At 37.0% G+C, this 144,179-nt stretch overlaps 2 long non-coding RNA genes across 2 annotated transcripts; one reads left to right on the plus strand and one right to left on the minus strand.

The window, feature by feature from the left end:
* The first annotated feature begins 9,128 nt into the window (after positions 1-9,128).
* LOC131280500 (uncharacterized) lies at positions 9,129-23,100 on the plus strand. The gene is made up of 3 exons (XR_009188111.1): positions 9,129-9,232; positions 11,094-11,172; positions 22,672-23,100. It is a non-coding gene; the product is annotated as an uncharacterized lncRNA (long non-coding RNA).
* A 14,995-nt stretch (positions 23,101-38,095) lies between these two features.
* Positions 38,096-86,812, minus strand: LOC131280501 (uncharacterized). Its single transcript, XR_009188112.1, has 3 exons — positions 86,575-86,812; positions 39,559-39,674; positions 38,096-38,235 (listed from the first exon to the last, which is right to left on the minus strand). It is a non-coding gene; the product is annotated as an uncharacterized lncRNA (long non-coding RNA).
* Between the last annotated feature and the right edge of the window lie 57,367 nt (positions 86,813-144,179).

A 144,179-nucleotide genomic window follows, 5' to 3' on the forward strand; every position in this document is an offset into this window, starting at 1 on the left:
GATGCAAATATCCTCAGCAAAATACTAACAAACCAAATCTAATAGTATATTCAAAGGACTGTATATCATTATCAAGTGGAATTTATCTCAGGTATGCAAGGATGGTTTAACACAAGAAAATTAATAATACACCCCATTAATAGAACAAAGGAAAAGAACAACTCTATGATCTTCTCGATTGATGCACAAAAGTCATCTGACAAAACCCAGCACATCGTCTTGAAAAAAACACTTAGAACACTAGGAATAAAAGGAAACTCCCTCAACATGATAAAGGGCATATATGAAAAACCCACAGTTAACCTCATACTCAATGGTGAAAGATTAAATCTTTCTCTCAAAGATCAGGAACAAGAAAAAGATGCTCACTGTCACCACAGTAATTCAACATTTTACTGGCAGTTCTAGCCAGAGCAATTAGGCAAGAAAAAGAAATAAAAGGCATCTAAATTGGAAAGGAAAAAGTAAAAGTTTCCTCATTTGCAGATGATATGATCCTAGATATAGAAAATCCTGAAAAGTCAGCAACCAAGCTACTAGAGCTAATAGAAAATTTCAACAAATTGGCCAGGTCCATACCCATAAGTCAGTAGTGTTTCTATACACTAATAATGAACAATTCAAAGAAGAAACACAGAAAAAAATTCCATTTACAATAGTAGCTAAAAGAATCAGATATCTAGGAATAAGTTTAACCAAGGATGTAAAGCACATGTGCATGGAAAACTACAAATTATTGCTAAAAGAAATTAGGGAAAATCTAAATAAATGGAAGGAAGCCCCATGTTCATGGGTTAGAAGACTAAATATTTTTAAGATGTCAATTCTGTCAAAAGTATTTACAGATTTAATACAATCCCAGTAAAAATTCCAACAATTTACTTTGCAAAGATGGAAAAGCCAATCATCAAATTTATTTGGAAGAGTAAAGGCCCCTGAATAACCCAAGTCATCCTGAAAAAGTAGAATCAAGTTGGAGGACTCACATTTTCCTGATTTTAAATCTTATTACAAAGCTACAATAATCAAAACAACATGGTTCTAGCACAAGAACAGATACAATATTGAGAGTTCAGAAATCAAACCTCACATCTATGGTCAATTGATTTTTGACAAGGGTGCCAAGTCCACTCAAAGGGGAAAGAATGATCTCTTCAACAAATGGTATGGGGAAAACTGAATATCCATAGTTGAAAGAATGAAGTTGGACTTCACATCATATATAAAATTAACTCAAACTGAATCAAAGACCTAAATATCAGAACCAAAAGTATAAAACTCCTTGAAGAAAGCATGAAAGCATCTTCAGGACTTTGTCTTAGGAAATGGTTTCTTGGACTTTATACCAAATCATGAGCAAAAAAAGAAAAAAACAAATAAATGAGGTTTCATCAAAATTAAAAACTTTTGTGCATCAAAGGACTTCATCATGAAAGTAAAAACACAACCTATAGAATAGGAGCAAATATTTGGAAACCACATACCCTATAAGGGTTTAAATATCCAGAATATATGAAAAAATCTTACAACTCAACAACAAAAAGACAAACAGCCCAATTTAAAAATGGGCAAAACACTTGAATAGACATTTCTCAAAAGAAGATATACAAATGGTCAATAAGCACATGAAAAGATGTTCAACATAATTAACCAGGAGGGAAATGTAAATCAAAACCACAGCAAGATACCATTTCACACCAATTAGAATGGCTACTATAAAAAAAAAGGCAGAAAATAAATGTTGGAGAGGATGTGGAGAAATGGGAACACTTGTTCATTGTTAGTGGAAATGTAAAATGGTACAGCAGCTGTGGAAAACAGTTTGATAGTTCCTCAGAAAGTTAAGTTCAGAATTACCAAAAGACCCAGCAATCCTGTGTCTAGTTATATACCCAAATGAATTGAAAGCAGGGACCTGAACAGATATTTGCACACCAGTGATCATAGCAATATTACTCACAATTATCAAAAGGTGGAAGCAACCCAAGTGCCCATCAATAGATGACTGCATAAACAAAATGTGGTACAGGCATATAATGGAATATTAGCTGTAAAAAAGGAATGAAGCTCTGATCTATGCAACAACATGGATGAACCTTAACTTCATCATGTTGAGTGAAAGAAGCCAGACAAAAGGACAGACACTGTGTGATCTCAGTGATATGACATAATTAGAATAAGCAAATTCATGTAATCAGAAACTAAAATACAGGTACCAGAGGCTGGGGTGGGAGAAGGGAATAGGGAGTTAGTGCTTAATTAGTACAGAGTTTCTACTTGGGGTGATGGAAAATTTTGTTATTGGTTAGTAGTGATGGTAGCACAACATTGAATTAAATATTTGAATGTGGTTTAAAGGAAGAGGGTTAGGTTGCATACATGTTATTTGAATAAAAATATTTTTAAAACTGAAAGCCTATACAACATGAACACTGAACCTTAATGTTAACTATGGACTAAATAGTTAGTAGTATAATTGTAAAAATAGTGTTTCATCAAGTGTAACAAAGTTTCCACATCAATGCAAAGTGTTAGTAATGGGGAAAACTGTGCATATGGGGAAGTATAGGAACTCTGTATTTTCTGTAAATCACAACTTGTATAAGAAAAATAAATAAACCCAATCTCATAAGATTGCCTCTATAAGATTCCTTCTGTGTAACATTCTTTAAATGGCAAATTTATACAGTTGGGGAAAAGATAAGTGGTTGGCAGGGTTTAGGGTTTGCGTGTGACCATAAAGGAGTAGAAAAACAGATCTTTGTGGTGATTGGATAGTTCTGTATTCTTGATTGTGTTGGTGGCTTCTCAAAATATGGATTAGAGTGGACTTACTGGTACTCTACTATAGAACTATTGTGACTAGCAATGGAAGAAATTGTAGCATTGACGTGGAGAAAGTGGCCACGATAGTTGCTGAGGGCAGAGAGTGGGAAGTAGAGATATGATGTGTGGGTATTTTCGGGACTTGGAGTTGTCCTAAATGATATTGCAGGGACATATGCTGGACATTATATATCCTGCCATAACCCACTGAATGGACTGGGGGAGAGTGTAAACTATAATCCATGCGGTGCAGGAGTGCTCCAAAATGTATTCACCAAATACAATGAATGGGCCACAATGCTGAAAGAAGTTGATGTGGGAGGAGTGGGGTGGGGTGTGGGGTATATGGGAACCTCATATTTTTTAATGTAACATTTTTTTGTGATCTAAGTATCTTTGAAAAAAAGAAAAATTTTAAAAAGCAAAAAAAATCTATACATGTAATAAAATTGCATTGAACTGCACATATATACTCACAAACAAATGAGCACATCTAGAACTGGTGAAATATGAATAAATGCAGTGGATGCTATCAATATCGAGTTTTTGGTTCTAATTGCACTCTAGTTATATGCTACCACTGGGGGAAATTGGATGAATGGTATATAGGATCTCTTCGTCCTATATTTGCCATTTTCTATTAATTCATAATAACTCAAAGTAAAAATGATTTTATTATTAATTTAATATATAATCATTATATAGTAGTATATATATTTGACATTTCTAAATGGACAAGTAGACCAACCATAATCATAACTGGAGATTTTAACATATTCCTCTTTGTAATTGACTGAAACACTAAAAAAATTAATAAGAATATGGTATATTTAAAATTGACATTTTTTTCAAATACATACAACACATTTACAAGAGTGTGTTTGACAATAAAACAAAAGAAATGAACTCAATAAAAAGTAATTAAAAGAATTAAATAAGAATTCAAAAACGAAAAGAATTTAACAACAAAAAGAAAAGCAATAAACTCCATACAAATGGAAATTGAGAAATATATTTCCAAATACCCTATAAGTCAATTAAGAAATCACAATAGAAATTTAAATATTCTGATGTGATTAATAATGGAAATACCACATATCAGTTTGTGAGAAGCAGCAAATGCTAGAGCAAAATATAAATGTAGATAAGAAAAGAAAATAATGCTGAAAATTGATTAGCTTAGCACTCACCTCAAGAAATTAGAAAAAGGGTAGTAAATTTTTAAAAATATATAAAGATAGAAATAATGATAGCAGAAATTAATGAAGTAGAAAATATGTATTCAGTAGGCAAGACCTGTAAAACCAAAAGCTGGTTCTTTGTAAAGACATAAAATGGATAAAACCCTCGTGAGATTGATCAAGAAAAAATAGAAGACTCATATAATGAAAAAATAAATTAAAAAAGGGGGTGAAATTGCAGAAGCTACAGATATTAAAATATCTTGAGAGGATATTATGAGCACTTCCAAACTAACATTACATTTTTTTTCCTAAAAACAGTACCACACTACACACCAAAACTGACAAAAGAAAAAATAAGAGTATCTGAATTGTCCTCTATTAAAAACATTAAGTCCTTAATTAAAACCCTCCAACAAAGAAAATTATAGGCTCATATGATTTCTTTGGTGAAGTCTATAAAGTATTCAGTGAAGAAATAGATAAACTCTTCCAGAGACTAGAAAAATAGGGATGACCTTGTTGCTGAAACCTCATACAGACATTATAAGAAAGGAAATCGCAGACTAAGCTCTCAGGAAAAGTAGATGCAAAACTTAAAAATACTTAGCACACTGAATTGAGAAATAAATAAAAAGGATAGTGCAGAATATAAAGACGAGTTTATTTCTTGTAGGCAAAGTTGTTTCGACAATTGAAAATCAATCAATAAAAAATAAATCAATGCAATTCACAACAATAATACAGTAGAAGAGAAAACTTATTCTATCATTTCAGTAGATGCAGAAAAAGCATTTGATAAACTTGAATGCCCATTCATGATAAAACCTCTTAGAAAACTAGGAAAAGAGGTAAATTTCATTACTCTTATAAAGGGAACCTAAATTGTTCCACTACTATTGTCTTACCAAAAAATTAATAATAATAAATCACACTTAATATTGAAATATTGAAAGCTTTCCTTTTAAGACCAGGAATAAGACCACAATACCCATTAGCAACTCTTCTGTTTTACACTGAACTAGAGGTCCTTGGCAGTGCAATACAGCAAGGATATAAGTATTGGTATAAAGATAGGAAAAGAGGAAATAAAACTGATTATTTACATAAAATTAGATTATGTACATAGAAAAAACAAAAGAACCTATAGATAAATTATTATTATTAACAAGTGAGTTTAAAACGTTTGTATGATACAAGGTCAGTATAAAATATCAGGTTTGCATTTCCATATTCCAGCATAAAACATAAAGTATAAAAAGATACCCATTTATAATAGGAATAAGACATATACTATTCATGATCTCAAAGAAGAAGACTGTAAGATAATATTGATAGAAATTTAAGGAGTATGTGGCTTAAGCAGGTGAGCAACCACCTCCCACATAGGAGGTCCTGAGTTTGATTCCTGCTGTATCTTGAAAAACATGAACAACAGGCAAAACCAATGAAAATGCCATCCTGGGGAAGCCGATGTGGCTCAGTGGTTGAATTCTGGCTTTCCACTAGAAAGTCCTAGGTTCAATCCCTAGCTCTTGGTAACTAAAATAAATAAAATAAATAAATAAAGACTTATACATTGTTTATTGATTAGAAGAAAATTCAATATTTTAAAGAGGTCAATTTTAGGTAGAATTTATGTCTAAACATGAAAAGTCAAAAAAAAAAAAAAGCTGCTAGAAGGGAATATTTGCATGATCATGGGGGAAAGAAATACTTGAAAGGGTCACAAAAATACAGTCATCATAAATGGAAGCATTAATACATTAGATTATGTTGAAATGAGAACTTATTTTTTACCAAAAATTACCATTGAGATATTAACCCCAGAGTGGGACAATGTACAACAGAAAAAAATGCTTACAACCAGATTATGTAAACCCTACAAATTTATAAGAAAAAAACCAAACACTTAGTAGAAAAATGGGCAAGAGACCTGAACAAGCATTTCAAAATAATAGGCTATCTAAATGGCCAATAAACCTCGTTAACAGGGAAATGCAAATTAAAACCCCAATTAGATACTACTACTTATTAATATGGCCAACGTAAAATGACAGACAATATCAAGTGTTACCAAAGAGATCAGGCAAGATGAACTGGTAGGATTTCTGGTAGGAATGTAAGCCAGTATACCCTCTTTGGAAAGCAGTTGGACGTTATTTATTAAAATTAAAGATAAGCAAAGTCATTCCCTGGTAATTCTATTCCTAGGAATATTGTCAATGGAAATGTACTAGAAGGTGTGTAAAAGAATGCTCCTAGCACAATTATTCCTAATAGCCAAAAGAGATGTGTTCACCAAGAATATTCATAATGACCTTATTCATAAAACTGGAACAAAGTGAGAAAGGATAAATAAGTTGTGATATATTCATAAAGTAGAATATTGTACAGCAATGAAAAAATGAACTATACCACAAGCAACAATGAGAATGAATCTCACAAAATAATGTTGAACAAAAGTAGCCAGACACAAGAGTATGTACAGTGTGAAAACATTTATATAAAATTCAAAAAGTGGTGGAATTAAATTTAGTGCTGTGTGTCATGTTTTTGGGGGTGGAAAGGAGATAATGATTGAGAGAGGGCACAAGAAAGGTTTTGGGATGCTGGAAATGCATTATTTCTTTACCTAGGTGGTGGTTACAGGGATGTTCACTGCATGGAAATTCACTGAGATGTACAAATGTGTTCTTTGCACTTCTCTGTGGGTTTGATATAAAGAGTTGTTGTTTGTTCATTTGCTTTTTTAAAGAAATCATTGTTTGGTTATCCTTTTCTTGTATTTTGCTCTTCTTTATTCAAGTCATCAAGATTCCAAATTCCAAATCCCTTTCTTAGCAAGAGAACAATTGTTAAATTTACTTTTCCGAAATAATTTTCCCTACCAGTTGGGGACTTTAAGTTAAAAAAAGAAAAGTTATTCCCAAGGCTAACAAAGAAAAAAATATAGGTATGATTATGTAGAGTAAATTTATAGCACAAATTTATAGGTGCTCTTTTACATTTGAGATAGTTTTATAGTATCTTAATTTTCAAACTCAATCAATGACACAATGTTTATTCATCTTCAAAGAAAGAGAAATTTATGTAGGGTTTGCTGCAACCAGGTTTGGCTAATGTTTCAGTCTCATGATGTGAAGGAGGAAAGTAAAGACTCTGTTGTTGAAGTCTGGCATTATGTAAAATGGTACCCAAGAGCTAGCCTTATCAAAGGGTGTGCACTGAGGTGTAATTATCTGCTTTTGTCACAAAATCCTTGTGCAAAGATCTTGATTCGAATGATAATTTATACAGTCACAATTGAACAATCCAAATCCCTTGCAGGGTGTCTGCCTGTCCCTGGCACTGCTAGCTCTTTTGGCATTTAAGTCCCCATCAAGTTGCTCTCCATGTGTACCAGAAATGCTGCCTTCTCTGTGAGTGTATGGTGATGCCTGGGTTATTCTGAGCCTGATAATCATTTACTTCTTTAGCCACCTGTGGTCACCAGCAAGGATTTGAAATTCAAAGGCATAGAACCTTCCCTTATTTAAAATTGCATTCACCTCCAGTCCCCCCTCTTACCACCTTCCCTAGTTTTCTTTTTTCCAAAACAAGTATCGCCATCAGACATACTATATAATTAGCTAATTTATTGGTTTATTTTCTGCTTCCCCATCCCAGAAATAAGTTCTGAGAATAAAGAAATTTTTTTCTTGTGTTGACTGTTGTATCCCCAGCGTTAGCATAATATCTGGCACATAATAGATATTCAATAAATAATTACTGAGTGAATAAATAAAGTTTTTGTAACCATTTGTTCTCTGAATATGAACATGATGGAAATTTTTTAAACTACAGAAAAGCACCAAGAAGCAAATAAAAACCACCACACATTGCTTCATCAATCAGAAATGGTAATATTATGGTATAGAGATGTCCGGTATTTCTTCTGGTCAAGATTAGGGTTGCATTTCACATATTGGCTTGTAATCTGCCTTTTACTTGCAAGCACCTTCTTGGATGATGAAAATTTTTTTCTATTTCATGATTTTTAATGGCTGCATAATATTCCATGGCATGGCCATAGCATAATGTAGTTAATCACCTTTTTTGATTACTGAGTTTTATTGTGGAAGACTTCCCCTCTACTGCCATGTATCTAATTCTACTCTAAGAGAAGCACGTGGAATGAACAAATCGGTACTGTCTATTATTCTTAAATAAAATGTGCTGGGGGGGACTGTTAAACCCTTCCTAAAGATGAGCAACTTATGTACCATAAAGTAGCAGAATGTCTGCAAATCCCATGCTTGAGAGTTCCTGAAAAAAAAGATTGCTTGTTCACTTGATTGCTTACCTTTCATTTTTCTGTAAAAGAGGGCAAAACACGTCCTTGTGTGTCCCAAGTGAAGTGAGAGGCTTATGCATATTATCTGCCCCAGGAAAAACAATATCCTCCTGAAGGGGACCCGATCAGTCCGCATTTGGCCCTGTCAATGCCTCCCAGGCTTGTTTCCCGAGGACCAGCTGTGCCTCCATCAACTGCCACGGGCTCCTCCATCCCCAGATGGAGTTATGCCAGCTATAGGGCCCAGACCCAAACAGGCAACTATGGACTCTCACCCTGGGTCTCAGGCAGGGGCAAATGAAATAAAACACAAGCTACTGGATAGTGCTAGACACTGCATCTTCTAAGGAATAAAAGCTTTGTAGGGCTCTAGAGCTGCTGTACAAAATACCACAAACTAGGTGGCTTAAAACACCAGACACATATTGTCTCACAGTTCTGGAGGCTGGAAGTCTGAAAGGAAGGTGTCAGCAGGGCCGTGCTCCCTCTGAAACTTTAGGAGAGAATTGGGCCTTGCCTCTCCCTGCCTCAGGCGGTTTGGTAGTTATCTCTTGGCGTTCCTTGGCTTGTAGCTGCAGCTCTTCAATAGCTCTCTTTGTTGTCAGGTGGCATTCTCCCTTCACTATGTGTTTCTTCCCCCTTTTTATAAGGGCCCAATCATATTGGATTAAGAGCCCTCCTTACTCCCTTTATGACCTCATTTTACTTTAACTAATTCCATCCACAATGACCCTATTTCCAAATCAGGTCACATTCTGAGGTATAGAGTTAGAATTCAACATATCTTTTGGTGGGCACACTTAAGCCCATATCAGGGCCCATGTCTCCTGATATCCTCCAATTTCTGTCTTGTTTCTATCAAAAAGAATGAAGGTACAATCGTATCTGAGTAAGTGAGCCAGCTCTAATTTAACAGTCCTCTAATGGGATTATTTCTAATTTTTCACTTTTATAAACAGTGCTGCTTCATTATCTTTGTAATAATTTTTTTGTGCACATCTATGATTATTTTCTTAGGGTAGGTTTCTGGAGAATTTATTAATAGGTGAAAGGATATTGAAATTTGAAAAGCTTCTGAATTGTATGCTAACGTGTCCTCTGGAAGGTTGTTCCAATATACCTACCATGAGCAATTTAAGATGTTTCTTATTCCACTCCCTCACCAAGACTGTCAGTTATCTTTTAGAAAAGCAATTTTTAAAAGCCTATCTTTTGTACAATATTTTTGAAAGGTTTACAGTCCATTTTAAATGCTTTTTACAACATGGTTTTCATAGGTATCAGACGGTGTTATGGTGGGACTTCAGACCAGGTTACAAACAGTTTTCCTAAAGGAGTTGAAGAGAGGGCTTTTCCCTAGCCTCTTGATAGATCTTTAAAATGCTTTCAAGCTGAAAACCACACTGTGGTATACTTAAAATATATATATATATATATTTTTTTTTTTATATAATATATATATATATATTAATGTTGTTAGGTAAAAAAAAAATTCTAAGAACTTGGACTTTGGATGAAACCTAGAGTTTCTCTTTTTAGGCCAATGCTGTTGGGCTCTCTGGACACATGGGTAAATAGGGCCTCCATTTATAGTGGAATGTGTCCTGGAGAATTTTTGAAAGCCACAATATTTTTGTCAATTATTGCTGAAATAAATGGAAGTTTTTCAGAGATCCTAAGCAGCACATTGACATTCATTTTCCTGGGAGTATCCCAAGAACTAAGAATCTAAGCTTTTTAAAACAGCGTCCATATTCTTTGTGTTATCTATAGCTCCTTGGGGCCAATATTGATTAGATGACCAGAGAACCATTTGCATTCTTGGGCATTCACATTAACCCAGATCTATAGTTGCTGCTTTTTGGCATATGACTGTGCTGGAAACATTTTTTTCTGCTTCATGAGTCCCAGCTTGAGCTTTCACATACAGCCAACTTCTCCCTATACCTCCTGTGAGATGGTCTGAACCCAAATGGGTCTGATTTAAATCTTATTTTATCTATAAATGAGATTGCCCACATCATGAATGCTATTTAATTGGGTCTTATTATTGAAACCTTATTCTTTTTCTATTGTTTTGGATATTAGGTGCACCATGCTTTCAAACATTAAAGGTGTTGTTTTTAATTTGTGTATCCATGGCTACAATTCATTCTGTTTCTCAAAATTTTATTTCTCATCTTCTCCCAGAATCTGGAAGGCTATCCTTTATACAGCTTAGCTTCTTATAGCTACCAACTTGGTTTAGGAATATTGTAGAAAGGATTTATTATGCCTATATTTTGGCTCACAATCTCAAATTCATTAAAAAGTCTCCAACAATATTGTGATTTGAAAAGAGTTATCCAACCCAAAATATTGCCCTTATTGACCTGAAATTCCAAATATTATTTCTTTACCTAAGATTTATTCACCAGAAATTCCTATGAACTAAAATGCTACCTTAGGCAAGAACATATTAACCTATTAGTGTGTATTAGGTTATCATGTTATCTTAGGAGACCTTAAGGGAACGTGGAAAAATGTAAGCATATTGAAAAGTAGAGGAGGCCTAAGTATAGGATCCAGAGCATAATGTTGGAATTGAATCATGTGCCTCAGGAAAAACAGTTTTAGTCCTAACAATCCACCTGGTCCTAAGCATGTGAATCCATTTGTTCCATTTCAACCTTTGAAGAAGTTATTGGTTAAGCTTTGGCCAAACTGAATGAGGGTGGGCCTTAATCCAATATGGCTTTTGTCCTCATCAGCAAAGGAATTTGGACACAGAAGTAGGAACCAATGGAGGAGACAGAAAGAAAAAGAGCTCTATGTGATGGAGGACTGCAGGTAAGCCATCACCAGAACGCTACAGACTCGAGGCCTGATGATATATTGATGTTGGACTTCCAACCTCTAAACTGTGAGCCAATAACTTCCTGCTGCTTAAGCCAATCAGTCTGTGGTATTTGTCATAGCAGTCATGGCAAAGTAAGACATTTAGGAAGCACAAATACAATTGGAAAACTGTAATGAAAAAGAACCCACCCCCCCCCCAGCCCTTTAGAAGGCATCAAAGGTGACAAAGCATAATATGAACAGTAACAATGTCTCCCATTTATTGAGAATTTACTATGTTTCAGGAAAATTACACAATTATGTTATTTATTCAAATTCCCATAAAACATCATTCCCTTCCTGGTATATTGGTGTGATTACTCCCCACTTACAAGTAAGGGAAGTGAAACTCAGCAAAGCTCAGGAGCTGGCCCATCCTTGAGGTGCAGGCAAGTTCCAGAGCCCACCTGAAACTATGGCTGCTGGGCTCATCGCTGTCACATGTTCTCTCTGTTTCGCCATTGATGGCCCAACTGGAGAGGAGAGAGGAAAGGAGGAAGGTGAGACTCTGAAGATAAACTGCCCAGTTCCCAGTTTACATTGTCTAGTGCTACCTCTGCCAAAGACTACCATCCAGGCCACTTAGCACCTAAAGAAATATTTAATAATCATCTGAAGGCAAGCGTTTAAACCATGCAACTTCCAAAGCTTAGTAGATCACAAGATTTGTGTAACCGAATATAAAATACAATTTCATGTCTTTCAGATCCAATATTCTTTCCGAGGGCAGGCGTAAGAACATTATTATCCCATCTTGTTACAAAAGACAGTTAAGGCAGATTTAATAGACCATATATAGCATCAATTAGAAATATATTACAAAGAAATTCAGTGAGATACAATAGAATTATTATGGAGATTAATATAAAATGGCATACCATCAGTCTGGTAAATTTGATCTGATGAGGGGCTTGGCATTCTAACACAGGGTAGAAAGGGAAGCTAGATTGCATATCAATTCATGTTCATAAAATAAGGCAAATCAACTGCTTAGGTGGAATCAGACAAAAATATGTCCCCTGGCCCCTTAAATGAAGGAAAAGGTATTCCAAACAGCCTTTAAGGTATTTTCCTTGTATATAACTTATGCTCAATAAATGGCCAATATTAGCATGACCTTTTTTTTCTTCTTCTTTTAAACGTTGCTAATGTCTTCTGGTTTAAAGTAGCATCTTCTCCACAGTGACAAAAATATCTATGAACTAGAAGATGAAATTTCATATCAATACTAAAACTTGAAATTGACATCTAATCTATTGCAAGTAGCAAGAGAATATGCCAATTAAATGCAAGCCCTGTGGAGCTAAATTGAACATCCCAATCAGTGTTCAATGCATATCATGTTGCCAGAAACAGAGCAAATTTGATAGCCAGGAAGAGTAAAAGATCCATTGTCCCCTCTTAATTGCTCTGGTTCAGAAGTAGAAACTATACCAACTAACAAACTAAGCAGCTTGGTATTTTTGAGATGGTTAAAATATTGCTATCCAAACCAAAATATCAGGATTTAGAAGTGCATGGTGCCTAGGCAGTGGAGTCCAACAAGTCATAGTACATCAGGAAAAGAATGAGCAGACAACAATGAAAGGACTAGCAGCTGGGGATGGGGTCTTGGTGAATGGCTAGTATGCAGGGTGACAGAAAAACCATCAACAGATATAGGAGATAATTCTGTCTCTGTCGGTTGGTGCCATGTGAAAGAACATGTGCCAGAGTCTGAAGGTGAAACTCGAACTGAGTATGGCAGGATGACCACCAACTATCCATCCAAAAACATCCCCACAGAGCCTGAGCAGGGCTGGAGACAAGGAAACATCTGTCTGTTGTCATACTCCAGGTCTGGATAGAGTTTGACCTTTTGAAGGAAATTACGTAGGGAGGGGAGAAAGGTTCAAAAATACTTCAGAACTAGAGAAGAGGAGATTACAAAACCTTGAAGGCTGGACACACCTTTAAAACAAATTTACTAGTGAAGCCAGAAAAAAAAAAAAAAAGCAAACTGGCATTCTTAATTGAATGCTGGAAGACATGATCTCTATGATAGGAGAACAGAAACACCCAATTAAGACCCATTATATCAATTAGACAAAAATAAATTGTTTAAAATGTTCTGATTAAACAGAACAAAACCCATCTGCTTAGGTTAAGGAGAAAAATAAAAATCAACAAACTGGCTGCTTACAAAGATATACCTAAAAGAAAATGACACTGAAACGTCAAAAATAATGTACGACAATTTAAAAAAGAGAGAAAAAAACATGTGTTGAGCATATATGTTGGGGCATGCAAACAGATAAGCAGGGATCAAAGAAATAATACAAAGAAATTTAAGACAGAAGCATTGAAAAGTTAAAAAAGGGTCATTTTATGTCAATAAAAGGTACAATTCAAAATGAGTCTTTATGCCCTACATAATATAGCAACATTATAAATTCTAAAAATGGTAAGATATTCAAAGAAAGACAGGAATCAATTGTTGAAGTATTAAGTAAAATCACATCTTGTACTTTTATAGATTTCTTCTGAAACTGCCACGCAAACTTTGCAAAAAATTGTTATATACTCTACCAAAACCTCAATAATTTCCAAAAAGGAGAAATTCTACTAGACACTTTCTCTGTCTACTGTGTATTAAAATAACAAATTAATAATAAAAACTTAATCAACAATGAAAACTTGAGATTATTTATAAGAAAAAAATATATATAATATATATCTCCCTCAACACAATTTGATCAAAACAAAAATGGTAACTACAGAGTATTTTTAAGCAATAAAAACTGGGACAATGTTTTAATTGTTAGGAATACAGTGAAATAATCATTCATCTTAGCATTTTAGAGAAGAATATTTTTAAAAGGTAGAGAAGAAACTATAAATAAGGTAAATACATTATGCTTTTAGCAATCAAACAAATACACAATAAAGAAGCAGAATAAAGTTGACAGGCCTCTGGAAGACTATAATGAGAAAAAACACCACCACCACAAAGAGTAGACAGACTTAAGTAGGAAGGATATGGTGGACATAGCAACAATCACAAATTTTAAATTATAAGAGAGTGTTCTTTATTACTCAATGTTAATATTGAAAATTTCAGTGAATATATGTTTGGGTTGAAAAACGAAGTTACTAAAATTGACTCAAGAAGGAGTCCAAAATCAAATAGACCTATAAAACACAGAAGACATTTGAAAAGGCATAAAAGAAGTGCCAGCTCTGAGACCAGATGGAGTTTTTTCAAATGTTCAAGGAACAGCTAATGCTACATAAATTGCTCCAAAGAATGGAAAGATATAGATAGCTACGTAATTTATTTTATAAAGCTGACATAGCTCTGATACTCAAACAAAAAAAAAAGCCAATGCCTTTTTGAAATCCTTGAAATAAATTGTTAGCAAATTAAATTCAATCAAATGTTAAAAATCAATCAAGTGAGATTTGTCCCCTGAATTCACAGATCTAGTAAATACAATCAATAAGAAGAAAAAATTATGGGATAGATAATATATACATGCTGAAAAAGATTTTTACAGAATCCATTCCTATGTTTTTTAAAGATTTGAAAAACCAGAAATTGCAGATTTTTTGAACATTATTAAATCATCAAAGAAGGATCCAACATCATACTTCAGGATAAAATATGATAGGCATCCCCATTAAAATCAAGAGCAAGGCAAAAATCCTTGCTCTAAGTTTTATTTTGCACAATTATGCATTGAGCAAATGGCAATAAAATGTGAAAAAAGCAAAATATTAATTTTTTTAAAAACCAGAGAAATAGGAGATAAGATTATCTTTATTGGTGACAAGAGTATAGGTAAAAAATTAAAGAAAATCAAAGTTAAAATAAAACTTCTTAGAATTAATAATAAAGTTCAATAGGTTAGAACAAAGAAAACTACGTGTTTTTAAATAAGTGGCCTTCCCATAACACGACAATGCTCCATTAGAAAATGTAATAGGATAAAATGAAATCCATTCATTGGTACCACACTAAATTCATAATCTTCCATCTCCTTTGTGTCCTCCACTCTTGAGCAATTCTCTTGAGTTTATTTGGTCAACTCCTTCTCCCATCATGGTGAGTATCATCTGCAATTGTTCTTTACCCTGGCAACAGCAGTTGGTTCCAGTTTCCAGTTTCCCCCCAAACTTCCTAAATTGGCCTCATTATGTCTCTTCAACCCCACCCTCACCTTCCACCCCTACAAGCAAACATACCAGCACCATGAGCCAGCACTCCCTCCTGCCCTGTGGGGTCCCTTTTCCGAGTTTCAGATTCCATATCCTCTTCCCTTTTGTCACACAGTTTATGGGTAGTAGCTGCTTCCAGAAGTTTCTGTCAGTTACTCCAGCATTTCCCTTTTGCCTTGTTAGTTTTCCAATACTTATTTAAGTAAATTTTTAATATTAAATTCTGTTTGTTAAAATAACTGGTGGGATTTCTGTTTTCCTGACTAGACCTTAACTGACATATACAAATACTACAAACAGAACATGTTTGGAATTAAACTCATTCTTTTTACCCCCAAACATGATTCTTGTCCAGTGTGCACCACCTTAGTAAATGGCACCCATTCCTACCCAATTTCTCATGCCCCAAGGCAACCCTGAGTGTGTTCTTGGATTCCTTCTTACACTCATCCATATGCCATTAACAAGGGTTGTCTATTTTACCCTTTAAACACATTTGTATCCCTCAGTTTTCTTCCATGTACTTTGCTTCTTAAAACACCTTCTTGGAATGTCCTCTCAATACCCACAATCTTCCACCTAGTTAACTTGTATCCATTCTTCAGCCCTCACCTCAAACGAAACTTCCTCACATAAAGTTATCCAACATCGGGAGTTGAATACATGGAGAGTTAATAGGTTCCAAGATTAGAACATTGAAATATTTAAGAAGTGGAAATTCTTATAAAACTAATTTTTAGGATAACACAAGTTCAATCAAATTCCAATGGTGAGGGTAACATAGCCTTGGTATGTCCATTGCTTGGATATAGCAATGGTAGCACAAAATGATAAACCAATCTCACTCATATGGAAACAAACAAAACAAAAATCCTTAATAAAGTACTAGGAAATAAGATCCTCTCATTTAATAAAAATACTAAGCTATGGCCTAAGAGGACTTAGTATAAGAAAACATGTTTCAACTTTGGGAACCAAATCAATAAAACCATATATGTGTGTCATCTCTGCTAAAGAGGTATTTGATAAAAATTATAATTTATTTATAATAAAATCTCAAACTAGGAACAGAAGGCTATTTCCTTAATGTGGATAAAAGTTAATCAAACCAAGAGCCAACATCATATGTAATACCAAAATATAAAAAACAAAGACAAGAATCACCATTGTCTAATCTATCATCAAATGATGTTCTGAAGGAACAACACAATAAACCAAAAGAAAATGAAAGATACAAATATAAGAAGAGATAAAAGCTGTATTACAGATAGGATTGTCTCCCTGTTAAGTCTAAGAAAAGCCAACTGAGTTGACTCTCGTAAACATTGTCAAATCAATAGTTCTATAGTATACTATTAAATTTAGTTCATAAAAGCTAAGATTCATTCCAAGTGAAATAGAAAATAAAGAATATCTAAGAATAAACTTATCAAGTAATATGCTACAGTTAATGTTTTTAAAACTACAAACAATTTTACTGTAGGACATAATAGAAAGTTTGAATTAATGTAGAAATATACCATATTCCTGAAGGCTTCAGTAATATCAAAATGCCAATTACTTTCCAAACGGAATCTCAGTCAAAAGGCATTTGATGAAAACAAACATGATTCTTAAGCTATCTAATAAAATAAACTAATGAAGAAATTTTTTAAAAATATAAATCAGAAATGCACCTTAACCTGTCAGAATTTAAAATGTATTATAGAGTAACAAATAAATTATATTGGAACTGTCATAGAATTGAGTAAAAAATCAAATAAATAGAATAGGATCTATAGACGATATTAGTATTTGTTAAATTAACAACTTCAAATCTATTGGGGAATGATAGATCTTTAAAAAACATAGATAGTACTGAAATATCTCACTGATCATTTTAGAAAAAAGTTAGGTCCTTTTAGAACCACAGAAATCAAATAAACTTGAGAGAATGAAATGTTTAAAAAGAAAAGTCTTATATAAATATTTATATAAAATTGGTGGTATGTGAACTTCTAAGCAAAGTAAGATATGTATGAAAGAAACTATTGATAAAATTGACCACCTAAAAATTGTGTCTATTTTTAAAATACATAAACAAAGGAGAAAATAACCAGCAATGAATGAATATTTACAATGACCATTACAGGAAAGCGTCTTATCCTATCAAAAGAGATACCTTACAAATCAGTAAAAAGATGAGCAATCTTATAAGAAATAGGCAAAAATATAAATTGGGAAAATAAAATTTACAAATATCCAAGATATTTAACTATTTCACTAGCAATTAAAGATCCTAATTAAAATAGTTTTGACATAATATTTTCCCTATAGCTAATTGACAAAGACTTTTCATCGATTATGATGAAGATGTGATGAGACTAGCACTCTATTACATAATTGCAGTATTGGGTAAATTGATAGCCATCCATTCCTGAAATTAATATCTGCAGTGTTATAAAAGTTTTAACAATTTTAAGGAAATAATTTGAAATATGGTAAACAGTTTATGTAGAGTTAATGTACCTTTTCCAGTATTATTTTTATTACTGAAAATGTTTAGCAATCATGGCCAACTACAATGGAATGACTAATATGTAGGTGATATCCAGCATGTATTCATTAAAAATTCACATTTTTGAGAAACATTATGTGGTAATATACTCATGTATCAATTGAGACAGCTTTCACTACAAGCAGAATCTGACTCTATTAACAACCATAATATTGGAAGGAAAGTGATTGTAGAATCAGAATAAAAGTCAAATGGCAAGCATCAGGAAAGGCACATGAAAAAGTGCTGCTCTGAGTTCTTAAGAGGCAGAAGCCCTCAAATCTTGTTAGACTCCAACCTGCAGAAGTGTCCATTCTAACCCCTTCCATCTCTGCTTGTCTCCATTCAGTTCCCAGGAGGGATCTGATTGGCTAAGCTTTGGTCAGTTTCCCTCTGCTTGGCTCAATCAGCGTGCCCTCATGAGAAGGAAAGCCACTCCAATTTATATCTACTATTACTTATGTTAGAAGGCAATTTTTTCAAAGCAGCGTTTAAAGTTTATAGCCCTAGTTTTATGTACATTTATGTCTATACAAAGATTGGAGGAATATTTGGAAGGAAATTCTCTAAAATGGCAGCCGTTGTATTGAGTAACAAGCTCACCAGTAGCTTTTCTTCTCTTCGCACATCAGCATATACACAAAAACTCTTTGATAATACTCCTTGCAACAATATGAATTTAGCTACAAGGCCTATAGCAATGAGCTGCACTTTTCAGCCAAGCTCCCATTTTCAAACAAGACTAGGCTAAAATTTTCATATGGTGAGGAATGCTGGGCAGTGAGAAAAATGAAGGGGAAGGTGAGCCCTCTCAGGAAATGGCAAACAATCCCTTCTTGAGAAATAAAAAGTTTGAAGCGTGTGTACTGTTGTCCCCCATATTCTCATAGCCTGATCTCCCAAGACCGGCTTGGCAAAATGGATACCAATGCATTAAGAGGTTCCTGAACTCACTGCTGATGTCCTAGAAATGCCAGGCAGCCAAATAGTCATCCTCATGAATATTTAATCAGAGTGGGCATTTACCACCAGATGGCATCAAACCACATCTAGGACTAGGATAAATTGGATGGTCTAGTTGGACTTCCAGGATACCAGGTGGGCTCATGACAAAGGCTTACTCTGGTCATTTTGCACATTTGAGGTTTTTTAAAGTGCACTTCTACTATATGGGGGGATTTTACAGCATTACTATTTTTACTCTATATAGGAATTCATTTTAAACTCTTTCTCATTAATATTTTGAATTGGTGATTCATTTGCTTAGTTCAGACTCCCAGTGAAATAATGCATCTAGGAAATTTCAACAGTTTCTGTTAACATCACAAAAATAGAGACAACCAGACATATATCTCCTGATGTAAAAATAGAACACAATCTATGAAGTCTTCTTACAGGAAAAAAAAATCAGACCTGTATCTGTACAAGCCTCTAGATCTGACTTTCAACTTATGGAAATGTAGGAGACAGTGGAACATGTTCAATGACACCATGGAGGCAATCAACAAAGTCCAGAATATAGTGAAGTCTGTAAGAACATCTGATATTTTAAACAATGCATTGAAGAGGAAAACAAAAAAAAGGAAAGGGAGGGGAAATTATAGATTAAAAGTATCTTAGATTTATTAATCAAATGCCATCATCTTTCTTGGATCATAACATCAATAAATCAATTATAAACAAAATAAGAACCAGTTAAGAGAAAAATAAGGACATTTTGAGCACTATTTTATTTAAAATATTGTTAAAATTTAAAGATGTGAAAATATTGTGATTATAGTTTTTTAAAGTGCCTTTATATTTGAGAGAAAAATACTAAACATTTATGGATAAAGTTTTATGATGTTTGGAATTTGCCTCAAAATAATCCTGTGGGGTTTGGAAGTATAGATGACACAAGATTTGTCAAGAATTGATGAAGTATTAAATTTGGGTAGTTGGTACAGGAGGATTCACTATTTTTTTCTCCTTTTTCTATGTTTGAAAGTTTCTATAAAGAAACTACAAGGTTTCCATTCTAGTCCCTAACTGTCCAGTTCCCAGTTCTCCCTAGTAATAGCTATTTGTAGTTTCTTAGGTATCCATCCAAAGTTTTTATGCGATATATTAGAAAAACATATACATATTTAAAGACACACTATCTAGAAAATATCTGCCTTTCTACTTATTAGTTGGCCGTGATGTTCATTTCCTTTCTGCCATCCATGGCCACAGCACCAGCTCATTGAGACCAGGGTAAGTGCTTGAAAATAATGACAACAGAATCATTCCTGGTGACTGTTTCCATGGGAATGAAGCAGCAGCAGAACACTTATATTTCAGCCTGAGGGTCACAGAAGGCCGTTTCATTTTCTAGGGGTTGTGGTCATTTACAGCTTTTATGTTTGAGGGGATGAGAAAATATCAAACATAAATTAATTTCAGTGACGAACATTACCTGGTCCTGTGTATGAAAACCCAGTCATTACTCAGAGAGAGCTGACAAGCCTTCTGCTTGTACACATAGCCAGGGTTGAGAGTGGCCGCTAAACACCATCTTCAAATGCAACTGCAATTGTCCTGAAATTCTGCCATTCTGTAGCATTTTAGAGTGAAAGGTGGATTTGTGGGAGTTTTGAAGAGTACTGGTTTACAACTTTTAGTAATACTGAGGTGGCTTTCTGTAGACTAATTGGAATGCAATAAATGAAAGCTGAAAATTGGAACTAATCCAAGTTAATCTTTGCTAAGAAGCAATATATAAAGCATTTGAGAAAGAGTAGCAGTATCGTAAATTCTTAAATAAAAATAAGTCTTGGGAGAAGGTATTTGAAATAATTTAAATAATTATACTCAATCCAAAGGCTGGCCATAGATCTGTCTTTTTATTGTTTAATAATACTAGATTTTAAAAATAATAATAATACTAGATTATGGTTGCTGAACAACATATGATCTCTTTATGCTCATGCAGCAACTCTTGGCAATATACCATCTAGGAAAATTGTTTTTTGGGTGATAAATTGCCAAGTTAACAGTATTATATTTCTGCTATTACACTTCCATTATCAGAGGATTTTAGAAAATGTATTTTTGATATGTTACAGGAGTAATGCTGAGTAAGAATTAATATAACACTTTAACAAGCAGCATAACAAAGTCAAAGTGTGGTAGTTTAAGATTTATACTCCTTAATATTATATAGGCAATGTGGATAACATTAATAGCAAAAACTTTTTAATGTGAAATTAACATCTATTTATGTAAGTAAAACACAAGCATAGAAATGATTATGAAAGCATTTTTAAGTACCAACTCATTAAAATAGGATAAGGATAAATGAGTTTAGTATGTAACATAGAGTTATTTAAAATTAATTCCACTCTCTTGGGTTTGGAAAATGTATGTGCGCCTGCGTGCCTGTGTACAAGTGTGTGTGGCGGGTTGGTGGTGGTGCACATGTGTATGTGTGTTGAGGAAAGGGGTGTGGCAGGGGTACCAATGCTAAATTAAGGCAAAATCATAAATTCACAGTTCTTTTGCTCTGGTTGAAAGCAGTAAGCAATCACTCAAGTTACGCAGTGACTGTTCATGTTGGTAAGGATTCAGAACTTCCTTTGAGGCATGATACGTTTAAAACTAATTAACAGTTGTTAAGATTGGAAAATTCCCCAGACCTTAAAATATTTTCTTGTAGAAACATGTAGTGAGGATATATCGTTTAAGAAGGACATATCATGTCTGTTGAGAGTTGGGAAACAAAGCAACAAAAACGACTACTAACAGCTAACACAAAAAGAATATACACTTTGTTTTATTAGATTGATACTGTTGATCCACCATCATTGTACCTGTAAGTGCTATGAATAACAGTTAAAAAGTGAGTAAAACCTAATTATAAGATAAGGCTGTATCCTGAAGAATGGCAGTGATTGAAACAAGTAACAAACTCCCAGCAATGTTTCTGTAGACTGTTGTGCCACTTCCCCATGCCTTTTTCTCCCAGGTCTACTTCTAGAAAATACTATGCAAATATATACAAAAGTAACATTATATTTTACCTGTTGTGAGATTTACTTACAATGTTGTATTTTACATATCCAGGCACATGGAGTTTAAAATTTTTAAGATATAAAAGAATTTATAGTATTTGAGGTGGGTATTTACATGTTTACATATGCATGTTTAGACTACTCTCTTTGAGTATTGTTTTGATAATCTTTACTTTAATACCTCTAAATTTTCCAAATAAGAGTTGATTTGGGATAGAATTTGAGGTAACCTCTATTAGTAAATAGTCATTTTTAGTTCTTGCAGTATATGAAAGAGAAAAAAAAGCCAAAACCTTGTATGTCAAGTGCCTCTGTATTCCATATGCATCGTCTATATAAACCCCTACAACAACCTTTTGCAACAGATATAATGTCCCCAGCTAAACAAGGTCACCACACTGATGGCATGTTATGGGGACTTGATAAATATTCCTTGAGGTGCTGAGAAACCTAAGGTTAAGGTTTTACATAATTCATCCAAAGCTATCTGCTTAGTAGTGGGCTGACCTGGGATTCAAAACTAGGAGCTCTGATTCCAAATCTATGTCTTTCCAATCTCTAGAGCTCCTTCTTTCAGAATCAAACTATTTTCTAAAGACAATGGAGTCACCTGAAGAGTTGTTTATGAAGGTGCTACATCAGAAAACATATACGTTTTGTTTAATAGGAGCTTTACATTTCTTTCAGGCTTTGGCTTTAGAGTTCAACAATTACAACTTCTCACCTCAGGAAAAAAACCCTGCCAATCGAGCCACCAGATCATTGTCCTTTATATGAAAACCGAATTGTGGTCTATCACAAGCATTTGGATTGTGCTTTGGGATCAGAAGATGGCCTACGATAATGGAAAATGATTTGCAGTTCTCTAGATCATAAAATACAGCCGTTCATGCCAAGATGACATATGGGACTGGCGCCCTTCCTGCAGTTAACTAAATTCAGAGGATTATTTCAGGGTCTTATTCCCAGGCAGAAGACTGAGTGGTTGGGCATTCATCCATTCCTTATCTTTCATTCAATAAATATTTGACAAGTGCATTTTTAGTAGCTTTAAGTATAATCTAAGTAACATTTCCTCATCTGTAAAGTAGGGGTAAAATAAATCTTTCTCAAAGAGTTGTGAAGATTAAATGAGACTATGTGAGGAGTGCTTAGAACAATACCTGACATACAGTAACTGCTCAACAAATGTTAGCTGTGATTATTAGGTTCTTACAATACACCAGACTCTCTTCTGGGTACCAGAGATTCAAAGAATTAAACATTAGTCCTTTTCTCAAGGAGCTCATAGTTCATTAGTTACAAGATATGTTAGCTAGAGCCAAATAGATAAGAAGGTAGAAGGTTCTACAAGATGCTGTAGGAACACAAAGGAAGGAATAGTAAAGTGTATTTTAGGGGTCAAAGTAATCTCTATATATCAGGTGACACAATCTGAGTCTTGATGTGAAAGTATGAAAGAATGATTGAGGTGAAGTAGGGGAAAGGATATGAAACTGGAAGCAGGAGAATAGCCAGGAGATTATTGAAATAGACCAGGTAAGAAATGAAAATGGCTCAAACAATGGGCAGTGACAATGGGCAGGAGGAAATGACAGATTCCAGAGACTTTAAGAGGACAGGCTGGAAAAGAAGTTGGGATCAATTGGGTGGGTGGAGGTGGATGAAAGTAAAGAATGGATTCTAATATTTCTGAATTGAGTGCTTTGAAGTATGAAGTACTGTTCACCAATATTGGGAAAGCATAAGAAGGAGGAGCAAATGTGGAGGATAAAGAGCTCTGCTTTGATTATGGGAAATTCAAAATACCCTTAGGGTACCCAGTGAAAATATAAAATAAATCATTGGATGTTTGACTTTGGAATATGAAGGAGAGGTGAGCCTGGAAATACAGATTTGAAAGTCATCATTCTATTAGTGGACGTGGAAGCCTCTTCAGAGAGACTGTATAAGGAGAGAAGGAAGAGAAGAGTTTAAAGCTTTAAACATTGGACAACCCAATGTGTAAGTGATAAAAAGAACCCTGAAAACAAGACTGAAAAAGAATAATCAAGGAGATAGAGGTTCAAGCCAGAAAGAGTGAAATCACCCAAAGCCAATGGGAATCTAGAATCTCAAGGAAGTCATCAGTACCAAATATCAGAAAAAGTAAAATGTAAAACCAGAAAGAAGGCTATTGGATTTGAAGATAGAGTATTGTTGTTGTTTTGTCTTTGTAAGGGCAGTTTCAGTGGAAGCCAAACTGGAATAAATTTCCTGGTATGGGTAGTTTTGTGTATGTGTGTGCACATGCATGTAAAATATAGATATTTGTATGTGCATTTGTGTATATATATACGTATATATACTTCCTCTTAAATGTTGCCTTCATAAAACTGCTTAAGTATTTATTACTTTGTGTTCCTTTTACTTATCTTTCTATAGATTTTTCATGTATCTCTGTGCCTGATTTGATAGTTTAATAAACATCCATATGTTGAATTCAAAATTTTAGTAGATAAATGTCAAAATTAACAACGTCTTTAAAGTTTCATCTGTTATATATATGGACAAGTAAAAGTATTTCCCCATGGGTTAGTCTTCCTAAAGAAAACGACTTTTAGAAAATAGGAAGGAGTTACTCTTTATGATTTCAGTCACATCCACTCATAAAATGCCCTGAAAAGTCCCTGTCTAAATAGGAAGATCTGCCTGACTTACCAAGTGTTCATTAAGTCAGTTCAACATGAAGCAACATTCTCTCAACTTCGACCATAAGGTGAGTTGTTTAAAAAAAAATAAATTTCAAGAAGCTCTAGAGACAGCTATTACATAGATTCCCCCATGGTGAGTGCAGAACCTCAGAACTGCAGATCTCTATGCTATAATTTAACAACATAAATCCAAAAATATGAACAGAAAAATCCATATTTGAATATTTTTAAACTTTTTATTTTGAAACAATTATAGATTCACAGAAAGTTGCAAAGATTACACAGAAACTTCACCCAGTTTTCCCCATGGTTACATTTTATGTAGTCATATCACAATATCAAAACCAAGAAATTAACAGTGATAAATGTTTGTGTATAGTTCTATGGAATTTTTTTAAGGTTTTATTTATTTATTTCTCCCCCCTTCCTCCATTGTCTGCTGTCTGTGTCCATTCGCTTTGCGTTCTTCTGTGTCTGTTTGAATTCTCATTAGACAGCTCCAGGAACCAATCCTGAGACGTTCTGGAGTCGGAGAGAGGTGATCATTCTCTGGTATCATCTCAGTTGCCTGGTCTGCTGTGTCTCTTATTATCTCTCCTCTGAGTCTCTTTATCTTGCGTTCTCACTGCACCAGCTCTCAGCATGGGCCAGCACTCCTGCATGGGGCAGCACTCCATGCAGGCCAGCACTCTGCATGGGCCAGCTCACCATATGGGCCAGCTTGCCTTGACCAGGAGGCCCTGGGTATCGAACCCTAGACCTCCTATATGGTAGATGGAGCCCAATTGCTTGAGCCACATCCACTTCCCTCTATGGAATTTTATATACATAAATATGATGACCCTAAAAGCACCATGGAAATCAAGATACAAAACTTCACCATGAGAATCTGCCTCATGCTACCCCTTTTGTCATTTTAAAAATGTCATATAAATGGATTCCTATAATAGATGATCTCTTGAGCTTGACTTCTTTCACTCACTGTAATGCCTTTGAGATCTGTCTAGGTTGTTGCATTTATTAAGTTTGTTCTTTTTATTGCTGAGTAGTATTCCATGGTATGGATGTAGCAAAGTTTGCTTAAACATTTGTCTACTTCAGGACATGTGGGTTGTTTCTAGTTTGGGGATATTAGAAGTAAAGCTGCTATGACTATTTGTGTATAGGTCTTTGGTTGGATATAGTTTTAATTCTCTGAGATAAATGCCCAACAGTGTGATAACTGATTTATATAGTACTTGTAAATGTAGTTTTTTAAGAAACTATTTTTTATAATGGTTGTGTACTATTTTACATTCCCACTAGCAATATATAAGAGATCCAGTTTCTTCACATCCTCAACAGCATTTTCCATTGTCACAATTTTTTATTTTAGCTATTCAGATAGGCACGTAGTGATATCTTACTGTGATTTTAATTATGCAATTTCCCAGGTGGCTAATGATGTTGAACATGTTTTCATGTGCTTATTAGCCATCATCTATCCTCTTCAATGAAATGTCTCTAAAATATTCATATCTTTCAACTAAATAATCTAATTTGAGGAACTTTGCCCTATGGAAAAGATTGAAATAATAGAAAGCAAAAGCTATTTGTACAGAGATGTTTATAGCAACATTCTAAAAGTGGAAGGAAAAACAGAAACATACAAATAACTAGCGATTAGGGAATAGTTATATACTCTATGGTATATCATCTCAGGGGACCATTAAGTGAAGGCTGAATATTCATGAAAAATGTTTAAAAATAATGTCAGACAGAAAAAAACAATACACAGACCTTCAACTATAGCCAACCATGGTATTGCAATGATATGATTTTACATATCTGTAGTGAAGTTATAGTCTGGTCACCTTAAACAATTTCGTTTTTCATTAAAAAAAATTTTTTTAAAGGAATATGGCAGCAAGGTCCAGCCTCTTCTAAACTACATTGGTAGACACAGGCCATGGAGCAAAGAAGATTGTTCACTCTACTACCTCAGTGGGTGATAGATGGTAGCAGCTTCCCCTGCCCCATATCTACAGTTTAGCTCTTGATAAAGTGTCAAAACTCCTGGCAGTTACACAAGCATTTTACTAAGACTTATGCAAATTAAACAAAGGGGAATGCAAGTGTTTATCAACTAGTAAAGGGCTAATTTTAAAAAATTACTAGGAGATAGAGTTTAAATCTGCCTTAGAATATTGCAATGCTCAGAAATGCTTCTTTAACAAATGGTGGTGAACCTCCTCCGAGAAGGGTTACCCGGTGGATCATGTTCTCAAGGGAAGCAAATCTAGCTTGCGTTGTGAGACTCCTTCCATCAAAAGGTGGAACCTACTTCCCCACCTCTTGGTGTGGACTGTACTTAGTAACTCGCTTCTAAAGCACAGAAAGGGACAGAAGGAAAGGTGTGTGATCTCCAAGATTAGGACAGAAAGGACTCATGACTTCCTCCTTGCTATCTCTCTGATCGTTCCCCAGGGGCACACAGCCACCATGTTGTGAGGATACTTAGGCAAGCTCACAGAGAGCCTCCTGTGGGGAGGAACTGGGGCTTCCTGCCAAGAGCCGCATGAGTGAGCTTGAAAGCAGATCCTCCAGCCTCAAAGTCTCTGGATAACTGCAGCCCCAGCTGACATCTTAATTGCAAACTCTGAGCTATAATCATCCAGCTTTAATTTTAAGCCAGTAAATTTTGTAGTAATTTGTTATGCAGCAAAATTATGCAGAGATTTCTAGACACCTTCTAGAATTTTATTTAATGTGGGTTTAAAAATATATGTTTGGTGGCATTTTATTGATTTGCTCTACTCTCTGATAGTTGCTCATGAGATGGTGATTTTGCCTGCAGAAGTTTTGCCAACTATAAAATTCTTCATGAACATAATCCTACAAATGGAAAAGGATTTCTATACCTATAACCTATACACCCACACGATATGGACTAGAAAATACCAGTGATATAAACAATATGGTTAAAACGAAGAGGGTTTGTGGTGATTTTAAGTTGAAGCATTTTGTGATATAAAGTATCTTTCCTATTAACATTATATTAGTCCAAAAAGTTTTTATCTACTATGTTTCATTGTTTGAAATTAGTTTTATTTGATGTTTTGCTTTTAGTGTTTATACTGATGAGGGAGGAAAGAGAAAGAAAAAATGAATAGATGCTACAGTGTGAGAATTGAAGAAGCCCTCATTTGTGAAAATGTTTCTCACGTGGCAAATAACATACATTTTTAGATTTTTAGGACAATGCTCTTTTTTTAGGCAGATAAAAGTGTTATTGTTTAAAATATTTACTAGGGTTTGAGTTATCTGTAAGAAAACAACATAATGTTCTAGACATGCTTTAAGAAACCCTTTCAGTGTTTTCTATGACTGTTAAATTTAGGTTCTTCCTCTTCATCAAAGGCTTTGACTAATAGTTACCAACAGAGAAGTACTCTGGGATCTTGAAATAAAGGCTGTTGTTCTCCATCTTTGATTCCTTCATTCTAGTGCATGAACTGGCAGGCTTATTCTGTAATGACACTGAAGGTATGCTCAGGAAGAGAGGCTTTGATGTTCATCTTGGGAAGCAATTCGTGAGAAACAGACTTTCTTTCAAATACCTCCACAGGAATAACCTAATGAAAGTTCTTTCTGCTGAGGGTATGAGGCTATTTGTCCTTGTAGGTGGGATGGGGTGGGGTAGGGTGGAAGGTGATGTTTGGGAATCATGATTATGTACCATGAAAGCAAAAATTAACTCAATTGACTCAGAGAAAACTAAGCCTTCCTGATGCTGACAATTGTTGAAAATAACAAATTCTGATGACAAAAACAAAGCTTGATCAATATCTCTGGTTTGAGAAGCAACTTGACTAATGTAATTGAGATATGCTGGATTAATAAAGCAGAGTACCAGAAATTTTTAAAATACCATATTCCTCTGGGGATACCAAAGTAACTTTTGGAAGCAAGAACTTTTGCTTTTCATTCTTGGACTTTGGGGAATACAAAGGTAGGAAAACCATGGGTTAATTTGACAGGATGGCAGGAAATCTCCACCTTGAGTGTCTTTTAATAATGAGTGGCATTGTGCAGAACTCATGCTTATGCTCATAGATGTTTAACATGTTCATAAGTGATTTCTTTGTCATAGAAATCATATTCATTAAACTTACAAGTAAATGGCCTGTCATTTAAAGCGTAGGATTAAGTCTCAGAATATGGAAGCAGTTAGGAACCAATTCACAGGCTTTCAATAAGAATGATATAAGCCTCCTTGGGAAAAATAACTAGCCACAGAAATATTGGATATCATTTACAATATGAGCTTTAAGGAAAAGATATAGGATTAATAGTTGACCAAAGGTTACCATGATTTATTGTTTTTAAGAAGAAAATGATAGCAAAATGCAAAATTAAGAGTGTGGAGTTTTTGGCACTATCTTGCAATTATATTATATTTTAGTGATAGTCTTAGTACTATCATTTGCTAAGTATTAAGCACTGGTATGCATATAATATTCTACTACACATCGTATTTAATGAAAATCTAAAATATATAGTTAATCTTAAATACCAAACTTAGAAAATATTGTTTTAGATCTGTAGCTCTATAAATTAAGATGTACTTGGTACCTAGAGTGAAGTTCCAAAGAGTAACTAAATTGGCCCCATGATGCCTTTTATCTCTGACGATGATTCTATTGTCCTTGTACTGGGAGGCTTTAACTTTGTGCTGTTCCCAGGTGAGATGTTGGCCCATTTGGTCTTCCTTTTGGTCTATGTCATCTTTTATTAGCTGACTGATGGGGTGGAGGTCAAGGTCAGGAGCAGAGAACAGAGGGAGGCTAACTGTTCTTACCAGAGCCACATTAACACAGAATCTAAATTCACTGACCCATAAAGAAATGCTGAAGAATTTGTTTATTGAGTTTGAACAAGACAAAACTGTGGATTGTCTTAACAACAATCTTAACAATGTGTATAAAACTGCTGAGTAAATGTTGTACAACTATTTCTTTATTCTACATAAGATCGTGGTTTATATAGAGGGAATATACTTTACAACCGCAGCTGAAGAAATCCCTGATGCATCGTAAGTGGTTATTGCATGTAGGAGAAAGAGGCAGGATGTTGCCTTTTTTATAATGATTGGATTTTGGAGGTCCCTCCCTGAAAATGAAGGAATGGATCTTATGTGCCTCTATGATTCCCAAAAGTACAGACATCCACTTGCTAGGGCAAGATGAAATAGGAAGCAATGCCATTATTGATTTCTCACCTTAAAATATCAAGATGCCAAGTTATTTTATGGGAACCATACTAGTTATATAGTTATATAAAGGGTTTTCTTTTCACAGAGTTCTTTGTCATCTGAAAAATGATGGTATATTTTAAGCATATTGATTAGCATTAAAGATTAGACTTTTCTTCCCAGATGTTGCCTGATTTATCTGGGCTCGTGGTAATTATTTGGGGGTCTGTGGGCACATGTTCCAGAGGAGAAAGGGCCCTAGAAGAATTTCCTGAGAATGACGGTGGCCTTTTCAACCACAATGAGAATCTCTACTGTTGGGATCTATTGTTATTGATGGATGGGTGACATGTCCCTTGTTGAGTTGATGGAAAAATGATTGATCACCACTGATATAGATCAACTCAGGATGAAATTTGATTAAGAGCATAAGCTATGAACGTGGACTACCTGGTTTCAGATCTGGACTCTACTACTTCCTAGCTGTGTGCCCTTGGGCAACTTACTAAACCTCTCTACGTTTCACTTTCCTCATTTGTAAAATTGCAATATCAGAAATATTCTCACAAGTGAGGTTTGGGAGGTTTAAATGAGATAAAGCAAGTAAAGTACTAAGCAGAGTGACTTGTGCATGGTAACTTACTGTTTATAAGTGTTAGGCAGTATAGCTGTTTCCCACAAAAGGACTTGAAAAGACATGTTTGAGAAGAAGAAAGAATGCTGTTATAAAAATATTCTTCAAGAAGTGTTTAATCAGGAACTCAATTCATGGGGGGTCTCAGAACTTGTAAAGAAAAGTCTTCCATTGGGTGGGGTTTGACTAAAAGAGTCTTTAAGATTTCTTGTTACATTTTAAGGTCTTTGAAATGCAGGTGGGTACAGGAAATAATTTTGTCCCTTTGGCAGTCACTATAGAGTGAGAACTGTGTGTGTGAATGAGGATTATATACTCTAGTATTTTTAGTGTAATACATTGTTCACTGGTCAGGGTCATGCATCCAACTCCTTAGCACGTTTGTCCTCAGCTGGCTTGATTCTCATTAATTGTGAAGATTCACATGGAATGACTTGTCAAACTTCCCAACAAAACTCGTAAAAGACAGCCAGCTGGTCTAGGAGACACTTCCTAGAATTCGATTTTTCCTGAAATATTGTCACCCTTGGTGGTTTCTTGCAGTGATAGGAATTACAAGTACCCCGCTCCCCCAAGCTGGTCGGAAATTATGTGGCCATGTTTTCTTTCCTCTCCTCAAACTGTTTACTCAAGGCTCTGGAACATGCCTTCCTGCTAGTTCTCTCTCTCTCTCTCTCTTTCTCTCTCTCTCTCTCTCTCTCTCAACCCCTTTCTCCTTTAAGAATCTATAACCTCTATGATCTGTCCCATTCCCTTGCTGTTTCAGACAGCGTGGTTTTTTTTTTTTCATCATTGAATAATTTCTTTTAGTTCTACAGTTTATCTGCTGAACTAAACTGTAAATCGCCTGAGGAAGGCACTGCACTGGGCATGTAGAATAATTTCCAGAGAGATGTTGCCAGATTGACTCTCTAAACAATACCTCCTATTCAGTGAAAATATCCACTGCACTATATTACATTTTAAAAGTGAGAATTATTACTGGAATTGGTTGAATGCTTATTAGGAGCCAGGCACTGTTCTAAGTGCTTTAGAAATACTAATTCATTGAATAGAGTTAACATATTTTATTTTGATGTGAACTGAATACCTATCACGAGGCAGGTGCCTCACATACATTCTCATATCTCATTTAATCCTTACCACGACTCTGTAAAAAAGCTGTTATAATTACCAGTTTAGAGATGAAAAACCTGAGGTTCAGCAAAAGCAGCATTATATGGCTAGTTAGTGTAGGAGCTGAAATTCAAAAACAAATGGGTCTGATTCTAAGATCCAAGTTGCCTGAGACTACCCACACTGCCGTGGAATCCCACCACCTCCGACATGAGTCAGGGAAGAACAGAGCTTTGACATTGGCATCTTCATTGCTCCATTGTTCAGACACTTCTGAGCAGTTGCTGCTGGAAAAGGCATCAGTACAAATATTTGTGCAGTGTTAGAATGTTTTAAGCAATTCAACAGTGGATGAGAAATGCAGGCTATGCTTATGAGGCTGCCTTCGGTGGCCACGTTGATTTTGTCTGTCATGCAGAGTAATTCAGCTCTTCATTAGGAATACTGCATGGGGACAATTAGTATTCTGCTGGTTCTGGAACAACAAAATCCTAAGGTGTTCAGGAAGAGCATGTGGAGCAAGGTCGTGAGCAGGATTTCATGCAGAGGCACCAGTGGACTACCAGGTTGTGAAAGCTCCTGATAAATTAACACCAAAGCCCAAAATAAAAACAGCACATTTCTGAGTATTGCTCAGTAACCTCACTAGCATGTAATGTAATCATGTTAAAAAGGTAAGTCTAGAGGGTACAGACAAATGGCTTCTCTCAATCCTTCACAAGGGGTAACATAAATTGGAATCACCTTTTGGTGAGATAATTTGGAAATACATGTTGAAATCATACTTTAAGCTAGCAATCCAGATGTCCTCTGAGCTAACTAGAGGGGGGAAAATACAGGGGAGGAAGAATCAGCTCTTTCAGTGGGCCCATACCCATCTATGATCAATCAAATTGAGCACTCATTTTCATATTTTTTGAACTGGGGATTTGGAGGGAAGAGGCAATGTTATTTTATTATATATATATTTGCATATAATAAGCAGTTAAAAATATCAAAAGGATGCACAGTAAAATCTCCTTCCCACGCCCCATAGCCACCCAATTCCTCTCCCCAAAAGCAACCATTTACCAGCTTCTTACGAATTCTTCCAGAAATAGTCTGTACAAATACACATTATATGCATATGTGTGTATGTACATATATATGCTTGTTATATACATACATATTTTGTTATTCAGGTGATTTGTGTTTTCTTCTTCATTATAATCAACAGATTATAAGTTTCTTGATAAGATATTTGTTATGAGAGGTAATAAGATTCAGTGTAAACTTTTATATTAGAAATATACTTTATTGCCTCATCATTGTATGTCTCATCAATAAAAATAAGGGCTCCTCTAGCTTTCATTAGCCTACCTGGGAAAGGCAGCCATTAATATGAAACCCTGTACTATCCTTGGCCACAAATGTTTGAACCTCTACAGTCTGGATAGGTTTGCCGTGTGCATAGAAAACTCCCTTGATTTCCATTATCCTGGAAATTCACTTTGCCTCTCCTCTGTGTTTGTGTGCCTTTTTTCCTGTAGTATATTTTTCTTCTTTCTTGATATGCTTTCTTCTTTTACTATAGCACATCTTCCAGCAACTTCCTGAGAAAGCATGAAAGTAAAATTTTTGCATGTCTAAAAATCTCTTTATTTCACCCTTTCCCTTGATTGATAGTCTGGCTGAGTATAACATTGTAGGTTAAAAATAATTTTCTGACTTGCTCTAGTATGTTCTAGAGTTGCTGTGCAGAAATCTGAATCTATTCTAATTCCTGACTCTTGGCAATTCGCCATCATTTGAGAGCAAGAACAAATAAAAGAAGTCATTAACATACATGCTCACTATTCTACTCCTGATCACAAGGTCAGATACTCCTGTGGTCTGGGTTTCTCCCTCAGGATGGAAATAGCTGATGATCTGTGAGGTTTCTTCTAAACTTAAGGTTCAACTGTAAAAGATATAGATAGGAAGATGCTGAAACTCCCTCTGCATATAAGAAGTGTCTATTATTATCATTGTTTAATGACTGTGGAAAGTGTTGCTTTCATCCTTCCTATCTTTTTCGAAAGCCCTTCTTGACTCTATCCAATGGCTTAAAAAAACACATTAATCTGGGCTAATTGACCTGTGAGGATTAATGAAAAGTCTAAATTACAGAGCATATTAACACTGTTAAAGGAATCTATATTTGAGTGAGCTTTGGATCATGGAGGCATCAGAAGACCTACATGTATTAAGAACCAGCTCTAATACTTACTAGTCATGTGTCATTGGGCTGGTCCATTAAACTCTTCATTGTATAGTATTATGTTCCTATCTGAAAAATGGGAATGATTTTCATTTCACAGGGTTGCTGTGATAATAAAATGTATTATATGCTGTTGTTTAGTAAATTACAAAACAAAGCACCATACACATGTAAGATATTATTAGTCATTTAAACTAGATAAATTAACATTGCCTAATGGAGTTCCTTAAGGAATCTGCTTTAATGTATAGAAATTAGTGGTGGTGTTTGTGCAGTTATTTCTGTTAAAAGCATTGTTTGTACATTTATTTAGGTTAAAAGCACTTAGTTATGCGCTTCCAGGGTGCCTAGCAACTTTCTTCTACACAATGTAAAATTTTACCATAATAATTGACTTTAAAAATTCCTTCTTCCAAGATATTATAAAAGCAAACTTTAGCCCAGTGCCTTGTCCAAATTATTAGAAATTCCAAATAGACAGATTTTATTGCAGTTTTACTTTTTTTCATTTAGAAAAGACATAAAATTACCACTTTTCTGAAAATAACATTTCTGAAATAGCATTGGGGTTTTGGTGATTTGAAAGAAATGGTACCCTATTTTTATTACTCGAAGTTGAATTGGGTTTCTTAAATGGAAAATAAAATGGGACAGGAATGACTTTAAGGATGAAGTGGCAATTTTATTCATTTATTTATTTTTGAGATAGAATTGTGCAAGCATTTCTTTTAAAAACCTCAAACAAGTCAACGATAACTAAAAACTGGATCAAAACAGGTTTCGCATGTCAGCTACATCTGCTATTATACCTTGAGAATTCTTGCCCTTTTGACATATTGCTGGTTAGGTCAAAGAAATAAGCATGTCGAGCTGAGAGTTCTGTCAATCAGGAAGATATGCTGCTGAATACTACTAAATACATTAAGGGGGATTAATCTGAAATTGAATCCAAATGAAAGGGTTATAGAAGTTGACTTTTTTTTCATAATGCAGGTGTCCCTTGTCAAATGTTCTTATTTCTGACATTACCACAAGTTTATGAAAAACTGTTGGTATGCCCAGTCTTTTATCAAATAATATCATTCATTCCACCAATATGCATTAATTATCTACAGAGGACCAGGCACCGTTATAGTTGCTGTAAATTGAGCAGTGAATAAAATAAACAAAGTTTCTTGCCCTTAGAGAGCTTCCATTCCAGAAGCACTTCAACGGGTTGAGTCAGGCTCAGGGCAGGGGGAAGGCTGGGTAGAGATTCCAAGATGTAAGATGAAAAGATCCTGAGCTAGTATGAGCTTTCTCTTGGTGCTTATTCTGGGTTCAACTACGTCCTCCCAAAAGACATATTCAAGTTTTGACCCCTAGTCCTGTAAATGTGACCTTATTTGAAAATAGGATCTTTGAAGGTGATTGGTTAAGATGATGCCAACCTGTATAAAGGTGGGACCTAATTCAGTGTGATCCATTTCCTTATAAGAAGAGGAAAATTAGACCCAGGGATAGACAGACAGAGAGGAGAGCACCAGTTAATGACAGAGGCGGAGATAGAAATGCTGCAGCTGCAAAGCCAAGCAACACTGAGCACTGCCAGCAAATGCCAAAAACTAGGGAGAGAAAAGGAAAAACATTCCCCTGTGGTTTCAAAGGGAGCAGGCCCTGTTCATACCTTGATTTTGAGCTTCTAGCTTCCAGAACTATGAGCCAATAAATTTCTGTTGTTTTAAGTCTCCCAGTTTGTGGTGTTTTGTTACAGCAGCCCTGGAAAACTAAGTGCTTAACAGAACTGAATGCCTTGGGAATCCTTTGGCTCCAGACCTTATTCCAAAACGTATTCTTTCGTGTGCATCTGGAAGGTAAGGAAAGCATTCAAGGCACTGTGGTCTCAAGAAGAGGGACCATGAACCTGGGATGAACAGGGAGGAAAGATCTTCTCACTGGGAAAACCACTGATCCCCTCCTTTCACCGAACAAAAGAAGAATGGCAAGCTGCCATCCTGATCTCATACCTCAGGCGTTTTCCAGGACAGCCTTGACTCTGATATTGTCTCGTCAGTTCTTTCATACTTGTCACACCATGTTTTCCTAACTTTGGGTTGGAAAAATATGACCTCTGTCACCATAAAGCAAATGCGTGAGTGGCAGCTGAGATGTTTCAACCCTGCTCTGCCAACACCAGGTAGCAAGAGCACCTGAGTGAGACAGACTGGATAACAGGGCTGTCATGGCCTGAGAGCACCAGGGGCATAGCCACAGTTCTTTATATGCCAGGAAGCCCAGTAGCATCTGGGGAGAATGAATGACCTGTGCTTGTAAAAAGAGAGGAATTTCAAAATGCCTAATACCTTTTTGAGGGGGAGCACTACCTGAAAAAATAACTTTTTCTTCCTGTTTTCCTATTTCTTCCCAGATCAGATGAGACAGAATTCTGACCTTCTTATTGGGACACTCCACTGGGGTTTCCGCTCTCACCTCATCCTTCCAGCCCTGCTGCTTTCCTGTTGCAAACTCACCATGCATGGTGAGGCACCCATGACTGGCTGGATGTTTGTCCTACCAAAGAATGAGGTCATGGAGGCAGGACCAAGACAAACATCCAGCCAGTCACGGGTGCCTCAGTATCAAATAGAATCTGTTAGGTTTTTCTCATTTGACTGAAGGTTCTATTTTCTTTAAAAAACAACAACAACAAAATGTGTATATATAGAATATGTTTATACACACATATATTTGGTTTTGCAGGGATAGAGATAAGGTCTCCAGTCTCCTTTCTGATCACATTCAGAGAAGTGAAGTTCAAGTTACTTGATTCTATTGAACTTCATTTGTTCACGTTACTTGATTCTATTGAACTTCAGGTCATAGACCAAAACCTTCATTTTACAAATGAAACTGAGGCCCAAGGAGATTAAGTAAATCTTTCTCTCCACAAAACCAATCAATCATAGAGTTAAGGGCTGTTGACTCCAACACTATAGTTAATCCATTTAACACAGGCATATGCTGAATAGCATTTCCAACAGACATCTCACATCCCCAAGATCCTCTAGCGGTGTGGGAGGAAATGGGCATCTCACTTTATGGAACTCAGGAAGGTAGGATAAGTACCAAGGTGCCAAAAAAACAGCAGTAACCCCAAAGTGTACCCTCCTCGAGACATTTTCACGACCACACTCACAGCGTTTCTTCAGCCTGTAGGTGGCACAGTTGGGTACAGAGTGACTTAGGTAACTGTCTTTTTCACAAAACAAAGGGAACTTTGGTCCATGTGAGATGCAATTTTTTTTAAGTGTGTGGTTATTCAGAATTTATTTTAAGCAGTTCCTTTGTTCCATAGTTCTCAATCTTTTATATCTTTCATTCCATTGACAAGACACACTATTGCTTAATCATGCTATAAAATTTGTATGATTCCTCATACAAATTTAATAAAGTCTTATTCTATCACCTGTGGTGTAGAAAACTTAACTTCGACAAATGAGAACAGACACCCCCTTTCATCACAGTGGATTTCTAAAGTTGATTTTGTGTAAAGATGACTGCTATAAAATGGGCTGTAGTTGCCATAGGAATAAAAACTCTGGTGTTGGGTGGCAAAGTTGTAAGTTCATGTGTGTGTGAGTGTGTATGTGGATAGGACAATGTATTCTTGACCAAAAAGGAGCCCCAACAGACAGATAACATCTAAAATGTATAAAGCCTACTTATTTAAACAATAGTCCTGCATCATTGTTTTGGTTTAGAGATGATTTATTAGCTTTAACCTAAATTAATTATATATTGTTTTGCAACCATTTGGTTTACCTTCTTAGAATTTAGAAGGACTTTGAGTTGTTAGTTTGAATAACCCAGTTTTCTTTAATATGCTACCCAAGAACTTTGAACTGACACCTTGTTTTCCTGTGGAAAGTATCTCTGTAGCAAACAGAACAATAAATCATTAAAAATATTTTGTTGCCTAGAATTTCTTTTAAAGTGGTTGGTTCTCCATAAGCTAATGTTGGTGATAGTAACTGCAGAGACTTCTAAAAAATATGGGCTAATCCTACAATTCTCCCCATCTTCTCCTTCTTCCTCACTTTATTTTGACGTACAAGTAAAGGCAACTGTTCACTCCTCAAAAAGCACCCTGGCCTAGAAACAGTAAGAGCTGCCACACATCCTTCATTGTCACAGGACTTACCTGACAAGTCGTGGCTGAGCTTTAGAGCACTTCACACTCCACTGAAAAGCATCAAAGCAATTACCAGGCCTTTTTATAAAAGAGTTCACAGAATTATTAAGGCAGGCATAAGCAACAATCTGGTACTTTCTTTCTTTTGGAGTTGGTTCACTGTCACTGGAAATGCAGAATAAAGGGGAGAAGTGTGGAGAATTTAATTATGGGTGTTGATTAGGCAGCTGGATAATTCAGGCCTTACTGCGGGTCTGTGTAGCACAAGACAGAAATAAGCCTGATCACTATAAAATTGGGAAAATTTGCTGAGTTTTTCCCCTTTGGAAGACCTGAGTTTTGAGTGTCGTAGTCTAGTGTGTCCCCCAGCTGTGTGTTCTATCTATAAATATATTTGGAGGGATTCTTTATCTAGGGATTTACAAACACCTCACAATACAAATGGTTAGTAAACCTGAAAAAGGTTCACTGTTGGGCCTCATGAAGAATACAAACTAAAATAACTATGCTCTAGCTTTTACCTATTAGCCATCCTAATACTCAGGGCTGCCAAAGAGGGCAGGCATGGAAAGAGATGTATTCCCTCTGCAAAGAGAGAGCCAATAGTCACACTTCTAGGAACTGCGATTACCAGTACTCAGCAATCTATATCTTCACTATTCTAGGTAAAGAATTTCCTTATCCTCTCTAACATTTCTGAGGAATATAACGTTCTAAAGCAGGGCTTCTCAAGGTAGGTTCCACAGAACATTAGCTCTATTCTTATGACTAGCCATTGGTCAAAAAGAATTCTAGGAAATCCTTAATACTCAATCGCCTCTAAGCATATTCACAGTGCATATTTCACATAGTAAAGCTCTAAGAAGTCCTCCAGCAATAGCAACTTGCCTAACTTTATTTAACCTATTTTCCAAATTTACTTGTCCATGAAATCCATTTGCCAGGTCACACCTACAACATCCTCATGTACTTTGTGAGCAAAAAGTATTAAAATCTTGTCATGGAAAACTTAGTTGTCTGGTTTTTCAAGTGCAGGAATCCTTGCTACTTTACTCTGAGAAGTGGTCACACAAGTCTAATAACCATGAACTTACCCTCTCACCAGAATGCCATTACACTATTACTACAAAACTTCTCTCTGATATTGAACCTAAACTTGGGTCCCAGGAAATTTCACCCATTGCTACAAATTCTAATCCCTGGACCAACATAAGACAAAATATTCTTCTCTTTGGTAGTCTTTTAAAAATCTAAAGATAATGATCATGTTTCTATTGAGTCAACACTGCTTCAGGCCGACTGACTCTATTTCTTCAACACTTTGTCCTTTAACATGGTTTTCAGCCCCTAAACATGGTAGTTGTCATCAGTAATGCTTTACTTTATCAATGCCTTTAAAATTTGGCCCCATATACTGAACAGAACACTGAAGGTTTGACAATATTTTAGATATAACTTGAGCATCAAAGAGGACAGTGGCACTATTACCTCTTTTAATCTCAACGTTGCTTCTCAGAGTGCCACAAGTTGGGTTTATAGAAAGCAGTCTCTGCAATGGGGATTAGTGTGTGGCAGTTTCTTAACAAGTCTTCTGAAATCAGCACCTATGGAAGGAAGAGAAAGGAAATATGAAAGGACAGAGGGACAACTTGGGCTGTGATGCAATCTCAACAGAGGTCTCAGGTGACTCTATGGGGTTGTCCCTTCTGAGATGGTCGAGTTGGAGTTGGCCAAACTGGGGTGAGAAGGTTTGACTTTTACTGTTACCCTCCCCAGTCACCAATCAGTTGTTGGATGAAGGCCTCCCCAGGAAGGGGAATCTCCTTGGGCAAGGCAGTTCTCTTCAGTTGAAACAATCCCCCAAAGGCAGCTGGCAACTGAGGGCTGATAGTTGGTAACACTCCTGGCAGTTGGAGGAATAATTCCTTCAATCCTGAAGAGGAAGCTGATTAGCACCTCACAGCATTCACCACATAGCTCATTCAGGACCTTATAGACCTTGGTATTGTCCTAAATGCAATTGAAAATCATTGAAGAGATTAAAGCAGGATAGTGATATGATTGGCTTTGCATTTTTATCAGCTCGTTCTTGTTATGCACTGAATTTAAAATAAACAAATTATAAAACTAAAATTAGATGGAGCAAAGGTAGAAGGAGGGGCAACAGTTAAGAGGTTACTGAAGAAGTCCAAGTGAGGGATGGTAATGTCTCGAACTAGACTGATGGCAGTGAAAATGAGAAATGAACATATTCGAGATCTATTTCAGAGGTAGACTTGTTAGGTCTTAGGAATGGATCGAAGCTGGTTGTGAAGGAGAGGAAAGGTTAGAAATGCCTTCAACAGTGCTGGCATTAATAACTGAGTGACTAGAAGTGTGCTTATCAAGATAAGAAATACTAGAAGAGAGGCCAGTGAGGAAGAGGGTAGGGAGGGAGGCATGCTAAGTTTGATGAATATGAGGCATCCAAGTGAAAATTTAAAATAAGCAGTTGTAACTATAGATCTGGAGCTTAAAAAAGAAGTCTGAGTTGGCAGTATAAATTTGGAAGCTCTTATATGCTTACTGAGTCCATGGAAAGTAGATAGACATTCAAGAAAGAGGATATAGAATGGAAGGGAAAGAGAAAAGAAGAAAGACTAAGAGAGACCCTTGAGAGACTCTGGCATTGATGGGCTAGTTAGCAGAGGATGAAAGAGGAGTGCTTAGAGAGAGGGGAAACCAAAAAGGCATTAAAAAATGGCACAAAAACATAGAAAGAGAGTGTTTAGAAAAGGAGGGCACAGCTGGTAATGCCATTTACTAACTGTATTAGTTTTCAGTGACTATGTCGAAGTGGTGGAGGCTCGGAACAGGCTGTGCCATTTACTGACTGCATTAGTTTTCTGTGGCTGCTATAACAAATTACCACAAACTGGGTAACTTAAAATAACAGAGGGAACAGATGTGGCTCAAGCAGTTGACCACCCACCTTCCACATGGGAGGCTCCAGGTTTGGTTCCTGGTGTCTCCTAAAGAAGACAAACAAACAGCAAGCAGATGTCAAGCAAAAGTAACAAGCAAAAACAACAAGCAAGACAGTGAGCAAACACTGAGCAGATAACGAGCAAAAACAAATGAGCAGGGAGCAGATGTGGCTCCAGGATTTGAGCACCCACCTCCCACATGAGAGGTCCCGGGTTCAGTTTCTGGTGCCTCCTAAAGGAAAAAAAAAAACAAAAACCAGAAATATAATTTTTTTTAAGTTGTGAATATCAGAAGTCCAAAATCAAGATGTCACCAGGGCCACACTCCCTCTGGACTCTCTAGTGGAGGATCTTTTTCTTTCCTCTTTCAGGTTTTGGTGGTTGCTAGTATTACCTGATGTGTATCCACATCACTCTGATCTCTGCCCCTTTGGTTCCATCACTTTCTCCTCATCCGTGTGGGGATCATCCCTTTATTTACCACTCTCTTTTTTTGTAACATTTTATTTTGAAATAATTGCAAACTTTCAGGGCAGTTACAAAAATATGTAATTTATGATGATGTTCTTTCATCATTTGTAACAAATGTGTCACAACAATGGAAGGTGTTAGTGATGGGATGACATATGGGAATACTGTATGGTAAATTTTTTTTAATTGGAGAAGGAAAAAGTTACCTACTTCACGATTATTTAAAAAATTTTTTAAAAATTAAAAAAAAATACAAACCCCATACAGAAAACTCCAACATACAGCATCCCCTTCCAGAGAGCCACGACTGATTTTAAGATTTTGCCACCTTTGCTGTATCATTCTATCATCTATCTATTTCTGACCATTTACAAACATCATAATCTTTGAACGCATAGTACTTCCATGTACATTTCCTATGAAAAGGGATATTCACTTATGTAATTACCTTAAAGGCATGTATCAAGTCCAAGAAATTTAACATTGATATAATGCTTACAGTCTATATTCCAATTTTTGTTATGTCCCTATAGTGTCCTTTTGAGTCTTTCCTCCTCCATTCTTAGATCTCATCCAGTATCATGTATTACATCTAATTATCCTTTAGTTTCATTTTCTTTTTTTTTTTTCACAATTGTGGAAACATATATACAACATAAATCTTCCCATGCCAATCCCTCCCAAGCATACCATTCAGTGGATTAATCACATTCACAATGTTGCAGTACCCGCACTACCATCCTTTATAGGAACTTTCACTTCATGCCAAACAGAACTGCTATACTCATTTTGTACAAACTCCCTATTGCCCCTCCCCCTGTAACATGTATTCTACTTTTGTCTTTATGAGTTTGCATATTCCTTGATATTTTCTTTGTAGTTAAAATGGAGCTTAAATTTATTTTTTTAAAAGATTTATTTTTATTTATTTATTTCTCTCCCCTTCCCTCCCCACCCCAGTCGTCTGTTCTGTGTCTGTTTGCTCTGTCTTCTTCTTCGTCCACTTCTGTTGTTGTCAGTGGCACTGGAATCTGTGTTTCTTTTTTTGTTGCGTCATCTTGTGTCAGCTCTGCATGTGTGTGGCGCCATTTCTGGGCAGGCTGCACTTTCTTTCACGCTGGGCGGCTCTCCTTAGGGGGTGCACTCCTTGCACATGAGGCTCCCCTATGTGGGGGACACCCCTGCGTGGCACGACACTCCTTGCGCACATCAGCACTGCACATGGGCCAGAATGGAGCTTAAATTTAAATCCTAAATCTATAACAATCTTGTTTGCTTTGATACAAATTCAACTTCATTAGCATACACAAACTATGTTCCTATACCTCACCATGACTTCACGTAGTTTTGTCACAAATTGCATGTTTATATATTATGGGTCCACAACCAGTGATTTATTATTTCCTTTTCTGCATTTGCCTTTTAGATCCTGTAGAAAGTAAAAGTGAAGTGACAAATTTAAAACAGTACTGGTATTTATATTTACCATGTCATTATCTTTACCAGAGATCTTTATTTTTTCATGTAGTTTCAGTCAGTTATCTAGTGCACTTTCTTTCAACCCAAAGAACTTCCTTTAGCATTTCTTTTAGGGTTATAGTAATGATGAAGTCCCTCAGCTTTTGTTTATCTGGAAATGCCTTATTCCTTCCCTCATTTTTGGAAGACAGTTTTACCAGATATAGAATTCTTGATTGGCAATATTTTGCTTTCAGCACTTTAAATACGTCTTCCCACTGCTTTCTTGCCTCCTTGGTTTCCAATGAGAAACCAACACTTAATATTATTGAGGCTCCCTTGTATGTGATGTGCTGCTTCTCTCTTGTGACTTTCAGAGTTCTCTCTTTACCTTTGGCATTCAACAGTTTGTTTATAACATTGTGTGGTATGGGTCTGATTAGGTTTATCCTATTTGGAATTCATTGAGCATCTTGAATGTGTTTATTCATGCCTTTTACTAACTTGGAAAGTTTTCAGTCACTATTTCTTTGAATAATCTCTCTTCCCCTTTCTCTCTTCCTTTTCTTTCTGGGAGTCCTACACTGAGTATATTGGTATACTTGATGGTATCCCACAGGTTCCTCAGGCTCTGTTCACTTTTCTTCAATTTTTCCTCTTTCTACTCTCCAGACTGTTCCATTTCAATTACTTAACTTCAGGTTCACTTATTCTTTCTTCTTCCAGCTCCAATCTGCTGTTGAGCCCCTTTAGGGAATTGTAAATTTCTATTACTGTGGTCTTCAGCTCTATTTGGTTCCTTTTCATAATTTCCATCTCTATCTTGATATTCTCTTTGTGTTCAACTATTGCTTTGTGGATTTCATTTGGCTCTTTGACTATATTTTCCTTTAGCTCTTTGGGCATATATAGGATCACTTTTTTTTAATTAGAGAAGTTGTAGGTTTATGGAAACAGCATAGAAAATATAGAGTTCCCATGTATATCCCCACCCCTCAAACACACAGTGTTCCCTATTAATAACACTCTGCATTAGTGTGATACCTTGGTATAATTGATGAAACAATATTGTTAAAATTATACTATTAACTGTAATCCATAGTTCGCATTAGGGTTCACTGTTCTCTATACTTTCATGTTATTTTTCTTTTTAAATTTTGTTGTCTAATAACATACATAAAAGTTAAAATTTTCCCTTTTAACCACATTCAAATATATAATTCACAACGTGCTACTGTCACCATCAGGATTTTTTTTTTAATTTTGTATAGGAGTATCCCAGGTCTTGTCCCTCATACTGATGGTTTCTAATGATTTAATCTTCTCCTTTGTCTGGACCATCACTTCCTATTTCTTTTTATAGTTTGTAATCTTTTGTGGAAACCTGGACAATTTGATATTTTAATATGTAATCACTGGAATTTACACTCTGAGGAATCTATTCCCTAAGCTTGTATACAACTAGTGTTATTAATACAACAGAGATTTCCTTGAACAGCAGGAGCTAAAAAATGTAAATAAATAATGAAAAAAAGGAAAGGAAAAAAAATACCTCTCTCAATCTTTTGCAGACTGACCTGAACAAGTGCTCTCCTACAGACCTTATTCACACATTGAGTTTAGAGAATAGCTGAATGTCAAAGCTTATAACAAAGTTTCCCTGGTTCTTTCTGTGCATGCATCTTGTCTTGGGCATGTGTGTGTAGTCCTAGGAAATCCCCCTTTTACATGATGCAAATGTCCCCTCTCCCCTAAGAAACAGTTTCTTCACAGTCCTGTTCACTTCACTATATGTCCTACATCCAACAATCCCTTGCCACAGGCATCCACTTGGCTGCTTTCCCACAGTGTTCTATAGGAGATCCCTGTAAGCTTCTTTTTATATGGAGGGCAAGTTCTGGGACAGCAAGTCCTTTAAGCCACCACCAGATGGATTAGACCAGATATTCATGCTCCCAGGATATGCACGAGGATTACTCTGATCCTTCAGAACCAGGACCAAGAATCTGCACTAGAAACATGGGCTGACCCTGTGCCAAGCTAGTAAGGTTTCAGGGAAGGGCCAGTCAAGGGGCCATGAGATCCTACTGCTTTAGATAACCTTCTTATTGATTCAGACTTTACCTTATTGCTGTAGTCCTTAACTGGAGCTTTGAGAAAGATGTGTCTGCCTTTTCTTATTGGTTGTTCAAAGCTTCTAAGGGAGACAGAGCTCTGGAGCATCTTGCTCTGTCATCCAGATCCCCTGTGCCTTTTTCTTATAAGGACCCTTGTGATGGCATTTAGAGCCACCTGGATAATCCAGGTTATCTCCTCAACTCAAACTCTTAAATTAATCAGTAAAATATGCAAAGACCCTTTTCCAAATAAGATAACATTTACAGGCCCCAGGAACTAGTATTTGGTATCTTTGGGACCACCATAATGTTCACTATAATCTTTACTCCCAAAGATTCATGTCTGCCACATGTGAAAACTACATTCATTTCATTCCAAATCCCCAAAAGTCTGAGCCTGTTACTGCACCATTTCATGCTCCAAATTTCTTCTAAATATTATCAGCTCAGAAGTCCCAAATCTCATCATGTAAGTCATCTGAAACACTTAGGGGTGAGCCTCTTGGTATGCTCTGTCCTGGGACAAAATTCCTCACCATCTGTGGACTTGTGAAACTAGAAAACAAGTTACCTGCTTCCAATATAAAACTGTGGGTCAGGCATAGAATTTCAGTTATAGACAGTTCCATTCCAAAAGAGAAAAAATAGAAGGTAAAAAGGAGTCACCAATCTCAAGCAATTTTGAAATTCAAAAGGAAAAAAAGTCCTTTAGTTTTCAAGACCTGGGAGTAATCTTCTGTGACTCAAGACCCTGGCCTCTGGTCCCATGACTCTGCCCTTGGAGTGACCTTTCCTTTTTCTTGAAGGGCAGCACATGTTTGCTGATGAGTAGTTTTAGCAACCTGTTTCATTCCACCAAAATTTCCTGAGAGCAATGATAGCCTTCCTTTATTCCATACTGTCTCTGTCCTTTTCGTTTCAAGCTGGCGTTTTCTAGTGATATAACATTCTCAAAAACCTTGTATGTCACAAGGTCTCCCTTGTATGTCACAAGGATTCAGGCCATTAGACAAGATCTCCAAAGATCTCTCCTGACTAAAATTATCTCTTTTCCTGGCGAAGGAATAAAGGCTAAAATGACTGAGGAAATATAGTCAACACTAACATAAGTGAATCTCTTCATTTTAGCATCTCTTGCAATCTGTATAGGCTAAGAATTTCCCAAATCACTAAATGCTGGTTCTTTTTTTGCTTAACAGTTCTTTTTTCAATTGATCTCTTTCCTCTTGCATCTTATCATAGGCAGCAAGAAGAAATCAAGTCACACTTCTAACTTTTTCCTTGGACAACCCTTTAGGTAAATATCTAAGTTCATCACTTACAAATTATGCTTTCCACACAACTATAGGACACAATCCAGCTAACTTTTCTACCACTATATAATAAGAATTGCCTTTCCTCCAGTTTCCAATAAAATATTTCTCATTTCCTTCTGAGTCCTCACAAGAAGCACCTTTAATAACACTTATATAGTTTACCAATATTCTGTTAAATACACCTCAAAATTCTTCTAGCCTCTGCCCACTGTCCAATTCCAATACCATTTCCACATCTTCAGCTAGTTGTTGCCACAGAACCCACCTTCTAGTAACAAAATCTGTACTAGTGTCCTACGGCTCGTCTTCTCCTTCACTAACAGGGATTGTTCTGAGGAGACACGTGGTCTAGCATAGAGCACTCGAGGGCCTTCTCTGGTTTTGTTTTGTTTTGTTAAACTTTACCTCCAGAGAGGGAATCCTTATTTATTCTCTGACTAGGACTGTTAGATTATGAGTCCAGGGTATGACTATCCAGGTTCCCTGTAATATAGAGATATTAGAAAAGAACTAAGCCTATATTCTGAAAGCAGAAGTAAGGGTCAGATAAGGACAGTGAAGGTCTACTATGAATCCCACTTCCTGCATCCTTTGCCCTTGAGGTTGGGACCAGGCCTGAGGGACTAATTTGGAAGTTGGATAGAAGACAGAGAACATCTAGGGAGTCTGAAGGGGAACAGTATAGGGAAAAAAGGGATACTTGGAGTATGTAATCTCCCAGAAGCCAAGAAAGGGTGGTTGGGGTACTGCAGAGAGAAAGGAAGGGGGGACTGACCAGGCTGCCCTGTGTTCAGCAGTCAGGGGTGATTGGTTAGTGCTTAGGAAGCACAGTTCTGGGGTGTATGGTAAGGGCTGAGACAGAATTTGAGATAGTGAAGAGTGAGTAGGAGATGAGAAGGCACAGAAGGGGCTGAGAGCACATGTGGAGAGATGAGTTTTGGTGAGAGAATGGAGAAAATGGAGTCAATGGGGGTAGGACTGTGAACTTGCTGACAATATGAAGGCTTTTATTTTCTCTATAAAACATGAAGGCAAGTCTGCTGTGGGTGGAAAGGAGAGAAACAGTAGGGTTTGATGGAGCAAGGGGTGGGGGTGGTATATAGAATTTCAGGAGTATGGAAGTTTCAAAGGAAATAGAGAAGATATTAAAGTTATCGAGATGGGCAGAAAAGTAGTTTCCTAGAAAAATATCCAAAATCATCAGGCAATTTTGAGAGACTGCCTGAGTAGCCCCATGAGACATGCCACACTGCTGCTCGTCTAGATCCAGTCAACCAAAGCCCCAGGGCCTCCAAAACACTCATCCGTCCAGGCCTCCTTCAACTATGACTCCTTAGGTTGGGGAACTTTATCAGATTCCTTTTTCCCTTAACTAACAAATAATCTGGGAACAAAATTAGAGCTCTGAGCACTTGGGAGGGAAAGAGGAGAAATGAAAAGGAGACAGAAATGATAACTTGGAGGTTCTGAAGACATCCTTGGGACATGGACAAAAATTCTTAGAATGTGAGTGTTCTCAGCTTCTCTGCTCTGCTTCCTAAAGAAATCGGGCTTGCCAGCTCCATTCCAGAGCTTTTGTGATGCTTAGTGTGAATTGAGTAGAAAGAGATAGTACTGGGAAATGAAGGGAGGGTTATAGAGTATCAAGATTTACTTCCAATCAAGAATAAAAAATAGAGGCAGAGGGAACAAGGGAGAAAGAGAAGAGTCTATGTGGGCTCTGGCACAGAGCTCGGCTTTAAGAGTTAAAACTGAGACAGAGCGGGAAACGGACTTTGGCCCAGTGGTTAGGGCGTCCGTCTACCACATGGGAGGTCTGCGGTTCAAACCCCGGGCCTCCTTGACCCGTGTGAAGCTGGCCATGCGCCGCGCTGATGCGCGCAAGGAGTGCCGCGCCACGCAAGGGTGTCCCCCGCGTGGGGGAGCCCCACGCGCAAGGAGTGCGCCCGTGAGGAGAGCCGCCCAGCGTGAAAAGAAAGAGCAGCCTGCCCAGGAATGGCGCCGCCCACACTTCCCGTGCCGCTGACGACAACAGAAGCGGACAAAGAAACAAGACGCAGCAAATAGACACCAAGAACAGACAACCAGGGGAGGGGGGGGAATTAAATAAATAAAAAAATCTTTAAAAAAAAAAAAAACTGAGAAAGAGGATTAAGAGGGCAGCTGCCTTTCAGTGGAGGATACTGAGCATGGAAGAGATGGACAGAGATGACTTTTATTTTCAAGGATGTTGTCTAATAAATATCCTTGGAAATAGAGATAACATGTACCTCCAGAGCAATGGGCAGGGCAGGCTTACTGCCCAAATATAAAAGATTCAGATTCCAGAACTCAGGATTCCTCTCCTGTAATACAGCTCTGGGTATGCAGGTGCCACTGGGTCCTCTTTGCATCACCAAGTGGGAATTGAAATCTGGGGGACTGGTGCAAAAGAACTGATACTCTGGCTATTGCTGTTGCTGTCATAAACTGCTTTTCACCTCTGACCCAGGAATCTCATGTCTTCCACTAGCAAACATGAAACTGTGGCAAGCTAACTGTTATATTGCAAGTAGGGTAAAATCTCAGACCCTTCATGGCTGTTGACAATGCCATCCTATCCATCCATTTGTCAGCTCCCTTAAAGACTAAAGCACAAATTTGAATTACTTAAATCATGTTTTTCTGTCAAAAAGTTAATTTTTTTAGTCAACATCATGAAGCAACAGGGCAATCTCAGTAATGCCCAATGGGCTCCATTTATGTTCAGGTTTTATTCCCTCTCAACTTTTTCTCATAGTCAGGCCAGACCAGCCTCACACAGTATGTTTATTCCACAAGAGGGTTTTAATTTCTTTCTTTATTTTGACTCTGCCACACTTCAAAGGAGGATTTGAGGTACCTTACAAAAGTTCATAGAATGAAACACAGTAAAACACAGTAAGTGAGGAAATTGGTTAAAGAGAAAATAAGGAGAAATAAAAATGTAACCAGGCACGTGTGCCCTGGAGATGGGTCGCAGATTTGGTCTGAGTGCTCTTGCAGTTGTTACAAAGATGAAGATATTTAGGAATCAAATATTCTTGTTTTTCATGTGTTTGGAAAAGTTAACTATCAGACCTTCCCTACATATGCTTGGTGTCCTCATAAATCTAGTTTCAATGGAATTGCTGAATCCAAAGACTATTTCCATTTTTTCTCACAGAGTATTATTGGAGACGGGATAGCTAGTTCAAGACTTAACTCAAGCACTTACTTTGTTTGAAGTAGATAGAGTCCCTTAACTTTTCTGAATTTCTGTTTTGTTATGATAAAATAAAAATAGGACAAAACTCACAAAGCTCTTTCATTCATTCATACATTCATTCAAATGTTTACTGAGCACCTGCAATGTGTCAGACTCTGTTCTGAGCACTGGAAAGAGGAGTGAACAAAACAATCAAACATCCCTGCCTTCATGGAGGTTATATCAGGCAGGAGAAATAGTCATAAGCAATATAAATAAATCAGATTACATCAAAGAGATTGCATTGGATTTTGTTACTATGGGAAAAAATTAATCAGATGGGAATAGTGAGTGCCAGGACAGACAGAAGTTTTGCCATTTTAAGCAGAGTGGTCAGGTAAAGCCTTAATGAGAAGGTTTGACTCAAGAAGAGAGCTGAAGAAGGCAAGGAGTGAGCCATGTTAATAAATAGGGGGAAGAATTCCATGCACAGGAAACTGCAAGTGCAAAAACCCTGAGGCAGGAGGATGTCTAACCTGTTTGAAGAACGGGAGGCCAGTGTGGCTAGAGTGGAGTAAATCAAATGTGAAAGCTGGAGAAGATTAGATCAGGATGGTGACTGCATCATGCCTTCTAGGCCATCATAACAGCTATTATTTTAATTGAGATGGAGATCTACCGAGGGTTTTGAAATGAGGGGTGGCATCATCTTACTTTTATTTAAACAGGATTGCAAGATTACTTTGGCTGCTGGATTTAGTATAGTCTGATGTGAGGACAGGGGTAATGAAGGCAGTAAAGACAGAAGCAGGGAAACCAATTATGAGGGAATTGCAATAATCCAGGATAAAATAGATTGTTTACTTGGTGCAAGATATTAGGATTAGAGGTGAGAAGTGGTCATGAAGAGCTGCTGAAAGCATTAAAATGAGATAATGTATATGAAAAACACAAACCTATGTATCCAGATAAAATATTAAAAAATTAGTCTCATATTCTAATTTGAAAGAAACTTCTCAGCATAATAATCCCCAAAAGTAGGACCATCAATATAAAGTTCTTTGGCTTGTCCCAAGAAGCCATTTTAAGTACAGACCAAATAGGTAACTTGGAAACGTGAGACAGGACAGGAAGCAAATCCAATCCACAGCTAGTCTCCGCTGTGCGTAAACGGGTCCTAACCCCACAGACCATCTCAGGAGCCGGGTAGAACATGCCTTGGGATTGTCCACTCAGGAAATGGGAGAAGGGAGAATTTAACCATGAACTTCCATCCTTGTTTGTTCATGGGTTGCTCATGGGTATTAAACCCCTTGATCATCTGTCAGAGTGGCTGAATGGACTTGCTGGCATGCAGGTGACATGGCAGCAAAACCCCAGATAAAGAACGTGAAAGATACTCAGCACAGACGATGCGAGATGTAGTCAGTGTGCAGCTGGTTACTCAGCCACAACTGCATAAAGAAGTGGGCCTGGAAGATGCGAAACCCAGCGAGAGGGCCTGGGCTTTCACAGCAGGGAGTGGAGAATTGTATTCCAGCCCAGGATCTGGAAAGAAAATGAGGGTTCCTTAATGCATTTAGCTGTGATTTAATGGACAGTGCCCTGGACTTAATCAAGAGACTTAGGCAGATTGACAGAGATAGAGACATAGCTAGAGACATTTACACACATACGTGTGTGTGTGTGTGTGTGCTCTGTGTGTAATGCTAATATATAGCATTTTATAAGATGTGAACTTCTATGCAACCTGTTCTTGTAGTTCCCATTGCTGTGCTGAGCAGAGCTTAGGCAACGTAAGGGTCCTGGGGTCCCGGGGAGCAGGGCTTGGCCAGGCCCCTTGGATCTCTCTCAGCCTGCACAGCCAGCTTCCTCTTTCCTGAAGGGCAGCAGAGTTGGGAACCGGGGCTCCATTTCCTCCCACTCCATTTTCATTCCTCCTTCCTAGCCTGTTCCCTCTCTGTCGCTAATTAGTGAATGTACCCATCAGAGAATCCCAGTGTGACCGCTAAGAAGCTACTTTAAAACAACATGCAATATGGATTCTGCCAAAGATCCACACACCTACACTTATTTTGCAGGAGAAAAACAGGGAAGATACCCAACCCACTCCACAATATTGCATTTCACTTTAAGTGAAATTTGTAATCCACACACAAACTGATTGTTTTGGGTTGCTCTGAAATGGTTAATATTTCCTCAAAATTTCACATCTTCCTTTCACTTAACTCACTGCACTTATTTTTTTGTCTTTATCTTTTTAATATTACATTCAAAAAATATGAGGTCCCCATATACCTCCCACCCCCCTCATCCCACTTCTTCCCCCATAGCAACAATCTCCTCCATCATCATGAGACATTCATTGCATTTGGTGAATACATCTCTGAGCACCGCTGCACCTCATGGTCAATGGTCCACACATGCACTTTAAAAGATCCAAAAGATCATTATGTGGGACTATAAATTTGTGTTCTAGGTAAGTTTATTTATTCAACTTGATTTCTATATACTTCAAGTTTAAATCCTCCATACTATATATTGAGGAAAAAATACATTCCAGGTTTAAAACTGATATATATATATATTTGGTTAAAGAATGGAAACCAGAAAAAAATATAAGGTCAAAGCACTTAAATAGTGATATATACTTCTAATATGTTGATGTATTTTTTTCTAATATAGTTACTTTTTGCATATTTGGAATTTTGTCAGGAGTGCAGTTTTGAATCCTGCATTTCTGTAGGATCTAGTAAGCTCATTTTCATATGCAAGAGTTAAAAATCAGAAGTTAATGGGAGAAAAGATGAATGAAAGTAAGTTTGGACTGCTGGACTCAGCATCTGATAGATGGGTCCTGTCAGACATGGATATCAAACCAAGGGTAGTGGTGGGGTGGAGGGCTCCGGGGGCGGGGTGTGTGGATAAAAATGGGCTACAGTGAATAATTAAGGACAAGAAACTTCTAAAGTGGGTACTGGGAATGAGAATACTCCATCTATCCTAGCCAGGCTCAGAGCAAAATCCTGCGTGCCTCTTTGGGTAGTCTGATGCTGTTTCTAATGAATTTGCTGTCCAACCTTTTTCTGTTTACTGTCCAGATAAGGTTTTGTTGTATATTGCTGTACAAACCTCCAGAAATCAGATTTATGCTTTTGGCTTCACATAGTCCCTCACGTGAATCTCAAAGAAAATAGAAAGCTGGAAGATGTGGAAAGAAAAAGTGATAAGCTAGGGATTCTATATTCAGTGAACAATACTCTTATTTTCATTAACTTCAAGGTTAGATTCCCTTTCATAGATCACGATGCTGGTCTTTACATTGAGATTTCAAGGAAGAATGCACTTATAAATTAGTAAAATGTATTAGTCATACCAGGGTTGTGCTTGATCCAAGATTCAGCTTCCAGCATCTGTCCTAAATTCAGGGGACTCTTCATTAAAGCACCATTTCTGGACTCCAACCAGTCTTGGGGTTAAACTGCATAATTTGTATTGCTATCTACACTAATGTCCAATTAGTTAAAATGCTAGATTCTTGTTAGAGGTCAGTTGTAATTTGAGAAAGTGTTTTTATATGAATGCATGAGTGCGTTATAAAGCATAGCTTTCTGAAGGACCACAGCAAGTGTAATTTTTTAAAATGAACTTCGGATAATAACCTTGACCACTTTGTTCCAATGACATTAGCAATATGTGAACTGCACTGAAGTGTGGTTGTGGCTTTTGGAACAGAAGAATCTCTTGGGGGAAAAAAAAAAAAGGCTCAAGAGGGAAAATCAAGAAATACTGTGTAACTCAATGGAAAGCAAACAAATATGGGTCCTATTAAACCAGTAGTTCGTTTCTTTTGGTATCAATTAACCTCACAGATCAGAGAGATTATTAAGCTGAATTATTTATTCAAAAGCTCAAGCCCTGAGGGAAAGTAAAAAAAAAGAATCTTTAAATGGAACTACATTGCAAAGATTTTAGGCAATGAACCAAGTTCCCAAACAATTTCATTTATTAATGCCCTAAATTGTATTAGATTATCAAATCAAGTGGAATAGAAGACAGCTCATTCCATGTTTGGGGCCCAGAAACATTTGTGTATTATTGCATTCGTGCATATCTCTGCTGGGTTAGGAAGAGAAAATGTCTCACACATAGAATAATTTTCCAGTTTTTAGACCAAAACTGACACAGTTCTGACACCAAGAAAATTGGTGCAACATCACTGAAGCTTAGATCCTATTAAATGTGAAAACAAATGGTGTGTGCCTTTTGAAACCTGTGCAAAGGGAGGGCTTCTTCTCAGAGATTAGGGTCTGCAACAGAGGATGGGGAGAGAGCTTCTAGATTGGCAGTTTTGTGCTTTTTTGCAATCAATATTGTTTATGGATTGCTCTGACATGCCTGCATCCATTTGAAGGGGCAAAAAAGAAACTACAAACCTATACACTTGAGAATATCAGGAAATTGCCCAAATGCTCAAATCCTTCCCGGGGGCAATGGTTTTCAATAGGAGTTCACATGATAAATCCATGCAGTGAATACATTTTAAAAATAATAACCTGGCAGCCCGCACAGAACAATAGCACACCCATATCGGAGGCTTATTTTGAAAAGAGTCCTCAGTTAGAATGTGTGTGAAATTAGGCCATCAAAAAGGATACAAGACAAAGGAGGCTCAGAATGACTGAAACAGGCGAGGCAGCTTATCCACTAGTCACCGACAATGCCGCGCATGCCGCCAAAACTACTCAGAACAGGGCTTACAAAGAGACAGACAAAGCCGGCATGGAAATGGATGATAAGCAGAGATCTGCAGCCATCAAGAGGGAGAAAAGAGGCAGCTGCAAAGACAGGACGTGGATATGACAGAGAGTCAGGTTGTAAATAAATGCATCGAAAGTAACTGCCCTGAGAAGGCTGGAATTAGCCGGCAAGGCAGCACTGCTGTTGGTTTGGTCTTTGCCATCTTGACAGCTTATGAACTCCTGATAATGGAGATCAGTTTTCATGGGCAAAGTTGTGATGGAGTTTTGCAAAGGGGAAAAAAAGGTACTGCACCTTCCAAGTTTGGTTTCAAAAAATATCATGCCTGAAACTAGAGTAAACAGCAAAGGCTAAATTTTCAAAAACAAAAAACTAGGGCCAGCATTTATGAGGAAGCCCATTCACACTCACATTCTGGCAGGCACAGGAAATGTGGGCATAACTTGCCGGGAAGTTGCTTCCGAAGTGAGAGCCCACTGACAGCCATCATAATTCTCAGGGCATAATCTCACAATTACAGCCTCATCTTCTGTGAGTGCAAGATCACCACGTTTCCAAGAACTTTTTTAGTACCTGAGTTATTTCTTTACCACAAGTGACAAGTGTTCCCATATGATAAGTGACATTCAAGGTATAAGTCAGGAGAAGTTTTTGAAAAGATATTTGGGAACATGCAAGAATCATATTTCCAAAATATCCTCTCCATATTGGAATTCCCTATTTCCATGCCTTCAGTCTCTAAGGGTTGCTTGAATGATCCACGTAAAGAAAATTGCCAGCTCATAGGGTTTGTTTGTTTTTTTCCTGCAGTGGATGGATGAAAAAGCAGGGATAAACCATCGCTAAAGGATCAAAAGCTAGGACATGTACAACCTGAACTATTCCCTCCAGATTCTCAAATGGATGTGAGACTATTGAAAGTCACATTGTATTTTAGGCAGTGAAGGAATAATTTAACAGGAGCCCTGTAAATAGCACAGTTCATTAGCTGGTCAAAAGGTTAAAGGAAAAGAGAGTGAAGAACTTGCCCTTAAGAAAAAAAAAAGTCTCCCAGATTCTAGTGATATAAATTGTTCCTTGGCGCCTGCACAAAGGAATGATGATGGGGTGGGAGAACTGACAAAGAGGATTATTCTTCTCCCCATTACGTCTTATTCCTGGCTACATATTTACTTGGGGAAATTTTTATGTTTTATAGCCCTCCTCTGAGTCAGCATCTGCAGAATCGTGACTGCTGTGATTTCCCTCCTCAGAAGACTCCATGAGTATTGGAGGGGTGGTTAGAGGTAATATCCTTAATTCAGCAAGGTAGCAGTTTTTTCTAGAAAGGTGGGGGATGGGCAAATAAAAACGGAGAGAGAAAGCCTGGGAGAGAGACTTACAATTGTTTTTGTTTGCAGAGTGAGAATTGCTCTTTGAAGCATATCCCTAGTTTCAAAGGAAAAGGCAGACTTTAAGAAAGTGTCTGTGGTAGGTGTAGTCTAATAACAGTAGGGGAAATTATTTCCACAGCTCTTGGGGCTCTGATGACCCTGTGCCATCTCCTCCCAGTTCAGCAGGCTTCATCCTCCTTTGGATTACAAAAAGGTGATAGCACGTTCGGGCCTCATTATAACAAGACTCCAGGGGGTGGGGAAAAGGCTTTTCTCCAGTCTTTAATAATTGTGTCAGCCGTAAAAACTGCGCACTGACCCCTTTTCATCAAAGAGGGTATTGTGATGAAGAGGTATCTTTCTTTCTTGGTTGTATTTTTATTCCCGATGCTGGAAGAAAAGATTTCATCTCGTTATTAGCGTGAGGGGGGCCAGTGCTGTTAATAACAAGTCAGTCCAGCCCAGATTCTAAATGTTAATAGACTGACGGGCCCGGGGAGGGGAGTCGTTTTCGGCTGGCAGCAGCCCATCTCACAGCATTGACTCATGCCTGAATCACAGCCAGGCTGGCAGGATGTTGTTTTGGGGAAGTTCGCAGGCCTGTCAAAAACCTGCTGTTGCCATTGGCTGATATTATGCAAGATTCCAAATGATATTTATTTATATTCTCCTTTTGGGTTTGGTGTGTGTGTGTGTGTGTGTGTGTGTGTGTGTGTGCGCACGCGCGCATATTTTACCCTCTCCATAGGCACTACATCAAGTGACCAAAAAGGAAAAAAATGTTTTAATAGGCAAGAGCCCATCAAAAATAAAAGTCACTTTGCCCCTGAGCTTCCTTCAGCTCTCAGGTGAGATCAGTGCCGAGTATTTTGCTCCAATTCATTAAGGCCCTTTCTTCATGCCTCGGAATAGGTGCAATTGGGAGACAGGCCGAGTCTCTAACATTTCATCAAATAGCTAAGAGCAAGACACAATTACACCCAACCACATTCCTTTTCACAGTTGTAAAATATCTTTGTAAGTTTCTGGACTGACAAGTTTCTCAAATTAAATGTATAACTTCTCTGATGACGTTTGGCCAAGGACTTGGAGGATTTCCTTTGTTCTGTGCTTGACTGGTGATGGGGTGGGGGGGGGTGGGGGGGCAGAAGCTGTGCTGCTCTTAGAAGATTCAAGGAGACTTAAGCTTTTTAACCTGAGCTTCTCCCACTCCCAGAGTCTGTAGGAGTTTAACTGTAGAGCTAAGGAAATTCTCCCAACTGTATCATGTAGCACTGATAAGTCCTTTTGCAAAAACTTGGTAGGCAGAAAGAGTGTGAGTGAATTCATTTCTATGCCTAATTTAAGACACAATTGAGAGGCACAGTGTTCTAATAGATGGAGTTCTGGCTGAGGAGTTAAGAAACCTGAATTCCATTCTTAGCTCAAATGATAGCTCAATGCAGTGAAACTGAGGGCTGGCACCTTCCAGAAGAATGTGAACTGTAGAGACAGTCAATTCAGGACAAAATTATATATAAATACAGTCATGATGCCCATTATCTAGAGCTTTTATTGTTCTAATAAAAAACAAATTTAGCTCTCCCTCAATTCTTGAAAAAGTCGTAATGAAAAATGTTCTTTGAGTTGAGCCTCAAGAGGAAGAAGAAAGAAATTGTTTAGCATTCACTGAGGGGTGTGGGGGTGCTTTCTTTGGAACATTTTTCTAAGCAGAACTGTGGTGAGGGGGAAGGACACTCCCCCAACACAGCAATGGGGAAGCAAACAGGGTCCTTTCAAGTCCCGCCTAGGGCACTGGACACAGCTGCACCGCTGCCTTGCTGGAAAAATGACCTTGGCCATTAGCTTGAGTGCTTGGTGGTTGTTTCCATCTAAATAGCAGACTAAGAAGATTTTAGATTTAGAAGACAAAACAATCAATGTCAATACTTTCCCTGACCTCACATCCACTGCAGTGTGCTCACTGGCTAAAGTTTATTGGAAATTCTAAAGAAGTAGATGGAAGTTCATCTTATGAAATTTTCACAGGCCACCATGGTTACATAAAAATAAATTTCAAGTAATTAAAACCAAACACATTACCAAAAGTTCCCTTGAAAAGAATGAAAATATAACAAATTAACAAAGTAGACTGTAAAATAATACTATCATAATGTTCCACTCAAAGTAACCAGTCCCCCTCCAGTGCTAAGAACCCCCTTTGATTCCTTTTTTCCACGTGTTTTATCTTTTCAGCTGTTAAAAATCTGCATTTGCTTCCTATGGTACTTTTACCAAGGGTAAAAATTTTATTTTTAATTAGTTTTTATTGACTCAATCATTCAATACGTATTTACTGGAACCCAGTTTTGTGAGTCATGTACCTTGTTAGGTATTCAGGGTACAAAGATAAATATCTGTCTCTGACCTTAAGGAGCTGACAGTCTAGAAAGGGAAGAGAGAAAAAGCAGTATAGTACTGTGTCACAGGTGTGACGATATCATCTGCGCAGTTTCAGTGGGGATGCAAAGGTGAAGAGGATGGGAAAGGGTGAAGATAGGGTTGAGCCTTGAAACAAGAATGGATATTTTCTAGATGGAGAAAACAGCTGTGGTCTTCTGAGCAGATGATGCTGCATAAGCAAGAACAAAACACTCCACAGTACCTGGAATTAAGGAACTCATCACAGCTGGACCCAAAGCAGAGTTGGGAGTCATGTGAGTGGAAGAGCAGAACCCAAGAAGTAGGCAGAGGTCCGGTCTTGGCGTGCCATTCATGCTTTCCTAGACTTTATTATATAGACTGTGGGAAATTATGGAAAGATTTTTATCAGGGGAATGATGTGACTAGATATGCAGAAAAAGATCACTCTGGTTCGTATGCAAAAGTTGGGTGACAGGATAGGTTTAATAATGGATCTTTACTCCCAAGCACACATTCTCTCACCTTCTACAAACAGAACCCATCATTTTCTTGAGCACTAACTGCTGCCATGGCCAATTGATGGGATTTATGTAGCATGACTCTTCCTGGCTCAGTTGGGCATGTGACATGGTCAGAACCAAAGAGGCCCATCCTGGGACTTTTGCCGAAACAACTAAAGCAGAGGCTACGTCTTTCAACAGAGTTTGCTAGAATAGGCTGAGATCCACATGATGGATCTTAGCAGGGAGCCTGCCTGAGAATTGAGACACACAGAAGCAAGGGGATTCTAAGGATGGAGCCAGACAGAACTCTGATTATGTCATTGTATACCCTGGATTGCACCGTCACTGAATTGTCCACCTTCTAAGTTATATAAACGCATGTAGTTGGGTTTCCTGTCACTTGCAATCAAAAGGTTCTAAGTAATGCAATGAGGCATTAATGAGATAATACAGATAAGAGACAAGAAGAGGCTGAACTAAGGCAGTAGCTGTAGAGATGGAAAAAAAAAAAATAGTGACCAAAATGAAAGGAACTAAGGCAGTAGGAATCAAGGATTTAGTGACTGATTAAATGTGAGAGTGAGGAAAAGATGGCACCTGGATGATCACCAGAATTTTAGCTTGTTCTCCATGGTCTTGCCATTCACCAACATAGAGGGTATATGAGAAGGAGAAGGTATGAGGGAGAAGAGAATGAGCTTGATTTTGGATGGGTTGAATTGGGCCCTTGGGATATACTGAGGGAATTGCACAGTAAGCAGTTGGATAATGATTCTGGAGTCAAAAGAGAAGTCTGGAGGAGCCTGAGATCTGAAATATTAAATATGGCTTACCTATTTCTACAACCCATGCCAGCTGTTAGAGACCTAAAGATTCCAGGATAGGAACAATCAATGAATATGAACTAAAAAATATTAATACCTGCTTCTCAAAGATGATGCAATTTATATTTTTTATGTGACAGTTTGTGCTTGCTGTTCAGGATGCTGTTGAATTTTTAACATCTCCAGACACTAAAAGCTAGAGCACTTTTCATCTATCAGGCAGTGTAGCAATCAGATATGTCCCCAAATAGTTGCAAACATTCCCCTGGAAGGAGAGAGGTCATCCTTCATACCTCATTGCGAATCACTATGACTAGTGTGTGGATTTACACTAGCTTTCTAATATAGATGAAATGGCTTATCTGTAAGTAAAATTAAAAGCCCACACAATAAATCTAACTGAGAAGCTGGGGTGCTTTCCCACCATGTCTGTCTTTCTGTTCTTCCAACAATGCCAATCTTCTCAGAGGTTTTGCTAACAGTGGCCACCCTTGCCCCACGTGCCACCTCTAACACATCATTTTCAAGTGCAAAAGATGACTATACATACAAATGTGCATGAGAACTGTGTTACAATGTGCATCTGACTTTGTGTCTCTTTACTGACAGGTAACCACAATATGAAATGGTCTACTTGGGCCATTTCTAAGCTTGGGAAAATGACTAACATCATTCAAAGTCAACCCAATATGGCAGCATGCCTTGAAAACGAGATCCTCATAATGTAAAAGTCACATTTATCCGCAAATGAACAGTTTTCTATGTGTAAGTAGTAACATACTCATGTGTTGAGGGTGACATGTAATATGGGGTTTGTAAAAACCTCTGGTGATGAATATATGAAAGACAATACTGAAGAGTGCTATGATTGGCTCCTTGATTCAATGAATAATAGGTACCTCTCAAACTAATTTGAAACCCTTCATTTTTTTGACAAGCTCCTTAATTTGCACAGTATCATGAATTAACTTGAATAAAAACATAGCAATTTGATGAATTAAAGGCATTAAATAAAACACATTGAATGCATGCTATTTTGTACACTCGCTAGTGGAATAAGAATCTCAAGGAAAGTAAGTTGCCTTTATCTTTTAAAGCAGAAGCTGCAGGAGGCTAATTTTCCCTTCCATTTCCATTGGGATTTAAAAAAAAAAAAGCCTGAGGAAGAAAAGAGAAAAAGAGAAGAAAGAGGAAAAGAAGTAGAGGGATGGGTCCTGCCAGTGTAGAGGAGGAAGAATCATTGTGAATGCCAGGGTGACACAAGCTAAAAGGATAGTTTTCAGGCCCGGATAGTGCACAAAACAAAAAGGACCTGAAGAAAAACGCCCTGATCCTATGCTTGCAACAACCCAACACCTGGTCAACTTTTCATGCCATCTTCACTTAAGTATCCAAATTGAGTCACTTGAGTAAGTGACTAGTCTGTGTTTTCCTTCCCAAATTATTACTACCAAAAACAGAGATAATAGGCAGAAACAAAAGAAACTAGAAAATGTCTTTTCTTCATCATATTTTCTAGTTTGTGTTCTATGGAGTGGTGGATGGACAGGTTGAGTACACTTGTGCTGGAGAGAAAGAAGGATGGAAGGAAAAGCCAGGGTGTTTCCTCTGATCCTTGGTTTCCAGTTAGGGGGTTCTTGGTGTGTGGTGCCATTTATCAGAAATGAGAATGGCTTATAATTGAGCATGGAGACATTTAGCAACATGTTGGGCCCTTGGTAGAAAGTGCAAAAGTATGTATGAAAGAGTGTTTTTGATCCATGCTCAGCATTTTTTCATATAATTGCATTTGGTTTTTTTTATTTTATTTTTTAAGAAGTTTTAGATTAAGTAAAGTTACATTGAAAACGTAGAGGATTCTAATACACTCCACCCCTTCCCTCTCACATTTTCCTCTATTAGTAACATCTTACATGAGTGTGGTGCAATTGCTTTTTATTCGGTGGTGTCGTCCCCAAAGGGCCAGGATGTGTGATTTTTCTAAACTGCTGTTTGGTGAAGCATTCAAGGAACGCCTCCTGTAAACTGAAAAACCCACGGTTGTGTTGAAATGATCTTCATAATTAAGCAAATGGAATTAATTCTGTTTTGTGATACCACATGGACCAAGGAAGGTTTTTTACCTCTTTTTATTCTAGTGAATTCTGTTTCTAAATCTCATTTTATTATTATTTATGAAAATAATTATTAAAGATGAATAATAATAAATACTACTTATTGAAAACTTACTTTTTTGTTTTTGATAAACTGTAGGGATTATTTTTCATCCCTTTTATTATTGAGAAAACTGAATATTGGTGAAATGAAGGGTCTTGTCCAAGATTATCCAATTCGGAAGTAGTAAAGCAAGGGTTGAGGCTAAATCTAAAGACCTCATTTTTCTGCTACAATACTTCTCTATGCCAGTGATCCTCAAACTTTAGTGTTCATCAGAGTCACCTAGAATGCTTGTTAAAATAGATTGCTGCCCCCACCCCAGAGCTTCTTTTTCAGTAGCTCTGTGGTGAAACACAAGATTCTGCATTTCTAACAAGTGCCTGGTGAGGCTGATGCTTCTTGTCCAGAGTTTGCACTATGAAAACCAGTACCCTATTAGCTATCATCACTTTCTACTATCCTTGAAGGTTGGTTACCTTGTATTCAGAAAACAAATATACTAAGTGCTACCTAACATTATTTTCTCCAATGAAGCCTGGAAACATAAGTAAAATATGAGTTCTTACTGAAGATGGAAAGGTGTTTGGTAATGCAGTACTACCAAACATCAATTTCCTTGATGGTTAACAAGCACACACCAGGAATGGCAATGGATGTATGAGTCCCAGTAAAGGTGATTCTTCAAAGAAGTCACTTGGGGAATATATGCTTATTCCAAAGATAATAATATTGAATATTTTTATGACTGTAAATCTTTATTCTTTGAGGAAATAACCAAAAGCCATCTGAAGTCTAATGAAGTCAGTAAATAATCAAAATAGAGTGCAGCATTTTGGATAAAAGGGAATCTTTTATGTGTGCCCCTAACACTAATCATAAATAAAATTCCAAAGGAAGAGGTCCACACATTCATAAAGTAATGACAGCTTTCCAATGTAACTGCGTTGTGCATGTGGAAAGAATTTGAACTAAACAACTGTCATGTTCCTTCAAACTTTGAAGCATGATTCAATAGCAGCCTGGCTCAAAAAGCAGTCTCATTTCTTATATTTCGTATTGACAGTTAAAGGGTCCATAAACTCCTTAAGAAATTAGACTATTTTTAATTAAACATTTATTGAAGCATAACATACATACAGAAATGTAAAAAAAAAAGTTATTAGTGTACAGCTTAATGTATTTTCAGAATGAACTCACCACCAGATCAAGAAATAGAACATTACCAACATTGCAGAACTCTCCATGTCAACTCACACTAACAACTCCTTTTAAAGTAACCTCTCTCTTCACTTCTATCATAGTTGGCTAATACTGCTTGTTTTTTAACTTTATGTACTTTTTTGTGTCTGGCCTATATCACTCAGTATTATGCTTATGAAATTCATTGGTATTGTTGATATAGCAGTAGATAGTTCATTCTCATCACTATATCATATTCCACTGTAAGACTCTACCACATTTTATTTTTCCTTTCTGCTGTTAAAGGACATTTAATTTGCTTCCAGTTTGGAGTTATTACACATAGCACTTCTAGGAACATTCTAGTACATGTGTTTTGGTGCCAACATGTGTCCTAGGAGTGTAATTGCTGGGCTATAGATATGCAGGTGCTTGGTTTTAGTTGATGCTGTCCAGCAGTTTTCCAAAGAGTTGTGTTAATTTACTCTACCTTCAGCAGTGTACAAGACACTGCTGTGTATGCTTGCAAGCCTATGACATTGTCTGCATTTTTTATTTTGCTTATTTTTTTGGGTGTGTGGTGGTAACTCGTAGATTACCTTCACATTGACCTTTTGACTAAGGTCTAAGCACCCTTTCATGTGGTTATTGGCCACTTGGATATTCTCTGTTGGAAAGGTCTTGCTTAAAGTCTTTGCCCATATTTCTACTGGGTTGTGTGTCTTTTTCTTATTTATTTTAAGAAATTGTAAAATATATTTTGAATATAAATCATGTGTCAGACATATATTTTGCCCATATCTTTTCCATGACTTCCTTTTTACTCTCTTGCTGGTTTTTAAAGACAGTCTTAATTTTAATGAAGTCCAATTTATCATTATTTTCCTTTATGATTAGTGCTTTGTGTATCCTGCTTAAGACATCTTTGCCAAACTCAAGGTCAGGAAAATAACCCTTAGTTTACTTTAAGAAGTTTTAATGTTTTCCTGCTTGCATTTCTGTCAGCAATCTGGAACCAATTTTTTGCCTGTGGTGTGAGGTAGGGGTCAATATGTGATTTTTACTTTCATTGTGGATATCTAGTTGACTCAGATCATTTATTGAAAATGGTTTTTCTTCACTGCACTGCAGTGTCACCTTTATGATCATATATGTGTGTGTCTCTTTCTGATCTCTATTCTTTCCATTGGTCTACTCAACTATCCTTTTCCCAGTACCACACTGTCTTAATTACTGCAGACTTATAATAGGTTTTGACACCTGCAAATTAAGTTCTTCAGTGTTATCCTACTCAAAATGTTATTGGCTACCCTTAGTATTTCCAGATAAATTTGAGAATCAGTTTGTCAATTTTGACCCAAAAAGTAACCTGGTATTGTTTTAATTGTGATTGCAATGAATCTATAAATTATTTGGTGAGTGGAGGGCAGGACTAACATCTTAACCATATTGAATTTTCTAATTCATGAGCATGTTTTTTTCCTTTATTTAGTTAGGTTCTTTAATGACTCAAAAATGTTTTATGGCTTTCTATGTGGAGGACTTTAACATCCTTTGGTTAATTTATTCCTAGGAATTTGTTGTTTTTTTATGCAATTGTGGAACTTATTTTTATTTAAATTTCACTTCCTATTTTTATATGCTGTTGTATAAAAATAGAATTGATTTTTGTATGTTGACTTGTATCTGGCAACATTAATAAATTCCTTTATTATTTCTAATAGTTGATTATAAATTCAATCCTCTTATTAGCATATTTAGAAAATTTTATTTCTTCTTGCCCAATCCTTCTCTTTTTTTGCCCCTTGACTTATTGTACTAGCTAGGAATCCTTATACAACGCTGAACAGAAATGGTGATAGGAGACACCCTTATCTCATTTCAGATCTCAAAAGGAAAACTGTTAATATTTCACTATCATGTATGATGTTTACTACAGGTTTTTTCTTTATCAAATTAAGAAAGGTTCGTTTATTCCTATTTTACTAAGAACTTGTTAAAAAATTATGAGTATTGACTTAATCAAATACTTTTTCTGTATTTCATGAAATGATTGTATACTTTTTCTCTTTTATTTTGTTACTATAGTTAATTACATAGATTTTCAAATGTTAAATCAACCTTCCTAAAGTAAATCCTAATAAATTAAGATTTATGACTTGCTGGATTAAAATTGTTTATATTTTCCTTTGGGTTTTTGTATCAAAATTTATGAAGAAAATTGACCAGATTTTATCAAGTTTTAGTGTTAGTCATGTTAGTCTTTTAAAATAAGTTGGGAAATGTTTCCTCTTTCTTTATTCTCTGAAAGAGTTATGTAAGATTGGAGTTGTTTCTTCTTTAAATGTTTGGTAGAATTCACTAGTGAAATCTTCAAGGGCTAGAAATGGCCTTGTTATCAGTAAGCTTTTAATTCCAAATTAAATTAATAGGCATAGGACCATTCAGTTGTTTTGTTTCTTCAACTGTGAGTTGTGGTAAGATGTGTGATTCTAGAAATTTGACAATTTCATCTGAATTTTCAAATTTATTGGCATAAGGTTGCTAATAATATTTTTTATCTGTGTAATATATGTAGGATCTGAAGTCTCTTTTTTATTCCTTATATTAATTATTTTCTTTTTTCCTTGAAGTTATCAGTAATGTTTATTTTTATAAGGCTTCAAATTTTGTCTTTTCCATAAACTATAGTGTTTATTAAATTATAAATTCTGTAACCAAAAAGAATTATGTGGATCTAGAGAAACCTCAAACTACAAGAACTAGACATCAGAGTCTATGGTAACATCATGAATTATGTTACAGATAATGTTCTGAAACATAAACTGTTAGCTGTTTTCGTTACATTTCTATTTCAATACCTTTTACAGTTGTTATTTATCTATTTTAAATCCCCAACTCACATCTATTCTCACATTGAATTGTTTCCTGCTCTTACTGATACTAAACATTTCATTGGTACCAAATTTTAGTAGCATTTTCACATCAATCCATGCTGAGAAATAAGATGAAATGCAAGAGTCAGATAGCTCTCTTACATATTTTTTTTCTATTTCAGTAATTTCTGATCTTATATTAATTATCTATTTCCTTCTTCTTTATTTGGATTGAATTTCTCTTTAGGTCATTAGTTTTGAGACTTTCCTGTTTTTATTTGCCTAGAAGCCCATAAATTTCCCTTAAAGCAAGATTCATACAAATTATGTATATATATATATATATTTTATTATAGTTCAAAATATTTTCTAATTTCCATTTACATGCTTCTTTTTTTTAACACTTTTTAAAATTAAAGTTAATAGATCACAAGGGATGTTACATTAAAATACATAAGAGATTCCCATATAACCCACTCCCCATCCTCCCACCCCCATCATTTTTGTAAATTGTATGTTTTGAAGATATATACATCTCAAAAAATGTTACATTAAAAAACATAATAGGTTCCCATATACCCCCCACCTCCCTGCCCCACTGCATGCTTCTTTGATCCATGGATTTTGCAGACGCATACTGCGTAATTTGAAAACCTTTGGGAATTTTCTATTTGTTGTGTTTGTTGTTGGTGTTTATGTTTAGCTTAATTCACCTGTGTCAGTAAGGGTACCTTGAATTGTTTCCATTTTTAAACTTGAAGTCTTGCTTTATGTCCCAGCATATAGTCAGTTTTGGAAAAGAATGTGGATTCTGCCATATGGCTCTATTCCATATATTTCACTTGCATCATATTTGTAGTCACGTACTTCAAATTTTCTGTATTTTTATTTCTTCTGCATCTTTCTATGAGTTCTGGGAATTATGTTAAGGTTTCTCACCACAGTTGTGGATTTTTCTATTTCTCCTTTTAGTTTGGCAGTTTTTATTTTATATATTTTGAAACTATAATTAGGTGCAGACAAATTTAGGAAGGTAATATCTTCCTGGTGGGTTGATCATTTTCTCATAAAAGAGCCCTCTATCTAGCTCTTTCTAGTAGCACTTCTTTTTATTCAAGTCTGTGGTTAATAAAGCTACATCAATTGTTTTAGCTTGCTGAAGCCTGCCAATGCAATATACCAGAAATGGGTTGACTTTTATAATAGGAATTTTTAGGGTAGAAGCTTACGGTTCCAAGGCTATGAAAATGTCCAAATCAAGGCATCATCAACAGATGTTGTCCTCTAAGTTGTGGGTGATCAGGCCCATGGCAGAGTCATCTAAAGATGCTGTCTCATGAAGCTCAGCTGTGGGCAATCAAGCACATGCAGGGCATAATAGCAGCCTCCTCCTTTCTCCCCTCTCCTCTGGGCCTGTAGCTAGTTCTGCTTTGGGCTGCTCTGTCTGTGGCTTCTCTCTGTGGGGTTCTCTGTCTTTTTACAGCTGCAGGTAATCCTGGAGTCCTTTCTCACATGGCAAGGGAAAATAGCAGCTTTCTTTTTCTGTGTGTCTCTGCATGTTTCTTCCATTTATAAAGAACTCCAGTAAGAGAGCCAAGACCTGTCCCGGGACACACGTCACTGAAGTACTCCAAAGTCTCCCAACTGAATTCAATCCAGTCAAAGGGTACTACATCCACAGGAATGGACCAGTTTAAGAACATAATTTTCTGTGGTTCACATAAAAGACTCAAACCAACATAACCAATTTTCTTTTGTTTTGCATAGTTTGTCTTTTTTTCATCCTTTTAACTTTTGATAAATTTATATTTAATGAGCTTATATTTAATATGAATAAGAAGCGTATTATTCAGTCTTTTAGTTTGAATGTTTAGTCCATTTACCTTTAATGTGATTACTAATATATGTGGGTATATGTCTGCATTATTTATTTTCTTTTTATCTCACCTGTTTTATGCTCATTTTATTTATATTCCTTGCCTTATTTGGAATTAACCAAGAATTTCATTCTGCGTTTTCTCCTGTTAGCAATTAATTTCACATCTTTTGTTATTATTTTAGTGGTTATCTTAGACATTACAACGTCTCTGCTGACTTACTACAGTCTAAAATAAATCAGAACTTTGACCATCTATCTAGCCAATGCTGAGGCCTTAAAACATTTTATATCATTACACTCCCTCTTGTATTTTGATGGTGCTGATATCATGAATTTTTCTGCATATATTACATACCCCCAAAGATATTATTATTATAGATATTATTGTTTTAAAAATTCAATGTTCATCTAGTTTACCCATTTTTTCATTCCTTCTTTTGTTATTCACTCTTTCTTGTATTTCTTTGATTCCAACTGAGGCCATATTCTTTCTTCCTGAAAAATTCACTTTATTATTTCTTTTAGTGTGAGTGTGGTGAGGAAAATTTCCATTAGTATTTTTTTTTCTGGACTTCTCTTCATTTTCTTTCACTTTAGAAGGATATTTTCGTGGGATAGAAAATTCTAGGTGGCATCTATTTATTTTGTCATTTTAAGAATGTCTTAGTGTTGTCTTTCAACATTTCTCTTGAGAAGCTTTCCATCAGTTTTATTTTTGCTCTTTTGAAAATAATATATCTATACCTTATTAGCTGTTTTAATGCCTTTCCCTTTGTCTTTAGTTTTCAACAGTTTTACCATGACATACCTAGTTTCAGGTTTTTTTGTATATGCTCTGGTTGAGATCTGTAGTGCTTCTGAATCCATAGCTCATACTTTTATGTATTTTCACAGTTTGGGAAAACTGTTGGCTTGTATTGCTTCAAATATTATTTCTGCTCCATTCTCTCTCTCTCTTCTTACTCTGGGAATCCAATTAAATATATGGTAGGACTTTTCATTACATTGCATGTATTTATTCTGTTCTTTTCAACATTTTCCATCCTTTTTGCTCTCTCTTCTTTGGTCTGTATATTTTTTACTGTCTTATTTTCCAGTCCAGGTCAATCATCCTCTCATCTGTGTCCATCTGACACTGAGGTTTATTTGTTTGTTTTTACAGTTTTTGTATTTTTCAGTTCTCAAATTTCTACTTTATTCTTTCTTTATAAATTCCAATTATCTGGTGAAATTTTCCATCTTTGTAATCTATTTTCTTAAACATATAAATCCAATTCTTAAAAGAAATGTCTTTGATAAAATTAATACCATTTAATCCTATAATGCTTTATCAATTGTCTGCTTTTCTCTTTATTCTGTTTCTTGATATGACTGGCAATTTGTCATTAATTGCCAAAAATCATGACTGAAATATTGCAGAGACTCAATGTTATTATCCTCCACAGTAAATTTATACTATCCTTTGACAGGGCATTAGCAAATCACTGTTGTAGTCTTTAAAGGCTTAGTCTATTTAGGTCTTAGGATGCAGTCGACTGAGAGCCTAAGATATTTACTAGTGCTCCATATCTGTAGCAGATCTTGGGCTCTGTGGTTGTCTCCTTAACACTGTGAAAGTGCCAAAACGTCTCTGTGCTTTATTATTACTTTTTTTAGGAAGAGCTGACATGCAACAGGTCCCCAGAGCCACATCAACAGGGTCTCTGGGTCTCTGACATGAAGTTGGCTTGTACTTTCAGTCACTGCTACCGAATCTGTTGAATATGTTGATATAAAAAGGCCTTGCATTTTTATCCTTTATTAGAGACATTGTTGGTTTACAAAACAGTCAGGCATTAAATAAAGGATTCCCATATACCACCCCACCACAACTGGTGTAGAACATTTGCTATAATTGATGATAGTGCATTTAAAAAATTGTACTATTAATTAAAGCCCATGGTTTACCTCAAGTTTCACTGTTTGTATAATGTAGTTACATGGATTTTTAAAAAATTCCTTATTCTGTTACCATATATATGATCCAACATTCCCCCTTTTAATCATATTCAAATATATATTTCAGTGATTTTTAAATTGCATTCACAATGTTGTGCTACCATCACCACCATCAATACCAAAACATTTCCATCATTCCAAATAGGAAGCCTGTACATTTTAAGCCTTAACTCCCATTTTCCCATTCCCTATGTGCTTTTTAACTGCTTTCTTCTCAGCTGCATAGCCTCTCACTCTTCCCAGTTTAAGAATCAGAAAATGCTTCAAGGGAAAGACTAGTATGTGAATTTGCTTCTCATTATCTCCTTTCTCTCTGGGGTCTTGGCCCTTCCAGACCTGGCTGCCTTGGCAGACCCAAACTCCAATTTATCTCCCTAGCTCTGCAAGTTTACTTACAGCTCTGACTAGCTCCTCAGCCCTTTACTTTGCCAAGAATTGGAAATGTTCCCAGGGGAAAAACAACATGCAGAATATTAGGTGCATCACAGTGAGTTTCCCTTCTCTTTTAGCTCTAGGTCCTTCAAGTCCTGGTTGCCTTGACAGCATATTTTTCTGGCTTTTCCAGTTGTTTTCAGTGGAAGTATTGGTCTTCTATAAACCACATCATAAGAAATCCTCAGTGTCATGGAATATTTTTGTTACATAACACCTGCCCTTCTTCCCATGACAACTCCAACACTCCTGCAGATATCTGTCATACAGAATGATGTCCTGTATATCTCTTCTGGCAACATTGTTACCACAAGTTTATTGTAAAATAAGGTTTACAAAAATTCATACAATAAAATTTAAAACTAGCTTGCAGAATGAAGCCATATGGCAGCTATGGGAGTGTACCTTCAGGATATACCATAGTGTCTGAAGCAAGGCCACGTGCAGTTCTAGTCAATTACTGAGCATGTCCAGGATACCAGAGTCTGGCCATTTCTGCCCAACATGGGACTCTCTTATAGAGTATCTTTGTGCCAGTCATCTGCATTGAACTGGTCAAGACTCTCATAATAGCACCAGTATCTGAGGTTCTTCCTATGCAGTCTTCCTTACTTCATTATCTCCTTTCAGAAGTTTCAGACCTGCACTGTGGTCTGAAGTCTTTCCTGCCTACTCCTACTTCCTCTCCCCTTTTCTTACATGTTACCCAAAAAAAAAAACTTTTGTATTTCTTTTTTTTTAAGTTTTTTTTTCTTCTTTATTTTCTTTTAAATGTTACAATCAAAAAATATGAGGTCCCCATATACCCCCCACCACACCCACCCCACCCCTCCCACATCAACAACCTCTTCATTGCAGCACATCCACTGCACCTGGCGAATATGTTCCTGAGCACCACATGTTGCGGCACATCCACTGCATCACATGGGCAGTGGTCCACACTGTAGTCCACACTCTCCCCCAGTGCACCCAGTGGGCCACGACAGGACACACAACGTCCAGCATCCATCCCTGCAGCACCACCTAGGACAACTCCAAATCCTAAAAATGCCCCTACACCGTATCTCTTCTTCCGTCTTCCTACCATCAGCAGCCACCATGGTTACCCTCTCCACATCACTACTACAATTTCTTCCCTTACTAATCACAACAGTTCCCTAGCAAAACACCAGTAAGTCCACTCTAATCCATACTCTATCCTTCCATCCTGTGGACCCTGGGATGGTTATGTCCAGTTCCCCTCTACATCAAGAGGGGGCTTAGATTCCACATGGATGATGGTTACAATTCTCCTGCTTGCAGCAGGCACTCTTGATTCCCTGGAGTGGTGGTGTGGTGGTTGACCCTCTTCACCTCCCTGTCAGCTGGCCAGCTGTATTTCTAACTACATCTTGGTGTCTTCTTCCCAGAGGACTCAAACTGACACAAACTCACAAAAATCCTACTCTTCTAGAATCTATTGCCTTAACTTCCTCAAGATGGCTGAAAAAGTAGAAAATCTTGATTGACTTTTTCCACCAATTTCTGTTACATGTACTGTGATGTGATGTGTCTCACTTCCATGGAAACTCAATAGTGGCACTTTTCTTATGTTAACATCTCTCCTCTATATAGTTCGTTTTGGTTTGTGGTGGCTGTTGTTATTGTTGTTGTAGAGAATAAAGAAGTTTATTTATTCTTTTCTTTATTCTTTCATCTAAAAAATACCTTACTGAGCAGCTAACCCATTGTATTAGTCAGGACCCTCTAGGGAAACAGAGCAATCACATGGCCAAGTTGACACATAAATCTAACCTTCACATACATCCTAGACACCCCTGATTTTCTTCTCAGACAAAAAAGCATGAGTACAAAATAAATTTAGCATCCAGCAGGTCATATGCAACCTATTTTTGATGTCCCTCTTGCCCATCAAACTGTAGGCTTCTTCACTCCTCCCCAGCCATTTCACAGCCTTGGTCATCCTAAGGTTTCATTCTGTGAATACACTGTCTGCTTACAATTTATGGTCTAAGGTAATAGCCATGTTTCAGAACACTTAATACACTTTTGACTTAGCTACATAAGTGGCTCTGGACATTTGAGTTTCACATCCTGCTATCAGACAACTTTTAACCAGCTCTGAATTCCTTTCCTCTTATAATTCTGAAGTAAATAATATAGAAATGGCAATAAAAGGACAGGACTCAAAGGAAGATCACAGGTTAATTGCAGTAGCAGCAAATTGGAGAAGACTTGCCAGGAAGCAGGGATTAAGGAAAAACATTAGGTAACTACCACAAAGTTGATCATTTCTCTCAAGGACTGACTTTTTCCCTAAATATGACCAGGGACATGACTCCTGATGGCCTATGGGAAGCTCAAATCACTTCCCTATTCCCTTCCACTTCCCATGCCAAAATAACTCTCATTTCAGACAGTACTTTTCTCAGTCATTCTCCCAAAACCCATGGAAATCAGGAAGAACAGTTTGATTATCATTATATGGTAAAGAGGAAAACTAGGTCTGTGATTAAAATGCCTGCTCCAAGGCAATCATGAGCACAAATGGGTCACTGACAGAACTGAAAAGAGAGTGATATGATTCTAACTCATTGTGTATCTTCTGGCTTGCCAATCTTTCCTCTTGTTTCATAGACAACTTTGCACTGTTGAATAATTTTAAAGAAATAGCTGGGCCTTGACAGCTAGAGAGTAAGATGCGCTTTCCTCTTTCACAGTATCTAACACCAGGGTTCCAATTTTGATTGGCTTTCATGGATCAGTAATTTCCTCTTTTCTTGACAGGGACCCCCACTGAAGTCTACTAAATTGTATGTGGTAAAGTGTGCAATAAAATACGAGCACAATAAACTTGAGTGAGAAGATTGAAAATATAACTGATAAGCTGAAGGGTGTACCACAAAGAAATGAAGATTACAGAAGGGTTATGTGTTCAGAAGGCAAGCAGAATTTAAAGCTCACTGATAAATTTTCCCAGTCTTAAAAGGACAATAAATCAGAAATACTCAAACCACCACAAGATGAGATGATACTGAAGTAATTTTGCAATCTTAATTACAGTGAACTCTTTTTTTTTTTGCCTTACCTCCCTCTGTGGATGAGTCAATGTTTCTTCTTCCTTTTAAATTCCGTAGGCAATTTATGGTTGGGCTAGATAAGAAAAATGTACAGTATTTGTCTGCTCTACTTTGCCATACACTGGAGAGTGTGTGTCTGTCAGGAAATAGACATGACCAAACTGAGGAAACCCTATGTAGCACCTCACTACCACCCCCTCAGAGCTCCTGCTGATGAGATACCCAGAAGTTCCCACCCCAGGGAACCAATTCTGTGTGCTCTTCTTAACTTTCCACTCCCTGTCATCCTTGACCTGCTGAGGTGTTAATTCCACCAAGCTGTCAGAACAAAGCATGACATTTTGGCCTCCAAGACTTGGCTCAACTCCTTTCCAGCCTGGAATTCCTTCCCCACTTTTCTCCATCTGTTTAATTTCTGCCTATTCTTAAAGCCACACAAATTGATGAGGATTATTTGATTATAAGTAACTGAAATCATACTTAAGCCAGCTTAGGCCAAAGTGGGGATTGCTGGACTCAGATTTCCAAGCCATGGGAAGGGTAGAATTTAGCTAGCCATAACATGTCTGGAAATAGGATCTCAAATGCTGTTATGGACCACTATCTCCATTTTTCATCTCTGATACTCTCTAGGATTCAGCATTATTCTCTCAAAGAATCTTTGGTAGAAACATGGCCTCCCAAACTCAACTTTTTCCAACTTTTCCTAAAGAGAGAAACTTCTTCTTTTCTTTAGGTCAAGTTTTGTTTTTGTTTTTGTTTTTCAGTTCTGTGAAAGGACACTGAGTGGCCTAAATTAGGTCACATATTCCTATCTATGCCCAGGAATAGGTCATAATGGTTTGCAGCCCCAATAGGACCATATGGCTGGAAAAGAGGAGAAAAAGAAAGAAAAAATGTGCTCTCCTGTAGCTCAGTTTAGTTCTACCTCTGTTAAAGGTATCACCTTCACATACTTGGAAAGTCATTCTGACATTCTCAGTTTCTCAGTTTCTTCATCTATAAAACTAGGAAGCACTAGAATTTTATAACTCTTTGTTTCTACATGTTTCTATCATAAAGACTTTCCTAACTATCCTACATTATTTTCTTCCTTCTCTGAACCTTAACATTGCTGCTACAATTTTTATTGATTATATGGAGAAATATATTTGTTTTGGATTTTACAATTAGCCTGAGTTAACTGTTTGGAGTGTTAATTTAGGATGCTGCAAGTGTCAAGTGTGTATGGCTCCTGGCCAGAATCCAATTGTTGAATCATGATAAATGATTCACTCAGAGAATCTAAGGAGGCAATGAAAACAACTAAGATAAAGTCACATATAAACCACCATTATGGAAAAGGAGTTAGAAAGGAATTACTTTTGCAGTCACCAGGTAAAATGGAAATTTGAGCCCAGGCATTAAACCCCTCCCCAAATCACCACCACAGTCAGACTGGAATAACCAGTGGAATATAAGGGTTAAGAATATAGGAAATTTTTTACATCAGCACTGGAAAAACAAATTTGAACCATCTATGAGTCACAAACTTCAATGAATTTCAGCTAGACACACTCCAGATAGAATTAGAATTATGAAAGACAGTAAGATACCTTCCTTAGAAAGCAATGCCAAATTGTAAAAACAAAGAAGATATACTGTTGTAAAGCCTTCACAAATACCTTATTACGGGGCTTTTACCATAAGTAAGTAAACGACAAGGATAGAAAGGAAGCAATTCTCTTGGAACCCATGTCAACAATTTGGGTCAACCATATTCATTATTATTAATCTCCACATACTCCTGAAAAAAACTGACAAAAGCTAGTAAGAGAGGCTTCCCCATCAGGTAGCAGCTAGTAGCACCAGGATGCAGACAAACATTCCATCTTGAGTCTATGGAGTGGAGACCTAGACAAATTGAAAAATACATGCAAAACTAGCTGGTCTCCAGAGCATTAATGTCACTAATGGAGAAGAAGCCATGCAGAGATGAAATTTTGTTTTTGAAAATGCAGAGAAAATATAATTGGAGATGAAAAATATAAAAGGGAATGGAATGGATACTGTAAGCAATGGGCAGAGATCAGGAAAAAGGTAACAAGTATTTATGAGAATCTGCCAGTAAAAAGAGAACAAAACAATTATCAAAGATATAATAAAAGCATGCATAACTGAACAAGCAAAATGAAGAAATCTGAATTTAAAGAAAAAGAAATTCCTGTGTACAAAGCAAAATCAATGACATTGGAATTGCATTTACACATTTCCTGGTGGATTGTTGAGCAAATGAGAAAAAAAAATCTACAAGTGTTGAGACAAATGTTATCAACAAAGGAAAAATAGTGAATCTATTTTCAGACTTCTCTTCTGTCACATAAAATGAAGGAAATTTTGTGATATTAAAAGGAAAAAGTGGTGGCCAAGACTTCTAAACCCAAATCTATACCTGGTTGGAAATAAGAAATATATAAAGAAAGCCAGAGAGACATTTTCAAGTATGCAAGGGCCAAAAAATTTTATAATACGCAGTTGAAAAAAATTCCTTCTAAACAACTCTAGCTAGGTGGTAGACGAATAAAAGTTAAGGTCTCAATAAAAGGGGAAGTAATGGAATTAAAGGAGCTATGATGAAGACTGAAGCAAACTAAATAATGTCTAAATAATTGTGAATATACAAATGTAAATATCACAAATAATTTTTGAAAACAAGGACATTTGCTATCAAAACAATTTTAAGTTAACAATATTAATATTAATAGCAATAATAAACAGGCATAAACCTTGTTATGCAAACTAAAACCAAGATGTGAGAATGGGAAATATGGGGGAAATTGAGAGCACTAATATTTTATCACTCATAGGAGAATCATTAGACACTATATTTCTCCCGAATCTAATAATTCAAGAAAACAGGTTGAGGTGAGCATAAAACGTAATGTGAACATGAGTAGAATAAAAGACAGGAATGCATCCTCTTAATCACTAGAGAGGAAAGCAAGAAAGGAAGAAAGAAAGAAGAAGAAAGAAAGGGAGGGAGGAAGGGAGGAAGGAAGGCAAAAAGGATGGAAAGAAAGGAGGAAAGAAAAACTGAAGAATAAAGAAAGAAAAAAGGATGTATAGAATAGTATTTCTCAAAGTGTGGTTTTAGTATCTTCCCCATAAGAATATCCTGGAATATATATCAAATATTCATTTTCCTGGGTCTAACTCCAGAACTATTTTTTCAGAATCCCTGGGATGGTGTGCAGAAAACTTCTTTTTAAAAATAGCTCCTTAGGTATGGAGAAAGAAATGTCATTTTAAGAAATGTTGTGGAACAAATAGCCATTTTAATGGAAAAAAAATAAACCTTGACTGCAACCTCCCATCCTACACAAAAATTGAGATGGATCATAGACCTCAACATGAAAGTTAAAAATATAAAGCCTTTTGAAGAAAACAAAGGTAAATGTCTTTGTGACTCAGGAGTGGGTAAAGATTTCTTAGGACATGGAAGACATATCCATAAAAGAATATAATTAATAAATAAGACTTCATCAAAATTAAATCTTCTGTTTATCAACAGACAAGACACTGTTATGAAAATAAGTAAGACACAGTCTGAGAGAAAATAGTTGTAAAACATATCTCATAAAGGACTCATATTCATAATGAATAAAGAATTCTCACAAACCATTAATAAATTCATTAATAAAGTTTATTCATAAAATTCAAGAGAAGTCAGTAATAAAAGGACAAACAACCTAAGTTTGAAATTTGGCAAAAGAGTTGAACAGATATTTCAAAAGCACATGGAAAGATGCTCGACCACATTATTCATCAGGGAAAACCAAGCTAAATCCATGATGTCAATGAGGAGCAACCAAAACGCCCATACATTGTTAATTAGAGTATAAAATGGTACAATCACTTTGTCAAAGTTTTGGGAGAGCTATACAGAGCAAAGCATAAACCATAAACTATAGATCTTGATCAGCAGCAATGCTTCAATTTGGTTCATCAGTTATAACAAATGTACCTTATTAATGTAAGATGTGAATAATAGGGTATATGAGGGTGAGGAAGATTACATGGGAATTATATGGGAATCCCCTATACTTTTGATGTAACTTTTCTGGAATCTGGAACTTCTCTAAAAATAAAGTTCATAATGATTTTTTTTTTTTTAAAAGTGCTGGAAGTTTCTTACAAAACTCTATATGCATCTATCCTAAGACACAGCAATTCTACTCCTAACAGTTTACCTAAAATAAACAAAAATATGTGTCCACAAAAAAAGACCAATTCAAGAATGTTCATAGCAGCATTATTTATAACAGTCAAATAATTGGAAATAGACAAAGTATCCATGAGTGGGAGAATGAGTAAACAAAATGTAAGTTACTGGAAAAAAAAATGGAATATTACTCAGCAAACAACAGCACCAACAAATGAACTACTGATACACACAATTACATGCCTCTAAAAAAATGAAAAGAAACTTACATAAGAGAGTAGGTATAGACTTATTATTATTCTAGTAATGGAAGAAATTTTATCATTGATATGAAGGCAGTGGCCAATAGAGATTCCGAGGGACGGGAAGGGAAGAATACATATAATATGGGGACATTTTTGAGATATTGGAATTACCCTGCATAACATTGCCATGACAGATGCAGGCCTTTATATATTTTGTCATAACCTACAAAATTGTGCAGGACAGAGTAAAAACTATAATGTAAACTATAGTCTATGGTTATTGGCAACACTTCAATATGTTTTCATCAATTGTAATAAATGTACCACACTAATGAAGGGTGTTGTTAAAGTGGGAAAGTGGGGGGGGGGTTCATATGGGAATCCCCCATACTTTTTATGTAACATTTATGTAATCTAAAGCTTTTTTAAAAATAAAAAAAAATTTTAAGTACATAGTGTTTGATTCCATTTATATAAAGCTCTAGAACTGGCTAACCCCATCTAGGGTGAAAATACCTATCAAGCATTGCTGCTGGGAGAAGGGGCAGGACCAATGGGACAAGGGCAGGGACTCTTCTAGAGGGGACATGAAGGAACTTTTGAGGGTAATAGTAATGCTCTATAATTTAACAGGCATTTGTATTACATGGGTCTATGCATTTTAAAAATTCATCCAATGGCATCCTTAAGCTTTCTATATTTCACTATATGTAATTTTGCTTAAAAAAGAAGTATAAAATATATGGAACTCTAGTAATGACAAGCAAGCTGAACTGTATAAGAATGATGTGCACTGTTTGCAACTTACTCTGAAGTACTTAAAAAGAGTTCAATTGATAAATAGGTAGAGAGATGCATAGAGGGATAGATTGCATGACAAAATAAATATAATGAAATGTAATGTCATAATCGAGGTGGTGGATATATAGTTGTCCACCATAAAATTATTCAGTATAGACGGTATTTTTAAACTTGTCAAGATAATTTTAGATAAAAAGGAAATAAAAACAGCAATTGAAGAAATTACTCAACAATAAAAAGGAATACTGGTACTGGCAACAACATGAGTGGATCTCAAAATCATTACCCCATGTGAAAGAAGCCAGGCACAAAAGCCTACATACCACATGTTTCTATTTATATGAAATTATACAATATGCAAAACTATAATGAAAGAAAGTGAATCAGATATCAGGGCACAGGGTAGGGGAAGGAATTGACTACAAAGTGTCATGAGGAACTCTTGGAGTGATGGAAATGTTCTATATCCTGATTCTGCTGGTGGTTACATGATTGTGTACATATGTCAAAACATATATACTTAAAACTGGTGAATTTCATTTTATGTAAATTATACATCAATGAAGTGGACTATATGTGTCTTAGGTTGTATATGTGTGTGTGCATATGCATATGCATATAAAGTGGATATTAGGGGTAAATCCATAAAAATAAGCTAAAATGTTTAGATGTAATAGAAACTTTTTGGGGTAAAACACAACTTTGCAAATTTGACAGAAGAAAAAGTAGTAAGTGTAAGTTGTCATACATCGCCTAAAGGAAATGAATCTATAAAAACTTTCCCACATAGCATTTGACTAAATTCAACATTAATTCATAATGAGACCACTTACTAAACTGGGATTAAAAGTGAACTTCCTTAATTTGATTAAATGTATCTCTAAAAAATTCCAACAATATAAGCATTTCTAATGGTAAATATTGAAAACTGTCTCCATTAAGTCAGGAATGAAGAAGTGATACTCAAAACCAGCATTGGTATTGAACATCATACTGAAAGACCAAGCAAAAGTTTTAAGGATTGAAAAGGAAAATAAAAAGTTTTCAATATTTGCTGATGATGTAATTTTATAGATAGAAAATCTAAAATCATCTACAAATAATCTATTTAAATTAAAAGTAAATTCAGAAGGACCCAGAAGTCGTGGGGGGTGGGTTGCGTGTGCCTGCCGCACATGCACACTCATCGGAAGATTCAGAGCTGTAGACAGGCAATCGCAGAGCTTCCTGTAACCCACCAAGCAGAGTAGCAACGTTTCATGCGGTGGAACAGCAGAAGGCGCAGTTCACTGTAGAGGTGCATCTCTTCCTGGAGCTATGTTAGGACAAGTGTGTGGAGAAGCCAGGGAATCACCTAAAATAGAGCACTGAAAGTTGTCTCACTAGCTGTGTGGGCCACTTCATTGACACTAGCCTTGCCACCACCAGTCAGTTTGCCCAGATCGTACAGAAAGGAGGGTAGAAGGCCATTCCCTGAGAGAATGACAGACTCAAAGGGCTTATTCTTAGGCAGATTATAAAGTGCCAGTGGGAGAAGTTTGGCAATCCATTGTCAGGTCAACATCTGGCTCTTACCAAGCCTCTTGGTGCTAAAAACCAACAGGTAAAATGTTCAAAAAGTGAAATGCATTTGGAATCCAGAAATTCCATATGATTATATATCACATCAGTTATTCAATAAATGTAGAATTTATCAAACAAACAAGGAAATTCAGCAAGACTTCAGGATATAAAGTCAATATACAAAAATCAATTTTATTTCTATATACCCCCATAAAATAAGAAAATGATACGTGAAAAACAATAGCATCAAATAAAAGTATCAAATACCCAGTAATACATTTTACAAAAGACATGCAAAACCTCTACCAAGAGAATTACCAAACCTTCTTGAGACAAATTGAAAAGGGCCTAAATAAACAGATAGACCCAATTCATGGATGGGCATATTCTATATTGTAAAGCTACCAATTTTCTCCAAATTAAACTATATATTCATTTCAATTCTCATTAAAAAATCTCAACCAGGTTTTTTTAAATTAAGAAAATGATTCTAAAATGGACAAGGAGGCCTGTGAAAAATGATCACCTTCCTGCCCAGGCCCAGACCAAGCAGAGGCTATAGCAGCAATGATGCTGACCACAGGGACAGCAACAGAAGGCCAGCCAGGCAGGCCAAGCTGTCAGTGCTGAGGCCCCTGTGGGTGGCACCAAGATGAGTGGCCATTCCCCATGTCCTGGTCCTCAAGAAGCTGGCCCTGGTGGAAGGGGCCCTGTGGGGCCTTTGGGAAGTAGCAGCTGCAGAGACAAAGTCCAAAGTATGCCTGAGAACATGCACATGGCCATCAGCTGGGAGCGTGCGGGTCCAAGGAGGCAGATGCATTGGTCAGGGATGGCATGGTTCCCCCACTTGGCAGTGTGCGACCTGCAGCTGTAACCCCTCCCACAAGGTGGGCGGAATCCATCCCACAGATCTGACCTTGAAGCTGCTGGCCGAGGGGAGGAGTGGGCTGCTGGACTACCCCCCACCCCCCTGCCGCAGCAGGTCCTGTGGGGCCGGCTCTGCCTCCTGGAGAATGATAGCCGAGGTGGCCTGTGTGCTCAGGGAATTATCAGCCAGGCTTTTGTCTATCCACAGTGACCAAGATAAGACTGTGGTGACATTTAAGACTTTAGAAGAATCTGGAAGTTTTCTTCCTATCATGCTCTGGGTAAAGTAGTGACCCTTGCAGAGTCGATCCACTGTCTCTGCTATCAGGGCCTCCCCTTGGAGAATGCTCATGACACACCACACACTGTCTGGTACACTAGTGGTTTAGAAAAGATTAGTTTATTATGACCTCCCAGCAAAACACAAAACTAAAATCAATGCCTTCCAGAGCAAGTTAGTAGACATTTGGGAATTTCATCCAGTTACTCAACCTCAATAGAATAGCCAGAGAGTTTCATATCCTGTCAGGTAGGGACTATTGCCCTTGACAAGCAGGAAGCAGCTACAGAAAAATGACCATCAGTCCTTAGCCCCTTTGAGAATAAGGGTGTAAACTCTCTGAGGAGAGAGTTAAGGCAGGTTAGCATAAGAAACTGGGAAGGCGACTGGTCAGAATAAAGCCTGTCAAAGACCCTGGTCACAAGGTCCAGTTTGAAAGTACTGGACTCAAAAAAAGTCCTGGATAACTCCAAACAGAAAGGTCTCTCCATTGGTTCCCTGAAAAATAACAGCTGAAGGTAAAAAGGCACTCAAGCAAATAGCCGGAGCCCTGTGTGTGTCTATGTGAGCTCTCCTTATGCCTAAACTAGTTTGGGATGTCATCACAGAACACTCAGAAAATTTAGAAGGGGAGAATGTATGGTATTTGATGCCTCCTCATAGGACTCCCCTACCTGGTACTTGGCTACCTACTTGTAAAAATGTTGCTTATATACTGTTAGATGAGCACAATCTGCCTCAAACCATAATTCCTGCAAATTGAACATGGAACACCTTGCTGGCATGGCAGAATACGACCCATAGACAAGTTTGGAACAAGACCTTCTCATTAAATAATATTCAAAGTTGTGTATATATTCCTGATCACTCTCATAACGTTTCACAAGTTCTAAATTATACGCAAGAGCACATAAATCATATTGATAAATCAGCTATTAGTTCCTTGTCTAATGGTTTAACACTCCTCTTGGCCTTGGCGACACGTCTTTGCAAGTTTACTAGTTTTTGGTGGATAACTCTTATTATTCTGCTGTCTGTTATACCGTTGTTGAGAAATGCAGATGTAGTATGTGTCCTATGGGCAATGTAAGCTGCTGTGTGAGGGTGGATTGTGAGGGTCTAGTGGTTTCCAGGCCCTGGGAACCTAGCGTTCCCTCCCTAAGGGAAGTTCAGCTCACAGCATGTAACCACTTGCATGCCCAGGACACAAGTTAAAATGTTGCAGACCTCCCCACAGGAAAACAATGTACAGATGGTATCATAGACTGTAATTTTCTCCAGACTGTGCACTTCCTTCCAATTATAACATCACCAGACCCATTTATGTGCTTCATGTGACCCTAGAAGAAATGCTGCTATGAAATGTCTTTGTTCTGAGACCCTTTATATTGTCCCTCATTTTCCTGCCTCTTTGCTGACTGAATGCTATCTTCATTCTCTGGATCACCACCATCAGAGAGAATCTCTCCTGTCTGTAAATCCAATAAATAAAGCTCATGTCCTATCAAAAATAAAAAAAAAACAAACAAAAATAAATGGACATAGATTTTCAAAGCTCCAATAATAGTAAAGGCATTCTCAAATAATGAATCTGGAAGACACATCAGAAAGTTGCTGTCATGGCACAATGGTATGCAAATAGACCAAAGGAACAGAATAGAGACTCTAGAAATAAATCCACCACTATATGATCACTTGATTTATGAGAAAGGTGACACTGCATAAGAGAATCTCTTTTCGATATGTGGTGCTAGATTAATTAGCCATGGAAAATAAATTAATTGTTACCTCACACCATTCTTAAAAATCAATTAAAAATCAATTCCAAGTGAAAGGTCTAAATGTGAAAGGAAAAATAATAAAGTGTCTAAATTATTATATTGAAATAAAAGTTTACAACTTGACAGAGATATTTTAAGAAACAAATATCCCCAACATAAAGGAAAAGATTGATAATTATATATATTAAAATTAATAATCTCTGTTTATTAAAAAATACCAATTAGAGAGTACAAAGGCAAGCCATGGCATAGAAGAAGGTACTATTATGCATTATGTCTGACAAATGACTCACATCCAAAATATATAAAAATTCCTAACAATAAATAAGCAAAGCCAATAGGAAAATGATCAAAATGCCTTAACAAGGATTTCACAAAAGAGAATATCCAAATAGTCTTAAATATGTGAAAAGATCCTCTGCCTCTAAATCATCATGAAAATACAAATTGAGACCACAGTGAGATGCTACTACATATGCAACAAAATGGCTAAAATTACTACAAATTGACAAGTATGTGGAGGCTCATACCCAAATTTCAGGACTACAAATTTTGACTACCCCTTGGGAAAACTTTCTTGACATTATCTCCTAAAGCTGAACTTATGCATACCCTATGACCCAGAATTCCACTCTTTAGAATATAGCAAACCAAAATGCACACATATTTAAGCCAAAAGACATGTACAAGACTGTTCATGACAGTACCATTTATTATAGTTCCAACCGAAAGCAAACCAAATGCCCATTAACAGTAGAAAGGATAAATAAATGGTGGTATAATGAAATACTTTTCAGCAATAAAAATGAACAAAATACTGCAAACAGCACCATGGATGAACATCATAAATACAGCGCTGAGGAAAAGAAGATGACACAGAAGAGTGCATAGTGTATGGTTCCATACATAGAAAGTTCAAAAAGCAGTCAAAACCAATCGGTAACATGGAAGCCATGGTAGTGGTTATCTAGGGGAGGGAAATGATAGTCACAGAGAGAAGCACACAAGAGCATCCTGTAAATGCTGGGAATATTCTCCTTTCTGATCTGCACTGTCATATACAAATGGGTTCACTTCATGAAATATTAATCAAGCTGAACCCTTATCATTTGTGTACTTTGTTTTATGCATAAATAAAAATTACTTAGGGAAACGGACTTTGGCCCAGTGGTTAGGGCGTCCGTCTACCACATGGGAGGTCCGCGGTTCAAACCCCAGGCCTCCTTGACCCGTGTGGAGCTGGCCCATGCGCAGCGCTGATGCGCGCAAGGAGTGCCGTGCCACGCAAGGGTGACCCCGCGTGGGGGAGCCCGACGCGCAAGGAGTGCGCCCGTGAGGAAAGCTGCCCAGCGTGAAAAGAAAGAGCAGCCTGCCCAGGAATGGCGCCGCCCACACTTCCCGTGCCGCTGACGACAACAGAAGCGGACAAAGAAACAAGACGCAGCAAATAGACACCAAGAACAGACAACCAGGGGAGGGGGGGAAATTAAATAAATAAATAAATCTTTAAAAAAAAAAAAAAAAAAAAAAAAATTACTTAAATCCCACTTATAAAGTATTGTAATCCAATATCAGTTTTGAGAAAAAATCGTGATGTATGCATAAACAAAGACTGAAAAGTTGAAATGTTATTCTTGTGCATTGGAATTACAGATTTTTTCATTTTCTTTTTTGTGTTGTTCCCTATTTATCAAATTTTCCACAGTGACCAAGAATCACTTTTCTATTTTAAAAGAAAAATAAAAAATATAAAAAATATTTTAAATGCAGAAAGGCCTCTTCAGTCTGACCCATCAGATGGCTGGACCAGGAAGGCCATATTTAACAGATGGATCCAGAAAATAAGGTGCTTCTCAAAGAAGTTACTGCGCTGAGCAGATGCAACTGATGAGCAAATTTTAAAAATGAATCAGACCAGACATGTACAGTACATTGTCCTTTGTGTTAAACTTGAGAAATGAGACCATCTTATATTTTGGCGGCCCTGTGTGATCGTCAATATGCTTTCATGTCCATTTTCTCATTTTAGCTTCACAGAATTCTGTAAAATGACTGGAGCAAAGGCTATATCATCATTTTGTAAATGAGTAAGAGAGTCCTAGAGAGATAAAGAAATATGCCAAAACCTAGTACTTGATAAGGGACTATTTGAGGGAAAATATTAATAATAGTGACCCAGAAATTCTCAACCCAATTGAGTTGTCGTTTATGAAAAATGGCAATAGATACTTTTAAATAACCAAAGGCACAAAAAGTATATCTCTCAAGATTCTTCATAAAAAATTACTCAAAAACTAATTCAAGACAAAAATACAGTAGCTAAGACTAGGCATTAAAAAGTAAAATATAAAAGGATTGGCAATGAGCAATAAAATTAAATAAACCTGTGGAGTTAAATATAAATAACCATAACAGATATTATCAAATTAAATCTAGAAGATAAAAACAATTCTCAAAAATTTTATATTTTTAAGTTATAATAGCCTGAGCACAAAGCCACTGATAAAGCTAACAAATAATGGAATGTGTTTGACATATCAGGGAGTCAAAATTTATTCTTCCATTCTCAAACTTTGAAAATTAAAGCTATACTTGAGTAGATTTTTTTTAAACTTTTAAAAAATCACCAGCAGAGTTGGAAAAAAGAGTTCTTCATACTATATTCTCTATAGAGTAAAAGCTAGAAAGAAAAGAAACTGCAAAAAGCACAAGTAAACATAAAATAAGATAACAGGAATAAGACCTAGTGGCTCATTTAGATAAAATGTAAATGACTTAAACTTTCCATTAAAAACAAAAATTCAAAGACTGGATTAAAACATTCTAACCAGATGATTCTTACCAAGCACAATAAAAAAAAAAGTGATGCTTATAAAAGACACTCAGAAAATTTTTAAATGAATTTGTATCAGGCAAATACAGGTAAAGATAAAGCAAGGACAGAAGCATTAATAATCAGACAAAGTATCTTTCAAGCCAAAAGACACTGAATATGATAAAATGGAATTATTATACAATGAAGAATCTTCATACTGAATATACAGCAACTAAGGCATACATAAAATGAATCAAGAAGTAAATAAAATAAAGGATTTTTGAAAAACGAGATTGTCAGAGAAGCACTTATAGTGGAGGCTTTAACAGCATTCTCAGTTTCTAACAAGTTAAGTAGATAATAAATAAGGACATGAAAAATTAAATAATTTAAATACTAGCCTTAATGAATAGATTTATAACATTTGTTCCTTACAGGGAATATATCTTCTTTTTAATTGTCTATGGATCATTTATAAAAATTGATCATAAATATAACTTTTGAATTTCAAAAGGAGACACTATGTGACCCACATGCTCAGGAAGTCAACAGAGCAAACCATCTATAGCCAGTAATAAAGGCTTAAGCCAAAAATCTCAAACAACCTAAATTTAAAAACTACGACAGCAACAACAAAAAATGACTCTTTCTTAAATAACTATTAGGTCAATGAGGACATCAAAATTAAAATCATAGACTCTTCTAAAAATTAACCAAATTGAGAAAACTTCCTTTCAGAATTTGGGGAATGGGAACAAGAACTGTACTTAGTATTTTAAAAATTAAAGGGATTTTTTCCCCATACCTTTATCCCTTCCTATCTGGGTCTTTCTGATTAAGTTCTCTTAGCTGATGAGATACAATAAAAGTTGAAAGATGAGACTAAATTTAGAAAGACAAAGCGAGTGGGCTATAAAGCAGGTGCTGGAGATGACCGACCACAGAGTTCATACCTAAGATTGGAATTGTCACCTCTCATACCGCCACACTCTGCTCTTCACCTCTCTCTTCATGTGGGTTTCTCAGCTGCCTACAAAATTTGAGAATGACACTTTGTGCAAACGGTGCTCTTTGAAGACACTGTCAGGGAGATGGCAGGCACGACAGAGAAAAGGTTATCGTAGCGAGGCAAGTTTAACATCGCTGGTTCCAGCTTAACCCGGTAGAAAGGTGGCTTCGGCCCGCGGAGTCCCACTCTGGCTGGACAGAGCTACCTTGCGGTGGGGCAGAGGGGGAAGGTAGCAGGGCCGGCTGGGCGGCTCTGATAACCAGGGAAATCAGCTGTGGCGTTTGGCCACCCGTTGACAGATAGAGCAGTCCTGTAATGAAATTCAGTAAGTACAATGATAAGCAAGTTTCATCTGCTCTATTTCAAAAGAGGAGTTTAAAAAAAAAATCAGAATCTGAGGGACTCTTTTACACTCCATTGAAGGCAATAATCTCAGTATCAGACAGGGCCAAATTTTCTCCATACAATGTGGAACGGGAAAATGTTTCTGCTTCCGGAATATCTAATACGGCCATGGTTGCTTGAAGTCCCATTTCCATAGTAATCACAGCAAGTGGGCCCCTGAATGCAAAAGCTCCTGCATCCACTCTAGTTCTCTTTAAGGAGCAGCTCAGCATTATTTTGAGTGGGCTGGGAATGTACCCTTGGCGTGACTGAGAGATTTGCACGGTAGAAAAGAGGCTGAACTCATCCCTTAAAATGTGACCTGCCTCAGAAATCCTGGGCCAGAAGCCAGAGACAAAAACAGGGTAGTGGCCTGATACCTTCGGGTATTTAACAAGGTCACATAGTAAGTACAGTGATTATTAAACTACAGTTTGCAAAGTGCCTTCAAATATTAAAACGTGAATGGAAATCAATGCCCCTTCATTAGGGTGAGGTGGAGAACATGATTTTGCAGAGCCCACTAGTTTGCTATTGGAACAATTTACCCAGATTCTACCCCTTTCAAACCTTATTTGTTATCTGGTACTGCTTAAAAACAAACCAAGGGAAGCTGATCAGTCTCTGGCAGTGGGGCCTTCGCCTACCACATGGGAGTTCCCAGGCTCAGTCCCACTGTCTCCTGGAGAAGGCAAACAATGAGCAGACAGACAAGAGAACCATCTCAGGAAGGTGGGGGATAAATAAAGTAAATAAATAAATCTTTAAACAAACAAGCAAAGCTTGGCTTTTCTTCTAATACCTCTTAGCAAACTCTCTCCCATGTACTAATTAAAAATAAAATTTGTCATTGACAAATAGTGTGGCATTGTGCCTTGACTTTCCTACCCTTTTTTTTTTTAATCTTTAGGTTTTCTAGTTAATATGAATTGTGAATTGCATCACTCCCTTATAGAATGAAGAACAAGCATTCTGAGCCATCCATATTATATTGGTGAACCCAACTGAGACTGAGGCCCACATTTTTTAGGTGATTTGATAGCCAGAGAGTTTGAATTTGACCTTGGAGCAGATTTTCTTCTGAGCAAAGTCAACTGGCTATTGTAGGAACTGAATGAATACTCTGAGTCCATGAATTTCTCTAGTCTTCTGGCTTGTAGTACTTTCAATCACTTTTTCTATTACACTTTGAATCCTGTAGGAAGTGCTTTATGGCTCATTAAGCTGAAAACTGTAAAATTACATTGCAAGCTAAGGTAACTATTGCTGAATCAAAGTTTTAATGTATCTTCATATACACTCCTGGCATTGAAAGAAAATCTCAAATGTATATTATGAATAAGGATGGGGTTCTTAGAGATGTCCATGCTATCTCAGCAATCTCCATATTGACCTCTGAAACTTGTATGTGGCAAGTGCTGGACTCATGGAGTATATTGCAAAACTGACTTTATTTTTTTTCTTCCACGGCTTTTAAATCTGCTTTGTGGGGAGCTTTCCTCCCCCTATCCCTTGAAGACAATTGAAGTAGGCCCATGATTTTACTGTTCACTTTTTTTTAAACAGATTTACTGAGATATAATTTACATACCGTAATAATGACCCATTTTAAGGATACAATTAAATTATATTTTTAGTAAGTTTATTTAGTAAACTGTGCAATCATCTTGAACAATCCAGTTTTAGAACATCTCCATGAGCCCTCAAATTCCCTCAAGCCCATTTGCAGTGAATCCCTACTCCCACCTCAGCCCCAGGAACTACTAATCTACTTTATTCTTTATAAATTTGCCTTTTCTGAAGACCTTATATAACTAGAATCATACAATATGTGGATTTTTTTGCATCTGGCTTGTTTTCACTCAAGCACAATGTTTTTGAGGTTCATCCATTTTGTAGCATATATCCTTATTTCACTCCTTTTTACTTTTGAATGTTATTCTATTGTGTGGATACACCACAGTTTTTGTTTATCCATTCACCAGTCAATGGACATTTAGGTTGTTTCCATTTCTGGCTACTATGATATTGATACTATGAATATTCATGTATAAGACTTTGTATGGGCATATGTTTTCATTACAAATTGATCATAAATATAAGGGTCTCCTGTAGCTTTATAGTAAGTTTTGAAACTGGGTAATGTAAGTCTTTCAGCTCTATTCTAAAAATTGTTTTGTTTAATCTAGATCCTTTGTATTTCAATTAGAGAAGCAGAGCCACGAGGAGATATACCTATTACAAGATTCATTACAAAGAATTGACTTATGCAAATGTGGGAGCTGGCTAAGCAAGTTGAAATCTGTAGGGTGGGCTGTCATGACTAGAATTCATGGGCATGGAGGAAGCTTCTGTCCACGAGCAGAATTTCTTCCTTTTTTTTTCCTCAGGGAAACTTCAACCCTGATTTTAAGGTCTTTCAAATGATTGGATCAAGTCCACCCAGATCACCCAAGATAGTCTTTCTTACCTAAAGTCAACTGGTTATGGCCATTAATTACAAATCTCTTGCAAGCTCCCTCCCACAGCAACACCAGTTTGATTGACTAGCTGGGGACTGTAGGACACATCAGAAAAAAAGCCCAGTCGATTCGTCAATTTCTACAAAAAGCTTGCTGAGATGTTAAAAAGAATAGTTTGAGTCTATAGATCAATTTGGTGAGAATTATCTTAGCAATGATGAGTCTTCCAAATCAAAATACTATCTCCTCATTTATTTCTATTTTTAATTCATCTCAGCAATGATTTATAGTTTTATTGTACAAATTTTGCATATGTTTTATTAAATTTATTACTAAGCAGTTTATTCTTTTTAATGCTATTGTGAATGGAATTTTCTTAATTTCTTTTTCAGATTCTTTATTGGTTGTATATAGAAACACAACTGATATTTGTATGTTGATCTTATATCCTGGGCCATGCTGAATTCGTTGATGATTAGTTTATTAGACTTTATGGATTCCATCATACAAGATCATGTCATCATGCAAAAAAACAGAGAGACTGTTTAATTTGATTTCTTTCTTTCCAGTATGGATTCCTATACTTTTTTGTGTCTTCATGAAGTAGTTATGAAGTAGCTAGACCCTCCAGTACAACGATGAAGAGAAGCAGTGAAAGCACACAACCTTGCCTTCTTTGTGCTCTTAGAGAGAATGCATTCAGTCTCTCATTATTAAGCATTATCCTACCTGTGAGTTTTTCATAGATGCCCTTTATCAGGCTTAGGAAGTTCCCTTCTATCCTTAGTTTGTCAGTTTGTTTGTTTTTTAATTCTTCAGCTAAGACAGCAGAAGAGAGATTTATCATACACGTGTTACCCTTGACCACAATTGAGAACAGAACTAGTCCAGAATGCCACAGATCCAGAGCAAAGGACCAAAAGGGATTGCTTTGATGTGTGCAAGGTGGGTCTCTGAGAGCTGTTCATGGAGAACAGATGCTGTTAGAAGTTCTAGATCCATTGAGAGAGAAGTCCTAGACAGTAGCATGCAGTAAACAACTTATACCAGCATCCCTGGCATTTGACATTCCATATCCTTGCCCACGTTGCCTCCATGGATGCAAATGCTAACAATTGACTTGGGCCTCTCTTTCCTCCTGTTGTGCTTCAGTCCGTGTATTTGCTTCCTTTTGCACTTGTCTTTCATGTGCAGAGGTTTCTAACAAGCTGGAACTAAGGCAAGAGCTATTAAGTGTTTTTATCATGAAAAAAGTGTTGTATTTTTTCAAATGCCTTTCATTAATCTATCAGGATGATTATAAGATTTTTGTCTTTTATTCTATTAATGTAATTTATTATATTAATTGACTTTGGGATTTTAACTCATTGCATTCCTGGTGTAAATCACACTTCATTATGTTGTATAATCCTTTATAACTGTTCGCTGAATTTTGTTCACTAATTTTTTATAAAGAACTTTTGTACCCATATTACTAGAGAATATTGGTATCAGGGTATTAATGGCCTTATGGAATAAATTTGGGAGTATTCCCTCCTTTTCTGCTTTCTGGCAGAGTTTGTGAGGAGTCGAGATTGATTCTACTTTATATATTTGACAGAATTCACCATTTTCTTTGTGGGAATAGATTTTTAATTACTAATCCAATTTCTTTACTTTTTACAGGCTTATTCAGATTTTCTAATTCTTAAGTCAGTTTTACTAATGTGTTTCTTTCTAGGAACTTGTCCGTTTCATCTAAATTGTCTAATTTGTTGTTATAAAGTAGTTCATAAATAATAAAATAATCATAATAATTTTAATTTCTATAGCACCAGTAGGGATGTGTCTTCCTTTATTCTTAATTTGGTCATTTGTGTCTTCTCTTATTTTCTCTCTCTTTCAACTAGGGATTTGTCAATTTTGTTCCTTTAAAAAAAAACAAAACAATTTTGGTTTCATCAATTTTCTTTTTTTTTAATTAATTTTTTTATTTTTAAAAAAGCTTTAGATTACATAAATGTTACATAAAAATATTAGGAATTCCCATATGCCCCACTCCCTACCCCTCCCACACTTTTCCACATCAACAACTTCCTTCATTAGGGTGGTACATTTGTTATAATTGGTGAACACATATTGAAGTACATTCGTTTTCTGTTTCAATACTTTCCACAGCACTCTTTATTATTTGTTCCCTTCTGCTTGCTTTTGGTTTAATTTGCTCTTTTACCTACTTTTTTTAAAAGATTGATCGTATATACTTTATTTTTTCAATTATCCCCTCCTCCCCCAAAAAATGGTTCTCTCATCTGTCTGTTCATTGTTGTTCACCTTCTCCAGGAGGCACAGGGAACTGAACACAGGACCTCCCACATGAGAGACAAGTGCCCTACAGCCTGAGCTCCATGCACTCTCTGCAGGCTGTAGTATCTGTTGTTGGCTGTGGCATCTGTTTGTTGCAGTGGGAGGAGGCATCTAAGCTCATTGCAGCCAGAGGCAATGTCTGCCCCTCTTCTCCTTTTCCTAGTTTTTAAGGTGAGAGTTTATATTATTGTTTTGAGACCAGTCTTTTTTTTTTTCATTTGAAGTTATAAGTCTTCTGGTAAGCACTATTTTAGATAATTTCCATATATTTTTATGCATTGTGTTTTTGTTTCCGTTCAAACTATTTTTTATTTCTCTTTTTTGATCCATTGGTTATTTAAAGGGTCTTATTTAGTTTCTAAATAGATTGTGTTTTCCCAGATATCTTTTTGTTGTGGATCTCTAATTTAATTCTATTCTGGACCAATATGTGATCTACCTTAGAGAATGTTGCATATGTGTTTGAAAAGAATTTGTGTTCTAAAATATTTGGATGGAGTGTTCTATAACTGTCAGTTATGTCAAGTTGGTTGATAGTGTTGTTCAAGTTTTGTCCCTGTTGATTTTCTGTCCAATTCTTCTATCATTTATTAAGAGTGGGCCATTGAAATCTCCAGCTTTTATGGTTGAATTGTCCATTTATCTTCTCAAGTCTGTAAGTTTCTTTTAAAGGATTCTTGAGAATCTATTGTAAGATGTATGTTGTTTTCCAGGCTGCCATCACAAATACCACACAAGTGGTTGGCTTCAACAAAATTTATTAGCTTCTGTTTTCAGAGGCTGGAAATTAAAAATCAAGGCATTGGCAAGATCCATCCTTTCTCCCCAAAGACTGCATTCTTGTGCTGCTTGGCACAATCCTTGGGGTTTCTTGTCTTGCATATCTATCTCCCATCAGATGATATCTCTTTCTCTCTCCTTTGTCTACTCTTCTGGTTTCTGCTGATTTCCAGCCTCTGGCTCCTTCCTGTTGCTTTCTGACTCATTGTGCCAAAATTTCTTCTGCTCATAAAGAATTGCAGTGATATGGATTAAGGTCCATTCTGATTCAGTTGGGCCACACCTTAACTAAAAATAACACCTGCAAAAGGTCCTGTTTGTACATGAGTCCACACCCACAGAAATGCTATTAAGATTATGTCTTTGGTTGGGGCAAATAATTCAACCTACCACAGGTGCACATACATTTATAAATGTTATATTTCTTAATATATTGATTCTTTCATTATTATGAAATATCTTTTTCCTTTAGTGGTAATTCTTTTCTTAAACTTTTTTCTGATATTATCATAACTCCTCCAGCTCTCATGTAATTATTGATTCACGATACATCTTTTTCCATCCTTTAACTTTCAAGCTATTTGTGTCTTTGAATCCAAGGCATGTCTTTTGTTCACAGTAGCAGAGTTTTTATTTTTCATTCAGACAGTTTCTGCTTTTTTGAGTAGGGTGTTTAATTTATCCACATTTAATGTAATTGTTGATATTGTTGGATTAAATGGAAAATTTTGTTATGTGTTTCCTCTTTGCCTCATGTTGTTTTGTTCTTCTGTTCTTCCTTTGACACCTTCTTCTGTGTTAAATAAAATTTAAGTGTTCAGTCTGAAAAGTAAGTCTTCTGGACCTAAAGCTAGTCAAACAATTCTTAGACATGAATCCAAAAGCAAGATCTACAAAAGAAAAAATCTTCTAAGTTGGAGTTCATTGAAATTTAAAATGTTTGCTCTGCATAATACCTTGTTAAGAGGATAAAAAGACATGTTACAGACTTGGAGAAAATATTTGCAAACCATATATCAGACAAAGCACTTTAGCTAGAATGAAGAAAGAAATTTCAAAACTCAAAGTAAAAAAAAAAAAAAAAAAAAGAACATGAGCAAAAGACGTGAGCAAACATTCTACCCAAAAGGATATGTGGAAAACAGAAAAGTATATGAATTCAACATCATTAGCCATTTGAGAAATTCAAATTAAAACCACAACAAGGTCTTACTATACACTGATTTGAATAGCTAGGAAAAAAATAATGGTAACACCAAATGTTGGCAAGGATAAAAAGAAAATAAATGTCTCATACATTGTTAGTGGAAATGTAAAATGATACAGTCACTCTGGAAAATTGTTAGCTGTTTTCTTATAAAATTAAATATACACTTAGCATATGATCCACCAAATTTTGGGCATTTATCCCAGAGAAATGAAAACTTAGTTCAGATAAAAACTTTTACATGACTATTTTAGCAGCTTTGTGTGTATTAACCAATTACTGTAAACAACCCAAACATCCATTGATGGGTGAATGGTTAAACAAACTCTGAAACAACTGTTCAATGGAATACTACTCAACAACAAAAAGGAATAAACTATTGATATATTGAACAACTTGGATATATCTTAAGGGCACTAAGCTTAGTGGAAAAAAGGCAATCTTTAAAAAAAATATATTGTATGATTACACTTACATGACATCCTCTAAATGACAAAACTATAGAGATGAAAACAGATCAGTAGTTGCCAGAGTACTAGAATGGGGTAGGGATTAGCTGTGACTGTAAAGAGGTAGCATACAGGAGTTCCTGATGGTGTTCTGTATCCTGACTGCAGTGGTGGTTACATGAATCTGTGCATTACACACAACAAAATGTACACATGTACACACACATGCACACACAGACAGATATGAGTGCATGTCAAAGCCCATGATAACTGAATAAGTACTATAGCCTAGTTGATAGCATTATACCAATATTAATTTCCTGGTTTTTCATATTGTACTACTAATATATAAAATGTCACCATTGGGGGAAGTTGGTTGAAGGGTATACAAGGCTCTATGAACTATTTTTACAGCTTCCTGTGAGTTTACAATCAGATCAAAATAAGAAGTTAAAAGCATAACACTTACATACAACAATGAAAAGTGTCCAGTTCAATGTATTAATCTATATTTCAATTTTCATCTGAAGATAACAATTTTTCCTGAAGTTTTTCCTCTTCCTCTGGCTTGCTCTTGTCTCTTCCCCCATCAGAGTCAAAGTTGGTTGGGGCAGGGAGTAGTACATAAAGAGGAAAGAAAAAGGGAAAGATGGGTAAGTTGTTATTTGATTGGTATATATTAGGATGGCATCATGTTCTTCAGCCTTGGCAGGTGGTTAAAGTGATGCTTTCTCATGAGAACTTTCATGGATTCTTCAGAGACCCCCTACTGGTCCTTCAGAATACAGCTCCCTGGATAGGGGATATGCCTCTCCCTTGGCTGCCCATCCCAATTCCTTCTTCGCCTCTATTCCCACTGTGTACCCCCAGAGATTCTGAACGCTGACACCCTGGCAGGTCATCCCTTGAGCAGAATCCTTTTTAAAGAAATCTTAAATTACAGCGTTCACTGTGGTTCCCACCTCTGGTAACTGAGATTCCCATACCGTTGATCTGCTGCCAAAAGGGGGCACAGTTGCTGCCCAGAGGCAGCCTTGGCTTTGTGGCCATAGACAACTTGAGATTTCTTAGATGTGAGATAGCCATCTGTCCTATGTGTCCCCGACTCTGGTAAAATCTCTCTGGAATACTCATAGAATACTCATGACAACATGAACAGGAAATACTACCAGTATCTCAGCAGACAACTATTTTGCTTCCGATATCACTGTATTTGGTCTTAAAAATGTCATCCTACGGCTGGTTGAATTAGTGGTATTTGCAAATCGTATGGACTCATTTCTCATGCCTAATAAAGAAATAGTAATATCTTGAATTTAGGTTGAGTGAATCATTTTTATTCGGACTACAAAACATGCCAATCCTGAAAAGCATTTCTTGATCACTATAGCATTACAGTTTAGCAACCAATTAAACACGTTCATACAACACAGACACACAAATCAACTTTAACCAGGCAAACTTCTCACATAAACAGAAATTTTTGCAGAGCCTGAAGACAGCCTTGGAACTCTGCAGCTTGAGCAACACTCTGTAAAATGACACATTAATAAGCAAGGGGGAAAGGGGGGGGGTTGGGGGTGGGGAGGTTAGAGCAAGTAATCCAGCAGAGCTTGAGGGAGCTAACAGGCAGAATCCTAAATTAGATGTGTCACATTTTGGCAATAGCAGCCACTTGTGATTAGTGTGAAACAAGGCACTAACAGGCTAAAAGACCCATAAGAAGCCAAAATAAGTAGAAAACAAATGAACCTCTAACAAAGCATGAAAATGAAGACAACTCAATCATCGCTGGTTTCCTTGTCTTGTCAGCAACTTCACCACTCCTCAGCGTTGAGGTTTGAACTCATTTTTCACTCTCCACCTCACACTGTGCAGTCTTTCTGTCCTTGAATTTCCTTTCTCAAGCCCACTGCCATCCCCTAGATGGGGCTCATCCTCTCAAGGCTAGATTGTGGCATCAGATCCCCGACTGGTCTCTGTGTTCCCTCTGCTCTCTCTGACTTTACTTGCACAAATCACCAATCAAAACTCCTTCAGATGCCATTTTCACCCTGACATTCTCAGGGTCAAGAAATTACTGCTTCCACATTTGGCTACCTAACTCTTAAGAATTCTTCAACTCAGCTTCAGGAGTAAAAGCAGGTTCTTTCTCTCTATGAGAATATACCTGTCCACTAAGACACAGACTGTGGAGAAAACATGGAAAATTAAGCACATTTTAATGCTGTCTGATATTCCTAAAGACCCTGCAGGAGAGAAAAGTAAGATCTCTAGCCAGAGAAGGGGTCCAGGGTCTCAGATTCTTACTGTTCCAGGCAAGATGTAGCTTATGCTACTGGTTCAGAAGTCATGGTTCTGACCAGCCTGAGTCCTGTGAAAGCCAGGTCCACTCTTATCTGGACTGAGAGGATCTGTACTTTGAGATCCATCTCCAGCAGATCGAATAGCAGCAGCACAAGGAACTAGGTGTTTATTCTACGCCTCAGCTTGTCCTTGAAAGTAATCCACCTCACTCTCCTTCTTATGGCTAGAGGAGCCTTATAGCAGTTTGATATTATTGATGAATTCCAAAAAGAAATATTGGATTATGTTTGTAATATGATCTGTACCTGGGCATGATTGAGTTATGGTTAGGGTGTTGAGTCCCCACCCATTGGTGGGTGGGGACTCACAGACAAAAGGCATGGCAAAGAACAGAGCTGAGGGTTTCTGGTGTTGAAGTTTTGATATTGAAGACTTACACTAAAGCCCCAGGATTTCAACACCCCTTTGGCTGACTAATACAGAATTTGGTACTGAGGTGTGGGAAAGTGCTTTTGCAATTACCGAAATGCTGTAATGGTTTTATAAATGGGTAAGGGGTATTTTTTGGAGGAATTATGAGATGCTTGGAAGAAAAGACCTATAGTGCTTTGAAGAGACTGTTGATCGCAATATGGATGCTAAAGAGACTTTTTATGATGCCTTAGAAATAAATGATGAAATTATTATTGAAAACTGAAGGAAAGGTGATCCATGTTTTAAAGTTGCAGAGAATTTAGGAAGATTAACTCCTGGTGTTTTATGGAAAGCAGAATTTGAAAATGGAGAGCCTGGACTGAAAAAAATTTCCAAAGTGAACTCAGAGACTGCAGCCTGGGTTCTCCTTACAGTATATAGCAAAATGCTAGACATGTGAGATAAGCTGAGAACTGAATCACTGGACACAAAGAAAACAGAAACTGATTCTGAAAATTCCAAGCCTCTGGAAATTAGGCTCCTAGATGAAAGTGCCCCATTGGAGGACTTAAATAACTTGGAACTTGTAAATCAGGATGGAAGATGCAGTTATGTTGGAAAGACTTGTGGAAAGTTTTACTGTCTGATGGCTTGGACCCCTGCTTCCTGCATGCTAAACCAACAAGGTTTTTGAGAGAGCTGTATGAACAAAACCACTGTCAGCCCAGAATAAAAAGGACATAGAAAGGAGAGGTTGAAGGAGAAACAGCTTTAAGAGGAAAACCATGGAAGCTGAGATCTGGAATTAGAACATAACCTTGGGCCAAGAGAGGAGCCCCATTCATGTGTACAGAGAAGGTGAGTTTGCCCCAGCAGTTGAAAAGGGTGGATGTTCCTGTCCTATGTTCTGGGAGAGTTTTGCTGCCCCAAGGTGCAGAGAGAGTGGATCACATTCCCCAAGGACTGGGGCAGTTAAAGTCAACACCCCACAGATCTGAGGGGGGGGGCAGGACCTGTCCTCCAAAAGTTAGGGAAGGCCAGGTGGTCAGCCCATTGCTCTGAGAAGGTTGAGCCTGTTTGCCAAAGGTTAGGGGGAATGTTGTCTTCACATCACTGAACTAGGGGGGTTAAGACTCTAACCCAAAGATTGGATGAGGTATGGCAATCACACCAACACTCTTGGAGGGAGAGGTCTGGAGCTTGATCGATACCCAGATGCTTGATGAGGGTAGACCCAAGGAAATGGCCATTGAGCAAGACTATGGAAAGAATGGGTCCCCATATGGCCCCAAGGAGAAGAAACCATCATCTTAAGAATGACTCTCAGACTTTGAAATTGAATGGAGAATGTCCTGCAGGTATACTGAACTGTAAAGGACTCATGACTCATGTTTCCTTCCCAATTTCTCCTTATTGTAATAAAAATGCCTATCCTATGTCTGTCCATTTATGTATTGGAAACAGATAAATTGTATTGTAAGTTTCAGAGGTCTATAGCAGACAGGACTGTGCCCCAAGACAAACTATATTTCTTTAAATTGACTGTGATATGATTTAGTACTTGCACTGTAACTGATTTAAGGATTTTGGTTTTTTTTTTAATATTGTACTATCTCTTTGGAATTCAGAGGGTGGAGTGTAGCAGTTTGATATTATTGATGAACTCCAAAAAGAAATATTGGATTATGCTTGTAATCTGATCTGTAGCTGGGCATGTTTGAGTTATGATTAAGGCATTGAGTCCCCACCCCTTGGCGGGTGGGGACTCACAGATAAAAGGCATGGCAAAGAACAGAGTTGAGGGGTTTCTGATGTTGGAGTTTGATGCTGAAGACTTAAGCTGGAGCTCCGGGAAGTCAGCACCCATTTGGCTGACTAATACAAGTCTGAATACAGATACCAACCCTATGCTTAATGGCTAGTATTAGCATTAATATTTTACCAAAGCCAAATATCACCATAATAGAATAAACTTCTGGGAACAAGAGTGTCCAGAAAAAATTATTTTCTTGTATTATTAAAGTTTTTGTAGTCAAATTTTTAAAGCTCTATATTATAATATAGGAACAATAATTTCTCAGTTGTTGTAGGTCACCTATGGTTACTACAGTATATATTTATGATATTAGCAGAGGTTCAGTTTCAACTGAGGTTGGTGGAGGAGCAAGATTTCTTAAGGTACTTCATTTTTTTCTCAATCATTTTTTTAAAATTCTTAATATGCATGGCAGTAAGATGATTTATCATGGACATTATTGTATAAAGTTTGGATGTCAAAATCAACTCTGGTTGGCAAATGCTAAAATTTTCCCAAGCAGGACTTTTATTTTTAAAGACTCGTGTTTTGACCTCTTATATTTTTTAATGTAAAGTTTTGTGTGATCTATGTATCTTTAAAAAAAAAAGATCATTAAAAAAAGGACTCATGTTCTAACTGGAATTAATTAGCATTTTAAATTAAATCCAGTCTTCAAAGATTATTTTGTATAATGTTATGACTGTAGTTGCACAGAACAATTTTACAAAAATTATAACATATCTAATCTTTACAGTAGTACTATATGCTAACAATATAATGTAAATCAAATATGTAATTTAAAATTTTCTAGTAGCCATAATTTTAGAAAGTAAAAAGAAACAGGTGAAACCAATTTTAATAGCCCAATATCTATATTATATACAAGTATAAATATATGAATATATATAATTTAATAACCCAATATTTATATAACCTAATATATCCAAAATATTATGAATTCAAGGTATAATCAATATAAAATATAGTTAATGAGTTATTTCATCTTTTTTGTACTGAGTCTTCAAAATTAAGCATGTATTTTACACTTACAGCCCATCTCAATTCAGACTAACCACATACCAACTGCTCAATAGCCACATGTGACCTATGTCCGCCATATTGGACAGTATGCCCCTAGTGATTGCTCTTGGGCATTTTTACACACTCCTAAACTGGAAGCCCACTACCAAGCAGACCAGTGATTTTGTCAGTAATTTGATAAATTTCAAGTTGATGTCGTTTTATGGAAATTTACAGACCTATAGAACAGACCTATAGAAACTAAAGTTATTTCATGTAAGAAAATGCTATATGTTGCTATGAAACCAATCTTTGCTCATCCTTTCAGCCTTAGTACCACTTTTTCTTTTCATACTACTTGCTAGAGAGAACTCAGCTCAGACCAAAAGACACTTGGATTCCATTCAAGATGCATCCTTTAGAAATTATCAAAAGATCATTGATAAAATGGTTTTCTTATCTATTGTAGTCTAACACTTGAACATGGATTTAGCAATAAATCATGGCTCTTTTGACTTTTTATGGCTCCTGTCTGATTTGTTCTTATTGTCAATTCTATATTATTCAGACCATGCTATGGACCCTAGAGATAATGAAAAGATCCAAAATTAAATAAGGAAAATATGTAAAATACCCAGCCCGATCCTTAGCACATAGTTGGTTAACTAGTAGGGAAGAAGAATCCCATACCCCTGTGGTAGATTCGATAGTGGACACCAACAAAAAAACATGTTCTTAATCTGCATTCCTGTGGGTATGAACCCATTTGTCAATATGTTTGTACATCACAATTTTCATTTTGTCCAACAGTTTCAGCCCCATTCTCCAAAGAGAAAGGACCAGGCCAGGAACAGATAGCCAATATAATGTGATCTTTCCTTCTTCTCTCTATTCCCCACCACATGCTGTCTGGCTTTTAGGGTCATGAGGGTCCCAGTCAAGAGTCTGGAGAATGAGCTAAGGGCAGGGAGAATGCACAGACTGCAAAATCTGATCTAGTCTTTCAGAAAATAGACTTCACTGCTTCCCGGGTACTGACACTTTGCGTGTCATATCTTTCCTACAAAGCCCTGGCAAAGTAAACTGACGTTGGGTGCCATCACTGGCATTTGGTGGATCATACCTGCATCTACTGAAAGGTGTGTGCACTGTGCCAGCAATATATTCCTAGCCGATTCAAACATCACAGTGGGCAACCTAAGTTCAAGCTGTGTGGCTGTTATTCCTGGGAAGATCTGGTAGGACCACAAGTCCAAAAGGTGTTAGAAGGGCCCCCTGGAAACAAAGAGATTCACGAGGATACCTGGGGTGTCCCATCACCCTGCACCAGATATACAGGCTTTGACCCCGATTTTTGTCACCATCAAGCTCTGGACTGGCCTTCACCCAAATCTTGGCATATTTTTCAGGATTAATAGAAAGATAGATGTCTTTAATGAGAAGCAAAGGGCCAGGTGGCTGTAGACTTCTTTAAAAATGAGGTCAGATAATTTCATGAAAATACAGAATGGTAATAGTTTCGGTAGCAACAGAGAAAAAGGGAAAAGAAGTAATAGCCCCAATTTTCATTGTTCTTTCAAATACTAGGCAGGTAAGCAGACAAACGGAAGCACTTTATATTTCTTGGTCTCCTTTAAGCATTGTGATAGCTTTGTTTAAAGGGAAAGCAAAACACCTTCTAAAAATATGACAAAAGTAGATTCTCACCCACTAATGAATAAACAAGACACAAACTCTGGACGCCAGACCCTGTGCTCCCTTTGCTCTAATCACTGGCAGAGTGTGGATTTCATTAGGACATTTGGCAATGCTTAATCTACAGAAGGTTGAAACATTTTAAAAAATAAAGTTATTTTCATCTTCTGCTTTTTAAAAACTGTTTCTATTATACAAGATAAAATATTTGTATAATACTTAGAGGAAATAAAAACTACTTATAAACATAAAGAAGAAAATAAAAAACCTCCCAGAACCTTACTACCCAGACACCTGCTGTCAACATATTGATGTACAATATTATTTTAGAAAGAAATAGACCTATACCCTCAGTGTTATGCAACCTGCTTAATTTTTCTAATATTTGAAAATTAAGGTATGATTTGCATACAAAGTTATCTGTATGAGTTTATCTATTGCTGCATTAAAAAATTACTCCCAAACATTTATTATCATACACAATTTCTAAGAATCAGGAATCTGGGAGCAAGTTAGCTGGGTGGTACTAGCTCAGAGTTTCTCCTAAGGCAGCAGTTCAAGATGTCAGCCAAACTCTAGTAATCGGAAGACTAGAGCATCCAGCTTTCAAGCTCCCTCCCTTTGTTTTGTGCAGGTCTCAGTTCCTGACTACTTGTTGAACTGAGAGTTTTAGTTTCTCGCCACAGGGCTGCTTAACTATCCTCAGATACAGCAGCTGGCTTCCCCAGAGCAAGGGATCTAAGAGAGAGAAAACACTGGAGAGGAAGCCCAAAGTGGAAGCTGCAGTGTCTTCTATTACAGAGTCTCAGATGTTACATACCATAAATTCTGCTGTATTCTAGGGGTTATACAGACCAAGCCTAGTACAAAGCAAAAGGGTGTGAATTCGAAGAAGTGGGTTTTATCTGGGAATTTCTTCTTAGAAACTGACTACTGCAAATAAAATGCACACATTTTAACTGTACATTTGATGAGTTTTGACAAATGCACACATTTTTATAACTATTACCAGTCAAGACACATTTTTGTCACTCCACAAGTTTTCTCATCCTACTCTCATGTCAGTCCTTGCTCACACCTTACCAGAGGTAACCCTTGTTTTGGTTTTTTCTACCACCAAATTATTTTGTTTGTTCTTGTACTTCAGCAAACAGTACTTACTGTTTTCTGCCTGGCTCCTTTTACTCAGCACTCTCTTATTAATTCATCCACCTTGTTAAAGGAATCATTAGTTCATTCCCTGGTATTGCTAAGTAGAAATCTACTGTTGAATATATCACAACTTGTACCTTCATTTGCCTGCTTACTTTGGATTGCTTCCAGCTTCAGGCTAACGTGAATAACTCTGCTATGAATATTCTTGTGCAAGTCTTTTTGTGAACACGTTTTCATTTTTCTTGGGTAAATGCTAAGGAGTTGAACTGCAGGGTCACAGGGTAGGTGTTTGTCTACTTTATTAAAAAATGGCCAATTTTCCACAGTGGTATTTTATACTTTGACCAATAATTTATGAGAATTGCAGTTGCTACACACACTTGCCAACATTTAACTTTTCAGTTTTTAAAATTGTAGCAACCTCCTGAGGATAAAGGAGTCTCATTGCAGTTTTTTGTTCTTGTTGTTTGTTTGTTGTTTTAATTTATTGAAGCATATCACTCATACATGAACATACATAGGCAATAAGTGTATAGTAATAGTTATAAACTTACAAAACAAGTATATATAACATCAGACAGGGCTCTCATACCTCACCCTACCACCAATACCTTGCATTGTTGTGAAACATTTTTAACTAACAATTAAAGACCATCCTTAAAATATTACTACTACCACAAGTATTTTTCTCCCAACCCACCCTATTATTATTATTTTTATATCATTTATATATGAACATACATAAACAATAAGTGTAGAGTAAAAGTTGTGAACTTGCAAAGAAAACAAGCATAACATCATACAGGGACCCCATACATCAACCCTCCACCAACACCTTGCAATGTTGTGAGACACTTGTTACAAATTATGAAAGAATATTGTCAAAATCTTACTACAAATTATAGTCTTTATCTTACATTTGGTGTATTTTTCCTCCAACCCACCCTAATATTATTTTTTAAATATATATTTTGACAGAAGTTGTAAACTTACAAAACAATCATGCACATGTAAAGAATTCCCAAACAACACAACACACCATGGTGGAACACTTGTAACAGATTATGAGATAATATCATCCAATTATTACCAGGTCCATAGCATATCTGGCACACATTTTCCATACTCCCCCCATTATCAACACAGTAAAACTTTGGCATAGATGCAAGAATATTACATTATTACTGTTAACCACAGTCCATAGGTCACTCCAGAAGTATTTGTCCCATGCTTCTGCACATTGCCACCACCCTGCATCAGTGATGTACATTTACTCTAGCTCACAAAGGACACTCCTGCATCTGTACCATCAACCACAATTCTCATCCACCTTGGGTCTACTGTGCTATTCAGTCCCTGGATTATTCTCTACCATTCTGTCAATTGGCGTTTACATCCATAGACTACCATTTTAAGCAACATCCCCATTTGTAAACCAGCTGTTACTCACTATAATGTGTTACCATCAACTCTGTACATTTCCACATTTTTTAGTAAAGCTAATTGAAACTTCTACATACATTAAACACAGAAGTCCATCTCATTCCTCCTCTTGTCTCCTTTAAGAACTCACCACCTACCACCAGGTCTTGAAGAGCTTTTCCTACATTTTCTTCTAGAAACTTTATGGTTTTTTCTTTTATATTTAAGTATTTGATTCATTTTTAGTTAATTTTGGATAAGGTGTGACATAGGGGTCCCCTTTCCTTCTTTTGGCTATAGATATCCATTTCTCTCAGCACAATTTGTTAAATGGACTATTCTGCCCAAGCTGGGTTGGTTTGACAGGCTAGTCAAAAATCACTTGACCATACACGTGAGGGTCTATTTCTGAACCATCAGTTTGGTTCCATTGGTCTATGTGTCTGTCTTTATGTCAGTACCATGCTGTTTTTACCACTGTAGCTAGGTCATGTGATTTAAAGTCCAGAAATGAGAGTCCTCCAACATCACTTTCCTTTTTAAGATGTTCCTGGCTATTCACAACCCCTTACCCTTCCAAATAAATTTAACAATTGTGCTTTCTATTTATTTTTAAAATGTAGGTGGAATTTTTATCAGGATTGCATTGATTCTGTATATCAATTAGGATACAATTGACATCTTAATGATATTTAGTCTTCCAATCCATGAGCATGGAATGTTCTCCCAATCATTTAGGTGTTTTTTTAATTTCTTTTAACGTTGAGTTGTAGTTTTCTGAATATAAGTGATTTACATCATTGGCTAAATTTATTCCTGAATATTTGAATTTTATGCCATATTTTATTTTCATCACTCTTTTGACACTTTTAGTTACTTTTATTGGATATAATCTTCATTTCTAGACTCTCCTTCAAGCATCTCTCTCCTGTCTTTTCTTTTCAGACTATATCACAACCTTTAGTATATCCGGCAAATCTGGTCTCTTGATTACAAACTCTCTCCGTTTTTGAAAGATAATCTTACTGGATATAAGATTCTTGGCTGGAAGTTTTCCTCTTGCAGCATCTTAAATATATCATACCACTGTCTTCTTGCCTCCATGGTTTCTGGTGAGTAACCAGCACTTAATCTTATTGGACATCCCTTATATATTATGCATTGCTTTTCTCTTGCAGCTCTCAGAATTCTCTCTTTGTCTTTCACACTTGACATTCTGATTAGTGTGTGTCTTGGAGTTGGTCTATTCAAATGTTTCTGATGGGAGTATGTTGTATTTCTTGAACATGGATAGCTACATCCTTCAACAGGGTCGAGAAATTTTCTACCATTATTTCTTCAAATATTCTTTCTGTCCCTTTTCCTTTCTCTTCTCCTTCTGGGACACCCATGACATGTATGTTTGCATGTCTCTTGCTGTTGTTTAGTTCCCTAAGACCTTGTTCAATTTTTTTCTATTCTTTTCTTCATCTGTTCTTTCATATGTTCACTTTCAGAGGCCATTTCTTTAAGCTTACCAATCCTTTCTAGTGTCTGCTCAAATCTGCTATTATATGATTCCAATGTGTTTTTAATTTCATTGAGCCTTTCATTCCCATAAGATCTGCTATTTTTCTATGTATACTTTCAAATTCTTCTTTGAGCTCATCCAATGTCTTCTTAATATCCTTAATCTCTTTAACCATCTCATTGAATTTATTAAAGAGGTTGTTTGAACATCTATGATTAGTTGTCTCAATTCCTTATGTCATTTAGGGACTTGAATTATTCCTTTAACTGGGCCATATCTTCCTGTTTCTTGGTGTGGATTGTAATTTTTTGTTGGTGTCTTGGCACCTGGCTTACTAGAGTATTTATCCTGGGTGCAGTTTTTCTCTTTAGTTTAGGGCTTCCTGCCCTTTCTCCCTTGCTGGCTATGTAGTAGGAGCCAAGGATGTAGTTGGTGCTATAAGTTGTGGAGGCTTGAGTTGCCCTTATTGCCCCAGGGACCAATGAAACTTCTTCCAACTTTATCCTTTGTCAGGGGTTGGGACAGAGCCACCACTGTGTGGAATAATCCAAGTCATGCAGGCCTAGGCTATAGTTGCCCAGAGAGACTAATGAAGCCTCTCACCTCTTTGCCCCCTGCCTGGGGTGAGGATGGAACTGTAGGCAAGGGCAGCAATCTATACAGTGCAGGTCCAATATGATCACAGTTGCCCCAGTAGACTTCTGATTATTCCATCTGTGCCAGCCAAATATACCTGCAGTTACCTAAATAGGCTGGTGTGGGGCCTTCCAGCTTCCTCCCTGCCAGATATGGGGCTGAAGCCTAGCCTAGGGTACCGGCTGATCTGGGTGAAAGAAACTGTCTCTACCATCACAGTCCTGGCTTCCCTCACGCAGGAGGCAAAGTCAAAATGGTGGCTACTGGTCTCTTTCCAACTTGGATAGATTCAAACTTTAGCTGTTCTTAAGGTTATTCTTTAGACAGCCGAATTTACTAATCAGTAGCTGAAATCAGTAGCCAACCATCTCTTCCTCCCTTGTTTTTGGGAAATAGAGCTTCCAATTCCAGCCACAGAATAGCTCCTGAGGTGGCTTGTGCTGTCAAAGTAGGATGATCAGCAGCCTCTGCAGCATGACCTGCAGTTTCCTGGAGAGACTAGCACAGGTCCACCCAGCTTCCTCCCTGATGGAGGTGGGGTTGGGGCGTATGCTAGAGTTGCAATCTGATCTGGATGGAAAGAAACCAGTCCCTACCAGCACTGTAATTTTCAGTCTGCTCTGCTTCCCCTTGTGCCAGGTATGGAGTTAAGATGGTTGCTACCAGCCTTTTTCTGACTTGGACAGGTTCAAACTTTAGCTGTTCTTAGGATTATACTTTAGCTTGCTGAATTTACTCATCAGTAGATGAAGTTGATGCCCAACCATCTCTTCCTTCCCCATTTTGGGAAGTGGAGCTTCCAATTTCAGCCACAGAATAGCTCCCAAGGTGGCTTGTGCCACCAATGGAGGATGGGCACCAGCCTCCCCATCATGGTGTGCTCTACTTATCAATCTACAGATGAGCAGTCTCCTCCTTTTATTCTTTCAAGGATGTTGCCAAATGCTCTTCTGGTCCTCTGGAGCCCCCAAGCAGGTGCTTTAAATAACTCTGGGTGACTACTAACTACCTTGTAGTTAATAACTTGCAGTTTCTACCTTGTAAAAACTGACTCTAGGAGTTTCTTACTCTGCTGCCATCTTGCTGGCTGTCTCTCTCATTGAGGTTTTGATTTACATTGCTCCAATGTCTAATGTTGCTGAACATCTTTTCATGTTCTTATTGGCCACATGTATGTCTTTTGTGAAGTATCTGCTCAAAACATTTGCCCATTTCTTTAAAAATTGAGTTTGTATTTTCAATATTTAGCTGTTAACATTATCTATGTATTATGGATAAAGTGTTTTTTCAGATATATTGACAGCACATACTTTCTTCCTGCTTCTGATACACATTTTCATTTTCTTAAAGCTGCCTTTTGTGACTGTTTTAAATAAAGTCCAACTTACCGATTTTATGTTTTAATGTTAGTGCTTTTTTATGACTTATGTGAGAAATCTTTACCTCTACCAATATTACAAAGATAGTATCCTATGATTTCTTCCAAAGCTTTGTAGTTTTAGCTTTCATATTTGGATCTATGATTCATCTTGAATTACTTTTCTGTATAAGATATGAGGTAGGGGCCAAGATAGATTTCTTTTCTCAAATGGAAATTTAGTTCTTCTAGTACTATTGGTTGTAAAGAGTTTCCTTTCTGCTTTCAAATGCTTTGTGCCGTTATTGAAAATCAATTGACAGTATATATTTGGGTCTATTTCTGGCCTCTATTTCATTCCATCAAGCCATTTGTGCAGATTTATACAAATACCACCCTATCTTGATTACTATAGCTTTAAAGTAAATCTTAATGAAACTGGAATTTAACCCAAAATAATATGTCATGGATATCTTGCCAGATCAACAATTATAATTCTCAAGTGTAGCAGTTTGGTATCGTTTATGAATTCCAAAAAGGGATATTGGATTATGTTTGTATACTGGTCTGTCACTCCAAGCATATTAGATTATATTGGATTCAGAGGTTTATTTGATTAAATAATGATTTATTTATTTATTGTATAAGGCTTTGATTAGGCCACATCAATAAGATTGCCTCCCCACCCACCAAGGATGCAGGTACTCACACAAAAAAGACATAGCAAAGCACAGAGTCAGGAGTTTTTGAGCTGGAGCCTGGGAAGTGAACACACAGGAGAAGCACACAGAGGAATAGAGACAGCTCCTTAGACATGGCAGAAGCCCTGGGGAGAGGGACAGGGTCATTTGTCTGATAGTCTACAGCTGGCCTTGTGGAGAAATCACAGCAACTGAGCTTTGAGAGAAATGGAGCCCCAGAAAGAGAGGAACCCAAGAAGCCTGAATTTCATCAGCAGTCATCAGCAGACATCTTGCCCCGACACATGGCAATAGACTTTGATGAGGAAAGTAACTTATGCTTCATAGCTTGGTAACTGGAAGCTTCTACCCAAATAAATATCCTTTATAAAAGCCAACAGATTTATGGTATTTTGCATCAGCACACCTTTGGCTGACTAATACATCAAGTAACATCTTCAGATTTTATAAGTACATAGTACTCTATTATATGGATGAATTATAATTTATTTAACAAATTCCTTATTGCTAGATAGTTTTTGAAATCACTTTAACACTCCGCAGTAAACATCTTTGGTATTGTATATGTCCTAAATTGTTTCCTAAGAATACCTTAGAAATGGAGTTAATAAATTAAAGAGTGGGCTGATTTTTAAAGATTTTCATATGTATTGCTAAATTGTAGCCCATAAAGATGTGTCAGTTTACACTATCACCAGCAGTATATGAGAGAGCCAACACAGGGTATTATCATTGAAAATAAAAATTCCCATGTAAATGATAGGCAACAGCAATATCTAATTGTTGTTTTAATATGAATTTTTAATTATTAGTAAAACTGAAAGAATATTTTGGGCATAAAATCCATTTGTATATCTTCTTTTCTGAACTGACTGTTCATGTCATTTACTCATTTTTCTGTTACCTTTATTTCCTTTATAATGGATTAATAGTCAAAGCTAATGCAGAAGTCCTTGGACTCATCTAGGACAACTAACAAGGAGATGATGACTGACAACGACCATCTCAAGGAACAAAGGAAGTCTGTAACTGCAAGCAAGAAAGTCCCATCCATCTGCCCCATGGGACCTAAGCCTCTCTCAATTAGAGTTGGAATAGGCATCACCATCACAGAATCCTCAGGGTTGAAGAATGTACAATGGACTAGAGTAGACAAACAGTTGTTCTTCTGTAGACTTTATGATCTTAGCAATGGAAGAACTTTTATCACGGATGTGGAGGCAGTGGCCACTGGAGGTTCTGAAGGGAGGAAAGGGAAAAATAGGTGTAATTTGGGGGCATTTTCAAAACTTGGGAATTATCCTGATTGACATTGCAATGGCAGATACAGACCATTGTGTAGCTTGTAATAACTTGCAAAAAGTGAGGAAGAGAGTATAAACTACAATGTAAACTACAATCATCTCTTAGTGGCAATGCTCCAAGATGTGTTCATCAGCTGTAGCAAATGTACCACACTAATGAAGGATGTCATAGATGAGAGAATATGTGGGAGGATGAGGGAGTGGGATATATGAGTATCCCCTATATTTTTATGTAATATTTTTGTAATCTAAGTTTCTTTAAAAACAAAATTGGGAAGCGGACTTGGCCCAGTGGATAGGGTGCTCGTCTACCACATGGGAAGGCCACAGTTCAAACCCCAGGCTCCTTGACCCGTGTGGAGCTGGCCCATGTGCAGCGCTGATGCGTGCAAGGAGTGCTCTGCCACATAGGGGTGTCCCCACGCTGGGGAGCCCCAAGTGCAAGGAGTGCACCCCATAAGGAGAGCCACCCAGCACAAAAGGAAGTTCAGCCTGCCCAGGTATGACGCCACACACATGGAGAGCTGACGCATCAAGATGATGCAACAAAAAGAAACACAGATTCCTGTGCCACTGACAACAACAGAAGTGGACAAAAAAGAACACACAGCAAATGGACACATGGAACACACAACTGAGGGGGGAGAGAAATAAATAAAATAAAATAAATCTTTAAAAAATAAAAAGTATTAAAAAAAGTCCTTACAGGCCAATTATAGAATTATCAAATATCATTTCTTTTCTAGAAACAGTATAAATAAAAGTAAAACACAGAAGAGATGCTATGAAATATTGCTGTCAAAATAATTTGATTCATTATAATTATATTACCACCTTGCCCCAACTATTAACTTATTTTCTTTATCTTTTGCATAAGCTCTACTATTTCTGGGCTTTGGTACTATAATACATCTGTCCAGAAGGCTTCTGGAGCCTATTTTTGTTTTAAACTGAAACCTTGTCATTTCAGTACTTGGTCTGCTCCTTCTAGATGTTTCTTTGCCATTCCCTACTTGTTCCTTTTAAATTCTCCTAAAAATTATTTTTTCACCTACCCAAGTCTTTGATGAAAACAGTCTTAACAAGATTTCATTATTAAAAAATAGAATAGAAAATTGTATATTTAAAAGTGGTTAAAACAGGACATTTTAAGTTGTATATATGTTACCAGAATAAAATTTTTTAAAAAACAAAACATTAAAAAACAAGAATAGAGAAAAAAATGGGGAAAGGAATACTAAGAAAAAATAAATTAAAAATGTTAAAAGGGAGAACTTAAACTGTTGTGCCTACTTCTTTTAATCCAATTGCATGTTACTGTTTACAGAACAGGAAATTTGCCTCTGATCTTACCACCAGGAATAGTTATGCTTTTGAGCAGCTGGTTTGTTTTTACTTACAGACCTTCTGAATCATTTAACCGATCGTGCTCTCCTATCTGATTTGGCTGCTAGAAATCTCAGATTCAGATTTTCAGTCCATCTGTAGCAAGTATATTGCATCTTTGGACATACTTTCTGTGCATTAATCCCACTCTTATTTTTCATCATCTTATTTTTTCTGCTCTTTTTGTCCATTTACGCTGACTTTCTTCTTTACTTATAAAGCCTTATAGGATATATTTTGAAAACTGACTTAAAAGCCTTTTACAAAATAAGATGAATTATTTATTAATAAATAGACAATCTCCTGTTTTCTAAAAGAAACAGAAATTTGCCTAAGCCTAATGTCATAATTTATGCCTTCATGTTTCATAGACTAAACGATCCTAGAAGTAGTAATTCTTGCTCCCCAAGCTTATCCCTATTTGCAAATAAAGACTTAGCTATCAAGGTGTTAAATCAATTGCTCAAGATCAAAGGCTGATTCTAAGACAAGGATCCCAAATGGACCTTTGATTCCTCATCCGGTGCAGTATTTATGAGCCCAGCATTCTGCCGTGCACCCAGGTCGTGACTGTTTGCATGGTTAATTACTTCAGTAATTCATTCAGAGAACACTATTCTCTGGCAGCCACCTTAGGCTTCAGGTTTATGAAAAGCTGGCTTGAGGTTAAAACAAAGTTAATTGTTTGGGACTTTTTGGAGAGACTATCATAGAGAAAAAAGTCATTGCTTCTTAACTTTTCCAAAATCTATAACTCAGAATTAGGAAAAATTACTGTGATTCAATGATCCTCACTGCTCAAAGAAAAGTGCAAAGTAGTGATAACCCAAAGGAAAATACCATTATATTAATGAAAATAGCAACCTGGTATGTTAAAGCATATAGAAATACTTAAGAAATTCAAAGTTTGGCTAGAATTGATTTAAGTTAGAGTTGGCAGTGGACTTTTGAAAAACATACTTGAGTTAGGATTTAAGGATAGGGTCTTAATTATTTAAGTTGGGCAGGAAAACCTGGCAGGAGATGAAGAAGGCTCAGGATCAATAGGCATGGCCTACTGGAGACAAAGGAAGTACATCATTTGGCTAAAGTGGAGGCACCATGTTTTAGTTTGGTAATGACTGCCAGGCAATACACCTGAATTGTGTTGGTTTTTACAGTGGGGATTTAATAGTTAAAAGCTTACAGTTTTGAGGCCAAGAAAAATGTCCAAATCAGGACTTCAAAGGGAGACTGGCTGCCAGAGATCCTGGACTCCTCCCTCCCATGGCAAGGCACATGGAGGTGTCTGCTGGGGCTCTCCTTCCTACTCCACACCTCATTGCTTTCAGCTTCTTCCAGCTTTCTCTTTCCTCCTATGGCTTCTCTGCTCCTGCGGCTTTCTCTCTCCTGGGTTCCATTGATTTCAACTTCTGGAGATTTCTCTCTGTGTCTGCAGCTTTTTTTCTCTGTATATTCATCCTGTTTATAAAGGACTCCAGTGAGAGGATTAAGACCCACCCTGAGCTGTGCCTTACTATCGTAATCTAATCAAATGGTTCTTAACTGTATTGAATCTAATCAAAGGGTCCCACCAAAAAGGTACACACCCACAGGAATGGATTAATTTAACATATTATTCTGGGTCCACAAAAGATTCAAACTATCCCAAACATGTGGGGGATTGTGAACTTAAGTTATATTTATCACCTTCATAGGGCAAATTGTAGAGGAACAGGAGAGCCAAGGGAAAGTTTTGGTTTTATTCTCAGAGGTGACTGGAAATTACCATAGGTTCCTGATAAGATAATAGTGGAGTGAAGTTTTTGGTTAGGAATCCACAGCTAAGAGCACTGGGGATGGCCATGTTGATAGAATTGTCCAGTGACCCTGTGAATGGAAAAGAAATGTTCTTTTTAAGACTCATTGCCCAGAATAAATAAAGAAAACTTAACGATTGATTCGATAGGAGGAAAGTAGAAGAAGGATAATTGTAATACTTCAAATTTTGACAATGAGACAGTTTTGAAATGTTCAGGAAGCATTTGGAGATATGGGCCAAAAAGAAGGCAAACTGAAATAACAATGTGGCACTTTTAAATCAATCAATTCAGGAGCTCAATTATCCAATTTCTACTTAATGTATAATCTTATGCTAGGTATTATGGAAGGTAAAGATGTGTAAGATGTGATAAGTCAAGACCTAATTACAGAGGTGTGCAAATGAAGGCAAAGAACATGGACCTAAATCAGAAACCAGCTGAAGTATAATGAAAGTCTTAAGAATAGAAGACATCTCTGGGAATGAGAGTTCCGGAAAAGAAATTCAAGGGCAGAGCTGAGTTTTGAGAAGACCATAATTTGAAAGGAACTCATGGAGAAGACAGAGAAAAAACAGTGAAAGACTGAACATTATTGTGGAAGCTGAGAGAAAGGATGCATTATAAGAAGGGCCGAATGCCAAAAAATGATGAATAGGATATCAAGGAACAAGGGGGATTGTTGCAGGTCTTAGATGAGGCAGCTTCAACAAGTATTCATTGATTCAATCCACACGTATTTATTACCTCCAACTACCCCCTATGCACTGTTATAAGTATGACAGCAACAACAGGTAACAAGGGAGATGATGTCTCTCTTTTTTGTTACATTTACTGACAATTGATAAATATATGCCAAGAAGAAAGAAAAATTAAGAACCATCTAAAAAGGGAAGCAGGAAGGGGGGGAGGTGAGGAGAAAGGAGAGAGGAAAAGGGAGGGGAGAGGAAGCTATTTTCTATTTGGATGACCAAGGTAACGTCTGAATAGAGACCTGAAGGAAGGCCTGTGGCTAGATGGTGGGAAGAGCCTTGAGGGAAGAAGGAAGAGGAAATGGAAAGATCTGAAACAGGGGTGCACTTAGACTTGAGGACCAATAAGGAGGCAAGGGTGGTTGCAGCACAGTGTGAAAAGGGAGAAGCCATAAGAGATGAGCTCAGAGAGGGAGCCACGTAAGGTGAGATACTGGGGATCAAGAGAAGAGTGGTGTGGAGCCAATAGCAATTTAACGGGGTTACCAGGGAAATTAAAGAGAGCTGCAAGGAACTGGAGTTGAATGACTCATTTGAAGTTTTGACTGTTAGTGAAGAAAAGGAGAGATATAAATGTTTTAAGGCAGAGAAGAAGAGATTGGGGGAGCTATGGAATGGGAAGGAATTATTATAGAATGAATGCCAACAAGGAATTAATGATAGATTGGGGAAAAGGAGAAAATGTCTTCCCTAAGGATCCTGGAGAAACAGGTAAGAATATAGCTTGGAGCCACTGATTGCCTGGCATAGCATAAATCAGATAAAATAAATTCAATTCAGAGTCAGATGGTCCTAGAGGTCCATAAGCATAGATAGATATTTCAGGTGATTCATTGCAGCCAAGTAAAGGAAGCTTTTGTTTGTTGACTTAATAAATTACTACAGGGTCTTAAATACAATGTAGGTTTGGCTAGAGATGGGTTTAATAAGTTTGGTAATCATCACAAGAAAAAGAAATGATTTGGTCCTTGTTTTCCTTAAGGTTTCTAAAAAGATTGAAATCATCTTAAAATAAATCTACCAAAAATGTTTTATTCTATAATAGATTCATAAATACATTGAAATACATTAGCAGCCTGATTTTATGAGGGAAATCATGCCAGATTTCCCCCATAAATGTGCTCTAAGAAGCACAACTTGAAAGAACTAAATGTTTAGGAGATTTAAATAATATTAGGCAATATTATTCAACATTAAGAATGTTAATTTAAAAGGTCCCTGGTTCACTACCCCTCCACTGTAATGTACTGTGGATTTGTGAAAAGTAGGCAGCACAAAGTTCTACAAGATAAGGGGGAGCTGATGCTGAATGATATAGAATGTTTAGTAAGGTTGATTGTAAATATGTGGAAATAGAGTTGATGCTAACACATTATAACAAGGATAACTAACATGGCTGATTTCTAAACGTGATTATGGCTGAAAGGGGTAGTCTAGGGAGGTTAATATTAATTGAAAGACAGCTAAAAGATAATCTAAGGACTGTATATTACAGTCATTTCAGTGGTAAATGAGAATTGTGGTTAATAATACAAATACAAGAATGTTCCTCTATTACAAGGTGTTAAGCATATGGTGATACATGGGAAAATACAACTAACGTAACTTATAGATTATATTAATGGCAGAAATACTGTAATATTTTTGTAACAAAGGTAAGAAGATAGTATATCAATACTAAAGGTCAAAAAAATATGGGATTTACTTTTTATGAGATGTGAATATGATCAAGCTTCCATAATTTTTTAAGCTGCCTTTTGTCTGTTATTTTGTTTTTTGAAGTTGAAATAAAGTTATACATATATATATATATAATGTGAAGTTATATATATATATAATGTGAAGTTATATATATATATAACTTTCATATATGTATATATGAAAAGTAATGGGCACAGTGGGTGCAAGTGACTGGAGCTCAGGCTCAGTACTGAAAAATCATCAGAAAAATCACAAAAAAAGAGAAGGATGACAGGCAAATTAACAACATAGTTCCTTTCTGTAAATCATCATGAAACACCTACCAATTATCTCAATGACTTTTGATATTAGCTGATACTGGCTTTTGCTTTTATTAATATATTTTTAAGTTTGTGACTTACAGTTTTGCATAGAAAACCATGCATAAAATATACATGTATAGTTTAATGAGCAAAAATCATCATTCTCCCTTCACTTCCACTTTTGGAGATAACTGCTATCCTGAATTTTGTGTTAACCATTCCCTTGCCCTTCTTTATACTGTTTCCATCTAGATAGGCATCTCCAAACAGTACATTGTTTAGCAAAGGATGAGGGATCTTACTTGCCCAACATCCTAGCATTAGATTTTAACCCATCTAGTAGATTTAAAATTATACTTCATTGTGACTTCAATTTTTTTTAATTATTTATTTATTTTTAAAAATTACATTCAAAAAATATGAGGTCCCATTCACCCCCACCGCCCCCACCCCCCACGTCCCCAAAGCAACACTCTCTCCCATCATTGTGACACATCCATTGCACCTGGTAAGTACATCTCTGAGCATCACTGCACCCCGTAGTCAATGGTCCACATCATAGTACTTCAATTTATATTTCCCTGCACACTGAGTTTGAGCATGCTTTTATGGGACAGTTAAAATGCCTCTTCTATGGGGGAGAGTATGGGCCATGATGTGGACCATTGACCATGAGGTGCAGAGGTGCCCAGAGACATACTTACCAAATGCAATGGATGTGTCATGATGATGGGAGTGAGTGTTGCTGGGGGGGAGTGGTGGGGTGGGGGTGGTGGGGTTGAAGGTGTCCTCATATATTTTTTTTAATGTAATATTTTTACAAAATCAATTAAAAAAATAAAAAAAATTAAAAAATTTTAAAAATTTTAAAAAATGCCTCTTCTGTAGTTTCAGTTCATTTTTCATTAGGCTGTTTACTTTTGTTTTCTTGTTGATGTTTAAAAGTTCTTTATATAGTACTGAGTTATACATCTTGCAAATATCCTCTCCTAGTTCATGACCTGCTTTTTCACTCTCTATATGGTATGTGTCAATCGACATAAGTATAGCCAAGGTTTACCAAGCCATCCTTAATATGTATATAGCCAAAATTTACCAAGTTCCACCTACAGATAAGCATTTTCTATTTCTAAATTGCATCATAGTCAGAGAATTTCTACAGATTGAATGGGCTACCTCTTGTACTAGCAAGAATTTGGTTTTCCTTAATGTTTCATGTGTGCTATGCATTAGTATATAGAATGTGTATTTTCAAATCATTAAATATATTGTTCTTTAACTGTCTCTTAGATCAAACTTATTATTCAGTTAAAATCTTCTATGTCTTTATTAATTTTTGTCTGCTTGATTAATTCTTATTTTATAAAATATTATGGTAGTTCTGTCAACTTTTGCTTTTCATATTTTGAAACTATGTATTTGTATATAAAATTTAGATTTTCATCTGTAGTGTGAATCAAAATTTTAACATTTTGCTGTGGTTCTCTGTATTTCTTTTTGCTTTACTATTTTTTTAATCTAATATTAATATATCTGTCCTAGATGTCTTTTGATTATTACTGGTCTAATATATTTTTTTGATACTTTGATTCTAAATTTATAGATAATTTTGTGATTTATATGGTCTGTTATAAGTAGCATATGGCTGGATTTTGTTTTTTAATTCAGCCTGGCCATCCTTAGAGTGTGGTCCATTTACATTTATTGTGATTAATAATATAAAACATCTCCTATTTAATGTCCCTAGTCCATTCCTAAAACATCAGATATTTTATATGATGACACTAACTGGGAGTCTATTTTCCTTTATTTTTAAATAAGAGATTGTATAATGTATTATATGTTAACCCCACCCTCCAACCAATTTTCTTAAGCACAAATAGAACAGTAAAATACTTAATTATAAATAGCAAAGTATTATATTATATAAAAAATGCTCAAAACATTGTTTTCTGATTAACAAACATGTAAAGTTTGCATGCATTCCATGAACATTGTGTTTCCAATATGGCAAAATAAGTAACAACAGCAATAAATAAGCTTGCTAAAAATTACTTTAACAAAACATTTATAGTAAAAATAAGACAATTACCTGTCATAAACTATTATTCACCAAATGAGGAAAAAACCTGAAGGAAACTGAGAAGGGAGCAGGGTAAAAGCAATAATTATTTGTCAGTAGTTATGGAAAGTGATGATGCAGAGGAGTGAGCTGATAAAGTGTAATTTCAAGCAAACTATCTGATTCAAAAGCTGATAGAAATACTCTGTCATTTGACACTACTGTAAAAACTCCTGAACAAAAAGGCTGTGGGAAAATTTAAGAGGAGGTGACCGATATTTGATGAAATTTTGCAAATTGGAGATTTGTTTAACTTCTCATTATTTACTTTTGTCTTCTTTCCCCACACTTTTATTCAAAGCTTTTCAGGTTTGTTTGTTTGTTTGTTTGTTTGTTTGTTTGTTTGTTTTGAGGGGTTTTTTGTGACTCATTCACCACTAGTCAAAAATGAAGATTAAATATGAAAGACATTTAGGAAATGTGTTCAGGACAAGCACACAAGGATGAAGGATGGTTCCTACTGAGTGTAATAATACGATGTTTCGCTAAGGGCCAACAATGTCAAAGACACTCACTAACCGTTTGCTGGAATTATGCATACTTTCAAAAAGATCATCATGTGATTCTGATGAATTATTAGTTGTGTTTAGAATGTGACTTGAAACTTTTCCGGCACATCATTTTGTGAAAGATGCATTCAGTATTTGGAATGTAATTAGACACTATTCCTATATAACCATTTGCTGATTTAAAAAAACTGTATTCAGAGATATGTAAGTGCTGTGATATTTGGCTATTAAAACCAAGAGTCAATCTACCAAAACAATATTAGCTGAGGAAAATTCTGTGATCTGTGCCTTTATTTTAATTTAGTTTTCTACTCTTGTTATATATTTTCCCATTTTATCCCATTCTCTCTATTCCCATCTCTCCTCCTTTTTTCTTGCCTTCAGGCCCAAATATGGCCTGGTTTGTGGTTATGAATTATCACAGGGAGATCATGCAAACATCATTTTTCCCATTCTTAATGCTAGTTTTGAGTCAAGCAAATAACTTTGCTTTCCCCTTCTATGTGGTAGTTTTCATTTCTCATTTTCCACTGCACTAAAGATGTAGCCATTAAAAGACCTGACTTTATTTAGAGGTCACCTCTTTAGACTTCCCTGTCTTTATCTAGCTTTAGCTCTCATTTGCTGTAACTGTGTCCTTGCCAATGCAGAAACACAAGGACTCAGTACAAAAGCCAGCCATGGTGACCCCGGGTCACCCAAAGTTTTGCATTTACTTTTGTTCTGGCCTCTGGCAAGTCTTTACTTTTATGCCAGCTCAGCAATGAATTTTAAAATATTTTTAAAATTATTTAGTATATTTCACTAGTTTCCATTAAGAGGACTATTCAGGACATCTAATCACCCAACAGCTAGAACCGGAAGTCATGGCCCCTTCTTTAACATCTTTATTATTGCCCAAACCCAGGGTCTCAAAAGACTGTCAATCAACTTCTCAATTTGTGCTAAATGGATCCACAAAATAAACCAAACATACCAGAAAGTGTTATCATATTTTGATATGTCAAAATGCAACTTAAATTATAAGAGTAAAATTAAGCTGAGTCATGTATCTGACAGCCTTAGAGAACGTCTATGCTTAAAAGATCATGTTGCTAACCAAATCCAGCAGGTTCATTGCTACTGGAATTATAATGGAGCAACTACTATTTGGGAATACCTGTAAAGAAACGTTACACTCTTTTATTTAAAATAACATTTCTATGGGCATGGAAAAGAGGCTGGGAAAAAAGTTAACTGGTTATCTCTGGGTGATGGCAAAGATATTTGAGATTCAACATTCTGGTATCGGGAAGTAGTGCCTACTGGAGGGTTGCAGAAAGCCAGTGATTTGTCATATACACCACAGTGCAGGCAGATGCCTTTGATCAGAAAAGGGCAGAAAAAAATTATAAAATGACTTATTGGAGTAAATGGTGCAGAAAATTTTAAGTAGGCGAACATGGCAGAGAATAGTTTCTAAATATTATAGGTCTAAAGTTAGGAAGATATATTCCTTTAACTCACAAGAAAATGCTATATCTAGAAGATGTAAAATGAAAACAGTTCTTTTGATGGTTGACAATGAAAAAAACCCCATTTCCTGAAATTGCCTAAGATTAGAAAATACATTTAAATTTTAATTAAGATGATTAATCAGCGCAATATTCTACACATACAGGAAGGTATAAGAAAAAAGCAGGCTCTTTTTGGAAGATTCCAATGCCGATGTCAGCAGAGAAGTTTCCTTGTGCAATCCATTCATTCATTCCATTAACAAATATTGAGTACCTACTATGTGCAGGCACCATGTTAGATCCTGGGATCTAAAGACAACTAGTGTATCACCCATTCCTTCAAGGGTCTTAAGCTCTTTAAAGGAAGACAGATTTGTACATGTACTACAGTTTTAGAGGTCTCAGCCAAAGTAGGTACACTGGTGACTAAATTCCTTCACGGATTCCCTATAACACAGAGTCCTCTCCTTCTCCTGACCTGGTTATCAGGAGACTGTTTCCAATCTTGTTGCCCGACTTACTTTCAATTTTATTTGTTTATTTTAATTTCATTTCTTGAGAGCAAAAGAAGCCATTCAAATCTCCTATTGCTTGACTCAATCACCTATTGCTTTTAGTTAAAGAGGTTTTAACTAAATTTAAATCAGAGGAGATAGAGTCTAATTCATGGTGGACTTGATATCTCCACACCATGCCCTCCTTGCTCTACAGCATAGTCACCGATGGTCAAAATATTTGGCCCCCAAATGCAGCCACAAAAGAGAACACAGATGTAGAAGTAGATGATCTAGATACTTCCAGAAATTGCTCTTATTTTATAGTTTCTGAAGAACTGAAAACCTGTAATTCCAAATAGCCTGGTATTTATTAAAAGTACAGACATGTGATACAATTGCTTCTATTTCCAAATCACAAAAAGTAATTACAGGACAATAGAGTGAAGTCAGAGTATGATAGGAAACCCATGACTTGTCAGTTTCATGGCCTGTGTCTCCTCAAGCCCCTTCTAAAGAATCTACCCTATCTGTCAGTATTGGAAAGGGCATAGTAATGGTGACATCCCTGTCGATGTGGTGGGCCAGTCAGATTCTTGAGAGAAGAGTTTGAATTTAACAACAGAGATTATGGTGAAGCAGAAGTCATAATGGAGAGTTGGAGCTGGTGGCCTTTTTGAGTCTTGGGTAAGATGAGTAATAGAAGAATCTGATCAAAAGAGGAAGTGTAAAGAGATGAGCAAAAAGCAGAGAGAGCCAGAGATAAGAAAGAGATCCTGTGGCCCTGAGATATGAAGAAAGCATTGCTTCCTCATGTCAGTCCCTGAGTTCATGCATTTCCATGAAATGTTGTGAGTTTTACAAAAGAGCTCTCTTTTACATGGTTTAGCTTAGGAGGGTTTATTTTCTTTGGATTCTGAAGAGTCTTGACTAAGACAAATCAGAAACACAATTTAGCAGAACCATTTTATTACTTGGTAAAAAGTAACATTCAAATGCTTCAGTGGCTAAAGAAGCTCTATTAAGGAAAATCAACATAATACTGAAAAGCAAACAGTGAAAAATGTTTTGCTGTCTACCATAACACCTAAGCATGAGGGGATGAAATGGATTGCATGTTCAACTTGAGATTCAGTGGGAAACCAAGATACGTGCCACTGGGGACATTTTAAGCCCTCATCTGTGATGAAAATAACAGCTTGAATGCCTTGATCGACTACTGGTCTCAAAAATGTTATGAAATCAGGCGCTCCAAACAGTAGCAGTGGTGATATTAATTTAAGAGTAATTCATAACTCAAGACAACAAGCTGAAGCTTCATGACAGTTCTCTGGATTTTCCAAATCATGGTGTGGCCTGATGGGCTGAACACATCAGCATTCATTTTCTATGTGGCAACACCAGAACAGTATTTATATGCCTGAATCACAAATGTATTACCACAATCTTTTTTGATACTCACAGCTCATCTATTAAATAGTAATGGTCTATTCCTCCAATAAAGACAGATTAGTCTTTCACTTAGGAAATAAGCCTATAAACTTGTTTCTTGTCTATAGCACTCATCCATTATAGATCTTGTGCTTTCTGAAAGATGAATAATTATAGTCCCTGAGGAGATTTGCTATATATATATATTGCTGCAGTAGTCATCAAATTTGAGGAAAGGCTGATAGGTGTAAGAAACAATGATAAAATGAACAGCCCTGTTGTCTGTCAGGCAGCAAAGTAAATCGGTGAAAAGAGCCCTCATTACCAGGAGTTGAGTGGGTATGTCTGGCGTCAAATTTCTGGGCATGTACTCTCTCTCTGTGATAAAATAAATACCATACCATAAAGACTTACTTATCATAAATAAATTCATCTAATGAATAAGTCAAAGAAAGATCATATATGACTTATGGATGAGTTCATTTGGAGCCCTAGTTTACATAAACAGCCTGCCCCTTAAAATAAAATAACCATGTTATTTTTTGCCACACTGGAATTCTATATTCCTTGGGGAAGAAAATGGCAGATCAGAAATCAGAATCTAACAAGCTGTGCATAATAAATACATAGCATATGTTACGGCTGAATTCATTCCTACCATTTTGAGCATATACATTCTACCTAGAATTGCAGAAGTGCTTGTTATCTTGATGACACTGAAGCAAGAAGAGAAGATGACAAGAATGCCATATATAGCTCAAGATAGCGCCTCTTGGGACCATGTCAGGATTCCTGGCAATAAATGCATGGGAATAAGTTCATGAATCACTGGGGTTTTAAACTGCACTACCAATTATAGATTCTTCTTAGCAGTTCCATAGGTCCTGTGGATTAATTTTATAAATTGTGTTGATTTCATTATAATATACAACCTTTACAAAATGCAGGATATAAATGACTGGGACATCCTATTTGTTCAACATATTCTTTGGATAATTCTATTCTAACAATTTTTACTGGTAAAGCAAATCCTTCTCCTTCTCCATCCTTAAAATCCTCAGTTTCCTCTCTTTAAAATGTCCACATGATTTACTATTTGATTCTTCATTCAACAAATATTTATTGACTGCCAACTATGTGTAAAGTATTATGTGAGACGCTATGAGAGATGTAAAGATGCATAATACATACTCTTAGCCCTCTAGAAAATTACTCTTTTTCAGGACAATAATACATGCACACATGAAAAATGAAATGGCAGTATATAAACTAAAATACTGTAAGACAATAAAAAGAGATATCTCAAAGCAGTAAATTTTGAAATGCCAAATAACTGGTATAGAAAAATAAAATTTTAAAAATAGGAGAGTAGAAGCAAAAATCTTTCAGTGCTTAGTGGTCAGAAAAGACTTTTGAAAAAGGAGCCAATAAGGTTTGAAGCTATTTAAAGAGGAGTCCAGGCATGGACAAGGGAATGGGTCAATGCACAGAGGTGGGCATATTGGGAAAATGTGGACCTGTCCTCAGACTGACTTTTAGGCTCCATTTCAAAATCCAATGTCCACTTCCCTGCCTGGTCACCCTACAAAGAATTCTACCAGTGCAAAAATCTTACCTAGGAATATAGAGATTCCAAGTAACTCTTTAATGATTTGTTTGTTTGTTTTTATTAGAAATGGACAGTCAAGGACTATTGTCATTTTAAGAAGGTTTCCGATATGAAAAATAGGGATGAGCAAGAATAAAAAGGAACACAGAGGAAACACAGATTGGGTGGAAAACAGAAGAAACCCCCAAATCTAAGTGAAAACACTTTTAGAAAGATAAGGGAATATGTTGCATTCACAAAATAAGAATAGAATTTTTTCAAAAAGGAATAATTTAGAATCAAAGAGTACTCTTAAAAATTAAGAATATGATAGACTTTGAATAGAATTAAAGAACTCTGAAAATAAAGCAAAAAGGCAAAGAGAAAAATAGATGAAAGAAAGATAATATTAACATTTCAATCTAGGACATATAACATCTGATTTTCAGAAAGAGAAAACATAAAATGGGAAGAGAAAAATCATCAAAGACATAATGTAAGAAAATTTCTGATACCTGAAGAACATGAATATCTGGATGGAAAGATCCAGCTATTCTAAATAAATTGCAAAAAGACTCATATTAGGGAATATTACTGTAAAATTCTGCACTACCAGAGATAAATAGGTGATTTAAAAGAAACGTTTTCTAAGAGAAAAATGTACGCTCAAAGGAATATGGATCAGAATGGTATTCAATTTTTCAATAGCTCCAATATATAACAGAATACAATAGAGCAATATCCTCAAACTTTTGAAAGAAAATTATTTATAACCTTTTGCATACTCAACTAAACTGTCAAAAGAAAAATAAGAGTCTCTCCTACACTGTTTCTTAAGAAACAACTGGGGAAATGGATATGGCTCAAGAGATTGGGCCACCATATAGGAGGTCCAGGGTTCAATTCCCAGGGCCTCCTGGTGAAGGCAAGCTGGCCCACATGAAGTGCCAGCCCACACAGGAGTGCTGGCCTGCGCAGAGTGCTGGCCTAAGTGGAGAGCTGGCACAAGATGATGCAACAAAAAAAAAAGAGACACAGAGAAGAGACAGTAGGAGACACAGGAGACCAGGATGCTGAGATGGCACAAGAGATTGAGAACCTCTCTCCCCTCCAGAAGTTCCCAGGATCAGTTCCCAGTGCCGCCTAAAGAGAAGACAAGCAGACACAGACGAACACTCAGCTAATGGACACAGAAAGCAGACAAGTGCAAAACAATGGGGTGGGGAGCAATAAATAAATTTTTTTTAAAAAAAGAGAGACAACTGAAAGATGATATCTGTAAGAAACAAAGATTAGTTTAGTTTTCACATAAAGGAATGTAACCTGGCAGCCTACTGCCTCAGTCTCCCACTCCCGGGTTAAACAGCTACAAAAGAAACCAGCTTAAGCCAGTCCTATAGGGAGTTAAAAAAAAAAAAAAAAGGAAGATACCCCAGAAAGAGCTAAGCCAATACCAATTCAGCACCACATTCCATTCCTTATTTGGCAAAGGGGAGCAGGTAAAAACAAAAATGGTTGGAATGTGATGAGGGAAGCAGTTCATCACAAACTTTTGGGCGGGAAAGTTAGATCTTCTCGGATAGGTTGTAACTTCTAAAGTATCCAGTCTATGGAGAAACAAAGGAAGGGCTTGCCTGCTAGGCTTAGGGGTATAAATTGTGTCATTTTTCTTTGTTCGGGGCACCGGCCATGTTTTCTGGTTGTGCACCCCTTCTTGCAAGATTGAAAATAAGTTCTTTTCTTCTCTACAATCGGGTGAGCCTTATTTTCTTCCAGAAGAAGAAGATTTATTTCTAACAATATCCACAGAAATAAGGGAAATTATCAAAATAGAAGATGTAGAATTTTTTAAAATATGGGAATTCAACAGGAAAGTAGCGAGTGAAATATGCAAGACAACGTTAAAGGGAAGTTGTACAGTTGTGCAGGCTGCTGAAAGACCAGCCTGTCCAGGTGGGGTGGGGGCACAGATGACTCCAGAAAGGGACTTTCCAGGAGGGAAACATGCAATTGACAGATTATATTACATGTTTTATAGAAGGGAAAAAAAGAAGCAATTACTAAATTCAGGTTGAGGGCACCAAGAGCAACTTAGAAAAAAAGTTAAATAACCAGGAATGTAGGCTCTAAGTAAATATGTTTGAAATGAACAGGAAGTGGGTGTAGTGTGAGATATAGATTTGTAGATACGTGTGTGTGTGTGTCACAAAAGAGAAAAGTGAGACTAGAAGATGGGAGGCTTTACACTGTATTCAGAGGCAGAAAAGTTTAGCATCAGTTTTCAGTTCCGTTGCTGACTTAAATCTCAGAAGGCTTAACAGAAATGTCCTTCAGGTGATTACAGAATCTGTTTGTTCATTTATGTGTGTATGTATGTCTGTGTGTTTCCAGGTTATTGAATGGTTAGAGGTCTCTTCTCGTTCTGTAAAATGATCTGTAGTTTACTGGATCTTCTTGGAGTCTGAATTTCATGAGTGCAGCCAACCACACACCATGGCCCCTGACTGGCAGCTTTGAGGAGTTTAATGATATTTTGAAGTCTCTTGATATGAAAAGGTTTCCTGGGGTCTACATTGTAACACTTGTTCGGAAGTCTGTTGTCACATCTTGAGCTGAGTTGTGCAAAGTAGACCAAGTAGAATCCATCTCAAATGGCACATTTTAAAGCCTCCACGTGGTGCGTCCATTCGTTAAAAGGGTTCCAGCAAAGAGTACATGAGACAGGAAGGCTTCCTGCTGATTTTGAGAAGACAGGAGACACTCTGCCTTTTGAAAGTCTCTGCAGAGGGACTGCTATTCAGGAAAAATCATTGGCTTTTTTTTTTTTTTACCTCCTTAACTATTACTACTGATTCTTGTTATTTGCTACTAAGATCTGGGACACAAAAGAACTTTTAAAATATTATTCATTTCACACGGCATAATCTTACAGGAATGACTGAAATTACACCATGATGGAGGTTCAATAGCAGCCTACCCAAAAAGAACAGCAGGAATGCGAATGGCATTGACCTGACGATGGCACCAGACTGCTGACAAGGGTCCTAAAGGGATGTGCCAACTGTGCAGCAGTCCCTGGAGCCTGGCATCAGAAGACAGAGGAGACTGAGATGACAAGACTGTAATTTTCTCACCTGTAAAATGGAAATCATTATTTGCATTGTGAGATGATTTTAAAAAGAGCATACATGACTGACTTTTAAATGTTAAGAATTATAAAAGCAAAATTTTTATTATCATAACTTATAAAAGCATGTTATACAATACTTAATTAGTATGGCATATATGTAATTATATTTATATCATCTACAACATATAAATATGATATACACTAAGTATCTTTCCAGTTTTCAGAGTTACTTTGATTCATTTTTCCCCACATATAGGCAATTAAGCTGTTGGTGACATATAACTTGATTACTGAGGTGGCAGTTCTCACGATTCACTTGGCATAAAGACCAATTTCTCAGCGAGGCAGCTGCAGGGCCGTGAAAGAATCCTAGTGATTTTACGATCCGGGAGCAAACATCTTGACCCTGCCCCTCCTTACTGCTCCCCGTTGGTGAGATCACGACCTTCTTTGGGCCTCAGTCTTTGCATCTGTGTGATGAGGGAGATAGGTGAATGGTCTCTAAGTTCTCCACCTGCTCAGAAATTCTGCTCCTCATGTGAGACCCTGGGGTTAGGCATAGGGGTAGCTAGCAACTGTGTTATCTACTACTGCATAAAAATTCTCAAAGTGTAGCAGCTTAAACAACATTTATCTCATAGTTTCTGTGGGTTAGAAATCCAGGTGCAGCTTAATGGGTGCCTCTGACTCAGGCTGTCTCACAAGACTTCAATCAAGCTGTCCGCCAGAGCCATCGCCTTCTTTGGGCTCAGCTGGAGGAGAATCTACCTCCAAGCCTGCTCACGTGGCTGTGGGCAGAATTCAGTTCCTCACTTGTGTTGACCTGAGGGCCTTGGGTCCTTGCTGGCTGCTGACCACAGACATCCATTCCTTGCCACAGAGGCCTGTCCACGGGGTTACTCAAAACAAGGCAGCTGGCTTTTTCCAGAGCAAGGGCACAGAGCGAGAGAGAGCAAGATCAAGAGAAGGTGCCCAGAACAGAAGCCACAGCCTTTTGGTAACCTAATCACAGAAGTGGCATCCCATTGCTTTTGCCAGATTCTACTCATTGGAAGCAAGTCAATAAATGCAGCCCACCATCAAAGGAAGGAAATCACACAGGGCATGAATCCTGGGAGGCAGGGACCATCTTAGTGGCTGTGGAATTGCCTCCAAATTGGAAGAGTAGGATACTGTTTATTCATTAGCTCATTCAAGCAACAACAGTTTTCATTGCCTTCCATATGTCTTGCGTTACATGTGTAGCAAAGATAACCTCTAAGAAAGTCCTTGACCCCATCTGTTTACATTGGTGCTCATGAAGTAAGGATGGGAGACGATCAGAATCACTTGGAGCTGTTTTTTAAATATTTGTGCCCATAAGGGCCCTCTACCCACAGGATTCTAGTGCCTTATCCCTGTTAAGAACTACTAATAAGCGAAACGGACTTGGCCCAGTGGTTAGGGCATCCATCTACCACATGGGCGGTCCGCAGTTCAAACCCGGGGCCTCCTTGACCCCTGTGGAGCTGGTGCATGCGCAGTGCTGATGCGTGCAAGGAGTGCCCTGCCACGCAGGGGTGTCCCCTGCATAGGGGAGCCCCATGCGCAAGGAGCGCACCCCAGAAGGAGAGCTGCCCAGCGTGAAAGAAAGTGCAACCTGCCCAGGAATGGCACCGCACACACGGAGAGCTGACAGAACAAGATGACGCAACAAAAAGAGACACAGGTTCCTGTGCCGCTGACAACAACAGAAGCGGACAAAGAAACAAGATGCAGCAAACAGACAGAGAACAGACAACCGGGGTGGGGTGGGGAGGAGAGAGAAATAAATTAATTAATTAATTTTAAAAAAAAAGAACTACTAATAAGAGAAAGGCTAAGACTGGTATTCAAAGGACTATAGCAGAAAGTGGATGGTGGTAAGGACTGTAGGAGGGTTCTCCTGCACCTAGACCTGGAAGTGCTCCCCCAGTGGCCATTCCTGGGAGATGCAACTTGAAGAAGGAAATGCTATGCAATGCCAAGCTCCCAGAAGGAACCAGAAGGTGGTTGCTTCTGCACCAATATTTCCTGTCCTCCACTCACCTACTCCATCTCGTTCTCTTCATTTCCTATGCTCATTTTCCCCACAAGATGGCAAACTCCATTGAGATCAGTGGCTCTGATATATACCTCCCCTCAATAAGTCTTTCTTCTCCAATTAATCTCTCTCTACCCCTTTTTAGGTTTTTGTTTTGCATGTGGGACATGTTCAATAAATTGTTGTTAACTTAAAAAGTAAAATAAAATGAAATACAAGGTGCTACAGGAATTAGGCAATAGGTAATATACTTAACTGGAAATATTATTTGAAGTCTTTCTGAGAAAGAGGTGTGATTTATTTGGTTTCCATTGGAAATTTACTTTTGCCAGTGGACTTTTTTCACCCAATCCCTATCAACAAGAGACCAGTGTAGACAGGAAGTGATCCCCTTGTGTGAAATGCAGTAGGGCCAAAAGGAGACAAAGGGTATGTATTTCTTCCATTTTAAGCAGCTATGGTGATTTGAAGCTGTATGTCCCCCAGAAAAACATGTTCTTAAACTTAAGCCACTCCTGGTGTGGTGTGAACTCATTGAAAATAGGACCTTTTGATGAGGTGACTTCAGCAAAGGTGTGGCCCAGCCCAATCAGGACGGGTCTTAATAGAGTCCTTTATGAGTAGAATGAAATTCAGACAGAGAGAGGAAGCCACGGGAAACAAAAAGCTGAAATTCCATGGACCCCAGAACACAGAAGAGAAGGGCGAGGCCAAGAGAGGCTACTGTTTCATTGCCATATGACAGAGGAGCCCAGCACCAAGGTGCGGGCAGCAGTCCCAGAACACCAGCCTTCAGGAAGAGAGCACTGGCTTGATGACACTTTAACCTGAACTTTTTCCTAGCCTCAAAAGTGTGAGCTAATAAATTCCTATTGTTTACGCTGACACATTGCATGGAATTTGCTTGAGCAGCCTAGGATACTAAAGCAGATCCATGGTCTTTGGAGTTTTCTGCCTCCTTTTATCTTGCTTGTTGTCAAGACCCAAGAGGAAAATGGCGTCCAGTGAGTGCTGTGTGTTGTGCAGATGTGTTAGCAGTGACGTGAGGCACTCTGCATGACACAAATGTCCCCAAGCACCCTCAGAACCACGAGTAACCCAGAAACAAAATGCAACAATAATTATTTCCCTAAAGTGAGCATCTAACCAAGGATGTTCCATGGTTGCACAATGTCTGTCGCTCCTCAGAAGGCTTACCCCAGACAAATGTGGATGGGTCTTGAAAGGGTGTATTTCAGAGGTTATGCAGGGCAATGAGACTGTGAAGGCTTGTGTGCCTCAAGTAAACCAACAGGGCTGTCGATGTTGAGAGATTTATTTCTTCACAGAAATTGAAAAATTAGCAAATTCTACAAGGTATGTCCTCTTAGGTGTGAGCTGGTTGGTACTGGCTCTGGTTGTCATCCCAAAGGTTCCAAGCAGGAGGCTGATGGGGGAAGGCATGTAGAGGCATTAGGGAGAGCATAAGATGGACAGCTAAGAAGAGTGAGGCGGGAGGAGCACACACACCTGGGTGCTGCGTCAGCCCTGGGTTTGAATCCCTGCTCTCTTTCTTACCACCTGTGTACTTCTGACTCTGCTCTTCACCTTCATCTCAGCCATTTCTTTCTTTACGCCTCACTCCTCTACCACATTGAGTCTCCCAGCTCCTGGTGGGAGTTTCACACCCACATCTGCACACACATGGCCACAGACACAGAGCTCACCTTCACCCATCTCTAAACCATTCCCAAAGAGCCAGTTTCCTGGAAGACTATCCTGTGTGTCTGAATTATTTACTAAAAAGCATGAGGGCTCTTTGAGGAATTTTTTAAAAGAAACTATTACAGACAAATGGGGAAATCTCCTTCCCCTTCCCTTACACTTTCTTTCCTCATTCCCTCAGTCTTCTCTTTTCCTCCTCCCCACCTCCTTTCTCCCTGCCTCTCTAGAAAAATTCCACCATCTCCCTCTGATAAGTGTATCAGTATCTAATAACATTACCTAACACAAGGAAGTGATTTTCTTACCTGAATCTGCCCTGCTGCAATTTAGCCCATATCTTGTAGTTCTCACAGTAGAAAAAACTGGCTGCCATACCAAAACATAGGCACTCTTAATATGTTTGCTTATTAGTTAATTAATTAGACTTTATTCTTTTTTTCACAGCAAATAAATACAATTATTTTAATGTTTCTTTGGTTGGTTAGTTGTGTTTTTTTCTTTGCTTCCTTACATCTTTATCTTATTCTACATGGGTTTTGAGGCAGTAAATCATTTCATGTACTTCCAAGAGTCTTATTTTCTAAAACTTGTTAAATTGGTTTTTTTAGAGCTCTCAAAGACCTTGGTATTCCATTAAATAAATGAAAAGAGTGCTCTAAAGTATGACACATAGAGTGGAAAAAGAGCTCTTGGTTTCCACTTTTTATACATTTATTTAGCCTCACAAAATAGTAACTATCATAATAACAGGACTACATTATTGATTCATTTTCAGCTTCTAAGCCACCCCTCCATCCCTTTCTGCCATTCTTGCATTGTCTGCAATTCCCTACAGAGTATTTATTTCATTTCTCTGCTCTTACCCTTCAGCTTTTCATCTTGGTTTCCATTTTACCTGCTTTAAAATTGGCAAAGAAAAATATTAAGGATGGTTGTTTTTAGGTTGTAAGTGAAATTGTGCAAAATGAGAACTCTAGCCTTTTTTATTTTTTTAGTTTATCTTATTCCCCAAAGTGAAAAATGCACCTGCTACTTAAACCATAATTCTTTTGGCAGTGTTTCTTGGTCAGAATCAAATTCCATTCCTTTGTCTTCAAAATAGCAAATGCATCAAGAATGTTGTTTCTTTCTATATATTGAATTATGGAGTATCCATAATATTTCCTGGTCCTGAAGATTCTTAATGTTTACAGGATATAGTTTCAGAACACTATCGTTTCCTGACATCTCAGCTAAAAATACATAAAGGGCATGTGAGCTTGAAGTCACAAAAAGATGTTTTTATATGCAGCTTATATTTTAGCATGTTAATACATAAGGCCATTTTGGGGGTTGTTGCTTACAGTGTTTTACTGTGAATATAAATAAAATTGATTATTAAGGTAACTCTGGTCAGTTGATAAGCTTTTTAATCAAAAGATAAATTGCAGAAATGCTTAAAATCTTACATAAAATAAAAATAAATTAAAAAAAAAACAGCAAAGAAATAAAACCCAAGGCTTTAAATCTTTTAATAACCTTTATTGGAATATTCTTACTCTAAAAGGGATATATTTCCATCATAAGAAATAGCACCATTTAGGTAAATCAAAATGACTGTGGTTAATATATTGGTATGGCTTCCATCTTCCTTCATCTATGTGTGTCCCCTTGTTTCTAGCCAAAAGAGAGCTCACTTTCTTGTTAATAAATGTGGCTATGCATTGATTAGGCCTTTTTAGCACACTTTCTATCATTTTTATGCATTTGGTGTGAGAAAAGGAAACTTAGGTACGTTTTAGTACAATTCACCAGCTTGAAATCAAGTCCCTAGCATTTTCCTATCCTGTTACATATAATTCTCCTGTACCACCTGACTCTCTTGGCCTCCCCTGTCCTTCACACTCCCAGCCTCTTGCTCCACCCCAACTCAGGTGTTTCACTGCCTGAGACCAAAAGCCAGCCTCTGTATCCTTCTACTACTTCTCTTCTTGGATGAAGCAGCACACCAAAGCGCATGAGGAGCAGCATCCCCCACAAACTATTCACTAGGAGGTAGTGATTCCACCCAGAAGTGCCTGGGAGTTAAATCCCTGTGGGAGGGCTTTGTTCATTAGGGGTCAAAAGACTGGGCGGGGGCAGAGCCTACAGACTAATACCCTTGGCTGTTCCAAAGCAGACTTTTTTGTGCAGTCTCGCAGAGATATCCCTTGTGGAGGAGCCACCAGCTGTGCCTTTTTGAGAAGCAGTGGTCAGCTTGCTAATGTCAGCTGGTAATTGCTTCCCATCCAGTCTCCCTCACTTCTATTTTCCCCAACTTTCTGCCCAAGGATTGCACCTTCCGATAAAGCATTAGCCCTTAAGCATTGCCTAGCACTCTATGTTCTAGGGAACTCAGGATAAGACAATCCTATTTATATTTTATCCTTATTTTTCAAATATGAGATCATACCAGATTAAGATTCTATTTCATCTTGTGTAACACAGAGATACTATTAGAGCCTATCATAGGATTATAGTGAAGATGAAATGAAATAATGCAAGTAAAAGACTTAAAACAGTTCTTGACACATGAAAAATAGTCATATTCTTATTATTACCACAAAATTCATTAACTAAAGCTGGCTAATTCTTCATATGGTTCATTTTCTTGAGGGACATCTATGATAAATTTTGTAAAAGGTTTGTTCAAATCTTACACTATGACAGTGGTTTTGTCCAATTTTTCCTATAATTCAAATCACTTTTTTTTTATTTTCACCTGTCAATAATAGACCATTTCAGAAGTAAAAATTTACAACCGTTAGATGTTCTTAATTGTATATTTGTAATCTCCCATTGCATCTTAAATTCTTTTTACTTGAATTTTACTTTTGACTGATATTGTCACTCAGCTCTGATATTCTACTGCAGCTAGATTTTTCATAATAAACTTTGAAAATCTCATTTTCAACCTCCCTGTATCATTTTCTCAGGTTTATCTCTTATTACTAGTTTATGATTTGTTCTACATGTTTTCCCACCTGAGTCTATCCTTTAATTTGATAATTCAACCCATCCCTATTTACAGTGATTTATAGGATTATTTCTACAATCTGCCTTTATAATTTTACAAATCCACAGCCATGGTGGGAGAAATAAACATCCTTCCCTAAATCACTGATAGGACGAGGATATACAAATTCAGTAAAGATATATAATCTTGATTTTATGAACACATAGAATTATACCTCACAACCTTATGATATACATTCTTTTCAAGCACTTAGAAGATTTATATAAATTGACCACACATTAAGCCATTAAGACAGACTCAATAAACTTTTTCCTTTTCTTATTTGTTTATTCCTTTTTGTAGACTCAGTAAACTTTAAAGAAATGAAATTATATATAGTATGTCATCTGATTTTTCAGAAATTAAGCTAGAAATAAAAAACATAAAATTACCAGAAAATCCCCATGTATTTGGAAAATTCAGAAGCATATTTCTAAATATCCCATGGTTCAAAGAAGAAATTAGAAAATATTCAAATTGAATAATAATGGAAATACTACATAACCAATATTTGTGGGAATCATCTAAAGCAGTACTTGCAGAAAAACTTATAGATTTAAATATATATTGTACAAAAGAAGAAAAATAAAAATTAATGAACATCTACATCAAGAAATTAGGAAAATAATTGCAAAATAAACTCAAAGAAAGTTGAAGGGAGAAAATAATAAAGATAAAAGCAGAAATTAATGTAACAAAAAAATCTACACTAACAAGGAGCAACAAGTCTAAAAGTTATTTCTTCAAAAACACTTTTTAAAATTTTGAGGAACCTATAACAAGACTAATATAAGGGAAGCAGATGTGGCTCAAGCAATTGGGCTCCCATCTACCATATAGGAGGTCCAGGGTTTGATGCCCAGAGCCTCCTGGTAGAGGCAAACTGGCCTGTGTGGTGAACTGGCCCACGAGGAGTGCTAGCCCTCATGGAGTGCCAGCCTGTGCAGAGTGCTGCCCCACACAGGAGTGCTGCACCACACAGGACTGCTGGCCCATGCAGAGAACTGGTTCAGCAAGATGATGCAACAAAAAGACACAGAGGAGACATAATAAGAGATGCAGCAGATCAGGGAGCTGAGGTGGAGCAAGAGAATGATTGCCTCTCTCCCACTCCAAAAGATCCCAGGATTGGTTCCCAGAGCCGTCTAATGAGAATACAAGCAGACACAGAAGAATACACAACGAGTAGACACCAAGCAGACAATGGAGGGAGGGAGAAGAAATAACTAAATAAAATCTTTTTTAAAAAAAAAAGACTAATTTAAAAAGAAAAAGACTACTAATAACCAATATCAGGGATGTAAAAAAGAAATACAGGCAGTCCTCACTTTGCACAGTTCAGTGTGCACAAATTTCAGTTACCACAGTTCAGTTAATAACACCAGTATCTCATCAAAATACTTCAAATTTAAGTTACTTTGGTATATCGACTTTGAGTAATAGCATAAAGTAACTTTGTTGCTAGCTCTTTAGTCCACAGATCACTACATAAATGACAGATATGCATCATAATTGGTGACCAATCACATCACTTCTTTCAAAGTCTGTGGGTGATTGGTCTCTGCACACCTTTTATTCTGTTCACATGCATGCAGCCAAGCATGCAGTTGTCTTGTCTCCTTATCCCCCAGTGATAAACCCACAGGGCATTTTACAAAAATGTGTAATCAAAAGAGGGAATTGGCCCCAAAATGATGAAAAGTGCAGCAAAGAAATGAAAAGTGATAACCCTGGAAGTGAATTTTGAACTTAATGTAAATGGAAGCATAGAAGGAATAGCTGACTGTGGAAATGTTGACACTGCTGCCATTTGAAGATTCTAGATGTACAGCCAAAATAACTTAGTGAAGGTTAACTTACTAGTGTAAATGAGGGAAGTGGTTGAGATGAGAAGGATGACGATGTCCAGAGGAAGTGACTCAGGCAAAACACTTCATATTACAGGAACTCTCAGATATACCATTATATGGCAAAGGATAAAATGTTGGAAGCTGATCCAAACCTAGAAGCATGGAGATTCATCAAGGTGTAGAAAAGATGACAACTCTGTAGCATAAGTTATTATGCAATGAAAAGGAAAACACTTTTTAAACTACTACTGATAAAAAAAAAAAAAACAGTACTTTCATTCTCAACATTTCTAATGTTTTAAATTACAGCATGATAAATAAATGCTTCACTATTTTTCTCATTGTCCTATACATTTATTAGAGAAAATGAGAGTTTTTAATATTGTTACAAAAATTTTTCAAGATCAGCAATCATTTTTCCCAATGATTATTAAGATTGCTTTGCAAATTTTCAGCTTGCATGGTCAGTTTTATGGTCCATACCATACCACACAAAATAAGGACTGTATAAAAAAGATCCTACAGATATTAAAATTATAATGAAAGAAAACACTATAGTAATAACTTTGAAAAATTAAATGAAATTGGCCTATGTGTGTATATATAACAAACCAAAATTCTCTGAAATGGAAAACAAACCTGAATGGTTTCATAACCTTAAATAAATTGAATAAATAATCCTAAATATTTTAATAAAGGAAGTCCCAGGCCCAGGCAGCTTTCTCAGTTTATAAAGAGGAAAATAATTTTCCAATAAATACACAGAGAGGAAATAATCCCAATCTTACACCAACTCATTCACAAATGGAAAAAGATTCCCCAATTCATTCTAGGAGTCTAACATACTTTAATACAAGGAAAATTACAAGTTGAAATCACTCACTAAGACAGGAGGTAGGTAAAGAATTAAACAATGGGAAACGGACTTTGGCCCAGTGGTTAGGGCGTCCGTCTACCATATGGGAGGTCCGCAGTTCAAACCCCGGGCCTCCTTGACCCGTGTGGAGCTGGCCATGCGCAGTGCTGATGCGCGCAAGGAGTGCCGCGCCACGCAAGGGTGTCCCCCGCGTGGGGGAGCCCCACGCGCAAGGAGTGCGCCCGTGAGGAAAGCCGCCCAGCGTGAAAAGAAAGAGCAGCCTGCCCAGGAATGGCGCCGCCCACACTTCCCGTGCAGTTGACGACAACAGAAGCAGACAAAGAAACAAGAAGCAGCAAATAGACACCAAGAACAGACAACCAGGGGAGGGGGGAAATTAAATAAATAAATAAATCTTTAAAAAAGAATTAAACAAAATATGAGCAAACTGAGCCTAGGAAAGAAGATATTAAAATTATAATAAACATGACTAAATTGAAGTTGTAGCAAAGCAATCTTGGTTTAACATTAGAAAATCACCAATGTAATTAATCATATTAATATATTTAAAGAGAAAAATTTTATGATCATATAAAAAATGCAGAAAAAACATTATAATGAAATTCAACATCCATTCATATAAAAACTCTCAGCAAACTAGGAATATAAAGAAATTTAATCAATCTAATTAAAAATTCTAGACAAACTATAGCAAACATTTAATAACAAAATCTTGAAAGCTTTCTCTTTAAAAAGTAAAACTCTCATAAAAATGCATAAGATATTATTTTAGCCAATACAATGGAAACAAATAAAATATACAAAGTGTGGAAAAGAAGAAAAAAATCACTGCCATTACTTGGATTCACCTGACATACACATTATGTATATGAAATAATGGTAAACATTGAAAATCCAAATAAGCTATGCAAAAATAGTTTGAATTTTTCAGACCCCCTGAAAGTATCCCAGAGTCCCCAGGTCCCCTGATTAAGAAAAATAAAGGGTGAAAAAGAGGAAACTTTTTTTAAAGGAATGACAAAATATATGGGAAAAAAAGAGAAATACTGGAAGTAAACAAATAAAATTGAACGCATAGATACTCAGATCCCTGAAGAAGAAAGCAAAGCAAGGGAACAAGACTATTAGTGAAAACTATAATCCAAGAAAACTTTCGTGAACTGAAAAAAGGATTTGAAAATATGTTTGGAAAGAGGACAGTGATTTACACAGAGTATCAGTCCCAAACGACTAATACCAAGACATATTCGGGTACAGGAAAAGAAAATTTTCTTTGAGAATCTAAAAGAAAAAAACATGTGACCTATAAAGGAAAGAAATTTATATGAGGCTTTTGACAACAAACCTTTTTGCCAGAAGAAAATGGAGTAACATGTTTAAGATACTCAAGGAAATCAAATATAAACCAAGGATTTAATGTCCAGAAAAACTTACTTTTGAGTATAATAGGCACAAATGTCAACACTGGAAACCTCAGGGAATGTTGGTATCCTGACCCCTTCCTTAGTATTAATTACAGAACAAGCCTTGGACAACCAAAACTATTAGATAATTACCAACACAAGAACCTGTGGCAAGAATTAAATATACAGTTACCTGTAAAACTAATACTAACCAAAGCCAAAGAGGGAGAGTCACATGTATATAATATGTTCTGTCGATGTAGATATAGTGCAAGTATTAATATTTTTTAAATGGGCTTGGGGAGAAAAGTAAGAACACATGCAAAATAAAGTTTTAATATTTTCAGTAATCAAATCGGTAGTAATAATGTTATTTTGAGACTCTTGTGTGGGTGATAAGGAGAAAAGTAAATTAGTAATTATGGAATAGTCTAATTCTATCATTCCTTGTATCCTGTGAGAACCAGGACTCTTGGTGTAGAAGAAAGGAGAGAAAAATTTAATAGAGAAAATATTAAATAAAAACGCTGTGGTCTAGAAGTTTCATTGGAATTATCAAGGTAAATTCATGATGTATTTTATCTTTTATCTCTGTCCACTCAAAAGACATAGAAATAATGACCAACTCAGTAGCAATGAGCATACATAGTGTGAACTTATTGAGCCCTTTAGACATCATTTCTTACTAAAAGAAACCAAGACTTCTTGAGTAGATAACTCATTCTAGGTAGGGCAGAAATTGCACAAGATGAGCCTAAAAGATCTCGTAATAGTGGATAACAAAGAAATTGTGAAAGTCATGAAGTTCATGCCAAAAGGACATAGGTGCCAACTTGAAAAGGCTCTCACTGCCAAAGATTGGACAATTAGAATGTTAATGATGCTACTAATTGCAATGTATTGAAACCCATCACATTTGTTAAATCCATAGTTTGTTGTATTAGTCAGCCAAATGGGTGCTGATGCAAAGTACTAGAAATCTGTTGGTTTTTATAAAGGGTATTTATTGGGGGTAAAAGCTTGCAGTTACCAGGCCCTAAAGAATCCAGCTCAAGGTTCCTTTCTCACCAACGTCAGTTGCCACATGATGAGGCAAGATGGTTGCCGATCTCTGTGAGGTTTCAGCCTTCCTTTCTCTCAGCTACAGGCTGGCTGGCATAGGGCTTGTTTCTTTCCATCATCTCTCCCAGGGGCTCCAGGATCAAAGTTTTCTCCTCTGCTGTGTCTATGGCACTCTCTCTTTTCCCTGTGTCATCTTCTGTGTCTTCTTGAGTGAGTGCCTGTTTATATCAGCTCACCAAGAGAGTGGGACTTAACTTGAGTTACACCCTACAGTCCTAATCTTAACATAATTTAATCAAAGACATCTCGGCTGAATCTAATACAATCAAAGGGTATCACACACAGAGGAACAGACCAGTTTAGAAACCTAATCCTTTTCTTTTGGGGGGTTCATAAATAATCTCAAACTGCCACACTTCACCCTCTGAATCCCAAAAAAGCTATTACAATATTTTTTAAAATCTTAAATCCTTTCCATTATCAGTGCTCCATACAAAATTATATCACAATCAATTTATAGAAATACAGTTTATCTTGGAGCAAAGTCCCCTCGACTGTAGACCTGTGAAACTTACAAAACAATTTATCTGCTTCCATTATACAGAGGGACAGACATAGGAGAAACATTTGCTTTACCACAAGGAGAATTTGTGTGGGAAACATGCATTACTGGTCCCCTACAGTTCTGAAGGGCATACTCCATTAGATATAAAATTGAGAGTCATTCTTAAGATGATAATTTCTTCTCCCTGAGGCCTCATGGGGGCCCACCCTTTCTATATGTCTTCCCAACAGCCATTTTCTTGGTTCTACCCCATCAAGCATCTGGGTGGTGAGCGAGCTCCAAACATCACCCTCCAAAAATTTTGGGGTGATGGCCACACTTTACCCAATCTCTGGGGTAAGTTTCAACCTCTTAGTACAGTGAGGTAGAGGCAACATTCTCCCTAATCTCTGGCATACAGGTGCAATCTCTTCAGAACTGTGAGGTGGTGACCTGGCCTTCCCTAATCTATGGGGAACAGGCTCACCCCTCACAGAGAAATAGGGTATCAAACTCATTCTCCCCAGCCCTTGAGGAATGTGCTCCACCCTCTCTATAGCCTGGGTGGCAAAGCTCTCCCTGAACAGTGGGCTGGAATATCCACCCTCTTCAAATGCCGGGGCAGACTCATCCCCTCTGTATATATGGGTGAGGTTCCTCTCTTGTTCCAAGGAGATGTCTTAATTCCAGACGAAAGCTTCCACGGTTTTTCTCTTAGAGCTGTTTTCCCTTCCATCTCTCCCCTCTTCTCTCTTTTAGTCCAGATTGACAGTGGTTTTGTTCATAAAGATCTCACAGAAAGCTTGTTGGTTTAACAAGGAGGAAGCAGGAGTCCAAGCCATCAGACAGTAACAGACAAGTTTTTCCTGGATAACTGCATTTTTCAATCCCGGCTTACAAGTTCCAAGTTTAGTTAATTCCTCAAATGGGACATTATCATCTGGGGGCTTGATTTCCAGAGGCTTGGAATTTCTGGAATCAGTTTCTGGTTTCTTTGTGCCCAAAAATTCAGTTATCAGTTTATCTCTTTCCTCTAACATTTTCCTATAAGCCGCAAGGAGAAGCCAGGCTGCATTTTCCACATTTAGTTTAGAAATCTTCTTGGTTAAATGTCTAAGCTCATAATTTTCAAATTCTGCCTTCCAAATAAAATCAGGAGTTAATCTTTCTAAGCTCTCTGCAATTTTAAACACAGATCACCTTTCTTCCAGTTTCCAATGGTAGTTTCATCATTTCCTTCTAAGGCCTTATCAAAAGTCTCTTTAGCATCCATATTCCTAAAAACAGTCTCTTCAAAACAATCTGGACCTTTTCTATCAAGCATCTCACAGTTTCTCAAAAAAATATCCCTTACCCATTTATAAAACCATTCCAGCATTTTTGAAAATTGCATCAGACTGTACCCTACTCCTGGTATGAAGCTGTATTACTCAGGGTTCTCTAGGGAAACAGAATCAACAGGAGATACCTGTAAACTGTATGAGATTTTATAAAATTCTCTCACATGACCATGGGGATGCACAAGTCCAGGCAGGCTGCAAACCAGGGGCTCCGATGAAGGTCCTTGATGAGTTCATGGGATACGTGTTTGGATGATAAAGCTATGTATGAAAAGCAAGGAAGTGATTACCATAAAAGTTAGGATAGTACTTACTTATTAAAGAGAAGGGGCTGGAGTTGGAATGGGATGCATGGCAGAGGCTCCTGAAGTGACTAGGAATGTTTTATCATTTGACCTGGATAATAGTTGCCTTAGAATCATTTACTAAGCCATATAATTAATTCATATGGTTTTCTGGGCCAGTATTTCATTTTACTACAAAAAGGATCTTTAAATATTAATCAGTATCTGTTGCTCTTCATCTCACTTCCCACCCTTACTCCAGCTCCAATGAAAAAATGAACTCTTTAGTATGATTCCTCTTTCATCCCAGGATTTGTCAACATCCTGTGGAATTTTAAGTCCAAATTGGTTTGGGGTTTGTCTTTTAGTTTACAATATGCCTTTTCAGCTTCAGCAATCCTTTTTTAACTAAACCATACACAAATAACTCCACAACCATATGCCAATAATTACTTTGACTTAATATCACTTGTTTCCTTGTCCCCTATATTCTGTGTAATTAATGCATTTCCCTTTCTTGAATTAGTCTGTTACAGTTTCACAGATCACTTTTTTTCAAAAAGTATATTGAAAGGTCTGAAAACATCTTTATTGTTTCTAAATATTGGAATGATAGCTTTATTGGGTTATAGTATATTATAGACATTTCTCTATTCTTTTACTTGTATGTAATGTTGCAAATGGGAAGCCCAACTTAAAATTGACTTTTCTTTGAAGGCAATTTGTTTGGTTTTATATTTACTATTTGGACACTTGTATGATTTTTTCTATGTCGAAGAATATCAGCAATTTTACCAGGATATGGCTAGATGTGTGTCTATGATTTTGTCCTTTGTTCAGAAAACTCAAGTCTTTTCTTCTGCTCAAGGAAATTTTTTTCCATTTTTCTCTGATTAATGTTACTCCCTTAACACCTCAATCACTTCTTCTCCATTTTCCTATTAAAAATATATCTGCTCTGCTTGATCAGCCTTAATTTTTTTCACCATGTCCATCACTGCCTATTTGCATGAGTTTGGGTGGAATTTCTCAATTTGATCCTTCAAATCACCGATTCCATTTAACATTGATATATATATGCCATTTTGTCCCTTTAACTTTTTATTATTTATATTTTAAATTTATGGAATGTTTTTAATGCCTACAAATCTGTCTTGCTCAATTTCTCCTTTTACATGGTAACCTGCTCTTTTTTATGGATACTGTACACTTTCACATCTCAGTGAGGATGCTACTTAGATTACTTTTCATTCTCTTAATGTCCAGCATTAGTTCTTTTCCCCTGGAACAATTACTCTGATTGTATAGCTAGATCTCATTCTCCTGATTTTCTGGTGACTGCATATTTATAAGTTTGGTCACTATATTAGTAGTTGGCCTGGAGTGGGTCCCTCTGCTAACTATGGAGGCTGCACTTCCCTGGTTGGTCTTCCCTGGGGTTTATTTTCACAAGAATATAGCCCTTCCTCACCCTCTCATGGCCTCCATAGCATAAAAGCCTGGCATCAGATAACACATCCCAAGTGGCAATTATGGCTCTGTTCCTGCCAAGTCCAGTTTAACTCTGATATGAAATTAGGGGATCCTTAATTTGCTACACAGCCTAGAAGCAGACCCATCCAATTTAACAAGCTATTAATTTACCACCATTCCCCCAGTGTAAATTTATGAGCGTCCTAGAAAAACTAAAATTGTGTCTGGGTGCATTAATGCAAATATATCAGATATATAGAAACTAGGAACTTGGCTATTAAGTAGGGGAGAGTACTTGAACTCAACCTCACATTTTCTGATCATGTTGTCTCCCTCTGCAGCCAAGTAATGGGTACCAGAAACTCAAAGGAAAAATCTGCACTTGCCAAGAAGTCTTTTATGCCTTGACTTCCGATGAGGTTATACCAAGAACCCAGGTAAATTCAATGTGTCAACATGAAACTACCGTATCACAGGGGTGAGATGAATAAAAGTTTTTGTTCTATGAACAAATACTTTTATCTAAATAGAAGCAAGTACCCAGGAGACTATATTATTTACACTTTACCTGTATTTTTGCCAAATATACCAAGAGCTTGGACCCCAAACCTTTGCTTCTCCCCCCATATCCAACCTCCCTCTGAAGATATCCTGCATTACCTTTTATTGTACCATTAACCTTAACTCCACTTCCACTTGTTCTGTTTCCATTCTGATCTTAACTTTTGAAGAAACCTAATGCAAAACTCTCTTTGGTCTGGCAGACATGAGCATGGGCTAAGACTCTGACACACTTAGGTTTCCATAAAAACTCCACCCCTTGCAAACTGCATGACCTTGGGAAATTACTTATCCTTTCTCACCCTTAGTCTCCTCATCTGTAGAATGCAGATGGCAGTGCCCATGGTGTCAGAGTACCACGAGAGCACCACCTCACTAAAGCACCAAGAGTAGAAAGAGTAGGGGCTCGATTAGTGATACAGTGAGCATGAATCCTCTAGTTCTTAACTGGAACCTTTAGAAACGTGAGAACTCTAGACATTCTTTTCATGTACAATACCCACCACTGGTCGCTGGGAGGAACACAAAACCTCGTGGGTCCATAAACCCAGTCTGACGAAAATGAACCTGTGAAGAGAACAGCAAGTTTCTTTTGCAGATGTAGCTCTCTTAGAGACAATGCTGAAGCTTAATCCCAAATCTTTTCTATAGCCCCTTGCCTGAGACAAGGACAGGTAGCAATTTTGCTGAACTCTGAAAGCCACTCAATCCCTTTCTGGAAAGTATTTAAGGTTGCCTCACTCCATTGCCCAGGTTCCTCACATGGGTACATGGGCATTCAAGTTCTGAAAACTCCTGGTTCTGGAATTTACCAAAGCCTCCTCTGCCACTGGGGGAAAGCACCAGCGATGTTTTCTTAAAACTGAAATTCAATGCCCCAGGTCTGGATTTCTTTCTACTACCAATAAGGAAATTTCCATGCAGAAGTATACTTGTACATGGAAGTAAGAATTATATAGGGCAGGAGTTAGTAAGAGATTTCCTCTTATTTTTTATTTTATTACTTCTGATTTTTTATTTAATATTGATTCTACTAAAATTTAACTCACTTGCATGCACCAGAGCATGAGATAAATAAAACCCAAATATGAGATAAGGATTAACAGTGTCTTTTACTAATTACCTTTCTTTCATTTCTTTGACTCCAACAAAGACTTTTTTTCAGTACTGGGGCCCTCCTGCCAGTTAAAATTCTGAACCTAAAAAAAAAAGATTCGGAATTCTCCCTGTACCAATATTTGGGGAAAATTTTTATCAAGACTCACTTTAGGGGGAGGACAGGAAATTTCAGGGAAGTGGATATCTGTTTCTACATGATTGACCTGATATATTTATAGGAAAAGCAATATGGAAGTATTCCTTGATTAGAGCTGAACAGAAGGTCTGAGTCAACAGCCTTCCCATGCAGACCTGCCCACTTCATAAAGCATACTCATATAAAGATAAAAAACTTCCATGCTGGGGAGCAGATGTAGCTCAAGTAGTTGATTGCCTGCTTCTCACATAGGAGGTCCCAGGTTTGGTTCCCAGTGCCTCCTGAAAAATGAAAACAAACAGCAAGCAAAACAACAACACAAAAAAACAATTCCAGGGGAAGTGGATTTGGCTCAATGGATAAAGCATCCGCCTATCATATGGGAGGTCCAGGGTTCAAACCCAGGGCCCCCTGATCCGTGTGATGAGCTGGCCCATGTGCAG

Source organism: Dasypus novemcinctus, chromosome 11 (genome assembly GCF_030445035.2).
Source record: "Dasypus novemcinctus isolate mDasNov1 chromosome 11, mDasNov1.1.hap2, whole genome shotgun sequence".
NCBI lineage: Eukaryota > Metazoa > Chordata > Mammalia > Cingulata > Dasypodidae > Dasypus > Dasypus novemcinctus.